This window comes from Giraffa tippelskirchi, chromosome 4, assembly GCF_054371585.1.
Source record: "Giraffa tippelskirchi isolate mGirTip1 chromosome 4, T2T-mGirTip1v1.2.pri, whole genome shotgun sequence".
NCBI lineage: Eukaryota > Metazoa > Chordata > Mammalia > Artiodactyla > Giraffidae > Giraffa > Giraffa tippelskirchi.
In genome coordinates this window covers 108,080,256-108,210,995 of record NC_137278.1, presented here as the reverse complement: position 1 = coordinate 108,210,995, position 130,740 = coordinate 108,080,256, and the positions used below count along the sequence as shown (strand labels likewise).

At 42.1% G+C, this 130,740-nt stretch overlaps 2 long non-coding RNA genes across 2 annotated transcripts; both read left to right on the top strand.

Moving 5' to 3' along the window:
* The first annotated feature begins 23,710 nt into the window (after positions 1 to 23,710).
* LOC145503723 (uncharacterized) lies at positions 23,711 to 113,998 on the top strand. Its single transcript, XR_014051684.1, has 5 exons — positions 23,711 to 23,899; positions 42,142 to 42,230; positions 87,968 to 88,035; positions 107,966 to 108,080; positions 111,182 to 113,998. It is a non-coding gene; the product is annotated as an uncharacterized LOC145503723 (long non-coding RNA).
* Positions 44,188 to 58,869, top strand: LOC145503724 (uncharacterized). Its single transcript, XR_014051685.1, has 2 exons — positions 44,188 to 44,522; positions 57,593 to 58,869. It is a non-coding gene; the product is annotated as an uncharacterized LOC145503724 (long non-coding RNA).
* Positions 113,999 to 130,740: the final 16,742 nt, after the last annotated feature.

Below are 130,740 nucleotides of genomic sequence, written 5' to 3'. Positions count from 1 at the left end.
CGAAAAGTCTTGATCTTATTAGCTGAATTCCCTTGGGCAAGTGATTTAATTTATTTTAGCCTCAGTTTTCATGTGTAAAATGCAGACAGTGATTGTACCTGTCTCATGGGCTTCCCTCATAGCTCAGCTGGTAAAGACTCCACCTGCAATGCAGGAGACCTGGGTTCGATCCCTGGGTTGGGGAGACCCCTGGAGAAAGGAATGGCTACCCACTCCAGTATTCTGGCCTGAAGAATTCCATGGACCGTATAGTCCTTTGGTTGTAAAGAGTTGGATGCAGCTGAGCAACTGTCACTTTCACTTCACATGGAGTTGTGAACCCAAATTAGGTGGCTCACATAAATGAGCTGTCACTCTTCCTGTCACAGCATAGGCTTTCAATACATGGGAGCCATCGGTATTATTATTTAAAGTGGTAATTTAAAATAATCAATTAATTAATTTGGCTGCACCAGGTCTTGGTTGAGGCCTGTAGGATCTTCCATGTTTGTTGCGACATGAGGGATATTTAGTGGTGGCTTGCAAACTCGCAGTTGGGATCTAGTTGCCAGCCCAGGGATCAAACCTGGCCCCCCTGCTTCAGGAGTTTGGAGTCCTGGCCACTGGACCATCGGGGAAGTCCCTAAACTGGTAATGTTAATGACAGCATAATATGCTGTTGAGTTGGTATATTATTTCATTCATTTGCCTGTTGTCATTTGGTGAGTTTTCACTTTTATGCTATTGTCAACACTCCTACAGTAAATATCTTCATGTGTATATCATATTGAAAACAACCTGGACTTGAGTCCTAGTTCTGACTCTAGTCCTTCGACATCAGTGCTTGCCTTCGTGCTCCGTCGCTCTGCCTGGGGCATCTACCGGAAGCCCTGGATGATTAGCTAGAGGCTGGAAATGAGAACTTGAAAAACGAGGGTGGGTATGCGGCATGCTCTCAAACCCCGCCAAAGTCATTTCTAACAGAGTGAGCAAACGCGCTCTACCGTCCTTCTTAAGGCCTAACGACATGTGCTTCCGAAGCAACTGATAAATGAGTGTTCAACTCTTGCACAGAACGAAACAGGAAATGACTCTTGAGAAGTTTCAAAGTTTTCATTATGTCACTGTCCTTCATCAGCTTTCTCCCAAAGTGGATAGTTCCTTCAGTTCAGTTATTTTGCCAGCATTTTGAACCTTGCTGTAACAAATTCTACTGGGTGGTGTGGCTTACTCAGTCAGGGCTGACTCATCACCACCAAAGAGCAGACTGGCTTTGTGAGTCATCACAGTCAGAGAGGCCAAGCTTGTACCAGTTTTACTTTCTAGTTTTTAGCTGTTGGAGAGATGTTCATTTTTAAAAGGCTTGGTTGCAATTTTTTAAGCACATACCTGCCTTAAACGATTCCTCCAAATAATTCCCAGTATATATACATTTGTGTGTGTGTATGTCTGAGTGAAGTGAAAGTCGCTCAGTCATGTCTGACTCTTTGTGACCCTGTGGACTGTATAGTCCATGGAATTCTCCAGGCCAGAATACTGGAGTGGGTAGCCTTTCCCTTCTCCAGGGGATCTTCCCAACCCAGGGACTGAACCCAGGTCTCCCGCATCCCAGGAAGATTCTTAACCAGCTGAGGCACCAGACAAGCCCAATATATATATATGTGTGTGTGTAAATGCACACATACACTTTTCTTGCTAGTAACTTCATGTTCTATGAAGGTGGGATGGTCAATTTTTTGTTGCAGAACTTGACATCTGAAGGATTTGACCCTGCACTTAGCAGGCTTCCTTGGAGTGTTGAGGGTTAGCCCAACCGTGTCTGAAGCCCTGTTACAAAGCGGTGGTGTGTAGTGGTGCCATATCCCCTTTGTGATTTCCTGTTGCTGTGTTTCAACACCATCACTGGAGGGAATGACTCTGGTCTCCGTGGAAGAAGAGAATGATTCAGTGAGTTACTGTTGTAAGTTTCTGATGGCAAAGAAGACTCTTAAGGTAGATAACTGTATGAGTTGTGTTTGCAGGTGTGAGAGTGAATCTAATCCTTGACACAATGCACTGGCTCAGTTTAGAATAATTATAATTGTTCCCAAAGGTTCTAATTAAAACCCCTGATGCCTGTAAAAAGTGCCACGTAGCTGCCACAAGACCTGAGCTGCGAGGCTCTCTCAGCAGCGTGTGGACCCTGGTCTCTATTCGCTTTCTATACAATGGTAGGCAACAATATGTTTTCTTTGCCTGTATAAATGATGAGTTGAGATCAGAGCTGAAAATAGAATTTTAGGAATTTAGATAATGTCTCATTCATCTCTTCCCTTTCTGCAGAGGAAAAGTGTCAGAGTAAGAGGGCCACTGATCTGCCACTGGTCACACGGTCAGTTAAAGTCAAAAACAGGATTAGAACTCAAATCCAGCTCCCTTGATTCTTAATTAACGCTCTTTCCACTGTGACATTACTTTGTAAGGCTTGGAAGATAACTTACATAAATTCAAGGTGTTGTCATTCTCGCAAATAATCACTTGAAATATTCAGACATCACATCCTTTCCCTCCGAAAACATAAATTTTTACTTAAATTATATGAACTGTCTTAAGGGCTTTATAGATATTGAAAATAAACTGTTTAATTCTACTGTTTTAAAAAGTGATTTGTGACTTAGTCTTTCCAAATAAAATCCACAGGGGTTAACAGAAACCTTAAGCAAGAAGAAAATTCACAAAAGAAAGCAGAGGTATATTCTGAAATGGACATTTTAAAAATACAGTTGTAGGATTATATTCTTTCTTCAAAAATTTATTGAAAATCACTTATTTAGGAATTGGGTTAAGAAGCTGCTTGGAGTTTATTTTATCATCTGACCCCTAAAATATTCATGGAATATTCCTGGTGTCACTAGTCTTCCCCGGCCCCATACCCCTCCCCAGATCTTCAAGTCATCTCTGGAGTTGAAAAGTTGATTTGAGTGTTTAGACAGTTATTCACTTGAGGAAATAGCTAACTGACTTTTCTAGCCTCTCTGTGTAGGTGTCAAGAGAAATATCCCCTAGAAAAAGTTGGTGGAGGGTAGTAGATTCATAGGCACCCACAAAACACTAATAGGTGCGGTGGTGAAACTTGTTGCTGCCCTTACAAGGAACTATGTGAATATGATCATAAATAACAGTTTATGACCCACCTAGGACACAAAATACCCCAAACTAGACAAATTGGAGAAGATTTCAGAATTTGTAACTTTTAATGAGATGAAAGGGGAGAAAAAAGGAGAGGGATCCCTAAGTGAACGTTCTCCACCATCCAGTAAACAGGTTTTTAATTCACAACTGTGTATGCACCACAGGTGATGCTATTACTTCCTCTTACATAAAATGATCTTTTACCAGACTTCATTCATGGCACTTGGCTCCCTCCTGGAGTCACAGCATTTGTCACAAGGCAGCGGGTTGCCTGCTTGTTCTTATGCAAGTGATGACTGGGAGGGCTTGATAGGGGGTGATGCTGACAGCCCCTCTTGGACAGCAGATTGTCAGCATTCCTGACCCGGGCACTCCAAGAGCCTGGGAAAACACTTTGATTTCAATGTGGCTTTAAAAAACAATATCCAGTTGAACCAAATGACTGTGTCAGATAGGTCCACAGAGCAGCTTTTGTGGAATTAGCTAACTCTTGAAGCCCCTAAACAAATTCATAATGATGGTAGTGTCATAAAAAGGGCACTCTTATTTATATGCATTTAACTTGACACAGAAAATCAAAACTCGACTCAGCCATAAAAAGAATGAAATTCTGCCACTTGTAAAATGTGGATGGACCTAGAGGATATTAAGCTTAGTGAAATAAGCCAGACAGAAAAAATAACAATATGTTATCATTATGTGGAACCTAAAATTAAAAGAAAGGAATGTATATAACAAAAAGAAATAGACTCACAGATATACAGAGCGAGCTAGTGGTTGCCAGTAGGGAGAGGAAATGGTGGAGGTACAAGATAAGGGTATGGTTTTAAGAGGTATTAATACAAACTTCTGTGTATAAAATAAATAAGCAATATGGATATACAGTATAGAACAGGGAAATATAGTGATTATTTTAATAACCAAATGGATTATAATCTATAAAACTATTGAATCATTATGTTGTACACCTCAATCTGATACAAAATTATGAATCAGTTATACTTAAAAAAAAAGAAAATTGAAACTCTTCAAACTTACTGCATAGAGATTGACATATAGAATAGGGATTAGACACAAACAGTGTTTGTGCATTTGATACACAGAAAGAATCAGGTCTGAAATGGGGAGTGTGAGTTGTCAGAGTGGGCAAGAGGATTCTACCTTCCTGATGGGCAAGGCTGGGGGTTCCAGGCAGGCAGGTCTGGGAAGGGAAGAGATCTTGCAAGAAAATGGAGGGAAATGGAATGTGTTCTTCTGAAAAATGTCTTTAATTCTTGCTTCCCCAAGTACCAATCAAAGTTTCCCTTTTTCTCAGGATGTAAAGTTCCTATGGACCTTGAGGTTTTGGGTTGTTTTTCACAAGTAATTAAGAGCACTACTTTTTTAAAAATGGGGAGAGTGAAGAATTCAGCTTTCTTCTCTCTTTTGAAGACTTTGTTTCTCCTGTGAGTCTCTAAAAAAGGAAATTAGCACAGAATAAAGTGAAACTCATGTGGGTTTTCTGTAGGCTCAAATCTCTTAAACATTTTTCTGTAATTTGAGTTTGAAAAGCTGACATTCATTATTATATTTCTTCCTGGATCCTAACTCTACAATAAGGAGTGTAGGGTATAAAGAAATCCTACCTCTCCCTCAGGAATGATATTAGCAATTAATTTAGGCAAGGTGCATGAAGTGCTTAGCCTAGTGCCAAGTCCATAGTAACTGCTCCATTGAGGATGGCTACAACACTAACAGTGAGGCAGAGGCGTGATGGGGTGTGGAAGACAGTGTTTGGCTCCAGAGGCTGGGCTTGACATACTTATTTTTTTGGTACTTTTTTTTTAAAAAGATAATGTCTTATTAATAATACACTTTAACAAAACTGATTGCTAATCAAGTATAAATAAAGCAATATATACTTTAAAACGAGAATTAAAAAATACACCTATGTAAAAATCAGAACTGTTTCTTCAGATTTTGTCAGTTATTAATAAGCCTGATTCCACTCAGCAGATCCAACCGAAAAAAACCTTAAAACTACTTTTTCTATAAGTAGAAGATGCTTTAAACAATATTATGTGCATGCACAGTGGCAAGCCTATAGGGATACAAGCAAGAGTAAACTGTAAGGTCTCCAAGAATGTACATTTGAAGAAAGGGGGAAGATGAGACATAATCCTATCGGTGGTGCAGTACTCATCTGAAGTACTTCATAAAGTGTTAGTAATAGTTCAGTTCGGTTCTGTTGCTTGGTCATGTCCAACTCTTTGCAACCCCATGGACTGCAGCACGCCAGGCTTCCGTGTCCATCACCAGCTCCCAGAGCTTGCTCAAATCCATGTCCATCGAGTCGGTGATGCCATCCAACCATCTCATCCTCTGTCGTCCCCTTCTCCTCCCGCTTTCAATCTTTCCCAGCATCAGGGTCTTTTCCAATGAGTCAGTTCTTCACATCAGGTGGCCAAAGTATTGGAGCTTCAGCTTCAGCATCAGTCCTTCCAATGAATATTCAGGACTGATTTCCTTTAGGTTGGAGTGGTTGGATCTCCTTGCTGTCCAAGGGACTCTCAAGAGTCTTCTCCAGCACCACAGTTCAAAAGCATCAATTCTGCGGTGCTCAGCTTTCTTTATGGTCCAACTCTCACATCCATACATGACTACTGGAAAAACCATAGCTTTGACTAGACAGACCTTTGTCGGCAAAGTAATGTCTCTGCTTTTTAATATGCTGTCTAGGTTTGTCATAGCTTTTCTTCCAAAGAGCAAGCATCTTTTCATTTCATGGCTGCAGTCACCATCTGCAGTGATTTTGGAGGTCAAGAAAATAAAGTCTGTCACGGTTTCTAATGTTTCCTCATCTATTTTTCATGAAGTGATGGTTTCCATTGTTTCACCATCTGTTTGCCATGAAGTGATGGGACCAGATGCCATGATCTTAGTGTTTTGAATGTTGAGTTTTCAGCTGGCTTTTTCACTCTCCTCTTTCACTTTCATCAAGAGGCTCTTTAGTTCTTCTTCACTTTCTGCCATAAGGGTGGTGTCATCTGCATACTTAAGGTTATTGATATTTCTCCTGACAATCTTGATTCCAGCTTGTGCTTCATCCAGCCCAGCATTTCGCATGATGTACTCTGCATATAAGTTAAATAAACAGGGTAACAATATACAGCCTTGACGGACTCCTTTCCCAATTTGGAGCCAGTCTGTTGTTCCATGTCTGGCTCTAACAGTTGCTTCGTAAACTGCATACAGGTTTCTCAGGAGGCAGGTAAGGTGGTCTGGTGTTCCCATCTCTTTACTAGTAATAGCAGTAGCAATGACTAACATTTATTGGGTATCTACTAAGGTTGCGCAGTGGTGAAGAATCCACCTGCCAGTACAGAAGATGAAGGAGACCTGGGTTTGATCCGTGGGTGGAAAAATCCCCCAGAGGAGGACATGGCAACCCACTCCAGTATTCTTGCCTGGAGAATCCCATGGACAGAGGAGCCTGGCGGGCTATAGTCCATGGGGTCACAAAGAGTCAGACATGACTGAGCCGCTAAGACACGCTAGTTCTCAGAGGAATCTGGAGCACTAAAACTAGAGCCTCTTCCATTAGTGGTCCTTCTCCAGCAGCCATCTGTAGATTCCCTGACAAATACAAATCAGAGAAATAGAAGAAGAACTGAATGCTTCTTATTCATGCACAACAGGAGGAGCACTTTAGTGTTTATTCTACTCTGAAAGCTTCTTTTATTCTTTGGGGAGTTCCTTCAAGGTTCAGCAAAGAGTAGTAGAAAGAATTCTGGATTCTTGACTTGCTGCTAATAAGCTCTGAGAGCCTAAGAAGATGATTTTGCCTCTTTGGACTTCAGTATTTTTTTTTAAATGTTTTTTTATTGAAGTATAGTTGACATACAATGTTGAAAGAAAATATATTTCTTTTTCATATTCTTTTTCATTATGATTTATTACAGGATATTAAATATAGTTCCCTATGCTCTACAGTAGGACCTTGTTGTTTATTTTATATATAGTAAGAACTTTAATTTCCTCATCTTTCAAGTAAAGATGTCTTCAATAGCTTGCTTTTTAACTATAATTTTTTACAATCCTTAGATATTTTTTTCCTTAGTTGCCTTTGGAAAAGAGTACAGACTTTGCATGTGGAGGATGTGTTTGACTCTCAGTCCCTCATAAGCTGTGTGACTTTACACAAGTCACCTAAGATTTTTGAACTTCAGCTTCCTCACCTTTCATACGGGCATAATGGAACCAGTCCCATAGAACTATTGTGAGGATTGTAATAAATAATCTAGGTGAAAGCACTTTGCAGATGATCACTAAATATGATCAAGAGATATGTCGTTAACCCATCCTAGGTCTTCCTTTTTAGTTCTTAATGTTGAATATCTATTTTATACCAAAATAAGGAAAAGGGAGAGAGAGACCAAGTTTGTACATTTCCTGCAATGAGAGAGCAAGGGGTTTACAGTTTATATCCAGAAATCAAAATATGATCTCTTCAGTTCATCTAACGAGTTTAGATACAACACCAAAGACCTCTTTCCCCACTGAGAAACCTGTGTCTATTCAGGCAAAACATCTAGGAAGAGTTTGTCTCCACCGTCTGCTAAAGAGTATCCCTGTCTCGTGACCTCCTCATTTTGGTCCACTGGAGCCATAGTCAGCAAAAATCTCTAACTCACAAAACCATCTGTTTTTATTCTGTGTTTTACTCCTCTCCTTCATTTAGGTAAAAGAAGATAACTACAATAAGGCACGCTAATCTGTGGGGTTTTGACAGTTCAATACACCTTCAACTCAACCTCCTATCCAATGAATATCCAATGGCACAATGAGATCTACTCATCAGTGTGATGACAGATGCTAAATGATCCAACTACTTGATTATTTGCTAAGGTTGGAATGTATTCTTACATGATCTAGAATTCTGTTCCATGGCTTGAAATGAAAATGTGTGCTTCTTCGTCTTCTTTTTTTAATAGTTATTTGGCTCCTTTGGGTCTTAGTTGAGGCCTGGAGGAATGTTTACCTGCAGCACATGAACTCTTAGTTGCAGCATGTGGGATCTAGTTCTCTGACCAGGAATTGAACCCGGGTCCCCTGCATTGGGAGTGTGGAGTCTTAGCCACTGGACTACCAGTTCAGTTCAGTTCACTTCAGTTCAGTCACTCAGTCGTGTCCGACTCTTTGCGACCCCGTGAAGTGCAGCACGCCAGGCCTCCCTGTCCATCACCAACTCCCAGAGTTTACCCAAACCCATGTCCATCGAGTCAGTGATGCCATCCAACCATCTCATTCTCTGTCGTCCCCTTCTCCTCCTGCCTCCAATCCTACCCAGCATTAGGATCTTTTCCAATGAGTCAACTCTTCGCATGAGGTGGCCAAAGTATTGGAGTTTCAGCTTCAACATTAGTCCTTCCAATGAACACCCAGGATTGATCTCCTTTAGGATGGACTGATTGGATCTCCTTGCAGTCCAAGGGACTCTCAAGAGACTTCTCCAACACCTCAGTTCAAAAGCATCAATTCTGCGGCGCTCAGCTTTCTTCACCGTCCAACTCTCACATCCATACATGACCCCTGGAAAAACCATAGCCTTGACTAGACGGACTTTTGTTGGCAAAGTAATGTCTCTGCTTTTAAATATGCTATCTAGGTTGGCCATAACCTTCCTTCCAAGGAGTAAGCGTCTTTTAATTTCATGGCTGCAATCACCATCAGCAGTGATTTTGGAGCCCAAAAAAATAAAGTCTGACACTGTTTCTACCGTTTCCCCATCTATTTCCCATGAAGTGATGGGACCGGATGCCATGATCTTAGTTTTCTGAACATTGAGCTTTAAGCCAACTTTTTCACTTTCCTCTTTCACTTTCATCAAGAGGCTCTTTAGTTCTTCTTCACTTTCTGCCATAAGGGTGGTGTCATCTGCATATCTGAGGTTATTGATATTTCTCCCGGCAATCTCGATTCCAACTTGTGTTTCTTCCAGCCCAGCATCTCTCATGATGTATTCTGCATATAAGTTAAATAAGCAGGGTGACAATATACAGCCTTGACATACTCCTTTTCCTATTTGGAACCAGTCTGTTGTTCCATGTCCAGTTCTAACTGTTGTTTCCTGACCTGCATACAGGTTTCTCAAGAGACAGGTCAGATGGTCTGGTATTCCCATCTCTTTCAGAATTTTCCACAGTTTATTGTGATCCACACAGTCAAAGGCTTTGGCATAGTCAATAAAGCAGAAATAAATGTTTTTCTGGAATTTTCTTGCTTTTTCGATGATCCAGCGGATATTGGCGATTTGATCTCTGGTTCCTCTGCCTTTTCTAAAACCAGCTTGAACATCTGAAGTTCACGGTTCACGTATTGCTGAAGCCTGGCTTGGAGAATTTTGAGCATTACTTTACTAGCATGTGAGATGAGTGCAATTGTGCGGTAGTTTGAACATTCTTTGGCATTGCCTTTCTTTGGAATTGGAACGAAAACTGACCTTTTCCAGTCCTGTGGCCACTGTTGTGTTTTCCAAATTTGCTGGCATATTGAGTGCAGCACTTTCACAGCATCATCTTTCAGGATTTGAAATAGCTCAACTGGAATTCCATCACCTCCACTAGCTTTGTTCGTAGTGATGCTTTCTAAGGCCCACTTGACTTCACATTCCAGGATGTCTGGCTCTAGGTGAGTGATCACACCATCGTGATTATCTGGGTCATGAAGATCTTTTTTGTACGGTTCTTCTGTGTATTCTTGCCACCTCTTCTTAATATCTTTGGCTTCTGTTAGGTCCATACAATTTCTGTCCTTTATCGAGCCTATCTTTGCATGAAATGTTCCTTTGGTATCTCTAATTTTCTTGAAGAGATCTCTAGTCTTTCCCAATCTGTTGTTTTCCTCTATTTCTTTGCATTGATTGCTGAGGAACGCTTTCTTATCTCTCCTTGCTATTCTTTGGAACTCTGCATTCAGATGGGAATATCTTTCCTTTTCTCCTTTGCTTTTCACTTTTCTTCTCTTCCCAGCTATCTGTAAGGCCTCCTCAGACAGCCATTTTGCTTTTTTGCATTTCTTTTCCATCTGGATGGTCTTGATCCCTGTCTCCTGTACAATGTCATGAACCTCTGTCCATAGTTCATCAGGCACTCTGTCTATCAGATCTAGTCCCTTAAATCTATTTGTCATTTCTACTGTATACTCATAAGGGATTTGATCTAGGTCATACCTGAATGGACTAGTGGTTTTCCCTACTTTCTTCAATTTAAGTCTGAATTTGGCAATAAGCGGTTCATGATCTGAGCCACAGTCTGCTCCCGGTCTTGTTTTTGTTGACTGTATAGAGCTTCTCCATCTTTGGCTGCAAAGAATATAATCAATCTGATTTCGGTGTTGACCATCTGGTGATGTCCATGTGTAGAGTCTTCTCTTGTGTTGTTGGAAGAGGGTGTTTCCTATGACCAGTGTGTTCTCTTGGCAAAACTCTATTAGCCTTTGCCCTGCTTCATTCTGTATTTCAAGGCCAAATTTTCCTGTTACGCCAGGTGTTTCTTGACTTCCTACTTTTGCATTCCAGTCCCCTATAATGAAAAAGACATCTTTTTGGGGTGTTAGTTCTAGAAGGTCTTGTAGGTCTTCATAGAGCCATTCAACTTCAGCTTCTTCGGCGTTACTGGTCAGGGCATAGACTTGGATTACTGTGATATTGAATGGTTTGCCTTGGAAATGAACAGAGATCATTCTATTGTTTTTGAGATTGCATCCAAGTACTGCATTTCGGACTCTTTTGTTGACCATGATGGCTACTCCATTTCTTCTAAGGGATTCTTATCCACAGTAGTAGATATAATGGTCATCTGAGTTAAATTCACCCATTCCAGTCCATCTTAGTTCGCTGATTCCTAGAATGTCGACATTCACTTTTGCCATCTCCTGTTTGACCACTTCCAATTTGCCATGATTCATGGACCTAACATTCCAGGTTCCTATGCAATATTGCTCTTTACAGCATCAGGCCTTACTTCTATCACCAGTCACATCCACAGCTGGGTATTGTTTTTGCTTTGGCTCCATCCCATCATTCTTTCTGGAGTTATTTCTCCACTCATCTCCAGTAGCATATTGGGCACTTACTGACCTGCGGAGTTCATCTTTCAGTGTCCTATCTTTTTGACTTTTCATACTGTTCATGGGGTTCTCAAGGCAAGAATACTGAAGTGGTTTGCCATGTCCTTCTCCAGTCGACACATTCTGTCAGACCTCTCCACCATGACCCATCTGTCTTGGGTGGCCCCACACGGCGCTACCAGGGAAGTCCTCAAAAATGGGTGTTTCTGAAAGACTTAATGTAAGCAGAAAATGTATTTAAGCTGAATCCTCTATTACCTTGAACACACTTGTGAGCTGTGTTTTACTTCAATAATGTAACCAAGGAGAATAAAGATGAAGGAAATAATACAGACTAAACACTAATATTTGCTATTTTCTGAGCATTTACTTCATGACAGGTTCTTTACCATAGCAGTGCTATGAGGTGTGGATATTGTTATGGCCCTTTTACTGATAAGAAAACAGTAGCTGCTTGGGACTTCCCTGATGTATAGTGAAAAAGAATTTGCCTGCCAGTGCAGGGGATAGGGGTTCGATGCCTCGTCTGGAAAGATCCCACGTGTCACAAAGCAATTAGGCCTGCAAGCTTCAAGCACTGAAGCCTGCGCGCCACACCGGAGAGTCGCCCTTTCTCACCGCAGCTAGAGAGAGCCTGTGCGTGGCAATGGAGACCCTGTGCAACCAAAAATGTTGAAAAATAAAAATAATAGTTAATTAATGAAAAAAAAAAAAAAGAAAACAGTAACTTCCAGAAGTCAAATAAGTCCCCCAGGTCAGCAGACAATGATGCAGAGCTGGCAGACTCCAGAGGCCCTGCACCTTCCACAGCTTACAGCTCTTCAGAGCAAGAGGAATGAGGCAGGCTGAGCACGGCAGGGTGGACTCTCTCGGGCAGAGCAGGGCCTGGCGGAGGACGGCTGTGTGGCCACTGTGACTTTCCGGAGATTGCCATGTCATAGGACATCCCACAGTGTCCAGAGTCTCTCCCCAGACCACCCTGCAAAGCAGTCTGTGTGCCTTGAAGGCATCATTTTATTTAAGGAATGATGAGGTTGTGGATCAGGGGGAAAGAACGTAAGGACTAGTTTCACTGAGCATTTACTCAAGAAAAACACATGTCTTTATAAGGCATGGAATGGATGACTTGCTTTCCAACTGCAATGGCAAGGATCACTTCCTGGGGAATTAATGAGAACATCTTGTCCACCCAGAGACCCCCCACCTTGCTGAGGCTCAACCTTGGGTCTTACCCGAGGAAAGCACATGAATCATGGTGAATGGGAAGCCTGATGTCCAGCTAGTGTGGTGAGGATACTGGCAGGGAGCCCAAGCAGAAAGGAGCTCAGAGGCAGGGGGACAGACACTCAAGAGCTGGTCTACTCACCCCTCAGCCTTCACCTAGTTCTCACCATCCCTTGATTTTTGTTGTTGCTATTGTTCAGCAGGTTAGTCGTGTTTGATTCTTTGTGACCCCACGGACTGCAGCACGCAACGCTTCCTTGTCCTTTACTATCATCTGGTGTTGACTCAAACTCATGTCCTTTGAATTGATGATGCCATCTAACCATCTCATCCTCTGTTGTCCCCTTCTCCTCCTGCCTTCACATCAGGGTCTTTTCCAGAGAGTCAGCTCTTTGCATCAGGTGGCAAAAGTATTAGAGTTTTTTTTTTTTTTATATGTTATTTATCAGAGACTCCTCAGGCCCTGGGCTTCCCAGGTGGCGCTAGTGGTATAGAACCTGCCTGCCAATACAAGAGATATAAGAGACTTGGGTTCGATCCCTGGGTCAGAGATGATCCCCTGGAGGAAAGCATGGCAACCCACTCCAGTATTCTCGCCTGGAGAATCCCCATGGACAGAGGAGCCTGGTGGGCTACGGTCCCTAGGTTCACAAAGAGTTGGACACAACTGAAGCAAATTAGCATGCACGTACGCCTCTGGCACTCTTGCTTCTTCCTAGGAAAACAGGCATGTTGAGGGTCTTTGTGGTGTCACAGAAGCGATGCTGTCCTGCAGCCCCTCCTTCACTGACTGCCTCCCACCCACAGGCTGGTGCTGCGGCTGCGGTGACATCATTATGAGACCTCTGAGGTCGGTTTCCTCCAGCTCCTTCCTGCCCGGGTCCAGGCGCAATCCTCAGGGCCCCAGGAGTGAAGGCAGAGCTGCCCCCTGCAGCAGAGCACACTGAAGCTCGGTGTGGGGGCCCAGACCTGTCTCCTTCTGGTTTGGGTCTCACTTGCCTGTCGGGACTCTGCAGAGCCTGGGCTCAGAGCTGCCGCTCAGTCTGCAGGCGGACGGCGGAAGAAAGCTTTGGGATCCAGGTTGCTCTTCAGGTGTGAGAGCCACCTGCTTGTCCTAAAGGATCCCTCCTATCTCCCGTTGGTAGGAGGTAGGAGATGTGGAAGACATTTTCCCAGGAGGATGAGTTTTCTAAGGAATGTAGAAGTTGTAGAAAGGGCAGAGACATGAAAAGCAAGACAGACTTTGCTGGGAAGGAGAAAGGGGGAAGATTTTGAGTGCAGGTGCAAACCTCAGCTGTCACCAAGAGAGGATTAAGGGCGAACAGCTGAGAAGAAAAACAAGGAAACATTCACATTTTTACTTGCTTCTATCCATGGCTTCTAGGGTAGATGGTGGTGTGACCCAACAGAGAGCATCTTTATAAGAGTTGTGTTTCTGTAGTCCCCACTGCCCCACATCTTGGTCCGACTCGACCTCACCTCTCCAAGGCCCTCGCCCTTGACATCTGGACAGTCCCCATGCTGTGTGGACGAGGATGTTCATCTCTGACTCTTGCCCACAGCCGGTGCCTCCCCCGGCCCGCCCCACACCATCAGCTCTCAGTGCACGTCTGACCACTTACCTGAGGTGCTCAGGGCACTTTCCAGAAGAAGGCTTATCTCATGGAATGCCTGGGACTTGAGAGGGTTGGGTTTCCAGGAGCGGAGCAGCTCTGGTTTCCTTGGAAGCCAGCGTGAACTGCCTGCCAGAGTGTGTGATAGCGCCCCTGGAGCAAAGAAAGAGGCTGGGGATGGAAACAAGTTTTATTGGACAATCAGAGTCACAAAATGGCTGAGACAAGACTGAGTCCTGGTGGGCAAATGCAGTTGGGAGTCAGCACAGGTGGCAGGAAGGCAAGAAGAGCTGATCTGGTCCTCACGAGTGGCATGGTACCGATGAGAAACCCGTGTCCCTAGATCCTCCTGACCATGGAGATAACTTCAGCTTGGGCAACAGTGGTGTTTGGTTTGGCCCCCCACCCACTCACCTTTGTCTCCTCATCTTCTTTCCTAGAAGGTCTAGCTGCATTGTTAGAGGCTTAGTGTTGAATCTCAGTCAAAGCCATTATCAGCATGACTCTGCCATAGCCATCTCAGTTTCCCTCCAGTGACCACCAGGGTCTTTGGAGATCCCCAGAGCTGAGTCATTCACTGAGGACCTTAGAAAGGCTTCCTTGGGTTGGGCCTGACGTCACTGGACAGTGTGTATGATAGCCAGGTCTCCACACAGGACCTTCCCCGACTGCCCTCCCCCTAGACTATCAGTTCATCTTCCTTCTTACTGCTGCCTCTGCTCTTCCAGGAAATCAGAGCAGCCTTTGGCCCCATTTGGCTCAGAAGGGTTAGTCCCTGTCTCCCAGGTGTGTGACTGTCAAGGCCAAAGTCCCTCTGCTGATTTCATCTTAGGGGGGTGGTTAGAGTTTCTTCTCACAGATAGCTGAACCCTGGTTGCCTGTCCCATTTCTCAGAGTTTCCAAAATAAGCATACAGATCAATACCTTCCAGTGACATATAATTTTAAAAGTAAGCAGCAAAAGACTTCTCTATGGGTGAGATGTAGAGACCAGGCCATACTTGTGTTTTTAAGCAGAAACATTTCAGTGAAGTCTCTCTGGGCCCTGAGCTATTTTTGAGGTTGAGTGCTGGGAATCCTTTTGAGCAACACAAGGCAGAGTCCCTCTGGGCACATTGGACCACCCCCAGAGTTACAGGGTAGATTGCAGAGACATTCCAGAGAGAGGCTGGGAAAAACCAGACAGGAAGTATTCCCAGAACACTCAACTCCCAAAGTCCCTGCTGGCTAATGATTAGGGCATAACTATAAACAAAGCAGAAGAGCTTCAAAGAATAGCATTCTACCGATGGCAAACAGAAAAATGCCCTCCTGGCTCTGGTCAGCTCATAGCACCCCTTATGCCAGGGCATTCCAAGTTGAACCAAGCAAATGCATGCTCTCTGTTGCCCAGGGCCACATCTAAACACGACCTCTAGCCTCCACAACACCCTTCCCTAGCATGTTCTATTTCTCCACCAGATTTCCCTGAGGTTGGCAAGAAGAGAGATGGCAGGGACGTGAGAAAAGGGAATGTAGGCTAAGGTGCCAGGGTTACTGGATCCCCTCCGAATACCATGCAGGGCAGATTTCTCGTGGCCATGATCTGGTCTCACAGATCAAGGCATGCGTGGGCTTTGGAATTAGATAATCCTAGAGTCAATACTCAGCTCTACCACTCAGTAGACTGGATAATTTATTGCAACTCTTTTCTCATCTGTAAAATGGGAGTGATAATTCCTAACTCATAGATAGGCTTTATTTTGAGATTATAAATATATATAAATGAATATATTTTGGTGTCTGGCACATAGGAGATAGATACTACTATTATTATTACCACTTCTAATACTTCTGCAAGTATTGTAAAATAGCACCTGGTTAGTGAGTGCTTACCATATGCTGGGTATTGGGTTAAACACTGTGAATACATATATTTTGGGGATGTTAAACTTTTAAACAAGCCCGATAATTCTTAATACAGTAGAGTGCTGCTGTATATCAATTCAGTTAAATAAGAATACCACTAGGGAAGGGATGTTTGTATAGATTGACGTTTCTGTTTGCATTTGCTTACCTGAAATTAACTCAACATTTCACAAGCTACATGTACTTGAGCCAAGAAACAATATTGTATTTTGGCAGGTGTTAATCTTAACTGTTTTAAACTTCTATATGGATATAAGAATTAAGACAGTTGGCTCTATGGACTAGATTAAAAACCTAGGGATTAAAAGATTAAAACAAAACAGAGTAGAATAAACACTACTTTAAGTAAACAGTCAAGTAATTGAAACCCGCATATTAGGTATCAGCTGTTTAAATTATTTTACTATCTGATGTAATCTTTCTCAACTCTGCTTCTAAGATGGCATCATACATGAACCAAAATTCCTGGGCTCTTTAATAAGCAGAAAGGAAACATTTCCTGCTCTAGGCCATATTGATAAGGAAGCTCAAAGCATTAGCTTTTTAAATGATTCATTTATATGAAAATCTTATTTATTTGGCTGTGCCAGGCCTTGGTTGTGGTACGAGGGATGTTTGGCATGTGAACTCAGTTGTGGATGGTGGTGTCTAGTTCCCTGACCAGAGATCGAAACCAGGTCCCCTGCATTGGGAGGGTGGGGTCTTAACCACTGGGCCACCAGGGAGGCCCCCAAAAGCATTAGCTGTTACTACATTGTGCGCCACCTTGTTGGGGAATCTATAGCTTTGATGACTCTCATCCTGAGTGCCTCATCTAACTGAGAAGTGGGAGAGTGCCCAGTGGAATAAAAAGCTCTCAGTGGGGTGTCAGCAGCCAGCCTGGAGGGGGATGTCTGTGCGGGATAAACACCACAGCTCTGGGCCTGCTTCCTGTAGGGTGTCTGGTAAAGACGATCTGCCCCGTGCTTCCCCTGATAGAAAAATTTGCCTTTGTTTTTAAATCATTCTATTGGGCTATCAGGTTGAGGTGATCCACTTTTCTTGGGATATAGACAGGATTTAAGGCATTCTACTTTGCCGTCTAATTACTGGATGAGGGCTACGAACAGTGGGGTGGAAAACGTGAAGGAGATATTTGTTAATCTGTTCCTGGTACCAGATACTCTGGTGAGAGGCTTCCTGCGTTTTCCGTCTTTCAGTTCTCACAGTCAATCTGTAAATTAGTTATTATTAACTACTGCCCAAAGCACAGTGGTGCAGTTAGGATTCAAACCACAGTTTTTCCCGCATTCGCCCTGCTACCCTAGATGATTGGCGTATTGGAATAACTGGTATATTGATGTGTGCTCATTTGCTCAGTTGTGTTTGACTGTTTGTGACCCAGTGGATTGTAGCCCGCTCCTCTGTCCATAGGAGTTTTTAGGCAAGAATACTGATATAGGTTTCCATTTCCTCCTCCAGGGGACTTTCCTGACCCAGGAATCGAACCTGCGTCTCCTGAACAGGAGCATTCTTTACCTGTGAGACATCAGGGAAGCCTGATAAACTAGTTGTAAGAACATTTAGTTTATTGTAATCGGATTTTAGTCTCAGCTTCCCTGTTGTGTGATTAGGGGCAATTCTGTGCCTCTAAGATTCATTTTCCTCATCTGTGTGTGTGTGGTCAGTCATGTCCGATTCTTTGCGACCCCATGAACCATATCCCACCAGACTCCTCTGTCCATGGATTTTCTACTTCAGGGGATCTTCCCCATCCAGGATCAAATCTGAGTCTCCTATGTCTCCTGCATTGGCAGGCAGATTCTTTACCACTGCGCCACCTGGGAAGTCCCCTCCCTATCTATAAAAGGGGATAATAAAAAAAATAATATTATCTCAAAGAGTTGTTGAGAGAATTAAGAAAGGAAGTGTACATAAAACCTAGCATCTGGTAATGGCTTGAAGCATACTGTCTGTTGCTCCTGCTATTGTTATTTATGTGGGAAATCATTGTTAGTTTGATTGTGAAGGCTACCACAGTACCTCTGTTAATTACACAGTGGTTTTTCACAACACATTGTTAGAGACTCCCTTAGCAGAGGTGAAGGTAAGAGAGAAGGTAGCAGTATTTAATTTAGGATGACAGAAGTAAGAGCTAGCCAGACTTTCAGTCCTAACTGGAGGGAATTTAAGTGCAGTAAAAACAAAATCTCTTCCGGTGAGTCTTGAGTTTGGAGCTGACTTCAGGCTCAGGGAGACACAGGATGAAGAGTTCCCCTGTCCCCATTAGGAAGGGGAGAAGATGGGAGGATTCCTAATCTGGCTCCTGCTGAAAGAGTTTAGTGACAAGGACTAGCGGCTCCTGTCACCACTTACCCCAAGCAGTGGTCTCTTGTCACTATTCCCAAGCCAGGCCTTAGGAAACCGTGGTTGCGGGTGATGGTGGTGTGTATATGTGTGCATGTGTGTGGTTGAGAGTACTTGAGGGTCAGACAACCGCCATTGTGTGGTTTTAGTCTCTCATGTCTTTCCCCTTTCATTTATTCATTTTTCATATTCATTCAATACACGTTGTTAGTTGCTATGCTGTGCCTGACTCTTTGCGACCCCATGGATTATAACCTGCCAGGCTCCTCTGTCCATGGGATGCTCCAGGCAAGAATGCTGGAGTGGGTAGTCATTCCCTTCTCCAGGGGATCTTCCTGACCCAGGGGTTGAACCTGGGTCTTCTGCGTTACAGGCAGATTCTTTACTATCTGAGCCACCAAGGAAGCCCATTGAGTACATATTAATCAATATTTCTTTGTTTTATTTATTCAACAAACATTTATTGAATGTTTCCTACTGACTAGGAGCTCTGATGAGGTCTGTGCTAAAAACCTGAGTGAATAAAAACTGAATGAACTCGCTGACAAATAAGCAAATACATGTCACTTGAAGGGTCTGATATAGGCTCTTGAGGTAGTTAGCTCTCTACCTGTCAGAAGGTGGCATGGAATTCAGTTTATAGCAAACCATGGATTTCCCCCGCCCCCCCCGCCAAATTAGAATTAGATAAACACCTTATAAAATACAAATGCTGAAGTGATGGGTTGAAATGCATTCAGGTTAGTGTGTACTCAATCAGTGTGGCTGAAACTGAAATATAAGATACAGGGTGAGGAAAGAGATGGAGAGTGCTGACTGAAGGGGAGGAGGAGACACTGCAGAGAAGAGGCCTGAGTAGAAGGCAGGTCTCCTGCTGGTGTCTCAGCGCCTCTGTCCGCCTTCAGAAGGGTGGCCCTCAGGGGACTTTCTTATCCTGTCTGGCTGCAACATCCTTTTCTGTTGCTGGCACCAGTTTCCATTCAAATTAAAAAAAAGAAAACAAACGTGCAATTTACTCTGAGTAGCTTCTAAAGGATTTGTTAATCAACCTGTCCCTCTATTAATCCTCTATTAATTAATTAATTATCCTCTATTAATCCAGTGCCTGAGGAGGCCCTAAGTTTCAATCACAGCCGTTCTCATAGAAGAAAGCTAAAAGAAGTCTAGAATCCCTTCAGGAAATGTAACATGTATGGAACTTTACCGAAAGATAGTACTAACGAGAGATGGAGAGATAGATCAACCCACTGAATAATTAGCTCTGACAATAAAGTGTAAATAAAGTTTTCCCTCCAGCTTCTTTGGTTCTCAAGAACCAAATCAGACACCAAGCTGATTTCCTGAGTTCCAGACTGTGGGGAGAGAGGCTGGGTGATAGGATATGAGCTCTGAAGTTTCTTGGGGGCCAAGTCCAGCATCTCCAACTTGCTGAACATGTATCCTCAAATATATTTTGACTTCTCAGTCTCAGTCTTCTGGGGATAATAATACTTACCTCAGAGAATTAGTTAATGGAAGAACCAAATGAGATCTTATGTACAGCTATGTAATTGTGGGCAAAGTGTTTAAATATTTTATGCCTCAGTTTATTAGTTTGTGAAATGTGGATAATAGCAGTGTTGATCTAAAAGAGTTCAGAAAATTAAAATTAGTTGATACACAAAATATACACAAAGTGCTTTAAACAATTACTGGCATATATTAAGCATTGCATAAATTATTATTATCACATAAAGCATTCACTATGGCAGTTCTTAGGGCTTCCCTGTGATTCAGACAGTAAAGAATCTTCCTGCAAAGCAGGAGACCTGGGTTCAATCCCTGGGTTGGGAAGATCCCCTGGAGAAGGGAATGACAACCCACTCCAGTATTTTTGTATTTTTGCCCGGAGAATTCCACGGACAGAGGAGCCTGGCAGACAACAGTCCATGGGGTTGCAAAGAGTCAGACATGACTGAGTGACTAATACTTTCATGGTAGTTCTTATTTTATTATTCCTTCTTTGATCCCAGATATGCCATTTTGTTAAAGCACTGCTTTCACCGTTCAGCTATGTAGCTAGATTAGCTAGGATTGTCACTTTAAACTATGGTAACAAAAAGACCTAAATGTATCAGTACAGTGAAAAAAAATTTTTCAGTAACAGTCTAGGATGCTTCTAAACTGGAAATGGGCCTCCGTTTGACGAAGTCCCTGAGCATTCCAGCATCTCTGGCACAACACCTTCAAGGTTCCCCTGAAGTTGCGTCCAAATCAATTGGAAGAGGAGGAGTGCAAGGAAGAAGAGGTATAAAGGTGTTTCATGGGCTAGGTCTTGAAGTGGGGCACATTATCTCCACATATGTTTTGTTGGCTGGTTCTCAACTGTATGGCCACATGTAGCTGCAGAGGAGTCTGGGAAGGTGGGCTACCTGTGCCCAGGGAGATGAAGAGACGGTGAAGGTGGGAGCAGAGCTGGCAGTCTCTGCCATACCACCTCAAATACCAAATGAGTTCTGCTGCCTTCAGTGTTAACCACAAACCCCATGACCCAGCTCCATGACCACGGTTGTCTTCCAACCTCAGGGTACCTGGAGCCCAACACAAACCTTTGCTGTTTTTTTGGCCCAGTTTCCGTTGCTGCCTAATACAAGTGTCCTGTTCACAGGCTCAGGTCGTTTCCTACCATAGCCTCCATACATTTCCTTCAGATTCAGATTTAGCTGATGATCGTTGGGCTACTGCATGCCAGGCATACAGTTTTTTTATGATGATACTTACAAACCTATGCAGCAAGCAGTATTCATTTTATGGGTGAGGAATCTGAACTCAGAGAGATGAAGTCATACTTTGCCAACTACTCTCCTCTTTCTTCTAATCCCATAGCATTTAGATTGTTTACCAAATTGGTTAGTACTCAATCCTCCTTATTTCATAAGAACACATCTTTTTTTTCCAATAAAAATGGAGTTAAAACTTCTAGGACAAGTGTGGGACTCTGTATGTTTTTCAGATCCTTTAAGTGTTCTTACATAGGAATGGGGAACGTCAGGATTATTTGACTTTAACAAAACTCTTACTGATGAATTTGCTAATTAATCTTGATAATGTGGGTGTTAGCCTTTATCCAGGGTTAAACCAAGATTGGGCTTCCCTGGTAGCTGAGATGGTAAAGAGACTGCCTGCAGTGCGAGAGACCCAGCTTCAATCCCCTAGAAAAGAAAATAGCAACCGACTCTAGTATTCTTGCTGGAAAATCCCATGGATGGAGGAATCTTTAGCTAACCCAAGATCAGCTAAAGGCAAAGGAGAAAAGGAAAGATATACCCATCTGAATGCAGAGTTCCAAAGAATAGCAAGGAGAGATAAGAAAACCTTCCTCAGTGATCAGTGCAAAGAAATAGAGGAAAACGATAGAATGGAAAAGACTAGAGATCTCTTCAAGAAAATTGGAGATACTAAGGGAATATTTCATACAAAGATGGGCTCAATAAAGGACAGAAATGGTATGGACCTAACAGAAGCGGAAGATATTAAGAAGAGGTGGCAAGAATACACAGAAGAACTGTACAAAAAATGTCTTCACGACCCAGATGATCACAATGGTGGGATCACTCACCTAGAGCCAGACATCCTGGAATGTGAAGTCAAGTGGGCCTTAGAAAGCATCACTACGAACAAAGCTAGTGGAGGTGATGGAATTCTAGTTGAGCTATTTCAAACCCTAAAAGATGATGCTGTGAAAGTGCTGCACTCAACATGTCAGCAAATCTGGAAAACTCAGCAGTGGCCACAGGACTGGAAAATATCAGTTTTCATTCCAATCCCAAAGAAAGGCAATGCCAAAGAATGTTCAAATTACTACACAATTGCACATATCTCACATGCTAGCAAAGTAATACTAAAAATTCTTCAAGCCAAGCTTCAACAGTATGTGAACTGAGAAGTTCCAGATGTTCAAGCTGGATTTAGAAAAGGCAGAGGAACCAGAGATAAAATTGCCAACATTTGGTGGATCATCGAAAAAGCAAGAGAGTTCTAGAAAAACATCTATTTCTGCTTTATTGACTATGCCAAAGCCTTTGACTGTGTGGATCACAACAAACTGTGGAAAATTCTGAAAGAGATGGGAATACCAGACCACCTTACCTGCCTCCTGAGAAATCTGTATGCAGGTCAAGAAGCAACAGTTAGAACCAGACATGGATCAGCAGACTGGTTCCAAATTGGGGAAGGAGTATGACAAGGCTGCATATTGTCACCCTGCTTATTTAACCTATATGCACAGTACATCATGTGAAATGCCAGGCTGGATGAAGCACAAGCTGGAATCAAGATTGCCAGGAGAAATATCAATAACCTCATATATGCAGATGACAGCACCCTTATGGCAGAAAGCAAAGAAGAACTAAAGAGCCTTTTGATGAAAGTGAAAGAGGAGAGTGAAAAGGCCGGCTTAAAACTCAGCATTCAAAAAACTAAGATCATGGCATCCAGTCCCATCACTTCATGGCAAATAGATGGAGAAACAATGGAAACAGTGACAGATTTTATTTTCTTGGGCTCCAAAATTAGGATGGTGACTGCAGCCATGAAATGAAAGGATGCTTGCTCCTTGGAAGAAAAGCTATGACAAAACTAGACAGTATATTAGAAAGCAGAGACATTACTTCTCCAACAAAGGTCCATCTAGTCAAAGTTATGGCTTTTCTAGTAGTCATATATAGATGTGAGAGTTGGACCATAAAAAAAGCCGAGCACCGAAGAATTGATGCTTTGGGACTGTGGTATTGCAGAAGACTCTTGAGAGTCCCTCGGACTGCAAGGAGATCAAACAGGTCAATTCTAAAGGAAATCAGTCCTGAATATTCATTGGAAGGACTGTTGCTGAAGCTGAAACTCCAATACTTTGGCCACCTGATGCGAAGAACTGACTCATTTGAAAAGACCCTGGTGCTGGGAAAGATTGAAGGCAGGAGGAGAAGGGGATGACAGAGGATAAGATGGTTGGATGGTGTCAGTGACTCGATGGACGTGAGTTTGAGTAAACTCCGGGAGTTGGTGATGGACAGGGAGGCCTGGCTTGCTGCAGTCCATGGGGTTGCAAATAGTCGAACATGACTGAGCAATTGAACTGACGGAACCCAAGATTATTCAGATCCTAAGTTACCAACAAACTTCCTTCTTTTCTTCCCTTTGGTGCCTGTTTAGGGAAACACTGTGTCTTAAGGAAGCATCTGTGCGCTTTGCTCAAAGCCTTCCCAACTCCTCTCCCCCAGTCCTCCCATTATGTGGTATTTACATTAGTTTTGCTCTTGAAAGATGAACCTTAAGCAGAAATTCCCAGCTGTGATTTTTCTTCTCCAACTTCCTGTATTTGACGTGAGCTGTGTAGCTGGTGAATGCTAGCTCTTTCACCGCTGAAAGGTGCATGCAGTCTCCCCTCTGTGATCCCTTTAGCTGCTGAAAGATTCCTCGTCCTCAGAGCCAGAGGCCCAAGACAGAAAACCAGCTGGGACTCTGACGACAATGACCCCCAAGGGGCTGGCCCAGAGCAAAGAAATGGCCGTGGTAAGTTTGACTGCTTTTGTTGTGCTTCCTCTCCTCCAGGGGTTGGATTTTTATTAGGATTATTTAAAGATATTTATGATAAAATGAACAGTTACAAATGTGGACAGGATTGTACTGCACTGGGGTTCTCGTTGGCACGCTCGCTCTCACAGCTGCAAGTTTTCCCTCCTACATGTTATTAATTCAGAGGTAATCAGGTTTGCAGCTGCAGCTGTGCAGCATATGTTTTCCTAAAACAGTCATGGCCATGGGCACCAGAACAATTAAGACGAGAAAACTTGCCAGCATTTTTCCCCCCTCTTCTCATGAAATTATGCTGTTTTTCATTCATTTTTTGGTTTTGTATGATTTTATCATCAGAGAAGAGCAAATATTTTTTGAGCACCTACTGTGTATCTGAGCTAGTTGCTTTTCACAAATGTTATCCCAGGTAGATATATCATCTCAGTTTTTAAGAGTGGTTCTAATTTTATTAGTGGAGAGGGTGAAAGGTCTGAAATGTTGTGTGGCAGAAGAGAGTAGTATGAAGTCAGATAAGTAGGACACATTTAACACTTAGTGGATTCTTAACATCCAGGAAAAAGCTGGTTAAATGTTGTCAAGATGGGAGTTGCAATTTCAACTGGTTCTAAATTATTCTTGGTTTACTTTGACAGAAAAGCCCATATTGCTGTAATCTGATTTCTGACACAGACACAAAAACTGTCTTTACTTTTTGGATAATCTTTTAGAATTGAACAGATTTTCACTGTCTTTGAAGTGAATTTTAGCTGAATTATGGTGTAGAGATGACAGACAAGCCATGAACAATGCTTGCCTCAGAGAAGTTCTGGCGTGCAGAACGCTCTTTTGGTGTCTAAGCAGCCTTGTTTTTTAACCCAGTCAGTGCAACTTGTTCATTCCTTTGTATTAAGTAAGACTGTCAGCACAAATGAAATTCACTTGAAGATTTACCTAGCCAAATTAACCTCCAGATGAAATTGTGCTTATTCCATAGATGTCTATTCCATTGTTGTCTATGGTTGCTTCTGTGTTATGGTGGCAGAGACAAATACAGTCATCCCATCCCTTAGTATCTACAGTCATTGGTTCCAGGACCCACTGTGAATACTAAAACCCGTGGATGCTCAAGTGTCATATTTGGTCCTCCATATTTTGGGTACCAAATCCTCAGATATAGGGGCCTGTGGATTGTGTAGTAGTGTAGCACATATTTATCAGAAAACAAGTCCATGTGTAAGTGGACTGTGCAGTTCAAACCCATGTTTAAGGGTCAATTGTATTGCAGAGTTGACTAGTTCTGACAGACACGGCAGCATCCTGGCCGAGTAACTTGAGCAGTTGTAGAGAGACCCAGGTAGGAGGGTCTGGTTCTTGGTTTAATATTCTGCTATATCCATCTTGAAGCTATTAACAATTTTTGAATGAGGGACTCTGCATTTTCAATTTTCAATGAGCCTCACAAATCATATAGCTGGTTCAGGCAACAGACTGTATGGCCCGAAAAGTCCTCTTTATAGAAAAAGTTTGCTAATACCTGATTTAGCTGAAATTGCTTTCTTTTTTTAAAAAATAATTGTATTTATTTTATTTTTGGCTGTGCGGGGTTTTTGTTGCCATGTGAGCTTTTCTCTGGTTGTGGCGAGCACAAGTACTCGAGAGGTGGAGCACAGGTTCTGGGGTGCACAGGCTTCAGCAGTGGCAGCTCGGGGGCTCAGAAGTCATGGCTCTCTGGCTCCAGAGCACAGACTCGGTAGCTGCGGCGCACAGGTTTAGTTGCTTCGTGTCATGAGGGATCTTCCCGGATCAGGGATCAAAATTGCGTCTCTTGCATTGGCAGGCAGACTCTTCACCACTGGTCTACCAGGGAAGCCCTGATCTTGCTTTCTTAATTATTTAAGTCATTTAATGTGTTTAAGAACTACCCAGAGAGTGTGTTTAAAATGTCAACAGTTGGGCCTACACTTAAGAGAGTCTGGTTCAACAGAGGTCTCCACGTGGCCCAGGCGTCTACACATAATAAAAGCCTAATGTGGAAATTCCCTGGCAGTCCAGTGGTGAGGACTTGTCACTTTCATCGCCAGGGTCCAGGTTCAGTCCCTGGTTGGGGAACTAAGATCGTGCAAGGCCTGTGGCCTGATTCTGGTTCTGCTGTGGCTGCTCCTTGGACCATGTCTGGAGGAAACCTGGGGGATCTTCGTCAGCTTGTGTTTGGGCTTCTCATTAGATAAAGGCTTACTCACTCACTTGACACTAAGCCTTCCCTTTTCCAATTCTCTTTGTATTGTGGTCCAGTTAATCTATCCCAGATATTGCTTTTGACATCTTACCATCTTGCTCAAAATCTTTTAATAGTTACCTAATCTCTGCTGAATAGCACCCCAATTCACCTGTTTGACCTTCAAGAGCCTCCCACACTGGCTTCCACAAAGTCTTTCCAAATATTTCTCACTCCAGTCTGGTACAGAGGCAGCAAGTAACAGAGTCAAAAGCAAGTTCTTGTTTTCACATCCAAGTTTCACCACCTATCAACTGTGTACCCTCCTAGGATTCTCAGAATCTTCACCTTGAAAATTGAAGTAACTTGATATGACGCACTGAGAAAGATGCAACTGCAAATGCCAATAGCATTTCTCTAGCATGCTGGCCCTAATTAGGGTTAATGGTGGAAACACAGAAAAGCACAAATGCTTTGAAAAACTAGTTGTTGGTTTCTTATATATTAGCCTACACTTACCAATATAATCCAGCATTCCTACTCCTGGATATCTACATGAGAGAAATGATGACACATGTCCACACAATAACCTATATGTGAATGTTTACTAACAGCTTTATTCAAAATCACCCCAAAACTGAAGACAACTCAAATATCCATCCACTGATGAATAGATGGACAAACTGGAGTACATTCACACTATGGAAACTACTTAAAAAAGAATGGACTACCGGTCCATGCAACAACATGGATAAATCTCAGATGTGTTAGGCTGACAAAAGACAGGCCCCAAAACTATCTTATAGGATTCCTTCAATATAGCAGTTAAGGAAAGTAAAACTACAGGGACAGACTGGAATCAGAGAGAGGATTAGCTCTAAATTTGGCAGAGTAATATTCTATTCTCGATTGTTATGGCAGTTATACAACTCATGATGGTTCAAATTCACAGAACTGTATGCTTAATATAGTCAGTTTTTACTGTATGTAAATTATAGTTCAGTTGACCTAGCTTTAAAAATACTTTTTCTAAAAAAAATTTGTGTCCATGCTGTACAGCCTATAGGATCCTAGTTCTCCGACCAGGCATCAAAGCCACACCCCCACAGTGTAAGTACATAACCTCAATCTCTCGACCACCAGAGAAGTCCCTAAAACTACTTCAGCTTTTTAATACTTCAAATAGTTGGTCACTTAATTTACAGTGTTGCTATCAGAAATAGCTGCCTTAGGTAGGAGACGGTAGTACGTAGTTATATCTTAGTTTGCTTTGGATAGTCCAAGTTAATGATTATTTTCCTGGTGATCCAGTTGATTAAACATTTGTCCCAGGAAATAGAGATCTGGTCTGGGTGACAAATTATATAGTCAGGTTAAGGTTATGTGCTGTTCTCGTGGTACTTTAGACAAACTCTTGACATACCAGGCTGTAAAGCAGAGTGTTCAAGGTTATTAGGCCAGTGCCAACCTCTCTTCCGAGAAGTGGATGTTAAAGCACATTCTCTGGACCCCTGTGGCTTAGTCTGACTGATAAAATATGTGGCACGCACTTTGGAGTCCAGTGGCTTTAGGACTAAATACCAGGGCAGCTCCTAAGTGGGTGTGATATTTAATCTAAATAACCTCACCTTAGAGTAGGTATTTTAATACTTGACTTGCAAGGGTGTTGTTAAAAAAAAAAAAAAGTGACTTAGCAATTGCTTAAGTACAAATTCAGTGCTCAGCAGTTGCTATGATCACTGTTGTCACTTGTTGTCAGGTTGCCGTCATCCTTTCCTGTGAGTAAAGAGCCCTTTTCCATTTATGATTGGCTGTCTTACCTCATGGGGGCAAATAGATTATGCCATGAAAATGCACACAGTTTCCATTCACTTCAGTCCTGTGTGCTTTGGCATTCGCTGCCTCTTTTCTTGCCCATGAAGTGGACTTGTTGAAGACTTATTCCTCACTTAAAACTGGGTCCCTCCCTGCAGAATTTCTGGTATTTCCAAGTGTCTCCCCTCTCCTCGACAGTCCACTTGCTGACTATTTGTTGTCTGGTGATTTTAAGATGGTGAAATCTTGTTAAATCATTTCAGGAATGCAGCACGCCCAAGGTGTAAGACAGCAAGACATATGCCTCACCTGTGCCCTTGTTTGGTCAACCTGAGTATGGTCAGATCACTGGTTAGATATTGGAGTTAGTGAGTCAGGGACTTCAAAAAAAGTGTGAAATTCAGATATGATTCATTTGAACCCATAGAGAAAGAGATTGTTGATGAATATTTTATTGGGAGCCCACAGTGTGAACTGACATAGTCCTCAGGCAATAAAACAGTCAGACAAGTATTTTCTTTGGAGCCATGAATGAGTGCCATGTTAAGGAAAAGTTTGGGAATAAAAAGAAACAGAAGATCCAGAGCCACCTTTGAAGGAATTTACACCGTAGCTGGGGGCTTCTCAGGTGGTGCTAGTGGTAAAGAATCCGGCTGCCAATGCAGGAGACGTAAGAGATGCAGGTTCGATCCCTGGGTCGAGAAGATCCTCTAAAGGAGGAAGTGGCAATCCGCTCCAGTATTCTTGCTTGGAGAATTCCATGGACAGAGAAGTCTGGCAGTCTACAGTCCATAGGGTCACAAAGAGTCAGACACGACTGAAGCAATTTAGCACACATACATGTGCGCTGCAGCTGGGAGGACAAAATGAAACACACAAATCAAGGGGATAATAATATGGAATGGGATTAAGTGCTATGTGTCTTGGAAGGCTCTAAAATAATAAAAATAATAGCAATAATAATAAACGTCGGTTAAAGAAGAGAGACAATCTAATTCGGAAGTGGTCAGGTCAGATATTTCAAGACTCCTGTTTATATGACTTTAGTGTTTTTTTTTTCCTTGTGATTTAAGAAATTAATTTCTGTCACCAACTGGTATTTCAGTAACATCCTAGTTCTGTACCAGAGGTGAGCAGGAGCAGTCAATGTGTCTAGGATTTAAAACAGAATTTAATTCGTTGTTTGCAGATGCAAGGTTGATCACAGTGGGAGACAGCTGAGGTAGGGAAATAGAATACTTTCCAAATTTTCAAAAGACCTATGTGTGAACTTTTAAGAGCAAGCTACTGTGGAAACTTCTGATTTTTTTTTTTTTTAAGTAAATTATGGGAATTTTCATTTTGCTGTGAGGGACATGGGAATGAGAGGTTATTAAGAAAAAGCTTCAAAGGGCAAACGAAGCCTTTTCTTTGATAGTTTGTCTCAGATAACATTGCTTTCTGTTAAAAAAAAAAGAAGGTGGGGGGAGGAAATAAAGAAACAAAGACCAAAGGAAATTGTCTGCAGGTGAGTTTGAGTGTTTGATGCTAAAATACCCTGAGCCCCTACCAGACCAAATTTATACGTGTAGTATGAAAGACCCAAAGTTCTCAAAAATGCTCAGGGTTAGGGGCAAAGTTTTGTTTTTACCATCTCTTGGTAATATTAGAGTGAAATTAAATAATGGTTGAAAATATTAAAAGTGTCTTTTAGTGGAACCCTACATTTCTATTTCTTTGTATCTTGCTATAATTGAAAAATACATGCATATGCTGGTGGGAAAGTAACATGAGGCAGCCATGGTGGGAAACAGTACCGCAGTTCCTTACAAAATTGAACATAGGCTTACCATACAAGCCAGCGGTTCCCTTTCTGGGTATGCACACAAGAGAACTGAAAGCAGGTACTTGAATAGATATTTGTACACCCATGTTCATAACCTTATTCACAAGAGCAAAAGGGAGAACCAACCCAAGAGTCCATCAATGGATAATGAGTAAGCAAAGTGTGGTAGGTACATACAGTGGAATGTTAGAAGGAAGGATATTGTGATATAGTCTATAACATGAATGAAACTTGAGGATACTATGCTAAATGAAGAAAGTCAGACACAGAAGGACAAACATTGTGTGATTCCTCTTATATGAGGTATCTAGAGTAGTCAAATGTACAGAGACAGAAAGCAGGATGGGAGGAATGCAGAGTTACTGATTCATGGGTAGTTTCAGTTTAGGAAGATGAACCTCTGGAGATGGATGGGGATAATGGTTGTACAACAAGGTGACTGTGTCAACACATAATGCCACTGAACTGTACTCTTAGAAATGGTGTAAGTGGTCAATTTTATAATATGTATATCTTAGCAGAATAAAAAACCCCAGACATTTCACATAAAAAACACAGGCATATGCAATAAGTTTTTCCTTGAATAAATATTCCTTTCCTTGTAATGCACAATTGAGAATAAAAGGTGTTTTGTTAGATTCAGTCAAGCATTCTTGTGGGAATCCTAGTTAATTAGATTATAGTGTCAAGCCAGGCAACGGTTACTATTATGGGCGATAAAGGAGCCTTGGGAATTTTAGTCTTGCAAACCCAAACCTAGAAGTGATAAGGTATAGAGTGCAGTACTTTTATCAAGATTGGTTTGTGGGTTCACTTGGACATTGAGGATACTCCAGGTGTGTGAAAAGCAATGGGTAAAGACAAGCGGATTAAAATAAGTATGTGGGGTTGAGGAGTGGAAGGGACAGTAAAGAAACCATCCTGATAGGAGGGAAGATTATACAAAAGCAGCTAGTGAGATGAAACGATGGATTGTATGAGGTTAGGCTGTGGAGGGAGTTCAGGTTTGGTGTATTGATGTAAGTAATAGACTTTCATGGCAGATTCTGGTTTTTTGGGTACTGCATACATCAAAACAGAAATCCTTTCCAATGGTGAGATTGTATCCTTCAGAAGAGAGTAAAAAAATACACCTTTCAACTTTCAGAATTCCCCATTCCTTTTTATAAGGACTCTGTTATGTGCAAAGATTCTTTAAAATGTACAGCCTTCATGCATGGAAAAATGAAGCCATTGCAAAGAAGACAAATTATGTTTGCACAGCGCATTATGACTGCACTCCAGCGCTCTTAGTAAATGACAAAACTGATAACTGGGTTCTTGAAATTCATTCCTGTGATAAACTCAATGCCATTTTTCATTATCTGATTTGCTTTTTTGAAAGGCAGAGGCAAAGGTCATGATGCATTGACTTGTGGCATAAATATAAATGTTTCCTTCACTTTTTTCTTCTGACATCATCTACTAGCTGGAGAACATGGAGACTTTTTGTTTGATTTGGAGAAGGCAGTGTGTTTACCAATGGCTGAAGAGTGATTAAGAAATAATGTAACTTCAAAGAGTATAAGGAAAGAGGCCTAGATAAAGATTGCCTAGATCTCTTCTAGATATTATGGGAAGTTGACTTAGGTTAAATTTAAACAAGTCCTGTTGGATAGGTCATTGAAAGTTAAGAATAAGCTTAAGTGTCTTGGGTGTTGTAAAAACATTGTCTACAATGGTAGTCCTTTGCACTATATGAGAGGCTAACTCTGCTGTCAGGATCTTGTAATAAAATTTCGAATCCCAGGATTTGAAAAATGCTTGTTCTTACTTCCTAGGTGTTTGTGAAACATTTTCCAAATACTGCAGTTAATAAAAGTGGAGTGAGTCATCTGAATTTAATCAATAAATATTACTAACAAAGGGAAAGAAGGTCTTAAAACAAGTGTCTGCATGGATAGACCATATGTTGGTGAAAGTTGCTATTAATTTTCTGGGGTTATTGAGACCAAATTCAATCAGATTTCTTCTTTTTTGTCTAATGGAAAGCTAACATGAATTATAATAGTGCAGAAAAGGACTGAACTATATTTCTCATTTCTAGCAAAGCTGCAAAAAAATATTTAATAGGTAGAAAGTGCTCAGCATGGGTCATTTGTCATGAAGCCTAGACTTCTGTTGAGCACAGCTAAAGATGCTTTGAAGTTAAAGTTGCTCAGTCGGGTCCGACTCTTTGAGACCCCATGGCCTATACAGTCCATGGACTTCTCCAGGCCAGAACACTGGAGTGGGTAGCCTTTCCCTTCTCCAGGGGATCTTTCCGACTCAGGAATTGAACTGGAGTCTCCTGCATTGCAGGTGGATTCTTTACTAACTGAGCTATGAGGGAAGCCCTGGTGCTTTGGAGAAGGGCATGGCAACCCACTCCAGTATTCTTGCCTGGGGATTTTCCACGGACAGAGGAGCCTGGTGGGCTACTGTCCCTGGGGTCGCAGAGTCACAAAGGTGATTTGGCAAAAAGTAAAAACCAGAAGACAACATCTTCACTTTAATTTTCAGGCTATTGGGTTGATTCAGACCCATACTTTCCACTAAAGGAGCCCCATGAACACACATGGTCCCATTGAGCACCTGACACACGGCTTGTTGTTGTTCAGTTGCTAAGTTGTGTTCGACTCTTTGTGACCCCATGGACTGCAGCACTTCAGGCTTCCTTGTCCTTCACTATCTTCCAAAGTTTGCTCGAACTCATGTCCATCAAGTCGGTGATGCTATCTAACCATCTCATCCTTTGTCACCCCCTTTTCCTCCTGCCCTCAATCTTTCCCAGCATCAGGGTCTTTTCTAATGAGCTATGCATATAGAATGCACACTGGAGTCTATATTTTTTTAGTACAAAAAAATGTAGTAAAAAAGTGTAGACTCTCTTATTGATGATTTTTTAAATATTCATTTCATTGAAGCAATAGTATTTTGGTTATTTGAAGGTCAATGCTAAATAAATCATTAACATTAATGTCACCTGTTCCCTTTTTAATACATTTACTACTAAATTCAAATTACAGAAATGGCTTGCATTATATTTCTATTGGATAGCACTGCTTTGGATGGTACTACTTTGACTATAAACACTAATATTTTCCACTGATGCATTTCATTCTGCTAGTATAGATGCAACAGGTTGAAACTCAGTTAGGAAGTTGGAATCAAGCTTTTTTTAACTCCTAGATTTTTATTAAGAAATGATCTGATTTATCTTACAGAGTTCTTTTTTTTTTTTTAAATAGCCAATGTGGTTATGCTTCATCCAGTTTAGTTTGCATTTGTTTAATGATTTTTTTCAGTGTGCTGTCATAATGATAACTTTCTATTCTTTGTAAGAATTAGATCAGATGATTAAATCCCTTCTGAACATTTAGAAGGGGGCAGCCACAGAAAGCTGATTTGAATACAGGGAATAAACAGTAATTAAACTGTAAATGTTGATTTTCTTTTGAAGTCCACTGGCGTGTTTGGTGTGAATAAAGAGCACATTGTCAGTTCTTCTTTCTGCTGCCACAGTTATGGCACGTGAGAATCGGAGACTCATTGAAAGGCTACGTTAAATTGGGGAGTTTCCCAGGGTTGCTGAACTGAAACTTTCTTTGTTTATATTAAAGCCTGGATAATTTTTTTCCCCTCACAGAGTACACATTGATTTTAGATAAAATCTGAGAGAGTTTTTTTTTTTTTGTCCCCTTCCAACTCACATATTTCACTATACGCTGGAAAGAAACTTTGAAAACCTGGAAACATGGGTTCTCATCCAAACTGAAAAAGGTACATTTCATTGTGCATTTCTAGGAAGTTTTAAAACAGTAGTTCTCAAGCCTTGGCTGTTTTTAATTTTTATTTATTATTATTGGCTATACAACATGGCTTTCGGGATCTTAGTTCCCTGACCAGTGATTGAACCCTGCAGTGGAAATGCAGAGCTCTAACCACTGGACTGCCAGAGAATTCCCTTGGCTGTTTTTCAGACTCACCTAGGAAGTTTTTTAAAAAACTCGTAGGGTTCAGGCTACACCCAGGATTAATTATATAAGATACTCTGGAATAGGATCTGGGGATCAGTGAGTAATTAACGCTCCCCAAATGATTCCAAGGTGTAGCCGAGGCTGTGAACCATTGCACTGACAGCCCAAGGCACACACCTGTGTTCACCAGCTTTTTCCAGAAGGACTCAAGAAAACTGGCTTGCAGTATGTGAATGAGTTAAGTTTCTAAGTGGCTTTTTTCCTCTCCATTTGAAAATTAGAGAGGCTGTACACTGGCTCACCCTGGAGCACAGAGCAATGCATACTTCTTTTCACATGCTGCAACATAAAGACCAAAGAGACTGATGATTATAAAACCGTCACACATTTCATAACTAATTGAACTCGCCTTATTCGGGGTAGGTGATGCAGGCTGTAGGTCTCTTAGAATCACACACACACAACATACAAAGACAGGCTGTTATCCAGTGAGAATATATCTTCACAAGTTATTTATGATCACATTAACAGTTTCAGTTGGATTCTAAAGGGGACATTTTCAGCAGGGTAGTAAGACAGAGATTGTACTGAATTATTTTCCATTGGGTTGGGTATTATGCAGACATAATCATTATGACAGAAACCACATTTTCCCATTGTGAAAATCTTTCTTTCTCTTGAATTTGGTTCTATAGTATTTAAGGCCTTTGGAAGGAGTTTATGTACTGAAGGTATTTTGTAAAGTGCTAAACAAGGTAAGCTAATGCCTTACATGAATTCTGTGATGTTTGGTGCTTTCAAACGTAAAGAAGTGAAGTCGCTCAGTCTTGTCCGACTCTTTGCGACCCCATAGACTGCCAGGCTCCTCTGTCCATGGGATTTTCCAGGCAAGAATACTGGAGTGGGTTGCTATTTCTTTCTCCAGGAGATCTTCCTGACCCACGGATTGAACCCAGGTCTCCCGCATTGTAGGCAGACGCTTTACCATCTGAGCCACCAGGGAAGTCAAAATCGATATCTAATGAGACAATCCCTATTGTGGGGGGTCAAGAAAGGTGATTTAGTCAGAGGTTGCTCAGTTGGGAGTGAGGTGGGCTTCTTTTTGTCATCTCAAAATGAATGGAGATTAGAGTATAAAAACCCTTGAATCAGTGGCAATTTGATGTTGGCCGTTTTATTCTCAGCAGCTTTGAGAGGTTCATTCATTTGTTCATTCATTCAAAAAATATCCATTGACAGTCTACTAGGTGTCAAGTAACGTTCTAGATACAGGGACACAGCAGTGAACAAAGCAGTACAGAAACAAAAAAAATCCAAACCTGCCCTCATGGGGTTTTTATGTTTCACTTGGGGGATACCAACAGTATAAAGCATAAGGGATATTTCAGAGAAAATGAAAGAGAAGAAAGAAGGTAGGAAGACCAGATTGTAATTTTTCATGTGATTAGTGAAGCCTCCCCAAGGTGGAATTTGAGCAAAGGATTGCAGTAGGTGACCGAGTGAGTCGCATGTGCATCAGAGGAAGAGTATCCAGGCCCCGGGGACAAGCAGTGCCAAGGGCTCCAGGTGGGGGTGCACCTGGGCTTGCCAGAGAAAATACCAGAAATGTGAATTCCATATAAATTATATATAACTTAAAAATACAAGTATGTGCCATGCAATTTGGGAGGCATAATGATACTAGAAAAAAATGGTGTCTTTTATTTTTGTTTCTTAAATCTGGCTATTCGGGCTTCCCTGGTGGTTCAGTGGTTTAAGAATCTGCCTGCCAATGTAGCAGACAGGGGTTCGATCCCCAATCCGGGGAGATACTACATGCTTCAGAGCAACTAAGCAAATAAATTGTTTAAAAAAGAAAAAAATGTAAGTGTCTTTAAATCTGGCAACCCAAGACTAACTCACATATTTGAAGGAGTAACAAGAGGCCAAAGGTTGGAGTGGAGGGAGAAAGGGGGAAAGGAGAAACCGAGGAAGAGTGGCTCTGGGCACCAGAGTGTGCTGGGCCTTTGGCCTTTTACTCCAGCTGAGACTGGACATCATGGGAGGGTGAGCACAGAGGTGCTGTGACCTTTCTTAAAGTTGAACAGACCAGTCAGCCTGCAGGGTTCCACGGAGGGGGCGGGGCCGAAGCACAGAGGCCAGTTCGGAGGCGACTGTAAAACTCCAAGGGAGAGGTGGTGAGCGCCTGGGTCTGTTCCAATGGGAAACCAGCAGCATCTGCTGAGGGACAGGGCGGGGTGCAGGCCAAAGAGAAGGGGCTGAGTTAAATGAAGCGGGAGATGTGAAGGTGGAGCAGGACTTTTTTGGAGCAGAGGAGGGGTGGATTGTGAGTCCATTGTGGATGAGTTCAGTCCGTGATACCTCTCAGTCATCCAGGTGGAAATGTCAAGTCAGCAGTGAGATAGGCCTTTTCAAACAGCAAAGTCTGGATTGTACCCTTTCACCCAAGTGAAGAGGGAAATGAAAGCAAGGGTGAGGAATGGGTGAAGAAAGGCTGTTTAGAAGAAACCGATGTTCTTTGCCCTGCTTTGCAAGACTTTACTGAGGATTGCAGTCATCCTAGGGAGCTGATAACTGGGGCAGCTGCCAGTATGTGGCAACCTCTTGAATCCCAGGGGAAGACAGAGCCTCAGATGGCAGATGGCAGATGGAGGGGCTGAGCAGCGTGTCGTGGCTCCACGCTTCCAGCTGCTGAGGTCCAGCTGAGTCACTGAATGCCTCCTCCATCTCCGGCCTCCTGCAGTCCGGCCATGTGAGCCCTTCTGCCACTTCTCCTCAGAACAGAGGAGCTGTGAGAATAGATGGGAGTTATTCTTTCCACGGACTTCCCTGGTGGCTCAGTGGTAAAGAATCCGCCTGCCAGTGCAGGAGACTCAGGTTTGATCCCTGGGTTGAAAAGATCCCCTAGAGAAGGAAATGGCCACCCACTCCAGTGTTTCGCCTGCAAACTCCCATGGACAGAGGAGCCTGGCGGGCTGCAGGTCGTGGAGTCACAAAGAGCTGGACATGACTAACTGAACATACAATCTTTCTACAAAGGATCTCAGAAGAAAAAAGCCCTCTATGGCACTCAGAGGACATGAGTTTGAGGAAACTCCAGAAAATGGTCAAGGACAGGGAAGCCTGGCATGCTGCAGTCCATGGGGTCGCAGAGTCAGACAACGACTGAGCAACTAAACAACAGCTATAACAATGGAGGGACTGAACAAATATTATTATGTTAATTGTTGTCATTATTGTCATTCACAATCATATCCTTGGCCCAGTGGATCTGAGATGACTGAGGCTCTTCCTGCCCACAGCCGGGCTCCAGAGGTCCTTTCCTTCTATCAGGGTCTTAAGGAGGCTCTTGATCCTTCAGGTCAGAGCTGGTCAGAGCTGAGGTGGCCAGTAGATGTTATCGTTTCATCTCTCCCACCCACTAAAACTTGGCTCCTCCTCAAGGCACTTTCACATTTTCCCACAGTCTCCTTCTTGAATCTTTTTCTCTCAGCCACTATGTTTTCTCCTCCCATTCTCTGTAGATTCTGTGAGAACTTGGCAATTTTCTCTTTGGCTCATTTTGTGACTTGCCCCCCCCCCCCCGGTTTCATTACTTACGGCTTGTTATATACTGAAATTTGGTTTGCATTTTTGTTCTGACTCTAATCAACTAGGTTCGGAATGGGGTTTTGTGCATGTGTGTATGTGTTTTAACCGTCATTATGGTACTTGTGGTTTTCTCAATTTCATTCAGAAATCAATTATGCATCGCTAATGATGAAACTTCATTTGGGCAAGTCTTGGTGATTCTCCCCTTGCCAAGTCCATGGTGAGACTGCCAGCTGGAGTAAAATGTATAAAAATTGCCATCACTATTTTGTTTCAAGATTATCAAACTCCACTCGAAAGTTTCCCACCAGTTTTATTTGGGAAAGAAGTTATTTGACCCAGACTTCTGGGTGTGGGAGACCTACGTGGTTCAAGTCACTTGGTTTAAGTTGTTTAATGGCTCTGGCTTAAATGGAACTCACACTCTAGTTCTGCATGGTTCTTGGACTCCCTTTGTTCAATCCTCTCTTTCTGCCAATTAGCTGGGTTTGGATTCAAAAGCCTTTTTCTTCGATGCCAGGTATTGTTGGTTATCTTAGCAAATTCTCCCTCTACAGCTAGTGAAGGGGCAAGTTCTCAGTCTTTGGCCACTGGTGTCCCCTTTCCAGTCCATGGGAATGTGATATGAGTGAGCTTTTCTTGGAAAGAAATGCCTTGAAAATCACTAAGGCTCTTGTGAACGGGTCCTAAACAGACTTTTCTTTGAGCAAAATCTGCTCTGTAGCCAGTATTTTGTGGTGAATCTCGTGCTGCTGTGCCTTACCTGGCTGCATAGGTCATACTGTCTTTGGCATCTACAGTTTTCAAACTGGTTGGCTGGAGAAATAATATAGACTTCTTTCTTCCTTCCTCCCTCCCTCCTTCCTTTTCTTCTCTCTGCCCCTGCTCCCTTTTCTCTCCCCTCTTCCCTCCTTTCTCTTTCTCTCCCCTTCTCTCCCTTCCCTTCCTCCCGCCCTCCCTTCCTTTCTTGTGTAAGGTGCCATGTATTAAGTTCTTAATCTGTGCCAGGCACTGTGCTGGATTCTTTTCATAGAAGATGCATTTAGTTGTCATAACTCATTTGATAAGTGGAGATCAGTCTGCACAGAGAGAAATAACTTGCCTAAGTTAGACCTGATAAGTGTGGAGAACCAGGATTTGAACCAGATCCCTCTGATTCTAAAACCTATGTTCTTAAGGACAAAACTTCTGATACAATATGGAGTTTAAACCAAATCAGAAGAGAATCAAGATAATTCTTTCTCTCTTCCCCCAAAGATTTTAGTTTCTCTACACTATTTCCAACTTTTGGGATACTCAGTTGAAATCTAAAAGTTGGATTCTCTCGGCAATACTTTTTCTCTCTTCCCATAGTTAGAACCCCAATTAGCCAAAGAAATTCCAAACCTCTAAGCTGCTAATTAAAAGAAAATATTGTTTTGAACTTCGTGAGGTCCTTAATCAGAAACCAACTGTACTGTACATCAGCAACAGACTAAAATAGCTATTAAAAGCCAAGTTCTGGTGAACAGGTACTCATTAGAGACAAACTATCTAATTCTCCTATGATTGCTACACAGTGATTGTTACAATTCTAAAGCATATGCCAGACCCACAGCACAGTGTTGAGAGGTTAGCTCAGGTTAAACTCGGAGGTAGAAGATCAGAGGTCATTTGCTTCCCTTTACTGTTGCTTCCAGCAAAAGTCAGACCATGAATTCCAAATGAGAAGCTAAACTCGATTGGTTCCTTTCAGTGTGTGCTTGATGAGGTATTTCTGATGGGGCTTTTATTGGTCAAGCTTGAAAAACCATCTTTTCAGAAAGGTCAAAATCCCCATTATCAAGGAGCAGGGAAATCAAGCTAAAAACTCTACGATTTCTGCTATTAGTTTTCTTCCTTTCTCATTTCTTACTCATAAGAAAGAAATACAAAAAAAAAAAACCAAAAAACCCAAACCAAACCAAAACAAAACTTATAGATGACAGGTGGGACGTCCACATGGAAATAAAACTTTATTACATTTCCCTCTACTGCTTACTATCTACCTGAATGTAAGCAAAAGGTGAGAAAAATTAATGGGGCAACAAATACAATTCACTTTTGTCTTCTACGTCAGTCTCCTAGGACCTCGAGTGTGATGATGAATAGCTCAGATTCTGAAGTTGAATGGCTCTGGGCTTAAATCTTAGTGACTTACTTTACTTGGTCCAAAATTAGATCCTGGCTTGACTTGGGCAAGTGACACCACTTCTCTAATTTGTGGTTTTCCATGTATAAAGTAGGGATGAAAATAGTACCTATTATAATACGGTTACAATGAAGATTAAAAGAATGAATGTTTATAAAACCTTTAGCATGTGGTGAGTATTGACTAGACGATAGCTATTTAAAAGTTTATTATTATTACTATCACAGAAAAGATACTAGTTTTTTCATTAAAATTACTGAAGAAATGGGCTTTCTCTGTGCTCAGTTGCTCAGTCATGTCCGACTCTTTGCAATCCTGTGGACAGTAGCCTGCCAGGCTCCTCTGCCCATGGGATTTCCTAGGCAAGAATACTGAAGTGCGTTGCCATTTCCTTCTCCTGGGGACCATCCTGACCCAGGGATCAAACTGGCATCTCCTGCCTTGGCAGGCAGTTTCTTTTCCACTGTGCCACCTGGGAAGCCCTGAAGAAATGGGGATAGAAGTTCATAAAGGGCGTGGGAAGTTAGTACTGGGATGCCCTGATACCAATTAGGCAAATAATTTAATAGTGTGCAAAGGATCATCGTTTAAGTCTGTGCTCTGAGAGAAGACTGAATCACTTCCATATCCATCAGTAAATACTGAAGGCAGTAACAGGGCGTGGTCCGAGAAATCCTGTCTACCTAGTAGTGACTAATCTCCTTTCTCTAATAAAGTTGGATTCTGTTGGAGTGGGTGAGAATGTAACAGTGGCCAGAGTCGGGTAAGTGGGAGGTGGAAAGGAGAGGAAAGGCTCTAAGGTCCAATCTGCATTCATGACCTGTGATCGGACCATTATTTGGTATCCAATGTCCTCCATCCACTTGAGTCACCAAGCACAGATCAGAGTTCTGATTTAAGCTGTGTGGCATATGAGTGCTTAATTCCCACTCTCCTAACCGGCCAGGGCAAGGTTTCTTAGCTGAGTTCATACTGAGGGTAAAAGCTTGGGTGATGCGTTTTGGAGGGATGGTATATTCTCTTGTGATAAGGTATATAGAAGCTGTATTACCTTTTGTAGACCCATAGGAGAAAAATTGCACTAGAAAGCTTACCTGGAGTGGAGGGAAATGGGGACTTTGAACTTTACAGCTCAGCAGGGAACTGAGGACTTCGAACTTTACAGCTCACCTCTTCCCTTGCCTTTGGTGGGTTAGCAGAGAGGCTGAGAGCAATCTTGCTCCCATGTATAGTCCTTGAATGCACTTTTGTTCAGTAATGTAGGCCATTAGACACTTTCCTTCTGGTCCCTTAAGTGACAGGGAATTTTTTTTTTCTTCTGTGTGCATCTTTTTCTTTCTACTTTGTTCATGTTTTTGGATGAACTCTATTTAGCTCTTTGATTAATATTTTGAAGGCATCCTGACTTGGTTTAAGAATGAAATCACCAAGTGATGTATTGGACTAGAGCTGTAGATCATTCTTCAGATTGTGTTAAGACTTCTCTGCCAGTTATTATAAACTCTCTGCCTTTCTGAATGCAGACTTTGGGTTCCCACCTTCTTCAGTGTAAATGATTCTGTCAAACTCATTGCAACTGTCATACTCACATGAGTTTGGCCTACATCTAAGCCAGTAAAGCAAATTCTCCAAATATCAAACTTGCGATGGAGATTCTAAGGGGCATCAGATCATACTGTCCTCTATTCTACCCTTCCCACCCCCAGCCCAGCAACTGGTGGGACAGGTTCCAATAACTGCTGACGGCAGCAGGTCAGTGGATCCTACCCAACTGTCTTCAATGCCAGTTCAACTGCTAGTTTTTTGTTTTTGTTTTTTTTTTAACTTTTTATTTTATATATTGGAGCATAGCTGATTATCAATGTTGTGAGAGTTTTAGGTTGACAGCAAAGGGACTCAGCCATACATACACATGTATCCCTCTCCAGGCTGACATATAACATTGAGCAGAGTTTGCTGTGCCAGGCAGTTGTTGGTTATCCATTTTCAATATATCAACTGCTAGGTTTGTTGTATCAGGAAATCCGTGCTTATCCATACTCCTGAGCTGCACTATCCAGACCTCGTTGTCTCACTGTCCTCTCCCAACAGATTTACATCATTTGTGCCCTGTGTGACTGCCCTGTCTTCAGCTCTGTTGAGACTGTCTGTGGGTGGTTTCCCTGTACTGGGATGACAAGGGCAAAGGTCAGAAACTTCCATGATTCATTTCCTTTTTGCTGCACGCAGCGGATGGTTTTCTGGGTGAGTCACTCAGATGCCAAACACAGGAGGGATTTTCTTCACATAGAGGCCCCGAGGCTCTGCTATGCCCTGAACTAGAAGAACTGAGTTCTTAATATCATCTTAAAACTTTCTATTTATTCTGATGTTTTCACAGCCCCGTTTGTAGCCCCTGTCTTTGTGTCTGATGGCTGATTTGTGAACACTGCCTACTCCACGGAGAACTTTCTGGTGTCTTGTGAATTCCAACTGATTTCTGACTTTAGGATAGTTAGTCTCTTAAAAAATATACCCCAAACATACTCCAGTAGTGAAAAAATCTCTGGTATGCCATCTATAATGGAGCATTAACCGCAGTCTCCTATGCCACCTCAAAAATCCTCCCTCCTCTTTTTCTTCCAGATAACAATCTACGGCAAGAACATAGACATCAACAGAGAAAGACGTTTAAAAGCCTACTCTGCAGTAAGGTGTTTTTTCCTCAATGAAGGGTGGGTTATATTTTCTTTCTTTAACCTTTTGAAAATTATGAAATAGAGTCTATAAACAGAAAACAGAAATATATAGTATGATCAATAATTACAAAGTGAACACCCCTCAATCAAGACAGGGAACAGGGCCAGCCCAGAAGCCCCTCCTTTGTTTACCTTCTAGACCACACTCCCTCCCTCCCTTCTAGAAGTCACCTCTATCCTGGCTTTTGTGATAATCACTTCCTTGCTTTTAGGACCACCTATTTTGTAAGGTTATTATTTTCTAAAGCAATATCACTTCTATCTTCTGCCCGTGGCACTATGTCATTCATTTGTTGTAAGTAATGACCACAGTGACACCAGGCTGGAGTGTATACAGTGTACACACCCTGTTCTCTTCCTTACCCGCAAAGCCCCAAGACCTGCTTATCTGTGTTTTCTGTGTCACGAACTAACAACATTCCGGTATGACACATGTTTAAAATAATGACAGTGGAGAGGTAAAACAAGCATGAACCTTTCTGTGGCCATTCTCCCACATTCTGGGTTTTCTGAACTGCCTGTCTGTGTGCTACGATGCTTCAGTTGGGATTCTTTGTGACCCCATGGACACTAGCCCTCCAGGCACCTTTATCCGTGGGATTCTCCAGGCAAGAATACTGGAGTGGGTTCCCATGCCATCTCCTCCAGGGGATCTCCCCAACCCAGGGATCGAACCGGTGCCTCTTAACGTCTCCTGCATTGGCAGGCAGGTTCTTTACCACTAGTGCCACCTGGAAAGAAAGCAGAGTTAAATAATTTTGTGATGGGAAATAGGAAATTTCCTCTTTAATTTCCCTGGAAAATAGCCCAGAAAGTTCTAAAATATGCAGAACTTGGTCATGAAAAATACCCAGTTACTTTGTCCTGGACTACCCCCTGCCCTTTGCTTCCTTCTATGAGAACAATCGTGCCATTGCAAATACTTCATCACACTCTTCATTGCAACTCACGCCATGGATTCTTTGACCTTCTTTGTTCTGACATATTCTCTGCTGAGCTAAAAAAAAAAGGTAAGTGGGAATGGGACTTAAAACCTCATTCTTAACATTTTTCTTACATTGTCTTCCTCTATTTCCTTGATTGGCTCAGGAAAGTTTGTGGACGGAAAGCTAACCTTTATTGTATTCCCAGTTTGTGCTATGTTTTTGAGTCCATTATCTTATTAAATACTAACAATGCTATGGGATAATTTTTTACTTTCTCCATTTTGTGATGGAGACCAATGAGTTGCAGAGATTTGTTGCTGTTCAGTCGCCAAGTCATGACCGACTCTTTGCGACCCCATGGACTACAGCATGCCAGGCTTTCCTGTCCCTCACCATCTCCTGGAGTTTGCCCAAGTTTATGTCCATTGAATCAGTGATGGCACAATGCAGAGATTAGGTAACTATTATCATTCAGGATTACATAGAACTAGGCACTATCAGGATCCAAAGGTCTGATTCTAAACCCAAGTTCTGACTTGTTTATCAAACTGCCTCTCACTTCATTTGCTTGATGGCCTTTGAGTGCCCTTGGTAACCACTTTTTAAAGTGCTTCCATTTCTATTAGAATGAAAAGTTCATGGGTTTATTAGTAGTAATGGATTCAAGGTTCCAAACATTTTTCTTCTGAAGAGCACTGGCTTAGGCTTGATTACTTGCAGGATGATGGGCTTAAGGTTATGGCACTTCCCTTATGGCTGGAGGAAGGCTGGTCAGTCTTTGAAACTCCCTTTTGATTCAGTGCCAATTTCTGTGCTTCCTGCCAGCACAGGTCAGGCTGTCTCTATGACCTGGTACCTGTGGCCTGTAGATGCCTTTATGGCTTAACATGAGAAAAGCCAACCAGAAAACACCAAAGATGACGTGGACTGGGATCACCCTGGAAACATCCACTGTCTATAATGCTCCTCACTACAGGGTACAATGTGGTGTAAAGCCTCTCCGTCCTGCATCTTATCCGGGAGGTGGACACAGAGGCCCCCAAGGACTTTGTGTCTTGGCTGTGAGGGGGCTCCCCAGTGTGGTCCCTGTAACCAGTGTTTCCCACCAGCGTCAAGCAGGTTAAATGCTTGTACGAAACAGTTTGGTCAGTTAAACAGACAAGGCAGGGATTTAATTTTGGAGTATGCCTGGAGATGGTATTAATGGGGCGTGTTGGAGTTATTTGCAGAGGTGCTGATGAATCGTCCTTCCTCTGGGAGGGAGAAGCGTCAAACGTGGGACCTGACCAGGCTCCGAGCCTGTCACGGGCCGGGACCTGGACCTGTGGCTTTCATTCACCATGTAAGTTACAGGACCCAGTGTTAAAGTGTCTCTTTTCAGAGAAGGAAGTTGGAGAGAAAGCAGTGGTGGCGGCTCCCATACTAACACATCTCTGGGCCCTTTTAACCTGGGTGAGATGTGGAATAATTTGTCTTGTCCCTGACCCCAGCTCTACTCTCCAAAGTGATCTGTTATTGTTATCCTCCCAGGAAATGCTTCCCCCCACTTTTCTAACATGTGTGTTGAATGATTTGTTCATTCTTGATTCGCTGATTTAATCAACACATGATTTTTGAGCTCACACAAAGACGCTGTCTTAGATCCTCTTAATGCACGAATGAACTAGACAGATGAATGGCACCGTTTATTTCCTTCTTAAAAGTGCATTTTTTTAAAGAATGAAATTTGAACACTTCCTAACACCATGCACAAAGATAAACTCAAAATGGATTAAAAACCTAATGTAAGACCAGAAACTATAAAACTCTTAGAGGAAAACATAGGCAGAACACTTGATGACATAAATCAAAGAAAGATCTTCTATGAACCACATCCTAGAGTAACAGAAATAGAAACAAAAGTAAACAAGCGGGACCTGATCAAACTTAAAAGCTTTTGCACAGCAAACGAAACTGTAAGCAAGGCAAAAAGACAACCCTCAGAATGGGAGAAAATAATAGCAAATGAAACAACTGACAAAGGATTAATTTCCAAAATTAATACAAGCAGCTCATGCAACTCAATACCAGAAAAACAAACAACCCAATCAAAAAGTGGGAAAAACACCTAAACAGACATTTCTCCAAAGAAGACACACAGATGGCTAACAAGCACGTGAAAAGATGCTCAACGTCACTCATTATTAGATAAATGCCAATCAAAACTACAATGAGATATCACCTCACACCAGTCAGAATGGCCATCATCAAAAAGTCTACAAACAATAAATGCTGGAGAGGGTGTGGAGAAAAGGGAACACTCTTGCACTGCTGGTGGGAATGTAAATTGATACAGCCACTATGGAAGACAGTATGGAGATTCCTTAAAAAACTAGGAATAAAACTACCATATGACCCAGCAATCCTACTCGTAGGCCTATACCCTGAGGAAACCAAAATTGAAAGAGACACATGTATCCCTTTGTTCATTGCAGCACTATTTACAATAGCTAGAATATGGAAGCAACCTAGATGTCCATCAACAGATGAATGGATAAAGAAGTTGTGGTACATATACACAATGGAATATTACTCAGCCATAAAAAGGAACACATTTGAGTCAGTTCTGATGAGGTGGATGAACCTAGAACCTATTATACAGAGTGAAATAAGTCAGAAAGAGAAAGAGAAAGAGAAATATTGTATTCTAATGCATACATATGGAATCTAGAAAAATGGTACTGAAGAATTTATTTATAGGGCAGCAATGGAGAAACAAACATAGAGAACAGACTTATGGACATGGGGAGAGGGGAGGAGAGGGTGAGATGTATGGAAAGAGTAACATGGAAACTTAACATTACCATATGTAAAATAGAGAGCCAATGGGAATTTGCTGTATGGCTCAGGAAACTCAAACAGGGGCTCTGTATCAACCTAGAAGGGTGGGATGGGGTGGGAGATGGGAGGGAGGTTCAGAAGGGAGGGGATATATGTATACTTATGGCTGATTCATGTTGAGGTTTGACAGAAAACAGGAAAATTCTGTAAAGCAACTATCCTTCAATAAAAAATAAGTTAATTAAAAAAAAGTGTTCATTTTTTTAAATGAACTTTTAGCACACAGTGATGTAATTATAAATGCTATGAAAAAATGTTCCTAGTTTATCATAGGAATGATAGAAAGCAAGGCCGAATGTGGCCCTGAGACCAGTGTTACACATCAGGGAAATAATGAGGGGCTTTACCAAGAGACGAAGCCTGAGCCTGACAAGGAAACAGCTGCGTGTGGCATCTTCCTCATTCTCCTCCTTGCTCTTTCTATGCTGGCAGCACAGCCTTGGACTTTGTTCTATGAATGTTTTTAGATTCCTCATTTGGCTGCCCCAGGCTTTAGCTGCAGCATGGGGGATCATATAGTTGTGTCCTGTGGGCCAGGGATTGAACACAGGCCCCTGCATGGTAGCACAGAGTCTTAGCTTCTGCACCACCAGGGAAGTCCCTGTCTTTGTGAATTCTTGTGGATTTCATTGTGTGATTTTGAATTTGTGAAGTTATTGTGAGGAGTACTGTTCCTGACTTTGTGTGAGTTATCAAATCTCTCCATACATCTGAGATTGCGTAGTATCACACGATGTTAGAACTGAACGGGACCTCAAGTGTTTAACCATGAACAGGTGGGCATGTGATTGGCCCAACATCACCAACTGAGTAGTAGCAGCTGGTCCTGCTCTTCTGTCCCCAGAATGGAGTTCCTGCCTGATTTGACTTTCTCACATCTGTTCCGCAACTAACCAAGCTTCATGGTGTCACCGGCTCCTCTTTGTATCTGACACATATATTAATGTGATGGCTATAGTGATGATATGACTAATACATATGAGAGTCTACTGTATGCTAAGCAATGAGCTGAAGGCTTTAGATATATGATATTTTAAATCCTCACAACACTGTAAGACTAGCATTATTATCATTTTCATCTTGCGTATAAGAAAACAGATGAGAGAGGCCAAATTGATGGTTCCCTTACCAGCCTTCAGAAGGAAGATTATTTTGGGTTGTCCCTGCTGGTCCAGTGGTTAAGAATCCACCTTGCAATGCAGGGGACAGGGGTTTGATCCCTGTCAGGGACCAAAGATCCCACATGCCACGGAACAGCTAGAGAATCTCTGTGCTGCAATGAGAGGTCCTGCATGCTGGGACCTGACTCAGCCAAAATAAAAACAATTAAATAAATAAATATTAAAAAGCTAGATTATCTTGAACAACAAAAGAAACAGTAACAGCATTGAATTAAAACTCAGAATAATATTACAAGTCCATAGTGAATCAGTAAATAATTGAATAAATAAATAAATTGAAAAGAAGGAACAATTCACCTTACACAAGGGTTCCAGTTAATAAACAGAAAGGGGATGAAGGAAATAGAAAATTACCACTAGGACCCCAGAGTAATAATCATTGCAAGTATTAGTGCATGAAAATTTGAGGACAAACGTAATATTTGCAGCATCTCAAAGTACCTTCCTCAAGGTATTTATTAAGTAAAAAAGGAAAAATGTAACTTTAGTAACTTTAGTATTAATATTAATGCTGTAATGCAGCAAACACCACCCCAACTAAGTGATCAAGGTTATCATCATCAGCAATAAGATACAACAGTGTCTTATACCCCTGATATGATGTCCTGGAAAGGAACTTCTGCTTTTGTGGAATTCTTGCTCCATGTCAGTTTCATCTTGTATAACATCAGTCTTATCATGAGAAAATACCTGACAAATACAAATTAAGCAACATGTTACCAGTTATCTACCTCTGCTTTGCAAAAGTGTCAAGGTCCTGGAACCAAGGAAAATCTTGAGTACCTGTCACAGTTTGGAGGAGCCTAAGGGGACATGACAACTCAATGCAATGTGGAATCCTAGAGAAGAAAGAGAATGTTAGTGAAAAAACTGGTGGAAACCAAATAAGTATGACTCCAAGTAAGGATAGCATTGGATAAATGTTAATTTCTTAGTCTTGATAATTGTATTATGGTTACACAAGATGTTAGCATTGGGGAAAACTGGGTAAATGATATATGGAAACTCTGTGTACCATTTCCACAACTTTTTGGTAAGTCTCAAATTATTTCAAAATTGGAAGTTAGAGGACTTTCCTGGTGGTTCAGTGGTTAAGAATCTGCCTACCAATGCAGGAGACATGGGTCTGAGCTCCGGTCCAGGAAGATCCCATATGCCTCGAAACAATGAAGCCCATGCACCACAACTCCTGAAGCCCTCTCGCCTAGAGCCCATGCTCTGCAACAAGAGAAGCCGCTGCAATGAGAAGGCTATGCACCATAATTAGGGAGAGCCTGCATGCAGCAATGAAGACCCAACATAGTCAAGAATAAATAAATAAACACGGTGAAAAAACATTGGACGTTAGAAAGTAGATTATAGAATAGACTGCTAGATTCCATCTCAGACTTACTAAATTGGAATTTTTCAGGTTGGTATGACCTAGAAATCTGTACTGGTAACCCACTCCAGCATTCTTGCCTGGAGAATTCCATGGACAGAGGATCCTGATGTTCTGCAGTCCATGGGGTTGCAAAGAGTTGAACATGACTCAGTAACAACGGCAATGATACATTATTAGAGCACTGAGAACAGGAACGAGAATGCAGATAAATTTATTGTGCACTTTCTATAGTTAGTGGTTAGTGTGGCAGAGGAATTGGAAATTTTGGAATAAGTTAAACATTTCTGAAGACCTTTCAAGGTTTCCTGGATGGCCAAATTGCTTGTGTTTCCTGCCACCTGACTCAGTTCAGTTCAGTTCAGTCGCTCAGTCGTGTCCGGCTCTTTGCGACCCCATGAATCGCAGCACTCCAGGCCTCCCTGACCATCACCAACTCCCGGAGTTTACCCAAACCCATGTCCATCGAGTCGGTGATGCCATCCAATCATCTCATCCTCTGTCGTCCCCTTCTCCTCCTGCCCACAATCCTTCCCAGCATTAGGGTTTTTCCAATGAGTCAACTCTTCGCGTGAGATGGCCAAAGTATTGGAGTTTCAGTTTCAACATCAGTCCTTCCAATGAACACCCAGGACTGATCTCCTTTAGGATGGACTGGTTGGATCTCCTTGCAGTCCAAGGGACTCTCAAGAGTCTTCTCCAACACCACAGTTCAAAAGCATCAATTGTTCGGCCACCTGACTACAGAGAACATAAAACAAGAGAGTAGATGGTATTCATCATGGTGCCTAGTCATGAGCCCTTCCAAAGACTTTTGTCTTTAGCAGTTTTATTCTGATTCATTTCTTGCCAGTTGTGTGATCAAGATCCAGTCACTTAACTCCCTGGGTCTCAGTTTCCTAATACATATAATGGTGACAATCATTGTACCTGTACACAGGGTGGTTACCAGGATTAAGTGAATTACACTAAGAGCTAAGAACAGTGCCTGATCCATATTAGGTGGTCTGTGAACCTTAGTTGTCATCTTCATTCCCATTATTCTTCTTTTTATCATTTCCCTTAAAGAGCTATCTGACAATTAGGCCCCATCTAGGGCATCACTCACCTGTCAAGACCAGGCTGCTTCTGACAGTAGCCTGTCTTTTATGGACAAATGCTTGGCTATTCCACTCCACTGGCTTGATAGAAACTTGGCTTGGTCAGTTATTAGGCCACATAGTATACTGTTGGTCCATTTCTGCCATCTGAGCAAAAAGGAAAATATTGCATACCTCCTCAGAATAGTCTATCTGTTAAGAATTACGTTGCCATCACCACCCCCCTGAACTCTGTCACACAGAGTCTCTCTCCCTTTGTGAATTTGAACATCCTTTTAAAAGTTTTTATATCCTCAGCACTGGCAGTTTCTTTCAAGGGAACAGATAGAGTAGGCACATCTACAAAGATGTAGTTGGTGTGTGCTAAGTCACTTCAGTCATGCCTGACTCTTTGCAACCCTATGGACTATACCCTGCCAGGCTCCCCTGTCCGTGGGATTCTCCAAGCAAAAATACTGGAGTGGGTTGCCATGGCCTTATCCAGGGGATCTTCTTGAGCCAGGGACTGAACCCATATCTCTTATGTCTCCTGCATTGGCAGGCCAGTTCTTTACCACTAACACCACCAGAGATATAGACCTACCGTTTAAAATACAGTGGCTGCTCTGAAATTGCTAATCAGCCCAGTCTCATATTTTCTACCCCGCAGTCTAGCAGGTTATTTCACTATCTTGCCTTTTTTATCCCCCTTTCGTAGCCATACAATGTAGTATTTCACTATGAGGAGAAAACAGAACACCCACTGTAAATCTTTGAGGATTTTCTTCTGTATTTTCTTATAAAGCCAAACCAGAAACCATACTGGCAAAACCACTGTGTCTCATATTTAAACACAAATTATAAAGTGTCAAAGGAAAGAAAAAGTGACTTAGCCAATGAAAACAGTACATGGAGCGGAGTAGGGCAGAATCTGTTTTCAAGATTTACGAGCTGAAAGCAAGTTATGCTTGAATGAATATTAAATGCAACCCAACTTATTTGTGGAAGACAGACTGGATTTTCTTATGGACATGTATGTGGAAGGCCTGTTTTCTGAAACTTGAGTCATCTCCTCAAAGTGATATGTCAGTACACTGTAATAAATCTTCTGAAAATATAAAATATATGATGGTTTGGTACTATGGAAATTATTTTTTTCCTCTAAAATATGTCAGATTTTTATCTACAGAGAAATGCTATGAGGGAAGAATAGGAAAAGAAAGCATATCTTATGTTTCAATTAACTGACCCTTGATTTGAGGTACTTGTGATGTTGAAAACGGGGCCAGATTTGGTACTGGACTTTGACATGAGCCAAGTCAGTTCCCCACGTCCTCAGTACTTTTTCCCTATGCTCCAAATTCTCCTTCAGTCCTGGCTGCCATGAGGAAATCTGCCCTCTCTTCCCTAAAACTCCCACCCTCTAATGTCACCGGAAGGAGATGGACTCTTAGGGTGAATATGACCTTTTAAAAGAGTGTTTTGGGGACTTCCCTGGTGATCCAGTCGCTAAGAATCACCTTGCAGTGCAGAGGACGCTGGTTTGATTCCTGGTCTGGGAAAATCCCACGTGCTGAGGGGCAACAAAGCCCCTCAGCTACTGAGCCCACACTCAAGAGCCTGAGAGCCGCAGCTACTGAGCTCCCTCTAGAGCCGGTGCTCTAAGAAGAGCCTGAGCGTGGCCTCTAGAGAGGAGCCACAACTAGAGAAAGCCCATGTGCTGCCACGAAGACCCAGGGCAGCCAACAGATGAATCAAGAAAAACTAAAAGAAAAAAATCTCTCTCTAAAAAAAGAGTATTTGCCTTCAAAATATTCTTACTGGTTGTGGAAGGAAAAGTGAAAGTAAAAGTCACTCTGTCCTGTCCGACTCTTTACGACCCCATGGACTGTACAGTCCATGGAATGCTCCAGGCCAGAATACTGGAGTGAGTAGCCTTTCCCTTCTCCAGGGCATCTTCCCAACCCAGGGATCTAACCGAGATCTCCTGCATTGCTGGAGGATTCTTTACCAACTGAGCCACCAGGGAAGCCCCCATAAGGCTGGTGCAATTGGGGGCATTCGGGACATATAAGGAATTAATTGTGTTTTGTGGGCGTCTTTCATCCAAGGGCATCTGCTATGTCATATTCTCTGTACTCTGAGCAATGGGCAGCACAGAGGCCCCAGAGAAAGAGATTGTGGTGTGAGTGTCTCAGTGTTTCTAAATCACGGTAAACACCAACTTGGAGCCTACCTGTCTGGACTAGCTGTGTATGGAAGAGATAGAGAAGCAATCCCAGAAGGGCGGCCGAGCCGGCCTGACCAGGAAGTGGGCTGAAGCATTTGTTAGAGATGCTTTCCCTCGGGCAGGATGGGACCCAGTGCTGGAGATGGGGGTGAGGGCCCCTGGGTGAGGGCTGGAGTCCAGTTGGGCAAGACTGGAGCTGAGAGATCTCAGCTGTCTAGAGTGGAACTTCTACAGTACAGGCTGGATTTTCCAGAACTAGGTAGAAGTTCTTCCCTTTGCTTGTACCGGGTAATGATTTGGTGTATCAAGCTAGAGTCTGCAGGTAAGTCAGGTTACCAGTCCCTTTCCAGGTTAGGACGTATAGAACCGTATTTCGTCAGGACAACAGTTTGGTCTCTAATTTGAGAGGCATACATGTAATGGTTAAAAAGAAAAACAGGATTTGGTTTCACACGAAAGGCAGAAGTAGCTCTAGGGCAGGAATGGCACCCGTTCTATTTGTCGATGTACCAATATCCGTCTCTGTTCCTGGCACAGAGTACTTGCTCAGTAATTCTTCTTTGAATGTTGAAGGAATGAACAGATGGATGTATGAATGAATGCAGGGCTACCAAGGGGCTAAGTGGTAAAGAATCCAACGGCCAATGCAGGAGACTCAGGAGACTAGAGTTTAATCCCTGGGTCAGGAAGATCCCCTGGAGGAGGAAATGGCAACCCACTCCAGTATTCTTGCCTCCATGGGAAGAGGAGCCTGGTGGCCTACAGTCCATGGAGTCGTAAAGAGTCGGCCATGACTGAGCCTCTGAGCACACATGCACGTGTGAATGAATGAACCAAGCTATTTGAAATCCCAGAGTTGCTCTATTTTAGCTCTATGGTCCTGTGCAGGTTACCCCAGCTCTCTGACTCTCAGTGTTCTTATTTACAAAAATGGAAGAAAATAATTACTTTGTAATTGGAAGAAATAAAACAATCTACTATATCTGTATTGCTTAGCATAATGCTTTAATAAAGAGACCTTATCATTATAGTGGTAGCAGTGGTATTAACATTAATAGCTCCATGCTCACAGCGTAGAGTTGCTTCTCAGGGAGGAAGTAAATTATGGGGTACATATTCTTGCAGCAGCCATTGAGAGGATCAACAGGAGAATCGTCCTGGAGGGCGGAGTCCCCACGGAGGGTGTTTTAAGAGGTTTAGAATAGAGACCTTACATGCTTTGGCCTTGGCAAAGAAGGTAGTAATGGCTAAGCTGGGGTCTTAGAAGAATTGAGCCAGTGTGAGCAGGAGTTTGGCCTTTGGCAAGTCACAGATGCGTCTGGCCTCAAAGCTCAGGCTGTTTTTGCCACCCTGTATCACGAATGCCTACTTATATGAAGAAGAGGGGCTAGGTCCAGGGTGAAGATTTGGTGTGGCATGTGTGTGTGTTAAAGGCCTGGAGGGCATTGCCTGGTTGGCAATAGAGACAAGGAAAGTCATGGGAGGAGGTAGTGGGGAGAAAGGGAAGGGTGTGTGTTCATTAAAGTCCTGCTCTTTTTTTCTTCTGTCTGGTTCCAGCCTCACCCACGGCGTTACCTATGGGAAGCATGGCTGATGCTGTTGACACATGGGTTTTTTTCCGTGTGATGTGTACTCATTCTTCTGGTGAAAAACGATGATGTTTGCTGTAATGTGATCTTGCTCTATGTTTGGAGCCAGTCTTCACGGCCTTTACAGCTGACACAGCAATTGCTCAAAGGGAATAGATAAAAAGCATGAAGAGAGAACCGCTAGAGAAACTGGGTACCACCAATGTATCTCTTTAGCCATGGTAAACCAGGCATCGGGCTGTGTATTTTGCATACCTAATGTCTAATTTTTCCAATACCTCTCTCCAATGTATAGATGGTAAAACTGAGGCTTAGAAGGTTAAGTAGCTTGGTTAGTCCCTTGTGAAGTCCGGATTAAACTTGGGTCTTCCTGGATTCCAAACCAGTGCTCTTTCCAGTCCTCTGCAATGCCTGTGAGGATTCAGGGCCCAACCAGCCCCTGTTCTCTGCCTTTGTCTTCTTCCCTCTATAGTGACTGGCCGGCTGGCTCAGTGACAGGAAGGAGGGAAGTGAGGGAAAGCAATCACTTGCTGTTCCAGGGACGATGGCTGTATCTCAGCTCATTAAGAGGGGTGAGCATGGAGTCCTTAGTATGTACCAGTCACTCTGCTAACAGCGTCACATCTATGATCTCATTTAATTCTCACAACAAGCTCATGAGGACTTTCCTGATGATGCAGTGGATAGGAGTTCACCTGCCAATGCAAGGGACATGGGTTCAATCCCTGATCTGGGAAGATTCTTCATGCAGCAGAACAACTAAGCCCATACGCCACAACTGCTAAGCCTGTGCCCCAGAGCTGGAAAGCTGCAACTACTGAGCCCATGTGTTGCGACTACTGAATCCTGTGCTCCTAGAGCCTGTGCTCCAAAGCAAGAGAAGCCGCGGCAGCAAGAAGCCCAAGGGCCACAAGGAAGAGTCGCCTCTTCTCGCCGCAACTAGAGAAAGCCCTTGCACAGCAAGCAACGAAGACCCAGTGCCACCAAAAAAAAGAAAGAAATAGAATTATTAAAAAAAGAACAAGGCCGTGGGCTGAGTGCGCCATGCAATGGGCTGGGATCAGCGCGGCACCCTCCCAGCGCACTGCCTGGCCGCATTGGCGTGGGGGCCTGCACTGGCCTCCAGGCCGGATGGCGTAAGAAATCACACCGAGACTCGGGATGCTTCCTCAGTTCAGTGTTCTCCGCCCGACCACAAAACAGCTGGTGTCGGCCCTTTCCTCCCCCAGAAACCAGGGAGTTAGGAGTGCAGACACAGCTCATCATCGCCCATCAGCGAGACCCATAAGCTGGGTGGGACGGGGCTTTCTGTGGGCCACGTCCCTCCTTGTCACCTCTGCTCCTGCCACGGCACTGAGACTATTAGCTGATATTTGTTGAATGGTTGCTAAGTGCGGGCAGCATCCTAGTGCTAGGCCCTGCGTGTGCTCACTGAATCTTCACAGCTACTGTCTGAGGGTGGAACTCAGAAACGTCAGGGCCTTTGCCCAAGGTCTCACAGGAAGCAAATGTAAGGGCTCTGATTCAGACCTAAGGATGTTTGTTTTTAGAGGCCAGATGACTGAAAAGGAAGTCTACAGCTGACAGTCTCCACCAGGCTGTCACGTCTTTGAGGACTCTGTGTCTCCGTCCTCTTCGCATACACATACACACGTATCAGGGACTCTAATTCTTGTTGCTCAGTGGGCCTGTGGAAATCTGGTTGCTTCAGGTGACTGGCAATGGTGTGGAGCATAATGTTTGTGCTGAGGCTTCATAACCTTCATAACCCACTGGGGTTGAGACCGGGGTTACTTCCCGTCTGGATCTGCCCGCCATGTGCTCCCTTTGGCCTGCTGGCTTCAGTGGTTAGGGTTGCTTCCCAATTAGCTCTCCCAGCAGAGTTTACTGCCTTAGCATTCTGCTCACCTTTCACTTTTTGTTTGTTAATATATTTATTTTTATTTATGTATTATTTATTTGCCTGGTAGCTCAGATGGTAAAGCGTCTGCCTACAATGTGGAAGACCTGGGTTCAATCCCTGGGTCGGGAAGATCCTCTGGAGAAGGAAATGGCAACCCACTCCAGTACTCTTGCCTGGAAAATCCCATGGATGGAGGAGCCCGGTAGGCTACAGCACATGGGGTCACAAAGAGTCGGACACGACTGAGAGACATCACTTATTTGCCTGGAGGAGGGCATGGCAACCCCCTCCAGTATTCTTGCCTGGAAAATCCCATGGACAGAGGAGCCTGGTGGGCTCCAGTCCGTGGGGTCACAGAGGGACAGGACTGAAATGAGTAAGCACAGCACACTCTTTGGCTGCACCGGGTCTTAACTGCGGCTCGGCAAGATCTTCAATTTTCCTTACAGCGTGTGGGATCTTCAGCTGTGCCATGTGGGATTTAGTTCCCTGACCAGGGATCAAACCTGGGCCCCCGGAGTTGGGAGCGCAGAGTCTTAGCCACTGGACCCACAGGGAAGTCCTTCACCTTGCACTTTTTAAAATATTAATCTTTGTTTATTTTTGGCTGTGCTGGGTCTTCATTGCTTCTCAAGCTTTTTTCCTCTAGTTGCAGTGAGGGGCTTCTCTTGCTGTGGCTTCCGGGCTCTAGAGCACAGGCTCAGGACTTGCGTCTCAGAGACTTAGTTCCTCCACAGCAAGTAGCATCTCCCTGGACCAGGGATCGAACCCGCGTCTCCTGCATTGGCAGGCGGATTCTGTACCACTGAGCCACTAGGGAAGCCCTTCACCTTTCACTTTTGATTAAACTTCCCAGCTCAGACCTCTCCCCTGTGTGAATCAGGTTGAATTTCCACAAAGGGCATTTTCCAGGCAAAATTTCATACTCGCTGCTTTCTGAGCTGTGAGGAACTGACCTGGGCGGAGAAGTAACTAGGTTTTCAGAGAAGACCAGGGCTCAAGCTGTTCATTCATCTCAGGGCCATACCCCCACCCCCTGCTTTCTCCCTTTGGTTATCAGTTGGGAGGCATTTCATTAGAGAGACCCTGGGCTAGTTCTTTGGGGCTTCCTGCAGGCCAGCTGCTGTGGTGGGGTTGGCAGGTACCAGGTGTGGCCTGCAAACAAACCTGCCACAGAGGCCAGTACCCTTTGAAGTGCCGCAAGAATGTCACACTTCAAAGCAAGCTCCCAGCAGCTGTCACCTGGCTATCTAGTGGAGGTCAGAGAGTTAATATGCAACCACAAAACCCAGTCCTCCCACCTCTGACCCACACCTGGGAAGCCGAAACCCATTTTCCTCTGGTGCAGAGGATCTGAAAGCATTGTTCCTAATTTATCCCAGCATTGTTCCTGATTTATCTCAGCAAGAGCTCAGTGCCCTGGATCTTTAGATAAAAATCCATTGTACACATCCATCCAGCAATAAAATAAGTAAATGAGTGGCATTTTTCTTTTCTGAATAGGAATTACTTTGTAATGAAGTAAGTATTTGCAATTACTATTAGCAGGAGTTTAATTATGGAACTAATTTGTGGAAAAAAATGAGGTTTTGTTCAAATGGGACACCTTTTATCTGAGGATCACAATACATTGTATGCAAATTAACGAGCTCTCCTGCCCTTGGTAGGCATTCAATTACTGGTTTAAAATTTCCTTGGGCATCCAACACTCTGGGGCTGGGGTGGGAAGCCAAAGTTTATTTATAAATTTCAGCAAGATGGATGTAGATTAGATCTAAAAATGGACTTCGTGGTTGCGGGGTGATTAAATGATGGGCTGAATTACTGTGGCAGTTTTTAAAAACTTGCAGGTTGAGGTCTTTCCTGTCACTTTGATGGAGTGCTTTTCACCACCAAACCAAACCATCCTCCTCCTGCAGTAGCACAAGCTAAATCTTGGACTTAAACACAAATAGTGAAGTATTAAAGGACAGAACAAGAGAGCTGGAATGTGTGACCCAAGAAAACTAAAATTCTGGGTCACTCTTCAGGGTGTCGATGCCTCAGAAACACTGTAAAGAACACTTTTTTTCACATGGTAGCCTTTTTTTTTTTTTAATCCTCTCTGCTCTTTTTTTTTTTTTTTTAATTAAAAAAAAATGTTTTAAAATGTTCTTTTTAAACTTTTAGGTCCCCAACCAGGGATGGAACCCTTGCCGCCTGCAGTGGAAGTGCAAAATCTTAACCACTGGACTACCAGGGAAGTCCCACGTATAGTACTTGATGCTGTTTCTATTCACAAGTTCAGACTTCAGCTCCCTTTCCCTCGACCCTCATCTGCATGTTCCAATAAAAGTTATAGGCTCCAAATTTTTAAAATTAGGAGAGGCAGCTATCTACACACACATGTTTGGAGTGGAGTTTCACTTCAGATTTCTGTCGAGTGCTGACCCATCAGCCAGCCCCGATGTCCTAATACCGCTTCTGCAGTTGGTGTATGTGGGCTTCATGTTTCATCCACCTACGCCTCCTTGGGCAGGGAGAAGAAAGATTGCAACACAACAGGTTCTTTGGAAACTATCCTTGATGACCTGGATGATGGAAACTTGCTTATCTTTTATCTGCTTTTTTCCTGATCTTATTTCCTTTCCCAGTGTTTTATAGTTTAATAGAACAACCGAAAGTTTCTGCAGCTTTGGTGCAAAACTTTGCAATTCATTTTCTTCCGCTCTTAAGTCCATGGGATTTTCCAGGCAAAGTACTGGAGTGGGGTGCCATTGCCTTCTCCAAAGAGTCAGTGTTCCTGGACTCAATCCAGCGGCAGCAGAGTGAGTGGAAGGCCAGAAGAGTGAAAACAAGGGTTTCTCGAATTGGTCTGCTTAGTTCAAAATCTGGATCTACCACGTACTAGCCACGGGAGTTTGTGTGGGCTTCTTAATATCTTTGCCTCAGTTTTCTCTTCTGTCAAATGGAGATAGTAACAATCCCTACCTTATCAAAAAGTGTGAGGGTTTACATGTAAAACACTTAATAAGCACCAAACAGTAACACCAAAGAATGCCCTGATAATGATAATTGTTACTGTTAATTAATTGGACTCCAAAGCAATAAGGATGAGTCTTCTAGGGGAAGGGTTGGCCTTATTAGGTTCCAGAACATTTTCAATTATTATAGTATTTCTCCAGTTGTAGGTTGGACCTTATTAATGGTTTATGAAATCAATTTAATTGGGTCTCACCGAGGCTAAGAAAAAAGGGAAAATGGCAGTGGGCATGGCAGGTATTAAGGGTAGTATTGCTCTATAAAACTTTTGCTTCTATTATTGATGTATACGTATATATTATATACTGTGTATATTTGCTTACCTGCTTAGATGTGCCTATTAACATATATACTCAGAAACATTATTTTGCATCACAATGTAAGATATCTTATTTCAACTGCACTCAAGAAACAAAGAAAGAAAATCATGAGACTAAAAATATAAATTGAAAAGAGTTGTGTGTTGCAATTTTGTGACTTCTCTACAACATGGATTATATATTGAGCTCTTTCAAAATGTATGGCTCTTTAGCACATAATCAGGAAAATCATAAATGCAGCCAACAAGAAACATATCATTTAAATGACTTACAGAGCAAAGAGGACAAAAATCAGGCATCTATAATGTGTCAATTATAAAAGTTCATTCTTTGCTAAGTAGATACATGAAAAAGGTTAATATTCTTACTGTATAAAGGACACTTACAAGGCATGTGAATAGTAAATTTGTAAAACAAGTGATTAGCAAACATAGATATAAAAATATCTTTAGCTTCACTAGTAATAGAGGGATATAAAGGAACATAGTGAAATTATTTTTTCACATATCAAGTTAACAATTTTGTTTTATGGTAATACAGAGTGTCGAGAAAGTTATAGGAAATTAAACACTTACACGCAAGACTAGTGAGAATAAAGATCGCTACAACTTCTCTGAGGGAACAGTCTGGTAATTTGGTTGCAAAAGTCATAAAAATAAATATACCCTTTGAATCGACAATTCTACTTGAAAGAATTTCTCCTAAAGGTTATAATAAAGCAAGTGAATGAGCAATTAACATCCAGACGTTCATTGCAGGAATGTTAAGGTAGAAAATTGGAAGATAAAAAAAAATTGTTTTCAAAAAAAGCCAGTTGATAAAACAAATTTTGGTGTACTGATACAGCGGAATAGGAGATAGTGATGCTGTGGGTGGTTCCTGGGATCATTCCCCTTTGTGTGGGTCTGGTGCCCACAAGCAAATCCTACCTTGAAAGGAAGCTTTTTTTGGCACTAGACTTTTTCTGTTTTTAAGAGTCATTTATTCGGCTGTGCGGGGTCTTCGTTGCTGCCTACGGGCCTTCTCTGGCTGCAGCTACTCTTCACTGCTGTGCGGGGCTTCTCCTTGCAGTGGCTTCTCTTCCTTTGGAGCATGGGCACTGGGGCGTTGGCTCCGTAGTTGTGGCACACAGGCCTCACTGTGGCCTGTGGGATCTTCCCAGACCAGGGATTGAACCCATGTCCCCTGCACTGGCAGGCAGATCCTTAACTACTAGACCACTAGGAAACCCAAGACTTCTCTTCAATTATTTAGTGATTTAGACCTTAAGTTTGCAACTTTGCCAAAGTACAATAGATTAAATTTAGGAGTAAGTGCTAAGCTGAATAGTAAGGACCGATTGGCTTTTAGTAACAAATAACATGGAAGAAGGGCTTCTCAGGTGGTGCTAACGATAAAAAACTGCTTGCCAATGCAGGAGACGCAAGAGACAAGGGGTTTCGATCCCTGAATCGGAAAGATCCTCTGGAGGAGGGCACGGCAACCCATTCCACTATTCTTGCCTGGAGAATCCCCATGGACAGAGGAGCCTAGGGGGCTACACTCTATAGGGTCAGAAAGAGTCGGCCACAACTCAAGCGGCTTAGCGCGCGCGCACACACACACACACAACGTGGAAGGAACTGTAGGTTACTTACACAAGGCCAGGTAGCCCATGCCTGCCCTGCTGTTCTCGCTGAGTCCTGACCACACCCTGGTCAACTTTAGCCGCCCTCCCGGGTAAAACCTGATGCAAGGTCAGACGTTGCCGACTGTGGTGCTGTCACACCCGCTGATGGCACTGCCGTCCCTCCTCTGCCGGGGCCGGGCAGCTCCAGGGCTGTGACCCGGACCTGCAGATCCTGCCATTAGGAGGTGGCCCGCCTGCTGCCCGACAGTCAGCTGGGTACTGTGTGGGCGGCAGCACTTGCTCTCTCTTGCCAGCGACCCAGGGATGGGCAAGACGAGGGGCTCCCTTTACTCTTCCTTTTTCTCTTCCTCATGTCTGTGGAGTCTAGCTCACTGGTTGGAATTTCTTAAAAAATGCTTTCACTCTTGCCTTTGAAATGAGGAAATTAGCCTCTCATCAAACTGTAGCATAGAGAAATATGTAACACTAGGGCAAATGAGGAGCCTGGTGGGCTACAGTCCATGGGTCACAAAGAGTGGGACACGACTGAGCTTGCTCAGCAGGACAGGTGAAAAAGAGCAGCCATTATACAATGTTATGTCCATTTTAGTTTTATTGTGGGAAAAATAGTATATGCTTATGGGCTCATACACACTGAAAATAGAGTGAATAGAACATATATCCCACAAAATTAACAGTATTCTTTTTTCTGATTAGGAGAATTCAAATGGTTTCTCCTTTCAGTTTATCTCCATTTTATGATTTTTCTTCAATAAGCACATATTAATAATAAGGAAGACAAAGAATCTTTTTGTCATTGCTGTTGTCCTGTTCACGGCTGCCCAGGTCCTAGAAGGATGTGTCTTGTATAGTAGCCTCTCAACAAGTATCTCCTGAATGATTGAATGCTGCAGATTACTGCTTCCACTAGGAAGAGCGGGCAGTAAAGAAGGCTTTGAATTCACTGTTCCCATCAGATTCTTCTGACAGCTTGGGCTCGTCTGGCTCACAGGTTAGAGTTTTGTTAGCATATGTTAAAAACATAGTTCCTGTCTTTTGCAAAGTCACCTATGACTTTGGACTTCACGTGGCGTGCTCTATTCTCTCCAGCACAGGCAGTTTCTGTCTGCCCCCCCACCCCCACCCCCCGCCCCGAGAGGGCTGACTACACCCCGGCCAAGCCAGCCAGCGTTCCCCTGGGGGTTAAGGGCCATGCTTGTGACCAAGAACTTGGTCCCTGCTCTTCAACACCAGTCTGGCCAAGACAGAGAGGAAAAAACAGTTCTCTCCTTGGACTGTAGCTATCGATGTATTCAGTGCCCTTAGATACTCGGGGTGGGAAAGGGAGACTCACATTCATCCTCCAAGAATGCTGAATAACCCTTCATACATTTAATTCACTTGAGGGTGAATTTCTGTCCTTACTAATGAGCCTGTGATGGGGGTCAAGTGCAAAGGAAGAATTAAATCTGGTTTTATTCAAGTTGCATAATTAACTCTGGCACTGTTGTTTCCAGATTTTAAGCATGGCCTGGGATTCTCAATGAAACTGAAAGTGAGTGGAGGGGTTGATGACATCGTGGCTGCAGGGTTCTTGTTCTCTGTCCCTCTTCATGGACTTGTTCTGAAGAATGAATTAGCTGACGCCCCAGGTGCAGGGTTGGGAACGTGGTTAGTGATGAGCGAATGGAAGTTCCCTGCCCACTGTCCTCGGTCCCTTCATAGCCGCCCACACTGGGGGCTTTCCTGTGGAGGCTGGGTAGCTAATTATTTCAAGCTGGGGTGGGAATTCAGCTCCGGAGACTGACTGGTTGGTCACAATGTGTATTGTTGTGATCAGAAAGAGCGCGCTCCACACCTCATTAAGTGTCTCTGTGGCATTTCTGTCTCTCTCTCTCTCCTTCGAGCCACCCTTCTGTTTACACCCTCTTGGAGGCTGCCACTGGTGAATCTAAAGTTTTCACGGTACCATGCGTTTTGTGGGAACTGAATAAATTTCTTCAAGATCTAATATAAAAATAAGTCCTGGCCCCAAGCCCAAAAGAAGTCACTGGGAACCCAGTCAGAGCTGGGCAGCAAGCCCAGAGCCAGGCTAATGAGACATTTACATTCGAGGCCTTTCCTTTCAGCTTGGTCTTCGTGGGACTCCTGTGTGAGGAAACCCCAGAGTGTCCCGCAGGCAGAGGCCTCTTTCAGCTCGTGCCTGGGTTCCTGAGGCAGGGCAGGAGCAGTATTAAAACACCTCAAAATCCAACACATTCCACAAGTGACAAAGCCCCAGGCCAAAGCAAGAATTAACACTTGTGTACATATGTCTTTTTTAAAATTAATAATTACATGGTTTAAAAAATATTTTATATTAGACTGTAGTTGCTTTATAATGTGTTTCAGTTGTACAGCAAGTGATTCGCTGATATACACATATATATATATGCATATATCTATTCTTTTTCAAACTCTTTTCCCAGTTAGGTTATTACAGAATATAGAGTAGAATTCCTTGTGCTATACAACAGGTCCTTGTTGGTTGTCTATTTTAAATATGAAAAATGAAAGTGTTAGTCGCTCAGTCATGTCAGACTCTTTGCAACCCCATGGACTGTAGCACACCAGGCTCCTCTGTCCATAGAATTCTCCAGGCAAGAATACTGGCCTGGGGAGCTGTCCCCTTCTCCAGGGGAGCTTCCTGAGCCAGGGTCTGAACCCACGTCTCCTGCATCTCCTGTATTGGCAGGCTGATTCTTTACCATCTGAGCTACCAGGGAAGCCCATTTTATAGTAGTGTGTGTATGTCCATCCCAAATAGTTTACCCCCCCACTTCTGCACCCTCTGTGAGTCTGTTTCTCAATGAGTAAGTTCATTTGTATCATTTTTTTTAGATTCTGCATATAAGTGATATCATAACATGTTTTTCATTTAAATCCTCTTCTGAGTCTTTGCATCTTTTACCTGTGTTCAATCTTCACTACTAAAGTCTAATCTTTTACTCTGAGAGGAGGTGGAAATAGGCAAAAGAAATGCAATCTCATTTCTTTCAACATGGGTTTCCCTGATGGCTCAGACAGTAAAGAGTCTGCCTACAGTTGGGAGACCCAGGTTTGATCCCTGGCTCAGGAAGATCCCCTGGAGAAGAAAATGGCAAACCACTCCAGTATTCTTGCCTGGAAAATCCTATGGACAGAGGAGCCTGGTGGGCTACAGCCCATGGGGTCGCAAAGAGTCAGACACACTGAGCAACTTCTCTTGCACTTTCATTTTTCTTTCAATATTTGTGGGTGTACTTGGTCCTTGGTTCAATATCTTTTGGAGTCTTAGAAGAACATTTTAATCTATCAGATTCGGGAAAATTTAAAAGGGACCCCTCCAAAGAATTTAGAGTTGGAAAATAAGATCTTGGAGGACATTAAAGTCACCAGGATTGTTTTGTTTGGAGAATCGTATTGGCTTTCCAATGGAAGGAGAGTGATTACTAAGAAAGTTAGCCATTAATGCATAGAAAGGACAAGAGGGGAGGGACTTGTGTTCAGTTTTGTTAAAAGAAGTATTTTTCTCTTAGGTGAAAGTTGTTGATGTTAGTGTGGCAGAATGTAGTGTTTCTTCTGAAATAGGAAAGTGGTTTGTGTAATTCATGCCACTGTGCAGAGGGGAGAACCAGATGGCTTTGCCAGGAAACTCGGGTCTTTGCTAGAATATGGAGAGAAAAAAGGGAGGCAAACAGTGACTCGTGAGATACAGCATCACTGTTTCCAACCTGGAGGGAAGAAATGAAGTTAAACTTCACTTTTAGAAATTTTGACTTTCCAGATTTGGAAATTACTTATCAATAATGACTCTTTATACTGTAGTATTAGAATATCATTTTTATTTGTTTTAAGCACAACCTCAGAGGTGGCAAGGAAAATAGTCACAAACTTGGAAATAAGGGGAAAATAGAACAGCATGTCCCATCAATGTTACACTGGGGAAATGTTTAAAAAGGCCTCCAAGGGTTATATAATTAGCCAAGGAAAAGTACCTTTTGTTTGACACACAGTTTCCAACAAGGCCTGTACTCCATGGGGCTATATGTTGATTTATAGATTTATGTCTGGTAGAAATGTAACTCCAAAAATTATGCAGGAGGACATTAACCAGCTTTGTATTTAACCTGGAAATTTTGTTCAGACCATCTCTTTTACAAATTTCTACAAATACACAGGTCCTCGAATGCCCTGGGAACCAGCTTTACCATTCCACTGGCCCCTCCATCAATTAGTTGAACATGAGTTAATGTATTCATTCTATATTTGTATGAATCATGTTTTAACTATTTAAAAGTTGCTCTTTGACAGTGGAATTTGATCTCTATTATTTACTAAGTAGGTTTCTCCTAATAACTTCTCTTTTGCTCTTTGATAATCCTGAATGGAGTCATGACTCTACCAACATTTATTTTGGTGGAGGCATCATATGCAATCCCACCTATATTCTTCAAAAGCATTTGTAAACCACCAACAAAACGATTTCCTGATGTCAATCAGTGTGCAAAATCTGTCCTTATTCTTTTTTTTTTTTTTTTAATTTTTGGTTGCCTTGGGTCTTTGCTGCTGTTGCGGACTTTCTGTGTTTGTGGCCAGCAGGGGCTATGTTCTAGCTGTGGTGTCTCATTGTGGTGGCCTCTGTTGTTGCAGAGCACTGCCTCTAGGTGCACAGGCTGCCGTAGTTGTGGCTTGCAGGCTTAGTTGCTCCACCGCCTGTGGGATCCTCCTGGACCCAGGATCGAACCCGTGTCCCTGCATTGACAGGTGTCCACTGTGCTACCAGGGAAGTCCTGTCTTCGTTCTTAAAGGAAGTTAGAGTGAATGAAACTTCATCACAGCAATCTAGGAATTTTATCTAAATGGGGAAAAACAACAACAACAACAACAACCAGTGTTAAATGTCTGATTGTCAATGAGCAGACCTTATATATATAAATGTATGTATGTATCTATCTATATAGACTTTGCTGGTTTTTGTGGCAAAAGTTTTATCTACCCATATAAACGGTTTTCAGAGTAACAACTAAATTGGTTTGAGAGGAAAATCAGTTCTATTATCGAGACAATAACTTAAACCATAAACAGTTGAATTTAGTTAGAATTGTTTGTTCATTGCCTGAATAAATTTGACCCCTTATCCTTGAATAATGAGCCACTTGAATTTAACTATTTTTTGATGTGATACAGTTGCACATTTGAAATTCAGGGGATGCAGAATGATCTCAAATGCTTTTAACTGCATATACAGAAAAACAAGCATGAGAAACTGTGCCACTTTAAATGCAACAGAGACACAGATCTAGGGCTGAAGCAATTCTATCTGTCTACCATTCAGACAGGTAAGATCTCTTTATTGAAATAAGTATCTGATACCTAGAAAGGAAATACATTTGCACTTGTTATATGAACCTGTCCTGAAGGTAGAAATAAAACTCCTGACAAATGAGCTTCAAATGTTTATCTCAATGTTTCAATAGTTAACATTAGAACAAAAATCTTTATAAACATAGAAATAGTTATTCTACTCATATAATGCTACTCATTCTGTAGTTAAGTCTTTCAGTTCTTGCTTAGAGGTTTACATAAATGGATGGCCAGGAAGTTTTTTCTTATTGAGGGCAGCGGGTAATGATAGATAAGAACAAGTGGATTGTGTCTGTTTTAGGAAGTGATATTCAACACTTTTGTTCTCTAGTCTATTTTGTATATATGGTGTGGCCTTTGTTTAACAACGTTGGGGTAAGCAACATGCCCCTCATTGTGGTAGTTCCTTTAGCAACTGCTTCCCATGGAATATCAACCAATATTTGACATAAGAGGGAATGTACATATAAAAAATCTAAGAACCAGAGGGAAAGTCTATATTTCTATGAATGACAAATTAGAGTTGGTTAAAAATGACAGAACTGAGATATAATTTTTTAAACATGATTTTGCTAAACAATAGTGGCAATTTTGATCTTTTTAAGGCTAACATTCCTGGTATTGTAAGCTTTCAGGCATCTAATTGGAAACAATTTAAAATGGACCAACAGATTTACAAAAGTGTCATGAATGCTGTTGTCAAAAACTCCCTAAAAATAAAGATAAATATATTTATTAGTTATTTCCTTTTTGACTAGTAAGGAATTATACATAAGTATAATGAAAAACCTTTTATCTTAATGAAATATCTTGAAGTTATCTTAAGATAAATTTTAAAATTAAAAAAAAATTGGGCTTGAAAATTGAAGCCAGTTTCTAGAGTCATTCCTACCTCCCGGGCTATTGGTATTTTTTGGGTCTTCAGAATTGTTATTTAATTACTCAGTCGGTCGGACTCTTTTGTGACCCCCATGGACTGTAGCCTGCCAGGCTCCTCTGTTCATAGTATTTCCCTGGGGCAAGAATACTAGAGTGCATTTCCATTTCCTTCTCCAAGGGATGTCTTGACCCAGGGATCGAAGCCAAGTCTCCTGCGTTTCCTTCATTGGCAGGCAAATACTTTTTTGCTTTGCCACCAGGGAAGCCCCAGTCTTCAGAATTAGGGGCTACATAAAACCCACTGATAATGATTTCTCTACTTGCCTTCAGGGCTGCTTATCTCTACGATAAAGTTCTACTAGTTCTGCAGGGGTTATTTAATGTTAGCTGAGAGGCTTGGTTATCTTGAACATGCAATGCTTACATAGTTATTTACGGAGGCTTCTCATCCAGCTTTGATCTATTTGGGAAAAATAGAAACGATGATCTGAGAGCTACTGTCTCCTAGAGCTCAAGAAATTTGTTCAGGTTTTGTTTTTGTTTCGGACAACTACTACTTGTAAAAAAAAGAAGAGCAATGTGTACTCCTAACTGAAGATACAGAAAATAATAAAGACCCATAAGGGCTCAAAGTTAATCCACAAGGCTAGATTCCACCATCAGCCAAAGAGGCCACTGTTTCTCTTTTGTGCAGAAATTTTCAAGAGGATGTTTACGTTGAAAGTGAAAGTTGCTCAGTCATGTCCAACTCTTTGCGACCCCATGCACTATACAGTCCATGGAATTCTCCAGGCCAGAATACTGCAGTGGGTAGCCTTTCCCTTCTCCAGGGGATCTTCCCAGCACAGGGATCAAACCCAGGTCTCCCACACTGTAGGCAGATTCTTTACTAGCTGAGCCACAAACTTGCAGCCAAAACCAAACTAATAAGTATTTTATTTCCCCTCAGATTCATTTTCTAATTAATAAAATGACACAAATTGTAAATAGAAAAATAATGGTAGACATAAATTATAGTTCTCTTCCCTTTAGACATTTCAGCATTTTGGTCATGTCATAACATATGGCCCATAACTGGTATATTTAAAAAAATCAACTGGTTCCATTTTCCTGTAGGTAGACAGATAAATCTTCAACTTAGAAAACTTTTTACTAAAGGGAAAAGACTTTTTTTTAAACATCATTTTCTTGAAGTCATTCTTTGGTTCTGTACACAAAGTATTTAAAGATGACTTTCTTACAGTAGAACTAATCAGCTTAATTCCTCAGGTAAAGACTTAGGAACGGCTTAAGACTGTTTAGAGTTTTCCTCAGAAAAAGTACTGAAAAGCTCACTTTCAGAAACCTGATGAATGTAATCATGGTCATCCTGAAGTAACAGTTCCAAATGATCAGAAATTGTTTTTTCTATGAAAGAATATGGACTTCCCAGGTGGTTCAGTGGCAAGGAACCCATCCGCCAATGCAGGAGACAGGGGCTCAATCCTTGGGTGGAGAAGATCCCCCGGAGGAGGAAATGGTAGCCCCCTACAGTATTCTTGCCTGGAAAATTCCATGGATGGAGGAGCCTGGCGGCTGCAGACCATAAAGTGAAAAAGAGTTGGACACGAGTGAGCTTGCACGCATGAGAGAATACAGGGAAAGAAAGACTAGAAGTAGCACAGCTCAAAGCACTGTGGGGGAGGGGTCTGGACATGGGTTTAGAAAAAGAAGAGTAAGTAGAGATCGAATTGCCCACATTCGCTGGATTATAGAGAAAGCAAGGGGATTTCAGGAAAACATCTATCTCTGTTTCATCGACAGATGAAAGCCTTTGGCTGTGTGGATCATGACAAACCATGGAAAGCTCTTAGAGAGATGGGAATACCAGACCGTCTTACCTGTCTCCTGAGAAACCTGTGTACGGGTCAAGAAGCAGCAGTTAGAAGCCTGTATGGAAAACTGACTGGCTCAAGATTGAGAAAGGAGTACAGCAGGGCTGTCTGCTGTCACCCTGTTGGTTTAGCCTATATGCTGAGCACATCATGAGAAATGCCTGGCTGGATGAGTTACAAGCTGGAATTAAGATAGGCGGGAGAAACATCAACAACCTCAGATATGTGGATTATACCACTCTAACGGCAGAAAATGAAGAGGAAATAAAGAGCCTCTTGATGAGGGTGAAGGAGGAGAGTGAAAGAGCTGGCTTAAGACTAAATATTAAAAAAAAGCTAAGATCATGGCATCCGGCCCCATTACTGCATGGCAAATAGAAGTGGAAAAAAGTAGTGACAGATTTCCTCTTCTTGGACTCCGAAATCACTGAGGATGGTGACTGCAGCCATGAAATCAGAAGATGACTGCTTCTTGGCAGGAAAGCTATAACAAACCTAGACAGTGTGTTGAAAAGCAGAGACATTACTCTGCTAAGAAAGGTCTGTATAGTCAAGGTTGTGGTTTTCTCAGTGGTCACATCCAGTTGTGAGAGCTGGACCTTGAAGAAGGCAGAATGCCAAAGAATCGATGCCTTTGAACTGTGGTGTTGGAGAAGATTCCCAAAAGTCCCTTGGACAGCAAGGAGATCAAACCAGTCAATCTTAAGGGAGATAAACCCTGAATATTCACTGGAAGGACTGATGATGAAGCTGAAGCTCCAGTATTTTTGGTCATCTGATGTGAACGGACAACTCATTGGAAAAGTCTCTGATGTTGGGAAAGATAAGATCAGAAGAACCAGAGGACATCAGAGGATGAGATGGCTGGACGGGATCACCGATGCAATGAACATGAACTTGGGCAAACTCTGGGAGATGGTGAGGAACAGGGAGGCCTGGTGTGCTACAGTCCATGGGGTCGCAAAGAGTTGTACACAACTGGGTGACTGAACAACAACAACAACCGGATATTTCAAAAATGTTCAGGATTTAACAGCTGGAGTTAAATTTAACAGGATAGTTTGCGTTGCTTGGCATACCTGGTAGAGAGGCCTGCAGATTAGTCTGGCCCGCACAGAGCTGACCAGAAGTATTGTAGAACTGTGAGGCAAACTTTATTTTCATCTTTGCCATGGTTGGCTAGCATTGCAGGTAAATTCATGGACCCTGGAGTCAGGCTGCCATAGTTGAAATACTGACCCTACACTCTCTAGATGCACAACCTTGGGCAAGTTCCTTAAACTTTCTGTGCCTCGCTTAACTCATCTGCAAACTAGAGTCAGTAGAATTTACTATTGTATGAATTAATCAACTTAACATGCACAAAAAACTTTGAGTGCCTGGTGCTGAGTATGCAAGTGGTAAATGTAAGCTGTTATTATTTTCATAATTATTCTTATGTATGTACTTTAAAATTTCTCTTGTGTGTGTAATAATCACCTATGTAGTCTTAACAGTTCAGTTCAGTCGCTCAGTCATGTCTGACTCTGCGACCCCATGAACCGCAGCACACCAGGCCTCCCTGTCCATCACCAACTCCCGGAGTTTACCCAAACTCATGTCCATTGAGTCGGTGATACCATCCAAGGTAGCACTAGTAGTCTTAACAGTACCTTTAAAAACATTCAGTAAGTCAGAAAGAATTTTAAAGATGGAGAAACCATCCTAACATTCAAATCTAATTGTGTGTGTGTGTGTGTGTGTGTGTGTGCTCAGTCGTGTCTGACTCTTCACAATCCCACGGACTGTAGCTGGTCAGGCTCCTCTGTTCATAGGATTTTCCAGGCAAGAATGCTGGAGTGGGTTACCATTCCCTTCTCCAGGGGATCTTCCTGATCCAGGGATCAAACCCAGGTCTCCCGCATTGGCAGGCAGATTCTTTACCACTGCGCCACCTGGGAAGCCCTTGAAGGCATTCTGCCTATTCATGAATGGGCTTCAACTGCCTAGCAGGTCCAAGACTTCTTCCCTTATTCAATCTTCAGATTGAATCTTTAATCCTAATAAAAAAGTCACTGTTGTTCAGTTGCTAAGTTGTGTCTAACTCTTTGTTAGAGTTAGACAGGAACAAGCCAGGTTTCCCTGTCCTTCGCTATCTCCCAGAGTTTGCTCAGATTCATGTCCATCGAGTCAATGGTGCTATCTAACCATCTCATCCTCTGCCACCCTCTTTTCCTTTTACCTTCAATCTTTCCCAGCATTAAGGTCTTTTCCTAGTTGGCTCTTTGTATCAGGTGGCCAAAGCACTCTAGCTTTAGCTTCACCATCAGTCCTTCCAATGAATATTGAGGGCTGGTTTCCTTTAGAACTGACTGGTTTGATCTCCTTGCAGTCCAAGAAACTCTCAAGAGTCTTCTCTACCACCACAATTTGAAAGCATCAGTTCTTTGGTGCTCAGCCTTCTTTCTGGTCCATCTCTCACATCTGTACATGACTGCTTGGAAAACCGTAGTTTTGACTAGACAGATCTTTGTTGGCAAAGCGATGTCTCTGCTTTTTCATATGCTGTCTAGGTCTGTCATAGCTTTCCTTCCAAGGATTTATCCCTGATAAATATATTGCAGGGATGGGACAAGACTTACAGTAGGCATTAAGATGAGAAAGAGGCCAGTCCCTTTCCTGTTTACTATTTGTGCCATCGCAGAATACAACTATATTTGTTTTTCAGTTGAAAGGTCAAGGCAGAGCCCTCATCTATGAATGAATGGGTGACTGTTTCCTTTTTCTGGTATTAGGCTACTCTGAGACTTCCTCTAAAGGTTTATGACTATCCTTGCTCTAGTGAATAACTAGTGGGGTTAAACTTCCTTTTGAAAGAGATAAACTTTCCCTGAGTCATTCAAAGGCTTCTTGTTATTCAGATTCCTTTGTAAGTGTCAGGTTAACCGGCTGGACCTGTGGCCTCCCTCCTGTCGTCTCATCTGCCTGTTTATCTTACTTGTTCTTTTCTCTCTGCCAGTGAGAACAGGAACAGGTCAAGCTGTGTGTGCAGTGTATGCAAAATGATGTTGCTGTTTTTGTCCAAGGAGGAGTCCTGTACCTTCTGGCTTCTTGAATGAGAAGAAAAGGCCTATTAAGAAGGTTTGTGCTGGGTAATTATTATGTGCCTCTATCTCTTCTAATTCCTGCTTTAAAAAGGAAGTGACTCATACGGTAGATAAACTGGACTTGAAAGAATGTCTGGCTTATGCAAAGCCCTTATTTACATACTAGTCTCTTTCATTCACAAGGAAATAGGGACTCAAGGACTTTGGGAGTTCCTCCCTTTTCTGTTTTTTGATAGGCAGTGGTCTAAGTAATCGCTGGAAGGTTTTTGTTTTTTTGTTTTTGTCCTGCCATTAACATGCCCTCCACTCCACCTTTCCTTTCTCTGTTGGAAACAGGATTTGCATGAATGTAAGAGCAGAGACTGGGCTTCTCAGGTAGCTCAGTGGGTGAAGAATCTGCCTGCAATGCAGGAGATGCAAGTTCGATCCCTGGGTCAGAAAGATCCCCTGGCATAGCAACCCTCTCCAGTATTCTTGCCTGGAGAATCCCATGGACAGAGGAGCCTGGTGGACTACAGTCCTCAGGGTCTCAAAGAGTTGGACACGACTGAAGTGACTGAGCACACACACACAAGAGAAGAGACGAGAGATACTATTAAAGTTTCTTCTATCTTACATTCCCAACTCCTCAGAGTCTCAGATCCTTCATCACTAGTAGCTCAAGTCTGTCTAGATGGGAGTTCATTTACTCCCTTCTTGGTTCTTGTCAGACTTCCCTGGTGGCTCAGATGGTAAAGCGTCTGCCTACAATGCGGGAGACCTGGGTTCGATTCCAGGGCTGGGAAGGTCTCCTAGATTAGGAAATGGCAACCCACTCCAGTACTCTTGCCTGGAAAATCCCTTGGACAGAGGAGCCTGGTAGGCTACAGTCCATGGGGTTGCAAAGAGTCGGACATGACTGAGCAACTTCACTTTGGTTCTTGCCAGCGTTGAGTAAAGCAGTTTAGAGTACAGGTTAGAAGCATGTATTTTAGTGTCACCTAGACCTGGCCTGGTTTTGAAACTGTGTAACTCAGATTGGGACTTGAACCCTTCATCTTTTAACTGAGATCACGCACCTGGTTTCAGGACTTAATGAAGCTTAGCTTCTTGATGTCTCATCGCAGAAAGGATTCAGTGAGAAGCTAAGTAATAGGTACGAAGTGGATTTATTTAGAGAGAAACATACTCAGCTTCCCAAGTGGCACAGTGGTAAAGAATCCACCTGCCATTGCAGGAGACACAAGAGACACTGTTTCGATCCCGGGGTCAAGAAGATCCCCTGGAGTAGGAAATGGCAACCTGTTCCAGTATTCTTGCCTGGAAAATCCAATGGACAGAAGAACCCGGTGGGGTTCAGTCCATGGGGTCGCAAAGACACGACCGAGCAACTGAGCACACACACATACTTCACAGACAGAATGTGGGCCATCTCAGAAGGTGAGGGGGCACCAGGGTATGGGCTTGTCAGTTTTTATAGGAGTGGGTCATTTCATAGGCTAATGAGTGGGAATATTATTTCGACTGTTTTAGAGAAGGGGCAGGGACTCTCAGAAGTTGGGCCCCGTCCACTTTTTGGCCTTTGATGGTTGGCCTCAGAACTGTCCTGGCGCTGGCAGGTGTGTCATTCAGATGCTAATATATTACAGTGAGCCTGTAATGAGGCTCAGGAGCCACTAGAAGTTGAATCTTCTGTTGTCCTGGACGTAGTTGGTTCTAACCAGCTTTCATCATACCCTATGGCTGTGTCATTTCTCCCAAGGTTGTGCCAGTCCCCTCCTTCCTGTTTCAGTTCCAGACTAGCTACCGTCTCTGAAAAGTCATTTAATCTCTTAGCCCATTTCCTCACCTGTAAATGGGAATCCTAACAATACCTAGAATACAGGACGGCTATGATGGTGAAATGAAAATTTATGTAAAGCACATGCCCTAGTATGTGGCCAGTGGTAAACTCACTCAGTATTTGAGATTATCATTAATAAGAATTTTATTTGTAAGCAGACTTAGTCTTTAATTTTTTTTTGCATTTTAAGTTTCTTTTTTAACGTCTTTTCTAAACCATTTCCTCAATTCAAACCACTATTTCATTTCTCAGTATTTATTGAATAACTGAATGAATAATGACTGAGTGGTACTGGTTTATGTGCCCAGTTTTAAGAGTCAACTATATTCTCGAAAGTTCTGATTTATTCCTGGGATTCTTAGATAGGCAGATCAGTGGCAGGGTGAGAAGTTTATTCTACTCCATGATAGAGTTAGAAGAGTTCCTAGAGGCCTGTTCCTTGCCCTGCCCACTGGCTTCCGAACCGGAGATGACCTCAGGCTGCTGGGATCCAGATCAACTCCCACTTAAGCCTGGTCCCCGCCAAAGAGCAACACGGCAGGGCATTAAGAAACCAGTCTTTTCTTGTTTTCTCCTCTCTTAAAAAAATCTGTCCATATACTCATAGACAGTTATTATTAACTCAGTCACAGCTCATATATTAGTTCAGGTATAAATGACAAAAAAGGCGTGAACTCCTTTGAGGTTTTCTCCTAGGTTCCACATTTTATTCCTTTAATATTTCTTTTGGCCTATGAATCATGCTTTGGTGCACATTCATTCATCTCTTTTCTCCATCTCTTTTTGCCACTCCTGGCTAACTAGTGGTGAGTAGAAACTTGAAGGCTTTAAGTGAAAGAGTTAGTGATACTGTCCTTCCGTTCATATGCTCAAAGACTACTTGGAAGCATCTTCCCTGGGACAGGCACTGTCTTCAATGTTTGGTATCTGCTAATTTTTTTAATAAAAGAGAGACATAGTCCTTGTCTTTACAGCAATTATAACTGAGCCTCATCTTTATGGGAGATTTCAGGGTTCTTTTAGTATCCATCCCACCTCACAATTTCCTAACCGTCTTCACTCTATTTGACTTTCGCCTCCATCCCACTTCAGCCGTCCTTTCACGTAGGCACTTCACAGGCATTTACAATTACACTTGACCTTGTCATCACCCACAGCTGAAATCCTAAATTCCATAAACTGGCTTGCTAACCATAGGCTCCTAATTCTTCTGGCTTTCTCACTGCCATTTTCCAACTATGCATTTTCTTCCAGACCTCCAGTTTCTTTTTGTCCCTATTCTGTCAGTCACTTCCGTATTTTCACACCCTGCCTATCCAGCCTACGCAGGATGATGGTTTAACGCTTCAGTTTTGCTATAGTCAGTACAGTTATATCCCTTGCGCCTTCTTTTGCTGTCATATCCTTCAAGATCCATTACCCTGTATCACTGCAGTGTCTTCACTTCACATCAAGCCTTCTGAAGTCTGCTAGGAGAAAAGTCACTCAACTGTGTTACAATAAATTGATTGTGTCAACTTTAGGCAGACTTTGTTGTTGTTATTCAGTCTGTAAGCTGTATCTGACTCTGTGACCCCATGGACTGCAGCTACCAGGCTTTCCTGTCCTTCACTATCTTCCAGAGTTTGCTCAAATCAAGTCATCGAGTCCATTGAGTCGGTGATGACATCCACCCATCTTGTCCTCTGTCACCCCTTTCTGCTGCTCTCAATCTTTCCCAGCATTAGAGTTTTTTCCAACGAGTCATCTCTTTGCATCAGGTGGCTAAATACTGAAGCTTCAACTTCAGCATCAGTCCTTCCAATGAATATTGACTGTTGATTTCCTTTAGGATTGACTGGTTGGATCTCCTTGCAGTCCAAGGGACTCTCAGGAGTCTCCTCTAACACCATAGTTCAAAAGCATCAATTCTTCATTACTCAGCCTCCTTTCTGGTCCAACTCTCACATCTGTACATGACTACTGGAAAAACCATAGCTTTGACTATATGGACCTTTGTTGGGAAAATGATATCTCTGTTTTGTAATACACTATCTAGTTTTGTCATAGCTTTTCTTCCAAGGAGCAAGTGTCTTTTAATTTTATGGCTGCAGTCACTGCCCACTACATAGTAATCTTTCTATATGTATTTGATTATCCATTTCTTTCATTTTCTATGATTGTCTTATTATTCCTTCTGGCTTTGAAAAATATTTTTGGTTTAAAAACCTTTTTCCTGTGGGAAATCTCAAACATTTATAAAAGCATAGAGAATATTGCCCTAAACACCCCTATATATATTACTTAGCTCATGACCAATCTTGTTTCATGATGGCCTCTATCCTGTCCCCAGATTATTTTAAGTCAAATCTCTGATGTCATATTATTTCATCTGTGAATATTATATGTGCCCTAAAAATAAGGACACTTAAAAAAACTAAGCACAATAGCATTATCTCAGTAAAAAGTTAATAGTCATTCTCTAGTACCACTAAACATACAGGCAGTTTTCACATTTCTTTGTTGCCTTTCGATTTTTTTAAAAGAGGTTTATCCAAATAAGGTCAGTATTTTGTGATTGGTTGACATGGCTGGTAAGTCTCTTTTAAGGTAAAGTTTCTTCCTCTTCTCTTTTTTCCTTGTAACATATATAGTTTTTGTTCGAAGAAACCAGGTCCTATGATTACTTTTGAAACCATCGCCATATTACTGTGACTGCCTTTCTTATTCCTGACAGCTGATCAGGATTTACAAAAAGTCTTTTAATTAGTTCCCTCAACTACCTGTCACCCTCCTAGTGTTTGCACCCAGCCTCTCCTCCTCTGCTAGTCCTGAGGCAAGTGTCCCTTCTCCAGCCTGTCTGAGGCTAACTCTTCCATCAGCACCCTGCTGCCTCTCCACCCACCTCTTAGGGAACGGCCTCCATTTCTATCTTTCCTCTCCTGGGTCTTTAACCTCTTCCTGACTCTTTTGCTCTCAGGATATAAACATTGAAGGGCTCTCTGAACTATACAAACAAACTGACCAGCCAAATAATACATACAAGATGCACCACCCCCCCCCCCAAAAAATTTTTGTTTCTCTCAGTCTTGTGTCTTATTTGGACTTTGGTCCCATCTCTCACATTCCTTTTAAAACCAAGCTTCTAAAAAATTCTCTGCATTCATTTCCCCCACAGTTTCAACTTCCATTTACTCCCTAACCCACTGACTGGCGTCGGTTTCTATCACTCCTCAGAAATCGTGCTTTCCTTTTCAAGGGCACTAAAACCTTCTTCTGGCTAAACGCAATGACCATGGTCTGAGTCTTTCTTTCATTTGATATTTCTGCAGCATTTTACAGCATTGGCCACACCGTGATTCTTCAAACGTCCTTCAGCTGCCATGGTTGGTTTCTCTTGGTTTTCCTCCACCTCTCTGATTACAACTTCCGAATTTCTCCAAAGATTTCCCTTCTTTATCTGCCCTCAAATTCAAGCCTTTCATGAGTTCTGTGTACTTTCCCCAGATGATCTTATTTATTCCCATGAATTCAACTATCACCTTTACAAGGACTCCCAAACAGATAGCTCTGGCTTTGAAATCTCTCTCTTGAGATCTGGCTCTGTGTGACCGACCCCTATTGGATTGACACTTCCAAGTCCTGTAGACAATTCAGACTCAGTTAGTTCATCCATTACCTTCCCATTTAACTTCCTCTACTTTCTTCAATGTCTTGTCTTTGTGAACGTAACTCACCTGGTTACTCAGGCCAGACACTTGGCAGTTATCCTCGATGCCTTCCTCTCCCTCCCTGCTCTCTTTCCTCCCATTTCTAAGAGATCATCAATGGATATTGATCGCAATATTAATCACCCACAGTTCATGTTCTCTTCTCTGAAGTTCCTCCCATATTACACAGATGATTGGAGTAGCCATGGAGGCAGTACCCATGGATGGCCACCTCCCGTCTGGGGCCCTCCAGTCCCCTTTGCATTCTGCTACTGAATGATATCTGAAATCCTTCCCTGGTTCTCCATTCCTCCAGAAGAAGAAAGCTGCTGAGTCACACATCCTTAATCTATAAAGTCCTATATGGCTGGATCTTCTCACCTCCAGGCCTGTGTCTGCACTGCCTCCTCCAATTTGACCAACCCTCCTGCTCTTTGCTTAACGCAACCTTTGTGCCTCGGGTCAGGGGTCATCGCTTCTTGGAAGTCTTCCCTGACCTGTAGCCTAGGTTAGGGCTTTTCTTATCTATCTGCCTTGAGAAATCCTTCCTGACAGGCTCACATGGTCACCCTGTCCTCCTTTATCTACTGATCTGGCTGGTGCTCACACACACGTAGCTCCCTAAGTCATGGACCAGCCTGGCTAGAGTCTCCTCCTCATTTTGCCTGGTAAAGATTTGCCTGTTTGCAGCTTTAAGAAGGGAAGGTTTTAGCAATTCAGAAACTGTTTGCCACGGACCTGCCATGAGCAGGGCTCCCTGTTAGACATCTTCAGGGTGTAAAGATCGAAACCCTTCTCTCAGGTTCCTTAGTGAGGCGGAGGAGATAGAAGATCCACTTAAATAAACCGAATACAGTCAATAAAGAAGAACAGCTACAATGCTGGGAGACTTCAGAAGAGGGTGTGATAAAGGGCCCCCTCGAGAGTCACCAAGGGGGGTCAAGGAAAGCCTGGTAGCAGGGACTGATGTTTGAGCTGAGCCTTGAAAATGGATGGGTCAGGAACAAGGAACAGCATTTAGGCCGGAGAGGCCTGTGAAGGAAAAGGCAGAGACTAATTTGAGTTTTAAACTCTGGGTGATTTGCTAAATTTCTGTCGGAGAGTGAGCAGGCCCTTTCATAGTTTCTTAAAAAAAATTGCAGAAACCTATAGTACCCAATCATGGATCTTCTACAGTTTGAAAAACATTTATATAGCATAGATAGATACATTGTCCTGTATCATCACACTACTTTTTTTGTTTGTTTTAATATTTATTTGGCTTCACTGGGTCTGAGTCGTGGCATGTGGGGTCTTTAGTTGTGGCATGCAAACTCTTAATTGCTGCATGTGGGATCTAGTTCCCTGACTAGGGATTAGACCTGGGGCCCCTGCATTGGGAGCACAGAGTCTTAGCCACGGGACCATCAGGGAAGTCCCTCATTATGCTGTTTTGGCTGTCAGCTTTTTCCTAAAGCTCAGAAAGCCAAAAAATTGGTAACATTGATTTATTTGTGCAATAAACAGTTACTGATCTTTGCTAAAGGTTGGGGATGGTAGCACCTGCAAAGATAAGTAAGACAAAATCCCTGCTTCCGAGAAACCACAGTGTTGTGTGTGTGGTAAGAGACAGAAAGGTTATCAAGTGGCTAGAATACAATAGGGTAGCAATTATTGTGACACAAGTATGCATAGGTTGCTATAGGAACTGAACCCTTAACTCTGGCTTGAGGGAAGGAAAAATCATTAAAGGAGATATGAAATCTGTGAGACAGGCAGGGCTGGAAAAGTGTCCCAGAAAGAGCTACAATATGTGAGAAGAGAATGTGAGGTGAGAAAAGGGGACCAGGGTGGGTGACTTTTTGTACTTTTGTAGGTTTGTAAGGGGTTTCAGCAATATTTCTTTCCTAGTCTGTTTATAAAAGAAGAGGAGAAATAGATTAAGTAGGTGGAAAAATAGAACAAGGCAGAGGAGAAAGGAGAGGGCCTGGTTCCACAGCTCTGATTCTGTAGTTCGAGTGCTGGGCAAATGAGGAAAGTTACTTGGTACCTCTGAGCATCTGTCAGTGTGGGCACTGGCCTGGGGATCTTTAAAACCTTTTCCAGCTTGAATGATCTTGTTTTCCGTAATTATCCTTGACAAAAGTGGACACATGTATGCTGATGGGCAAGATCTTTGACTCACTATTTGCTGTGAAACAACGAAAATTGTTTTCAGATCTTCTTTTCTTCCCATGACTGAACAGTGAAGAGTTTTTAATGCATCAGTAGTGGCTGTTTCTCAGCTGTTTTCCTTGGAGGGAGCGTTGATTTTTTTTTTTTTTTAAACATTCTGACACCTTTCCTTGTCACAATATCAGTACTGCTCCTGAACTACACAATACAATGATAAGAGCTGAAATTACTCATTGACATTATCATGGGCCTATTTTAGAAAACATCTCATGTTCATTTCCTAGAATATCATCAAGTCTCTACAATGTCCATTCCTTAAAAGAGCATGGTGTTTTTGTTACAACTGTGGTCTGTGAATTATGTCAATACTGTAACTTCCTTTTCTGATACTGTGGCCCAAAGTATAGCTTTGAATAAACTCTTTGCCCTAGCAGAATCTGATAGAGTTTGCTAAATTTGAAGTTAGCTATTTCCAATAATTTATCTTTACTCTTTATGTAGGTTATCTACCTTGTAGATTACTTAAGGCATATTTCAAATAATCAGACACTGCTCTTGTCTGACTTTGAATCCTTATTCATGAGCCCAGGTGAAGTGAACATTCATTAGTATTTTTATGACAGGACGCTTTTAAAAACTTCTAATGAGCTCCAGTTTTCTTTGCCTTTTTGGATTTATCAATCAATTCATACATTCACTTATCCAAAACATTTAATTCATTTGTCCATTGTTCTTTAAACCACTTATATACAAGGCTAATTTTAGGCAACATCCCTAAATAAGGTTAAAGCAATATTAGTTAAGGGAGAAGAGAGTGAGCAGTGTTTTATGATAGCTAAAGGCAGACACACACACGGTAAGATAATTTGGAGCTTCAGGGAAATCCAGGGGCTTGGTGGCTTAGATTTCATCCTCAGAACTTATTGCAGTAATAGTCCTGATGCTACTTCATGAGTCATGAACATTAGAATGGACCACACCATCAGCCAGGTGCCATGAAAAAGAGTTTGTTAAAATGAAAAAGCAGGATGGCTGTATCAATACATTAGCATGACTCCCTGGACAGAATCTTTTAGGCCTGCTAATTACTTTTTGAGTGAATTAATGCATGTGAGAAAATACAGGTAAAGATGTTGCTAGACCCTTGTAACCCAATGAGTACAATTTCTTTCAAAGTAGTTGGAGACTGAGACCAGCTAGCTAATGAATTTACATAAAGGGTCACATGAGGCCGCTACACAGAAACTTTAGCAATAAGCAATCCTGCCAACTCTTGACCTTTTCAGTTATAGCCTTTCTTCCTGCATTTCTGTGGAATAACACCTTGTATATAGTGATCAAGATTTTGCTTAATATAACACATTTTTTTCCTTTTAAAAGTATCTTTGTATATAAAGCAGTGCTTTTAAAATTTATGCAAGGGTACCGTCTATGGGGTCGCACAGAGTCGGACACAACTGAAGCGACTTAGCAGCAGCAGCAGCAGTGCCTTGGAAGCTACATTTCTCTGCTACTTTTCAGATCATCCTTTTCAACAGAGGATAATATAATGAAAGTGTGTACCTGTGTGCTGTTACCTCAGTCATGACCTACTCTTTTCAACTCTATGGACTGGAGCCCACCAGGCTCCTCTGGCTATAGGATTTCCCAGGCAAGAGTACTGGCGTGGGTTGCTATTTCCTCCTCCAGGGGATCTGCCCAACCCAGGGATTGAAACTGCATCTCTTGTGTCTCTTGCATTGGCAGGTGGATTCTTTACTACTGTGCCACCTGGGAAGCCCTAATAAAATGACTGGTAAAATAAGCAAAAGGTAATGATTTTAATTTCACAAGAACTTGACAACCTCCTGGGCTTTCGCCAGCCCCTCAGAACATCTACTTTTCCCTTGAACAGTGATACCAGTGCTGGGAGATGAGTGGGGCCTTCACTCAGTGTGTCGACACTATGGGAGGGACCATGGTGGAAAGTCAACTGGAAGCTGACAATGCTGGTTACAGAAAAAACGACTTGGAAACGAAGTGAAAATGAACAGATAAAGACAGTTGACTCTGGAGAGTCAACTGGGTAGGAAATTGGTGGATAATGAACTAAAAAGTGTAGCCATTCTGAGACTGAGGTTCAGGATAAGCAAAGAACAGTGTGTATTCTTTGGCCAAGGACCAGGTTGTTTACATAGTGAGTGAAGCTATTCCATTTACTGTGTGTGCATTCATGGAGTCTAGGGGTGTGTGTGTGTGTGTGTGTGTGTGTGTGTGTGTGTGTGTGTTAGGGGCTGGAGACTGAGGCAGACTGGAAAAAGCAAAGTTTCTATCTAATCAAGTCAGCTGCTCATCCTTAGCTCTAGTGGACTGTTGCATGTCAACCTAATGTCAGTTTTCCAAAGAAATAGGCAATCTGATATCTTAGAATAATCAAAGGTAGCATTAAAACAATTATGTGAATCAAACTGAGAATGTCTGTGGGCTATAGGACCCTCTGGTCACCAGCTGGTCACCTTTATTCTAAGCTGATTTCAGAATTACATGCTGCCTGTTGATACTTGCGCTGCTTATGAACTGGGTAACCTGGATACCTGCACCTGAATAATGGTTCCAAGAAGATTTAGCCCACTGGGTTGTTTAATTCAAAGAGTTCATGGCATCCTTTAGTGGGAGATATGTTACCTCTTAGCTCTGACAGTCCCTACACCAATGATCTTTACTATTAATAGTCCCTACTCATGCAAACATCTGGGGTCATGTCCAATATTAGGATTATCAGAGGTCTCAAAAGAGCCTGAAGGTCTAAAAGGAGGGCTTCCCTGGTGGCTCAGTGGTAAAGAATCTTCCTGCCAAAAATAGGAGACTTTGGTTTGATCCCTGGGTCAGGAAGATCCCCTGGAGAAGGAGATGGCAGCCCACACCAGCATTTTTTCCTGGAGAATCCCATGGACAGAGGAGCCTGGTGGGCTCTAGTCCATGGACATCTTACAGAGGCTTTATGATCTAGAGTGATTGAGTGTGTGTGTGTGTGTGTGTGTGTGTGTGTGTGTGTGTGTGTGTGTGGTGTGGGGCAGTTGAGGGGGAGAGGAGTTGGGGGAAGAACCCCAGAAAGTAACCATGGACTCCTAAGGGCATTCTCACTGTTAACAGTGACTGATTGTGAGCCTCCAAGGTTTCAGAAGAAGCTTGAGCCTTCTTTCCTCTCTGGTTGAGTTAGAAAGAAACAGATCAGTCAAACATGCTAAGATTAAACACTGATTTTATATTTTGATTAGCAGTGTTATATGTGCATTTCATCTGTTGGAAAAAATAAGCGCAATGATGTGTCAATGTAGGTTCATCAGTTTGACTAACACACCCTCTTGTGTAGGGATGCTAATAATGGGGGAGGCTGTATATGTGGGTAAGGGGGTACACAGGAAAAGCTGTGTACTCTCTGTTGAAATTTACTGTGAACCTAAAACTGCTCTAAAAGACAAAGTCTATTAAAAAAAAAAGCAAACCTTCTGCTAGTTCCCTTTCAACTCCTAGTATCCTATTTATGGTGAAAAAACTTTGAGACCCCTATTCTGGGAGGAGTATGCTGACTTATTCCTTTCCTCTTTTTTTCCCTACTCTTCCCTTTACCTTCCACCTGTTCATAGAGCTGCTGACTTTGAAATCCGTTACCCTCTCTCTGAGGTTCACTTATGCTCAAAGGAGTTACTGGTACGTAACCTATGTATAATACATTTTATTGGCTGAGTAAAGGAAGGAATGACTCTGACTTGGAAGTCATGAGCTTTGGTGTGACATTAGCCTCCGTTCCACACTAAAGGAACATTTGTCATGTGTTAGAACTCTGTCAATTTGGAGATTTTTAACCCACACTTATTTGTTAGGAGTTAAAATGATTCCTATTTTCAGAACAGGATGTTATAAATGGAAAATAACTTTAGACATCAGCTAATCAACCTCTGGCATCTTTTAGATGACATTGCATGTGGCTCTGCTCCTGTGTGTTGGAAGAAAGAGAGGTTAAGAGAAATTTACTGATGTGTTCAGTTACAAAGGGCTTCCTAGGTGGCTCAGTGGTAAAGAATCTGCCTGCCAATGCAGGAGATAAGGGTTCGATCTCTGGGTTGGGAAGATCCCCTGGAGAAGGAAATGGCAACCCACTCCAGTATTCTTGCCTGGAGAATCCCATGAAGAGAGGAGCCTGGAGGCTTCAGTCCGTGGGGTCACAAAGAGTGGGACATGACTGAGCACACATACATTACATCACCTCAGTTACAAGGCTGGTCGAGGGCAAGGTTGGTTATTCAAAGCCTAGTTCTTCTGATTCTTAGTAGCACATGTGTGACAAGGCTATTTTCAGAGGAAACCTAACCTAGGCAGGTGCTCCTGGAGGTAACAAATGCCATACTGGGAACATGGATGTAACTTGCAACTTTTGCTAATCATCAAGCTAGCTTCTACTACAAAGAATTTTTTATTTCCAGGGAGGGCAACATGGCTTCATTTTGATCTGGAGCTAAAGTTTTTTCCCCCTATACTTTTGTTTCTTTCTTTATTTTTGGCTTTGCTGGGTCTTTGTTGCTGTGCACACTTTTCTCTAGTTGTGGCAAGCAGGGGTTACTCTAATTGTGGTGCATGGGCTTCTCACTGCAGTGGCTTCTCTTGTTGCAGAGCATGGGCTCTAGGGTGCAGGGCTCAGTAGCTGCATCTTCCGGCTCTAGAGTACAGACTCAATAGTTGTGGCACATGGGCTTAGTTGCTCTGCCACATGTGGGATCTTCCCAGATCAGGGAAAAAACCCATGTCTCCTGCATTGGCAGGCAGATTCTTTGCCGCTGAGCCCCTGGGGAGGCCCAGAGCTAAAGTTTTTAATGAGCTTCGAACATGTATGTATACATATACGTTTGTGTATGTGTGTGTGTATAAATAAATAAATAAATAAATAAATAAATATACGGCTTCCTTGGTGGCTCACTGCTAAAGAATCCAACTGCAATGCAGGAGACGCAGGAGATGTGGGTTTGATCCCTGGGTGGGGAAGATCCCCTGGAGGAGGGCATGGCAACCCACTCCAGTATTCTTGACTGGGAAATCCCATGGACAGAGGAGCCTGGTGGTCTATAGTCCATGGGGTCGCAAACAGTCGGACACAACTAAAGTGACTAAGCATGCACGGGTATATATATTTTCTACTCAGCTTACTGACGTCAAGGAATTCTGAATATGATCTTGTGTAAATTCAGATTCCTGCTCATATAGGAAAATTCAATACAGTGAGCCCTGCTGATAACCTATCGAACATTACGATTTATCTGCAATCAGAAGGGGTGGGAGAGCAAATCCTCCTCTGAGACTCATCTCAAGTTGAGCACTTTTCTCATCATTGGCTTGGAAACCCCTCCTGCCTGGTGGTGAGAGTGTGCTGGCATGTAAGCTGACAACAGAAGCAGAGTGGGCAATCAGTTGAAGTGAGATCTTCAAGAGCATCAAGATGTCATTAAGAGAAGACTGGAAGACCTTTGGAATTAAATGGAGAGAGATTGAGTTCCCTGTACGTTTATTTCTCTAGAAAATATCTGTAGTCTTTGCTTGCCATCCTTGCTAGATTATGGTTTTCCTGGCTGCCTGCTGGCCCTCCCCACCCCTTCCCCGACCATTGTAGAGTGGTTTTGGAAAAGACTAATGTTAGCTGTTGGTGCTTTTGGACATTTGGATTGATTGAAGACAAGAGGCAGAAACTGATCCAATGAGGTGGGTGATCCATAAAATGATTTAATAAATAGGAAATCCGTAGGGCCTATTTTAGACAAAATGGTAATAGCTGAGTAGGCCTTATGCCTTTTACTGAATACTCTTTATCACTTCCGGAAAAGCACTGAGAATGCACTTTACACTTTAGTCTAAATTATGTTGAAAGTGAAAGTCACTTAGTCATGTCCTACTCTGTGACTCCCTGGACTATACAGTCTATGGAATTCTCTAGGCCAGAATACTAGAGTAGGTAGCCATTCCCTCCTCCAGGGGATCTTCCCAACACAGGAATGGAACCCAGGTCTCCCGAGTTGCAGGCAGGTTCTTTACCAGCTGAGCCACAAGTTACATTAGGTTCACTTTATTTTTTGCCTTTTAAGAAAACAGCCACACTAAGATAAAAATTTAGATAAGTCTCTGATTTGACCAACCAAAAAAAAAAAAAAACAGAAAGAAAAAGAACTAGCTAAGACTCCAGATTTATTTGTTTCTATGTGGCTGTGAAGGTTCCACTGAAAAGATACAAAGAAAAATTTTCTGGGTTTAACTGACTGAGGTCTGATTAGATTTAAGCTTGAGTATTTCCCTCCCTCCCTCTCTGCCATCATTTGTTGGTTCCTTCCTTCCCTCCTTCCTTTTCTTCACCTTTTCCTTCTGCTTGTTTCTTCCTTCCCTTCTTTGCTGACAAGAAAGGAAATGGAAGAGAAAGATGACACTGGGAAACTGAGGCTTCATAAACTCTTTATTCCTGTCAGGATAAAAAATAAATTACAATTAATCAATTGTAAAATTTAGACTCATAAATAGAAAGAATTTCCCTTCTCTGCCTTTTGTCAGATGAGTAACTAGGGGTTGGCCAGAGGAATTCTATGGTGCTTCAGACTAGACCTCCTTTCTGGGGGCCCTTCCTCGTCCCCGGGAGGAGCACAGGCTGGGGGCAGCGCCCTGGTGGAAGCAGAGGCAGCTGCAACCTGGCTGTTCCTTCAGTCCCCATCGGTGTAGAGGGTCTTCCTGAGGTGGTGAATGCGCAGGCAGCATAGAGTCCTGTTACCTCCCTCTCCTGCCTCCCCTGCCACACGCCTCCCTGGCAGCACCTGGTCTGTGGAAGGAACTCAGAATCTGATGGTGGAATGAAACAGCCTCATGAGATGACTTTTGAGAGTTTGGAGCCATTTCCTCAATATCCCTGAAAGCTGTCAGCAGCTACTTTCTGGTTTGTACTATTATGGTTTGAATTTTCCCCACCCCTTTCCACTTCTCTTATCCTGAAACCATAGCAATGCATTTCAGAAGATATGTGGACATTTATGCTTTTAGAGAGGGGGCATTAGGCATTAGAGAAATAGAAAGGAGACTTTTAATAGTTTTTCTCTGGGAGGATCTCCCAGAGAAGGAAATGGCAAGCCACTCCAGTATTCTTGCCTGGAGAATCCCATGGACGGAGGAGCCTGGAGGGCTACAGTCCATGTGGTCCCAAAGAGTCGGACACGACTGAGCGACTAACACTGACTGAAGACAGTCCTGGAACAGACTCCGTTTTGTCTGGATCAAGACATTCAATTTGTGTTGGATACATGTGCTTGGAGGCAGAATAGAATTTAAAAGCCTAAGAGTGAAGCTCCCGGTGACATCCTCTGTTCCTTTCACAGCCAATTGAACAACTCATTTGCAGTCATGATGGGCGACCCCCTGACATGCTTATCTGGTAAGCAGGTTATCTGAATGGGGTCTCTTCAGAGCCCCTCGGATTCTGGAGTGGGGTTGTGTCATAGGACATGCACGCCAGGCTGGAGGTCACGAAGGAGGGGAGGAGGTAGAAGCATGCCTGGTTGAGCTGGGAAGCCTATCTCAGCTTGCTGCTTAGGACACAAAGCTGCTGCTGGAAAGGCTGTGAGTTGCCCAGACAGGTGGCCCCATTTTGGATTTGTGGTTCCCAGACCCAAGCTGCTCTTCAGCCTGACAAGGATGGAGGTTCCCCCTGCTCCCTGTAGGCATTCTGCCCTCAATTGTATTGGGAAGGCACAAAGAAGGCAATTGATTCATAGACTCCTTTTAGGGAAAACAAAGCAAACAAAACAAAACAAAACCAAACCCTAGCAAAACTTAAACTATACTTTTCTATCTGAACCTGGTTTTGCCTTTCCTAGAAACAGTGCTTTGGAAATTCCTCCTGTGGTCGAAGGGCTCATCTTTAGACAGGTCAGAGGGTAAAGCTCATCGAAGCTGTTTGAATTTTCATTCTGTCTGAGAACTAACACACTTTCCCCATCTCTGACAGTACAATGGTTCCCTAGACTCAGGAGTCGGCAGATGGCTCACGGTAATAGATCGATGTTCCATATAGAAAATGATCTTTTAATTTTGTCCTTGTTCTCCCCACCCCCTACTATTATTTGAGAGGTCAGGGCGGGACAAAGACATGCAGGAGGAAGGTTGTGAACTGCTAGTGATCTCCCCCAGCCCCAACGAGCAACAGGGTGTCTAGCATGCCAAGTCTGGACCCCTTGAATATGCTGTCTGCCAGTTGAACTCCTTTTTTTATGGGCAGATCTAAAAAGAAAAAAAAAAGTAAACTGACATCTCGTTGTGGGAGGCATTCACTTCAAGGGTGGATGGCAGAGACAAGGCTTTTTTTTTTTTTTAATTAATTAATTAATTTTACCTGGAGGCTAATTACTTTACAACATTGTAGTGGTTTTGCCATACATTGATATGAATCAGCCATGGGTTTACATGTGTTCCCCATCCTGAACCACCCTCCCACCTTCCTCCCCATCCCATCCCTCTGGGTCATCCCATTGCCCCAGCCCTAAGCACTTGTCTCATGCATCGAACCTGGACTGGCGTTCTGTTTCACATATGAAAATATACATGTTTCAATGCTATTCTCTCAGATCGTCCCACCCTCACCTTCTCCCACAGAGTCCATAAGACTGTTCTATGCATCTGTGTCTCTTTTTCTGTCTCGCATACAGGGTTATCGTTGCTGCTACTGCTGCTAAGTCGCTTCAGTCGTGTCCGACTCTGAGTGACCCCATAGACGGTAAGCCAACAGGCTCCCCAATCCCTGGGATTCTCCAGGCAAGAACACTGGAGTGGGTTGCCATTTCCTTCTCCAATGCATGAAAGTGAAAAGTGAAAGCGAAGTCACTCAGTCATGTCCGACTCTGAGAGACCCCATGGACTGCAGCCTACCAGGCTCCTCCGTCCATGGGATTTTCCAAGCAAGAGTACTGGAGTGGGCTGCCATTGCCTTCTCTGAGGGTTATCGTTACCATGTTTCAAATTCCATATATATATGCATTAGTATACTGTATTGGTGTTTTTCTTTCTGGCTTACTTCACTCTTTATAATGGGCTCCAGTTTCATCCATCTCAATACAACTGATTCAAATGTATTCTTTTTAATGGCTGAGTAATATTCCATTGTGTATATGTACCACAGCTTCCTCATCCATTCGCCTGCTGATGGACATCTAGGTTGCTTCCATGTCCTGGCTATTGTAAACAGTGCTGTGATGAACACTGGGGTACAGTGTCTCTTTCGATTCTGGTTTCCTCGGTGTGTATGCCCAGCAGTGGGATTGCTGGGTCATATGGCAGTTCTATGTCCAGTTTTTTAAGGAATCTCCACAGTGTTCTCCATAGTGGCTGTACTAGTTTGCATTCCCACCAACAGTTAGGAGGGTTCCCTTTTCTCCACACCCTCTCTAGCATTTATTGCTTGTAGACTTTTGGATAGCAGCCATTCTGACTGGTGTGAGATGGTACCCCATTGTGGTTTTGATTTGCATTTCTCTAATAATGAGTGATGTTGAGCATCTTTTCATGTGTTTGTTAGCCATCTGTATGTCTTCTTTGGAGAAATGTCTGTTTAGTTCTTTGGCCCATTTTTTGATTGGGTTGTTTATTTTTCTGGAATTGAGCTGCAGGAGTTGCTTGTATATTTTGGAGATTAATTCTTTGTCCGTTGCTTCATTCGCTATTATTTTCTCCCTTTCTGGAGGCTGTATTTTCACCTTGCTTAGAGTTTCCTTTGTTGTGCAAAAGCTTTTAAGTTTAATTAGGTCCCATTTGTTTATTTTTGCTTTTATTTCCAATATTCTGGGAGGTGGGTCATAGAGGATCCTGCTGTGGTTTATGTCAGAGAGTATTTTGCCTATGTTTTCCTCTAGGAGTTTTATAGTTTCTGGTCTTACGTTTAGATCTTTAATCCATTCTGAGTTTATTTTTGTGTATGGTGTTAGAAAGTGTTCTAGTTTCATTCTTTTACAAGTGATTGACCAGTTTTCCCAGCACCACTTGTTAAAGAGATTGTCTTTTCTCCATTGTATATTCTTGCCTCCTTTGTCGAAGTTAAGGTGTCTGTAGGTGCATGGATTTATCTCTGGGCTTTCTATTCTGTTCCATTGATCTACATTTCTGAGAGACAAGGCTTTGACAGGACAGTGCCTCCTGTCCTCTGTCCTCAGGGTCTCAGCCTTTATTCCAGGACCTTTTGAACTAATGGATAGTGAGAAAATGGGAAAAGAGGAGGTGCATTGAATGGTACTTTTCATTCAGTGGGAGAGACTGGACACCCGTGCGGGAGCAAGGGCTGGGTCAGCAATGTCTCACTGTCCGGTTGCTGCACCGTCCAGGCCTTTTGTCCTCTTGTCACCCCGTGTTATTTGCTCATTAACTCAGCTGCCCAGGGACCGTGCTGCAAGGATGAGAGGGTAAAACTTAATGAGAGCGAAATGGGTGAAGGTGGGCAAAATGTACATACTTCTGGTCATGAGATAGACCCATCCTGGAGGTGTAATGTAAAGCCTGGTGACTACTTTAAACAAAGAAACCAGAACCCCGTCGGGGAGCCTTTCCGTGAGAGAGTAGACACGTCTGACTCTGTTTAACGAGAGAGCTTAGCCCCTCTTTGTCCCTCACATGGAAAGGAGGGCATCCTTCCTGCTCTCTCCTTTCCAGCGACTTCATTCTAGTAATCTGATTCCACAGGGTGTTTGTCTAGTCAAGCAGTTCCTGCTCCCAATTACCGGGGGTAATTGAAACTTAATTGTATGTCTGCTGATTACATTGCTTACTTCCTAGTCTCAAAGTAAGAGCAGTTGCTCACATTCCAAACTTGGGCCAGGAAGTAGCATGCCAGGATTCAAATTGTGCGGGAGACTTTCTCCCATGATCTTTCCCATTACCCAGTCACAGTGCCTGAAATTAGAGTTACTCATTTGGCCTAAAGCTCAGCTTTATTTCTTCCAATGAGAGGTAATACCATATCTATTTTTAAAAGTTTTTCACTTTTCTTCATTTTTGAAATTAGCATGCTTTAACAGTGATGACTATGTTATATAGTGTTTTTTTTTACCAACCAAATTTTATTAAGTTTATAATGCATTTTCAGTGGATAGGAGCTGAGAATGTTGTAAATGTGGTGTATTAGCAGTTATTAGTTAATCATATCTAAGCATTCCCCGGTGGCTCAGCAGGTGAAGAATCTGCCTGCAATGCAGGATACCCAGGAGAGGCAAGTTTGATCCCTGGGTTGGGAGGATTCCCCTGGAGGAGGAAAATGACAACCCACTCCAGTATTCTTCACTGAAAAATCCCATGGACGAAGGAGCCTCGTGGGCTACAGTCCAAAGTATTGCAAAGAGGTGTACATGACTGAGTGACTAAGCACATCATGAATTATTTCAGAATTTTTGTTTCTGGAAAGTTAAGCTGAGAAAAGTGCTTTGTAGAATTAGGAAAGCTAATATATTTATTTTTTTTAATTTTATTTATTTTTTAATTTAAGAATAATTGCTTTACAGAATTTTGTTGTTTTCTGTCAAACCTCAACATGAATCAGCCATAGGTAAACATATGTCCCCTCCCTCTATACTTCTTAAATTAATATCTATTAAACACCTTGCAATGTTCTAGGCTCTGCTTTTACTAGCATGATCTCACTTGATCTTTCAAACAATCCTATAAGGCACAGTTTATCTTTTATTATTACTCATTATTATTGTACAATTTTGGCTCAAATAATTTGAATGAATTCCATTTATTTCTGTAACAGATATTCATTGAGCACCTACTAGGTGCCAGGCATCCTTTTCAGTACTAAGAATTCAGAGATGAATAAGACAGGTACCGTCTCCAATCTTGGGAAGCTGATGTGATAAACTAGCAAACCAATAAATGAAATAATTTCAAATATTAACTGCTAGGAGGAAGATAAAACGCATTGCATCTGGGAATCACTGGGTGTGAAGGTAGATGGGAAGAGCAGCAGGTGCAGAGCAATGAAGATTTGCTTACTGTTTTGTGACTTTTCAAGGTCATCCAACTAGTGAGAGGCTCTGGGTTTTAATCCATTTCTGGGATAGTAAGCGGCAGTGGCGTGCATGAAAAGTTTGGCTTCTTTAAGGTGAAGCCATGAGAGTTTTTGGAGCGTGTTGAAACAATTTTTGCAAACTGGAATGGTGCCAGGACACCTGGCCTTCGAGGTCCACCCCCCACCCCCTTTTGGAACATTATGGACTTCAGAGGAAGTTGTTTTCATCATTTCTGGAAATGGGATTGTTCTTTGATGTTTTCTCATTCTGTTTGCCTGACAACCACACCAGAATGAGACTTTTTCAAGGTCTCCCTTGCCTAATGAACTGGAGGCCTTGGAAAAATCTGCCAAATAATAGAAATATTTCTCTTTCAGCTCAACTGCTGACCCAGACTAGTCAGAGAAATGGCCTTTCAAAGGATAAATCTATGAAATTCCATTTCTGGGGGCAAGTGCCTTGGTTTGCATTGAGCATTGTTGTAAATGTCAACTGTCCAGCTCCCACTGTCAGCTTGAATGGCCATCAGTGTTTATCCTCCCAAGGAAACTGCACCGACTTACTCAGCACGATTGGAAGATGTGAGGCCATACTGTTTCTTGTTAATGACAATCCTGCCCCTCTTATCTGTCCTCCTTCCTTTTTCTCCTGTGAGCTGCTTCCAGATGTTCCCAAGTTATGATGAAATGCTGACTTCTCTTAGCTGGGCTCTTGGTTTTCCTGTGCCACTCTGCTGAGCCGGCATTCCCATGACGCACCCTGTGAAAGCCTGGGAGTGTAGCAAAATGTGAGCTGGTGAGTGCGTATGAACCAGTTGAAGAGACTGAACAACGGGACAAGCTGTGGTTGTTTCCTTCCCTTGCAACTGGAAGCAGATGGAAAGAGCCTAGGGCACAAAATCTTTCCAAACGAATAATACTGGAATGTAATGTGCTGTCCTGTTTACTGTTGTATCCCCAAGACCTAGAACATAGCGGGTGTTGAGTAAACACTTGGTGAGTGACGATCGTGGCAGGCGGTCTCTAGGAGCTTAACCATCCTCTGCACGGCCTCCCCGTGCCTTTCTCACTCACTGCCACGGGGCTTTTGCTCTTGAGGGAGGAGTTGAGACTTAGAAACTGGGGAAGGCTTGTCCCGTTGCGGGCCTTCATTGACTGCCACAATCATGACTCTTTTTCCAGCTGCAGAGCACTTTGTGTGTGATAAATGATATAGAAACATACCCCTGGCAGCCAACTGGCCCCTCACCAGCTCTCTATAAATGCCAGCCAGAGGCAGCTCTGGTCCTGTGCCAGGCTGGAGACAGCAGAGCAAACCTCGCCGCTTCCGACCCCCTCCGTGGGACTCCTCATACCTCTCCAGCTGTTGTCTCAGCTCCAGACACTGCTGGATGGATTCTTTGTAACTTTCCTTCAGAGGATCTCAGAAGGAAATGTCATTCTCCCACTTCGCTCTGTCTCTGTTTGCTTTGGCAGAGAACTGCTTTGTGATCCTCTCTTCTCCGCTCTCATCTCTTTGATCCAGAATGCTCTCTCCTGCTGCTTTCTTCTTGTTCTTGGAGACCTAAAATGCAAGCCTGGCTTTGATAGGAATGACAAGAGGATGTGTTAGGTCGTTTGAGAGGGGTCTAGATGAACAATTCTGGGTCTTAAAACTTATTTCCCCTGTCCTTCCAAGCTGGGTTACACTGAAACAGTCTAGGAGAGAGAATTTGTATTAGTGAAATGTTTAGTCCAACGACTGAGGGGCTATGTTGCTATGTTTTGTGGCTTTTGAGACTCAGACATTTTCATCCTTTAGCACCTGAGAATTTGGGAGGTATTTTTCTTATTACATATGTCACACCTTAACTGGCAATGGTCTTCTGATTGTTTGTTTGGTGGTGGATAAAATAATGGTATCACACAACAGGTGAAATCTTAGATTTGACAAAATAAGGAAGTTAATTCTGGCAAGACATGTCCCAATTTTTTTATAAGACATTATTTTTTAAAAGCAGTTTAGGATTACAACAAATTTGAAAGAGAGGTACAGAGATTTCCTGTACACTCTTTTCCTCCCCATATACATAGCCTCTCTCATTATCAGCATCACTCCCTGAAATTGTACATTTTTTTACCAAGGATGAACGTACACTGACACATCGTAATCACTCCAAGTCCACAGTTTACCTAAGGGGTCACTCTTGGTGTTGTATATGCTATGGGTTTGAGCAAATATATAATGACATGTATTCATCGATATAATGTCATATAGGGTATTGTTACTGCCTTATTCATCATCCCCTCTCCCCCTGGGTAAACCACTGATCTTTTTATCATCCCCACAGTTTTGCCTTTTCCAGAATGTTGTATGGTTGGGATCATACTGTATGTAGCCTTTTTCAGATTGGTTTATTTCACTTATATGCATTAGTTTCCTTCATGTCTTTTCATAGCTTGGTAGATAGTTTCCTTTTAGCACTGAACAAAATTTTATTGTTGGGATATATCACAGTTTACTTATCCATTCATCTACCCAAGGACATCTGGTTGCCTGCAGATCTGCTTTAGCAATTATGAAGAAAGCTGCTATAAACATCCACGTGCAGGTTTTTGTGTGGACATACATTTTCAACTCCTTTGGGTAAATACCTGGGAGTGTGATTGCTGTATCATCTGGTAAGAGCACATTCAGTGTTGTAAGAAATCACCAGACTGTCTTCCAAGGAGGCTGCACCCGTTTGCATGACCACCAGTGAGGAGTGAGTGTTCCTGTTGTTCCACATCCTCACCAACATTTGGTGATGTTAGTGTTCTGGGTGTGGGCCATTCTAAACCTGGAGCTTCCCTGGTGGCTCAGTAGTAAAGAATCCACCTGTAATGCAGGAGATGCAGGTTCGATCTCTGGGTCAGGAAGATCCCCTGGAGGAGGAAATGACAACCCACTCCAGTATTCTTGCCTGGGAAATCCCAGGGACAGAGGAGTCTACTGTGGGCTGCAAAGAGTTGGACATAACTGAGTGATTAAACCATCACCACCAAAGCTGGGTGGTGGTACCTGATCTCTGTTTTAATTTGCTTTTCTCTGATGACAAGTGATGTGGAGCATCTTTCCATATGTTTCTTTGCCATTTGTATACTTCTTTGATGTTTATGAAGGTCTTTGGCCCATGTTTTAAGCATGTTGTCTGTTTTCTTACTGATTTTTAGATCTTTGGACATTTTGAATCATGCTTCTTTATTGGGTATCTCTTTTGCAATTTTTTTCTCCCAGTCTGTGGTTTTTCTTCTAATTCTCTTGATAATGTCTTTCACAGAGCAGGAGGTTTTAGTTTTAATGATGTTCAGCTTATCAGTGATTTTTTTCATGGTTTGGGTCTTTGGGCATCACCATGCTCAAGGTCATTTAGGTTTTCTCCTATGCTATCCTCTAAGAGTTTTATATCTTTACATTTACATTCATCAATATGATCCATTTAGAGTTAATTTTTGTGAAGGGTGTAAGATCTGTGTCTATATTAATTTTTTTTCTGCATTTTTTTGGCATCCAGTTGTTCTAGCACCATTTGTTGTAGAGCCTACCTTGCTTCATTGTATTCAGTTCAGTTTAGTCGCTCAGTCGTGTCCGACTCTCTGCGACCCCATGAATTGCAGCACGCCAGGCCTCCCTGTCCATCACCAACTCCCGGAGTCTATCCAAACCCATGTTCATCGAGTCGGTGATGCCATCCATCCACCTCATCCTCTGTCGTCCCCTTCTCCTCCCGCCCCCAATCCTACCCAGCATCAGGGTCTTTTCCAATGAGTCAACCCTTCGCATGAGGTGGCCAAAGTATTGGAGTTTCAGCTTCAACATCAGACCTTCCAATGAACACCCAGGATTGATCTCTTTCTGGATGGATTTATTGGATCTCCTTGCAGTCCAAGGGACTCTCAAGAGTCTTCTCCAACACCACAGTTCAAAAGCATCTATTCTTCAGTGCTCAGCTTTCTTCACCGTCCAACTCTCACATCCATACATGACCACTGGAAAAACCATAGCCTTGACTAGACGGACTTTTGTTGGCAAAGTAATGTCTCTGCTTTTAAATATGCTATCTAGGTTGGCCATAACCTTCCTTCCAAGGAGTAAGCGTCTTTTAATTTCATGGCTGCAGTCACCATCAGCAGTGATTCTGGAGCCCAAAAAAGTAAAGTCTGACACTGTTTCCACTGTTTCCCCATCTATTTCCCATGGAGTGATGGGACCAGATGCCATGATCTTAGTTTTCTGAATGTTGAGCTTTAAGGCAACTTTTTCACTCTCCTCCTTCACCTTCATCAAGAGGCTCTTCAGTTCTTCTTCACTCTCTGCCATAAGGGTGGTGTCATCCGCATATCTGAGGTTATTGATATTTCTCCCAGCAATCTTGACTCCAGCTTGTGTTTCTTCCAGCCCAGCATTTCTCATGATGTACTCTGCATATAAGTTAAATAAGCAGGGTGACAATATACAGCCTTGACGGACTCCTTTTCCTATTTGGAACCAGTCTGTTGTTCCATGTCCAGTTCTAACTGTTGCTTCCTGACCTGCATACAGGTTTCTCAAGAGACAGGTCAGATGGTCTGGTATTCCCATCTCTTTCAGAATTTTCTACAGTTTATTGTGATCCACACAGTCAAAGGCCCTCCCTCTTTTGTCAAGGATCAATTGACTATATTTATAGGTAACTTGTTTATCCAGGTGGACTAATCCATGAGCCAAAAATTCTATAATCAACCTATTTAAAAATATGTCCATAATCATAGTTATTATTTTAATCTATGTAGATAGGTTTATATAAGGGAGGCAAGGAGCTGGGAGTGATAAAGGTCTGGGTTCTGGTCCAGCTTTTGCTTTAACTTATTGTAAACCTTTGCTCAAGTCATTGCCTTTTAGCCTCTCCTTTCCTGTCTGCAAAATAACGGGTTTGCAACAATGGCAAAGACTGACTTTAGAGCTTCCTCTCCTCCCCATAGGTCATTACTCAGAGCTGAGGGAATGGGGGCTATTGCAAGTCCAGTTAATGTCTCCTTAGAGTGAAGGTATGTCATAGTGACTCGTGAGAACCTATCATACGAGACATAACATAGTTTTCTCAGTAAGATAATGATCCCATAATGTGAGTATTTAAGCAGGGTAAACAGTTATTGAGTGCCAACAGAGTGCTGGGTGCTCTGCTACCTGCTTTTTTAAAACATTATTTAGTTTATTTTATTATCTTGGGCTGCACAGGGTCTTCATTGCTGCACGTGGGCTCTCTCTAGTTGCAGAGCACAGGCTCTAGGGTGGACGGGTGTCAGTAGTGGTTGCTGGTGGTCTCTAGAGCGTGGGCTCAGTAGTGACGGTGCATGAGCTTATTTGCCCTGCAGCATGTGGGATCATCCTGAGCTGGGGATAGAACCCATGTCCCCTGCATTGGCAGGCAGAATTTTAACCACTGGATCACCAGGGAAATCCAGCTATCTGCTTGTTACAGGTTGAACTGTGTCTTCCCCTGAAATGTCAAAGTCGTAACCCAAGGTGCTGATCGATATAACCTTATGTGGAAAGAAGAACTTTCCAGGTGATTGACTTAAGATGAGGTCATTGGTGTGAGCCCTAATCCAGTGGCAGTTTGGATACAGAGACCAACACACACACACAGGAAGAAGGCCACTGAGGGTGAAGGTAGAGACTTGGGTGACGCATCTCTGTGCCAGGGATCCCCAGGGATGGCAGAAAACCGCTGGAAGCTGGGAGAAAGGCCTGCTGTAGATTCTCCCTCGCAGTCCCTGGTCCCGCCACCGTTTGGACTTCTAGGCTCATGAACGGTGAGACAGTCCATTTCTGTTGTTTAAGCTCCCCCGTTTGTGGTAGTGTGTGATGGTAGCCTAGGAAACTAATACATCCTTATAGACACCTTGAATCATTCAGTCCTCACAGTGACCCTGTTCTTTATTCTCAAGGTGCTAGCACTGAAGCAGAGAACAAAGTGCAAAAGTCCTGTGCTTGTGGGGGTTACATGCTAGTGAGAGAATCCGGGTGAAAACAAATATATCATATATCAGCTATGAGACAAGTAACGAAAAGAAGTTGGGCATGAAAAGGGAGACAGAGAGTGGGTGTGAAGGAGGGCCTTGGGGGTTTTCTGTTTTATATAGGGGAGTCTGAAAATATTGTGTCGAAAGAGTCCTGAAACTACCCTGCAACCAAAAGGAAGGCAAACTCCTGGTGTCCAGTCCAGTGCCTTTATTAGTCTGAGTTGTGGTGAAGCTTAGACATGGAAGTGTGTGCTCAAGGTCATACAGACAGCAAGTGGGGGAGTCGAGATGTGAACCCAGGAACTCTGACTGCAAGAGCTCAGTTACCACGAGAATGTTTTGGTCACTCTTATCTCTGTTGATTTTATGTTCTCTTCAGCTAGATTCTATTTCCAGAGTTACTACAATTAGGAAGGCAGAGTATTTACTTGATAATCCTCCCAGAAGCAGTTTCCAGTGATCTGGCATCAATGTAAGGGGTGTATGTCAAGTGATCTCACTACCCTTAGAGTCATTGATATCTTTCTTTTTTAATGTCCATAAGATACTGTTTTCTTTTGTTAAAAATTTACTTTATTGAAGTATAGTTGATTTACAATGTTGTGTAAATTTCTGCTAGATGGCAATGTGATTCTGTTATACATATATTTATTCTTTTTTAGATTGTTTTCCACTATGGTTTATCTCAGGATATTGAATACAATTCCCTGTGCTACATAGTAGGAATTTGTTGTTTATCCATCCTATATATATATAATAATTTGCATCTACTAATCCCAAACTGATCATTGATGTCTTGATGAAGGTCATTGAGGATGTGTTTATTTAGCCTGTAGGTGATGCTCCATCCAACAGACCGATGTAGTATTATTCAGTAGGAGCAAAATCCTAGGTAACAGGGTAAAAGACAATTATGCAAGTGTGAGAGTAGGCACTCAGGAAACCAAAACTATAAAAATCATTACCAGATTGACTAGCCTCAGTCATTATTTTAAATGGCCTGTGGGTCAGAGCTGATCATTACCTAAGTCAGCAGCATCATAATGCTGTGGGAATTGACCTGAGATGAATGCAATTCTCTCTCTGTGCTTTAAGAACTTCAGATACTTACTAGTGTGTTATAAATAATATTGCCCCTCAAGCCTTAAAAAAAGATTCAAACAATAGTATTTTAGTTTAACCAGTAAAATTAGAGAAGTTAAAAAGTAAGACTCTGTTACGGATTGTTTGGAAAAATGGCTCGTTTCACACATTCTTGAGTTCTGAAAGATACCACACCTCTACAGGGCAATTTGGCAACATGGAATAAAAGCCTTCAGGGCTTCCCAGGTGGTGCTAATGGTGAAGAAAAGTGAAAGTGAAACTCGCTCAGTCTTGTCCAACTCTTTGCGACACCATGGACTATGCAGTTCATGGAAATCTCCAGGCCAGAATACTGGAGTAGGTAGCCTTTCCCTTCTCCAGGGGATCTTCCCAACCCAGAGAGGGAACCCAGGTCTCCTGCACTGCAGGTGGATTCTTTACTAGCTGAGCCACAGTGGTAAAGAACCCACCTGCTAATGCAGGAGACCCGGGTTCCCTCCCTGGATTGGGAAGATCCCCTGGAGGAGGGCATGGCAACCCATTCATAGAATTCTTGCCTGGAGAATCCCATGGACATAGGGTCACAAAGAGTTGGACACAACTGAAGTGATTTAGCATGAATGCATGCATTAAGAACCTTCAACTGTGAATATTATTGGAGCAATTCTAATTTCAGAATATTTTCCCCTAAAGAAATTATGAAGCTGAATGAAAAGATTTAATTATAAATGTTTTTTGTAGTATAATTTATAATAGCAAGATCAGTTAATATGGTGGAATATTATGCAACCATCAAAATCCTGTTGTTAAATGAGAATTTTAACTGTCTCTTTAGGTCATACCTCCTTTTGAGAATATGATAAAAGCAGCCAATTCCCTTCTTGGGAAGAAAGCACATTTTTACCTACATAAAAATTTGTAAGTAATTTCACAGAATTCATTGACTGTATGAAGCTTATGCGAAGAAAGCACATTTTTACCTACATAAAAATTTGTAAGTACTTTCACAGAATTCATTGACTGTATGAAGCCTATGCATAGACTTGGGTTGAAGACTACAACTCTATAGTAAAGAGCAATAATCAGTGGCAGGGGAAAACAGTCAGAGAAGCATATATGTGCATTGGCATGTGAGACTGGAAAGATATATATCAAATTGGCTCTGAGAAAGATCTGAGATGTCAGATCTTAAATTTCTTCTTTGGACATTTCAGAGTTTCTCTAGTTTTCCACTAGGAAAATCTATCATTTCAATATGATTTTTAAAAATTATTTTAACATGGAGTAAAAATACACAGGAGCCTTAGAGAGGTCCCCAAGAAATGCAGGAAAAATGGACAATGATGAAAAGTGCAAAGGAATAATAATACACCTATGGTAATAGGCCCTCCTAGAGCCAGACATCCTGGAATGCAAAGTCAAGTGGGCCTTAGGAAGCATCACTACGAACAAAGCTAGTGGAGGTGATAGAATTCTAGTTGAGCTATTTCAAATCTAAAAGATGATGCTGTGAAAGTGCTGCCCTCAATATGCCAGCAAATTTGGAAAATCCAGCAGTGGCCACAGGACTGGAAAAGGTCAGTTTTCATTCCAATCCCAAAGAAAGGCAATGCCAAAGAATGCTCAAACTACCGCACAATTACACTCATCTCACATACTAGTGAAGTGATGCTCAAAATTCTCCAAGCCAGGCTTCAGCAATACGTGAACTGTGAACTTCCAGATGTTCAAGCTGGTTTTAGAAAAAGCAGAGGAACCAGAGATCAAGTTGCTAACATCCATTGGATTATCGAAAAAGCAGAGAGTTCTAGAAAAACATCTATTTCTGCTTTATTGACTATGACCAAAGCCTTTGACTGTGTGGATCACCACAAACTGTGGAAAATTCTTCAAGAGATGGGAATACCAGACCACCTGACTTGTCTCCTGAGAAATATTTATGCAGGTCAGGAAGCAACAGTTAGAACTGGGCATGGAACAACAGACTTGTTCCAAATAGGAAAAGGAGTACATCAAGGCTGTATATTGTCACCTTGCTTATTTAACTATATGCAGAGTACATCATGAGAAATGCTGGACTGGATGAAGCACAAGCTGGAATAAAGATTGCCAGGAGAAATATCAATAACCTCAGCTATGCAGATGACACCACCCTAATGTCAGAAAGTGAAGAAGAACTAAAGAGCCTCTTGATGAAAGTGAAAGAGGAGAGTGAAAAAGTTGCCTTAAAGCTCAACATTCAGAAAACTAAGATCATGGCATCTGGTCCCATCACTTCATTGGAAACAGATGGGGAAACAGTGGAAACAGTGACAGACTTTATTTTTGGGGGCTCCAAGATCACTGCTGATGGTGATTGCAGCCATGAAATTAAAAGATGCTTACTCTTTGGAAGGAAGGTTATGACCAACCTAGATAGCATATTTAAAAGCAGAGACATTACTTTGCCAACAAAAGTCCGTCTAGTCAAGGCTATGGTTTTTCTAGTAGTCATGTATGGATGTGAGAGTTGGACGGTGAAGAAAGCTGAGTGCCAAAGAATTGATGCTTTTGAACTGTGGTGTTGGAGAAGACTCTTGAGAGTCCCTTGGACTGCAAGGAGATCCAACCAGTCCATCCTAAAGGAGATCGGTCCTGAATATTCTTTGGAAGGACTGATGCTTATCTAGAGCCCTTCAGTTCAATTTGTTTATATTTTTGAAGCAGGGTTCGCTGGTGCACAGAGGAAGAAGCAGTGCTGGTACTCACCCACCTGCTCCGTCCCCGTGTCCCAGCTTGCCACCCCTTCTCTCACACCCAGCAGGTGGTAGGGGTGGGTGCTGCTTCTCTAACAAGGTGATTCAGCTCTCCTATTCATAAACATTGGCAACCAGGGAAATTGACAATCTAATTTAAACAAAGCTGAGATTCATTTTTATGCCTTGGTCTGATGCACATCATGAAGTGAAGTATACAGCAGGGAAAGTCTGGTCAAGTAAAATTATTCTTCATGCTCATGATTATTAATATTCATGACTCCTTTAGAGGAAAGCATTCTTTGTATCAGGCATATTGAATCCTCTAGAGACCTGCTGTATCTCTAGGGAAATTTCTCTAATCTATTCTGTAGGCCTGACAATCCTTTGACCTTATTATTTCTTATTTCTTATCGTGCTTACCATTCTTTTTATGACCTTGAAGTACTGCTGCCAATAGAATATTTCTTAGGACAATTCAGTTTCTATGACAGAATGCCAACAATTGAATATCATTATAGCACGGACACACATGTGGATGCACAAACATGTACACACACAGGTACTGCGTGCATAGTTGTAGAAGTATGCAATATAATGTCATGGTTAAGAGCATGTAGCTCTGTGGACAGACTTTCTGAGTTGGGCTCCTGCTACCACCATAGCTTTGTAAACTTTGGCAATTTATCTAACCTTGATAAAATTTAGTTTATCAAAATGGGGATAATAATGGTTACCTTCCTGATAGGATAGTGGTGAAGATTAGCTGCATTAATACAAGTACAATGACTACAATATTACCTGTAGTATAGTGCATGTTTGCTGGTAGTATCAATGCTTTCTGAGTATCAGGAGGTTTGAGAGAGACTGATTTATCGTCCCTCCCAGCCCCAGATCACGAAAGTCTTGCCCATTCCTAAGACCATAAGAACCAGAATCTCCTTTTTGCCATTAAACCCTTTGTAGCAGCACTGGCTTCTCTAGGGCAGATAGGCCTAGTTGCTCCTTTAGCTGCTGGGTCATTATGTGAACAGGATTACCCAAAGGAGCTTCATGAAATAGAGCTCTCCAAGCCTTGAGCAACCATGGAACTGGAGGCCTGCTATTTATCCCTAAGCTGACCTAGCCAAAGCTGCCTGTGGAAGAGGATCCAATCTTAGTCCTTATATTTTTACTGGTCTTCAAGTTTGAGTACCATAGGCTGTCTTGGGAGTACTGAGTGTCTTTTCCGGCTCATAACTTCATAATCTAGTTGAGTATCTCTTAACAAATTCTCTACCTTTCGATAGGAAACCCGAATAACTCAGGATTATGGATGGGTATGTCTCCCTTCATGCAGAAATAGAAGTTGTTAAGCTCAGTCGCTCAGTCATGTCTGACTCTTTGCGACCCCACGGACTGTAGCACACCAGGCTTCCCTGTCCATCACCAACTCCTGGAGCTTGCTTGAACTCATGTCCATCAAGTCAGTGATGCCATCCAAACATCTCGTCATCTTTTGTCTTCTTCTCCTCCTGCCTTCAATCTTTCCCAGCATCAGGGTCTTTTCTAATGAGTTGGCTCTTTGCATCAGGTGGCCAAAGTGTTGGAGCTTCAGCTTCAGCATCGGTCCTTCCAAAGAATATTCAGGACTGATTTCCTTTAGGATTGACTGGTTGGATCTCCTTGCAGTTCAAGGGACTTTGTATGTAAATAAAATTTTTATAACCCAAATACACTAACCTTGTTCTTCTTCTACACTAATGGTTTGTTCTTTTTTTTTTTCTTGGTAAAAATTCTGCCATGGTCTCAAATAATGCATCAAATAAACACAGGTAATAACATTCTCTATTGTACAAGGCACCATGTGAAATATTAGGAGGAAGTTATTGAAGAAATATAAATTACGTTTTTCTCCACAGAGTGTGTGATTTAATGGAGAGTCACAGAAAATCAAATCAGGTTTTTCCCCCCTCTGTATATGATCCTGTTTTGATCGTTCTGTAGGTGTGGGGAAGAGAAATAGTCCTCATGGAAATCTGCAGTTAGAACTTCACAGAGGCAAATCTGAAATATCTTTACCATTTCCTAAACATTGCGTATCCTGGATTTACTGGGACAGCATCTACCTCTTATCATTCATTCTATTCAATTAAAATGATTTATTAAATCCACAAGCAGTATAACTAAATTATTTAGCCTTTTACAACTTATAATGCAAATCAAACAATGACAACAACAAACCCGAGATGGTCTTCAAGTTCTAATATTTGATTCTCAGTATATGGTCTTTTGGGCTCAAAAGACCTTTGGTTTCATGGGCTTCTCAAGAGTGTTACTTAGGAAAAGAGGCCAGCATAGCAGGGGAGGCTGACGGTCTCCCGTGAGGCAAGAACAATGCTTTGCCATTCCTGGAGGGCACCTGACCTTTGGCACAGTTCATCGTGGTGCACTGTGACCTCTGTGCCATGACTGCTGCCCTGGGAGCTTTTCCATCTGTCACGGAGGACCAGGAACAAAGTTTGAGTGATGCTGCCATTGTGTATCCTTGGCCCCTGCTTCCTCTCTTAGCTTCCACTGCATCGTCCTCTGCCATTTAGCTTCCTCACCTGGGACACTTGGAGAACTGGAGAGTCCAGGGATGGAGCGAGTCGTTATTGAGTGTCTAGACAGCCTGTGCTCTTTGTTCTTTTAAAGGACATTAGAAAGGACGTTGCTGGGCGTTGTAAGTCTGGCTTGTGCTGCTCCAGTTGTCTAATCTGAGAAGCAGCGAGTTCATTGTTCATCTTCTTTGTGTCTCTGGGCTTGCAGTTCTTTAGCTGATTTTGTCCTTGAGCTAGAAAAGTAAATGTTACTCATGAAGCTAAAAGGAATTTTCCTGCTTAGGATTAAATAGTGCAAATACTAATTTTAATACAGTGCAAAAAGGACTCTTTGATGGCTGACAGAAAACCTTCAGGGCCAACCTGATTCCTGAAGTTAAAGAAGAGAGGAGATGGGACAGGTTAAGTGTTTTTAATCTCTCTAGATCAAAGTTCTAGTGTTGCAAACTCTCTTATGGTTCATAAACTTCTCTAAACAATTTAGAAAACTTAGCACAGAACATTCTCTGATAGGTTTAAGAGTCATCTCGAAATAATTTCCTTTAATTAGATGTAATGGATTGTCTGATGGACTGTACAACTCTGCTTGGCCTGGCGGAGGTAATTAGCCTTGAACAGTTGTACTTGGCCATTTTTTATTATGCAAGTGAGTGTATTATGCTTGCATTTTTTACAGCTGTCATTTGAAGAAACTAAAGACTCCATTCAAGTGAATACTGAATTGTTTTTTGTTTTTCTTTCAAAACACCTATTTAAAATCAGAACACCTTCATTTGAAGTCTGCTACACTGCTCCCCTCCCCTCCCACCTCCACCCCCAGTGCTTACTGGCTGTAAGATCCTAACAAACCTCTCATTCTGTGTGTTTTCTCAGCTATGAAAATGGCTTAATGATACTCACAGAGTTAATTGAAATAATGTCACTGTTGCTTTTAACAAATAATGCTGTGTCATGTTTACATAGCAACATGAGGGACTTCCCTGGCAGCCCAGTGATTAAGACTCTGCTTCCACTGTAGTGGTGTGGGTTCGATCACTGATCAAGGAATGAAGATTCCACATGCCACGTGGCGTGTCCACAAACACAAACAAATAAACAGATGAGACTTGCCAGACCCTTGAGTAAGCAGTGTTTTGAAACAAAGAGTGGCTTGCAACCTATTATTGGGTCCTGAAATCAGTTTATTGGGTTGAGATGAATAGTTTTTAAAAAAGTTAAATAGAATGGAATAGAAAATATGAATATGCTCATGCGTATTAAGGTAATAAGTAAAGGTTGTGAAGTACGTATAAAGTTATGGTGTTTACTGTATTTTTTTTTTTCACTGTGGGTCAAGGATGCAGATGTATGAGAGCTTCTGGAGAAGGTATGCCTTATACAGTGGAAGTAGCTTCAATTTTTGAGCAACCTAGCTGCCTTCCTTTGAGTTTTTGTTGAAGACAGAATAGTTTTTTGAAGTGTTAAACCTACAGAATCTTAATCAGATACATTAAATAACAATTTTGAAAGCACAATATTTTCTCTCTTTGGCAGACTCTGTTGCCCACCTAACTCCCAAGCCCCATGTCTCCTTTCTCCTTGTTGCCACTTCTGGAGCTCCCATAAAACTTAGGGATGACTGGCCCTATCTTGAGTTCCAGGGATAAAACCCGACAGGGTCTAAGCCCACCATAATGGTTCTATCTCCCTTGATGGTGATTGGTTGAGGAGTGGACATATGATATAATTCTGGCCCACGAGAATTGAAGGCAGCTTTGGAGAATGATTCTCTTGCTGATAAGAACAAGCTACAAGAAGAGATTTCCTTTTTCCCTTCTTCCACTAGATGTGTTGTCTAATAATGCCTGGGTCTGTGATAGACATTTTTTCACTCTAGAGGAACTAGCTCTAGAGGGCATCTCAGTGGATGTTAAAGCTGAAAGAAGGAGATAAATTGACTCTTTGACAATAATGTTGAATCCTAAACTTTACCCCATTCTGAAGCTGTTCTACTTCTACATATGGCTTCTATATCTAGCTGAGTTAATGCATATTCTTTGTGGTTTAGAACATTTTATGCTAAGGTTTTCTGTTTGCAACTGCAAATGTAATATGTAATATGCATGCATGCTTAGTCACGCGGTCCTGTCTGACTCTGCAACCCCATGTACTGTAACTCACCAGGCTCCTCTGTCCATGGAATTCTCCATGCAAGAATAGTGGAGTGGGTTGCCATTTCCTTCTTCAGGGGATTTTTCCAACTCAGGGATGGAACCCATGTCTCCTGCCTCTCCTGCATTGGGAGGCAGATTCTTTACCACTGAGCCACCTAGGAAGATCCAATATGTGATATACCCAAAGAATAATGTCTTGATTATGTTCTTAAGAAATGTAAGAAATGTCACTGCATATCCTTGGGGTATATTGAGCTTTACCACATGACTATTCCCAACCTGAGATCCAGATGTGAGTCAGAAGGTTCTATATCATCTCTTCTAAATCATTATATCTCATGGAAGTCATCCCTTTTGAGGTCATTTTCTTATGGAAGTTGTTGATGTAGGTGTGTGGAAGAAAGAGATTATTAATAACTTGTGCAGATATCGTGCTTTGTGCTTTTTGAAATAATTTTAAATAATTTTTATTGAGCATTCATTAATTATTTAATAGAAAATTATTTATAGAACACCTACAAATGCCAGAGAGTTAGGTACTGGAGATACAGTGATGAGTATAATCAACAGAATTCATCTTCACCATGAGCCTAAAATTTTTATTCTTGGTAACTTTGTAAAGTATGGCAGCTATTATAGAACCTATTAATTTTCACTAATTCACTATGTTTTGATGAGATTCTAATATGTACAAGGCACTGTGCCAGGGAATGCAGTGGTAAGTAAAACAGACATATCTGAGAGCTTACAAATTGAGCTCTTCACAGTCATCTTTTAAGGTAGTAAATAACATTAATTCATTCTCTTAACAAATATTTATAAAGCACCTTCTGTGTGCTAAGTACAAATGAGAAAACTGAAGCCAGAGAGGTGAAATGACTTAACATGATACTCATTAGTGAGAAAGTGCGATCTAGAACAGAGGAGTCTTCTATGATTCAAGTAACCTTCTCAACTTGAGCACATTGTCTTTTAAACAAAACAAAGGACAATGAGAATTACTTCCTAAGCACACCTTGTCAAGTCTGTTAAAGAATCAGCATCACTGTCCTCTCAAACGAAGCATAGAAAGTGAAGCTGGAAAATTTCTCTGAACTAAATGTAACATTTACACTTGTACCCCTGGATGCAGAAGGAGTCCAAATATTTTTAGCTCAAAAGACTGGGGCTCCATAAAAAGTAAGGTTTGCAAAGGAGTTAATAGGATGATTAGAGTGCTTAGAGAAAAGCAAAAATTCTAAAACTTATGGAGGAAAGAACACAGATCAGTGCCTTTGTAACTATTCACTTCAAGTATAACTGTGTCTGGATGATGTTTCCCTGAAGAGTCCATGTATCCTATATGTGCTGCTAGAGTTCCTATGATTGTCTTGTTGTTTGTGCTTTTTTACCCTCTTCAATCCACTCTTTAGATTCCTTACTTCTTCCAAAGTCATTCTTGACCTGGCTCTGTTCAACATCTTTGACTCAGATTCCGACTCAGAAGGACAAGAAAGGATGTTTTAAGGCCATCAAATATAGAACTTTCAGTTTTCAAGTACAGTTGTTGTTGTTCAGCCTCTCAGTCATGTCTGACTCTTTGCCACCCCATGGACTGAAGCACACCAGGCTTCCCTGTCCTTCACTATCTCCCTGAGTTTGCTCAAACTCATGTCCATTGAGTTGGTGATGCCATCTAACTATCTCATCCTCTGTCGCCCCTTCTCCTCCTCCCCTCAATCTTTCCCACCATCAGGATTTTTTTCCAATGAGTCAGCTCCTCCGCATCAGGTGGTCAAAGTATTGGAGCTTCAGCTTCAACATCAGACCTTCCAATGAATATTCAGGACTGATTTCCTTTAGGATTGACTGGTTTGATTTCCTTGCAGTCCAAGGGACTCTCAAGAGTCTTCTCAAGAGTCTTCTTAGTCCTCCTTATCTGCGGTTTTGCTTTCTGCTGTTTTGGTTATTGTGCTCAATCATGGTCTGAAAAGGTTAAATGGAAAATTCCAGAAATAAACAATTCATAAGTTTTAAATTGCAGCTCTGTTCTGAGTAGTGTGATGAAATTTCACACCATGTTGTTTTTTCTGCCCAGGTACTCCAACCACTGACATCATCTGCTCCTGACCTGCAACCATCAATGATCCAAGATCACTCAAAGCAGATAAATCTCCTTCTGAGTTTCACCCAAAGTTAACAGTGGCCTCAAGGTATATCAGAGTGCATTTGTCACTCATCTCATTTCATCTTCTCACACAGGCATTTATTAACTCACATCATCACAAGAAGAAAGAGTAAAGTAAAATAAAGTAGTTTGAGAGACAGTCCACATTCACATAATTTTTTATTACAGTATGTTTTTGTAATTGTTTCATTTTATTGGTTATTATTGTTAATCTCTTACGGTGCCTAATTTATAAATCAAACTTTATGACAGGTATGTATTTATAGGAAAAAGCATAATATAAATAGGGTTTGTTACCATCCATGGTTTTAGGCATCCCCTGGGGGTCATGGAACATACTCCCCATAGATTAAATTCTCATAATTTGGAAACAGAGTTGAAAATACCACTTTCTCGTAGCAAGCATTAAGATAATATGACATTAGTCACCTTGTGGAGGTATTCCTAGGAAATAACATAACTTAAGAGAAGAAGAATGATGAAAGAAGATAGCAAAAACAAAACAAAACAAATCAAAAGTTGAATAAATCAAAGAAAAACAGAAGCTGGGGGAAAGAAGTAGAGGATCAGTGAGAATATGGAATAAGAGGGTCACCATTGTATCTTGAGATAAGTTGGTCCCAGGAAGGAAAGGAGGTCCTATGAGGTCTTGCCTTTCTGATTTGCATGTCGATTCTAGGTGGCTCTGGGAGTGAGTGAGCACTTGGGAAAGAGTCCACAGGGAGGCTTCCTGGCCAATGACTCATTCTCTTGGAGTCATCTCTCCCTGCTCAGAACATGTATAGAATTTTGTCCCCCTGTTCTGCCTGGCAATGTAGTTATAAGTTGAGTGAATGGACCACCTAGAATCTTTTAGACTGTTCTTTAAAGGGTTTAGGTTATTCTAGTTCTCTTCACATATTTATAGCTCTAAACACAATTCCTGGACATGGCAGAGAGTCAGTGAATGTTCGTAAATGTTCAGTGAAATGGAACATGTGAGTGTGAATGTAACTCAAGTACAGAGGCAAAAAGTTGAAATGCATCATTCTATCTTTATAGAATTTAAGTTCCTTAGTAGTTTTTGCTCCTGTTGTTGTAGTTGTTATTATCTTTTAATTTAGCAAATCATCAAACAGTGCAAATATTGAAAAACTCTTAATAGTTTCCTAATGAAAGCAGAAAAAAAGGTGAAAGCAACAAGATACTGACAAAATAATCATCAAAGGAAATGCTGGGAATGGAAACACACTCTGGTCCATGTGACCTCCTTGGGCAGGAGTATATAGGCAGACCAGGCAGCATGAAGGATTTTTATTATTATTATTATTTCAATTTATTGTTTTTTCATAAAGTAGTTATCATAGATTTCTTGGTTGTGTCCCTGGTCAAATATAAGCCAGAGAATGCATATACATTTTGCTCTGTACCCAGTTAGAAATATGTCTGTTTTCATAGAATATGAAATCAATGTCAAGGTCACATACAATTTTCTGATCAAAAACAGTGGCACCAGTGTATTATTGCATAGCTGAATTCTCAACTACTTATGTGGAAACAAAGAGCTTAGGCTCTGGCACCAGAATGCCTGAGCTTGAATCTCAACTCTGCCTCTTATTAGCTACATGATAAATTACTTAACCTCTTTGTGCCTTAGTTTCCTAATATGTAAACTAGAAATGATAATAGCTCTGCCTCATAGGTTCATTGTGAGAATTTAATGAGCTAATATATGTTAAGTTATTAGAGGGCTTCCCAGGTGGCACTAGTGGTAAAGAACCCACCTGCCAATGCAGGAGACACAGGAGACACAGGTTTGATCCCTGGGTTGGGAAGATCCCCTGGAGTAGGAAATGACAACCCACTTCATTATTCTTGCCTGGAAAATCCCATAGACAGAGAAGCCTGGCAGGCTACAGTCCATGGGGTCAGACACAGCTGAGCACACTTCTTGAGTCTTGAGCCAGAAGTTAGAAAGGTGTCTGACACATAATGAGTGTTGGAATATTATTGTTAATAATCAATCATTACCAATAATATCAATGCCAAGATTTGATAAAATGCTATTGTATTAAAAATTTAGAATCACTGCTGCTAAGTCACTTCAGTCGTGTCCGACTCTGTGTGATCCTATAGACAGCAGCCCACCAGGCTCCTCTGTCCCTGGGATTCTCCAGGCAAGAATACTGGAGTGGGTTGCCCTTTCCTTCTCCAACGCATGCATGCAATGCATGCTCAGTTGCTTCAGTCGTGTTCGACTCTGTGCGACCCCATGGACAGCAGCCCACCAGGCTCCTCTGTCCACAGTATTCTCTAGGCAAGAATACTGGAGTGGGTTGCCATTAGAATCACTACATATTAACAAATGATTGAGAAAGTATACAATGATAAATGCTTTCATAAATTGTCATGCTTTCAAATAAACTTACATGTTATTATCAGTAGCATTTATATCTACACTTGAAATAGCAATGCTGGATATTTATGAATATACGTGGAGATATCTGTGTACACATACACATATGTATGTATGTATGTACATATGTGTTCATTCAGTCTTCACATGAAGCCTGTATGTGCTTCCACAGTATGTGCAACCAGTTTGGGAACCACTGGCTTTTTAAACTTAAATGCTTATTCCATACATAAGTCATACAAATCAGTACAGATTCTTTTCTGAAAGAAATTTCATTGAATCTGATAGAAATCAGGCTGCAGTTGGTTAAGAATCAAATACAATTAAATACAGTTTAAAACAACCAACAGAACTTGTATAGTATCTTCCTTAGGCTAGTGGGTTTCACTCCAAGTTATTAGGGAGCTCAGGGATTTGACAGAGAGAAGTGAAGGGAGAACTAGGGACCATTTTGTGAATGGAGGTAGTGTAGATAAGAGTAGTTACAAGCCCACGGCAACCATTTGAGGAAGAAGGTAATATAGTCCTCTTTTAAAGATAAGAAAACAGACTCAGAGGTTTCAGCAACTTGCTCAAAGTCTTTCAACATAGCTGAGATTCAAATCTAAGACCGGATGCCAGAGCGCCATGCTTTTTAGACTGTAATTCTTATAGCAATGACTGTCATTTTAATACAGCCTCAGGGTTGTACAAGCTCTTTTGGTTATATTTTTATCTTGCTTGATCCCCAGAACACACCAAATCAACTTAATGCAGATGGAGACAACAGAAGAATAAATATAGCTATTCATCATGGCAGAGAGTCGACATGACTCAGCGATTAAATAACAGCAACAAACAATTCATCATGGCAGCCAGCAACAAGGAAGCGTCTGGGATCTTCCATGAGATTCCTCACAGGCCAGAGATGAAAATCTAGGTCATTTGAAGGTGTATGCCTGATGTATCCGTGGAGAGAGATGTACTCCACATCCACCAACTCCTCTGCCATCTTTGAATTTCTCTAGTATCTGCAAAGTTGTGATCTCCTGGCTGAAGGGGGATGGAGTTGAGGCCAGCGGCAGGACTGTGCCAGCACGCCTGGCAAATTCCAACAGGATCTCCTTAGTCTCCGCAGAGTTTCCGAGCAGCCCAAGGAAAATGCACGAAGCTGGAGCCCACGCAGCTGGCACTGAATTGTTTGTTGCTGTGGCGTGGTGATTCCCAGCTTGTCACTCCCAGAGGCTTGGTGGGTCACGACCCTGGGACTGGAGAGTCCGTCTGTGAAATAGAGAGTGGAGTTCACGCGGGATCCTAGCTTGCGATTTCTTGGCTTGAGACTCTTGGTTCTACTGGAGCCCTTTCTATTTCCTGAAAGCCCTGGGATGAGCCAGTGGTCTCCAGTCGCACCTAAGCGGATGACGCTGTGGCTTTGCCAAATCTCGGTTATTTGAATCAGTTACTTGGGCATCCCTGGTCAGTAAAGATGAGGCCTGTTTCAGGGCTTATGGGCGGGGCATAAAACAGGCAGAGACCTAAGTCTCCACGGCAAACATGACAGTGGTGGAGTGATGATGTTGTAAGAAAGAGGCCATTCTGAGTGATAGGTTATCTTTCAAAGGAAGGAAAAGTAGTGGATAAGGAAGCATCCTATCCAGATCAAGGAATGCATGTCTAAAGGGCTACAGAGAAGGGGAAGAGAAGCAGGCTCCCTGAGCACAGGGAAAGCAAGGAGACTGAGGCTGATAGTCCATATCCATTAATCCCTTAGGGAGGCTTGTGATATAGGGGAGTATGCAGAGGAAGGGTGGCCCTTAATAAGGTGTCTATTCCTTGAAAAAATCTTTTTAAAACTGAAGTGTAGTTGATTTATAATGGTGTTTTAGTCTCAGGTACATAGCCAAGTGATCCATTTACACATGCATATATATCTGGGTTTTTTTTCAGATTCTTTTCTCTGATTTTTTTCTCTTATAGGTTATTACAAAATATTGAGTATAGTTCGATAAGGGTCTGTTCTTCAACTGCTCTGTGCTCTAGGAAGGCATTTGGATGTCTGCTCTTGTCTTAGGCCAGTACTCTCTAAGGTATTAGGCCAGTACCTCTTATAATTAGCATGTGGCCTATGGTTTCCCCTCTCTTCAACTATTCCTCCCTCTCCTCAGCCTGTTTCAGGGTTTCCTTCCTTTGAGGATTCCAGAGGACACTCTCCTATTGCCTTATTTATCAAATGTTATTCCTGTGAGTGAGGTTTGTTCAGTACCTTCTTCCCTTTCTCTCAAGTACCTGAACTGAACTCCTGATGATTCTGTAAGGAAGCAACAATAAATGAAGATAAACAATTATTTATTGAGCATCTACTCAATATGTGTAAGGCTCTGGGAAAGCCATGATCAATGAACCAGTCTTACCCTTAAGCAGGGGACATCCTCTTAGGGAGGCACCTTTTAAGAGGGGAAAACACAATTACAAGCAAGTGTATATAATATAATGTGCGTGCGTGCTAAGTCCCTTCAGTCGTGTCTGACTTTTTGTGACCCTGTGGACCATAGCCCGCCAGGCTCCTCTGTCCATGGGATTCTCCAGGCAAGAATACTGGAGTGGGTTTCTGTGCACTTCTCCAGGGGATCTTCCTGACCCAGGGATTGAACCTGTGTCTCTTACATCTACCTGCGTTGGCAAGTGTGTTCGTTACCACTAGTGCCACCTGGGAAGCCCATAAGAGAGTGTAAGACTATATTATTAAGAATATTGCAGTGCTGACTGTGAACAAGTTTTTCTCAAGCATTCCTCTGTGCCAGCGGAGCCCATTCTGTCCCAGGAGATTATACCTCCCTAAGAGGTCAGTGTGAGTCCTTACCTGGCGGCAGAGCAGGGGTCAGAACATAGGATCGTAGATTGAAGGAATGAATCAGGGGCTGTGAACTGATGCCACCTCTTCAAACAGAGGACAGTGTTGCACAGCGATGGCCTCTGAGTCTCCCTCACCAGCCGTTAGGCTTTATGAAGTGCTGAGAGAACAAAAGTTACAACATGTCAGATAAGCATGCTTTCCCCTTGTAAAGAGAGCATTTCTTGATACTATCTCCTCTTCTTCCTCTTCTTATTTAGATTGAAACAGGGTGGGTTAGTCTATAAAACATTTTTGAAGATGACTTTAGAAGAAACTGGAAGGAAACTTGTCTGGAAGCTGGTTAGGAGATTATTTTGAAGAGATGATGTTTCCTAGAGCAGGGGTCCCGAATGCTCAGGGAAGAATCTGAGACTAATGAACAGTGGAGACAGAAAAGACACTCATCCCAGGGTACATGGTTGTATCGTAGAGGAAGTATCGCTCTGAGCTCCAGGACCCTACCCACCCCTGGAACAGTTGAGGAAAAGATGATTTTGCAAACAGGAGGAACCAAAACTTGGCATCAACCTTTGGAGAAATACAGGTTAACTGATGTCAGTAGATACAAATGAGAAGGCTTCAGAATAAGAACCTGCTGAATAATGAGAAGAATCAACCTACCTTTGGGAAGTCATCTGTCTAAACATCATGAATTAAAGCATCTTTGTGTACTTGCGAAGTTTTTTTGTTGCTCAGTTGCTCAGGCGTGTCTGACTCTCTGTGACCCTGTGAACTGTAGCCTGCCAGGCTCCTCTGTTCATGGGATTTTCCAGGCAAGAATACTGGAGTGGGTTGCCATTTCCTTCTTCATTTGCAAAGTTAAAGAAGTGATATTAAAATATTGTGTAAATAGTCTCCTATTTAGAGAAGGATGCCAATATGAAAAATTACCAAAACATCGACAGAAAAGAAGTAGTTCTTAAGAACACATAGGATCTTCTTTTCCTTTAGCTATTTTTCTTCTTTTTTTTTTTTCTCTCCCCTGGGAGAGATAATTTCAAATAGAGATGGATTTCCTGAAAAGGAAACTTGTAGCAGTCTGTGAACTCCCCAAAGAGGAGAGCTGACTCAAGGTCCAGAAATAGCAGAAATGGGAAAGAGGATTCAGAAAACCCTAGCCCACTTGTGTATGGAGGGAGAATTGCTTCTGGGCTGTCTTAGTAAGAGAAACCCTATAAAATATAAATCAACAAAGATAGAACCAGCTAGGCACTGTTTATTTGCTGGTTAGCCCAAAAGGAACTAGAAGAGACCGCGATTTAAATGTTTTGGTTGGAGTTCCTCGAGTTGTGAACAGTGACATTTTAAGTCAATAGATGGCTTTTGAATATCTGTGCCCATCACCAGTACGATGGAGGGACACCAAAAACTCTAAGACAGGACTCTTGTATTCTTTAGCCAGAGCTGGGATATGATTCGTGCATGGGATGATCAAGTGTTGGAATTTTTGAATAAACTAAAAAGTACCCTGTAAGATAGCATGTTCCTAATATTATTCACAGATAATTGATATCTGATCTGACATTTTGAGAGTCCAGATTGTGCATGGTGGCAAACAACATATACAAAAACCCCAAACCCGATCTCTGAGATGTTATGTATTTTTGTCCCTGCTGTTTCTCAAATAGTGAATGACTGGATTTTGGGCGTGGGGTAGAGAAGCAGGTGAGCTGGAAACCATGTATTACATTAGGGAGAGAAGTCATTTCCAAACTGAAATCTTTGTTTACTGCGTATCTGGCTTTTAAACGAGAGAGTGTTTAATCTGAAGTGAAATTGGTAGATTTCACAGATGTATTGAGTCCTCTATAATTAAAAGATCAGTCCTGTAGAGTTTTTTTCTTTAAAGATTATTCTACAGTGTGAATAAACCCTTCTCAGAAATGACAGCTTCTCTCTTCTGAACCTTTTCATCTCTTCCACAGCTGATTAAAAGGGCTGCTCATGGTCTTTCTCAGCTGCTTATAAGGAATAAAAAGCAAACCAGTGCAGCAGAAAGAGATGAATAAAGATTCCTTTGTTCCTGATCACGTGCCTGCAGAGAGAACACCACTGCCCTTGAGGCGCTCTCTTGAGTGGGTTTAGGACTGTGCCCCTCCTGCAGCAGTCCGCATCGTCCTCTCACAGCCCTGCATGAAAAAGCAGCAGTGTTCCCGGGCAATGTCCTTGCCTTCAGAGCTGCCACCACCACCTCCGGTCCCCTTTGCCCAGACAGCAGAGAGGACCTGCTAAGAGCTCAGTGTGGCTATTTATTCCCTCTGTCCAGTGGACACGGTTTCAAAGAAAATAACAGGGATTACGTGGCCTTAGAAGCTTCAAAAAATGGAAACACATTTAAAAACACAATTTGGCTGCATTATAAGATTGGAAATGGTGTCTGTTTGGGGGGGATTGCAAAGGAATAGATCAGCATATTTGTCAGACAGGGAAGGAGGCGGAGGAAAAGAAATCCCTTTATCTTCTCTCTTTGTGAGTCATCACATGACTTTAGTTTACCCATCATATCTGAGTTCTCTGCCCAATCAATGTGGTATGCTTGCTTGGATTTCCTGGAATAGTAGGGCATCTTGTCTTTGGAATCTTAAAATTCTAATTTCTGTGATTTTTCACTCTTCTCTTAGAAATCTTTATAATCTAGCTTCTTGGGGAACTCTGTATGGCTTTTTGACATATTGATGATTTATTAGCATGTGTAGCCCTGGCCCCTATGCAGAGCCTTACATATAGTAGTTGTTCAGTAAATGTTCCCAGAAGAAGTGAATGCATAGAAAAATGAAGAGGTCAAAATATTAAACTATTTCATGAAATTCTGATGAGTAATCCTCTCTCCTTAGGATTATTCTGGTCTTGATACTAGGCTCAAATAGTAGGCTTCTCTGTTCAGTAGAGTGGCCACAGGGGGTAAGATTAGGAGAAAGATGGTCAGAGTAAATTTGGCCCCATTTTTCCTCAGGAAAATCTTTTGCTCTTTAGCTGCCTACCTAGGATTTACTGGGCTGTTAGTATTTCTTTGAGTTCAAAGAAAATAAACCTTGGGGATCTAGTTTAAGCTACTGAAGAAGGTTCTTCTCTTCTTGTGAAAGACCTGAGTCTTTCTTTCTGCACCAGTGGGACTAGACACGATGGAGAAGATGGTGGACACCGTGTCAGCTACCGGTTTTCTCTGTGTGCACAGTTACCACGGCTACCAGGGTCATTCTCTCTTCCAAGGCCATAACTAGGAGAGGGGCCTGTGTTGGTTTTCTAGGGCTGCTATAACAAAGTATTATAGCTTGAATGGCTTAAACAACAACAAAATAATTTGCTTTCTCACAGTCCTAGGAGCTAGAAGTCTGAGTTCAAGGTGCTGGCAGGGTTGGTTTCTTCTGAGACCTCTCTCCTTGGCAGGTAGATGGCCGTTTTCTGCCTGTGTCTTCCCTCTATGTGTGCCTGTGTCTATGTTTCCACTTCTTAAAAGGACACCAGTTGTATTGAGTAGGGCCCTCCCTAATGCCCTCATTTAACCTTAATTGTCCCTTTAAAAGTTCTGTCTATATAGTCACATTCTGTGGTACTGGAGGGGCTAAGGCTTCAACATATGAATTTTGGGGGGAAATAATTCAGTTCATAACAGGGAAATACCAGCCAGATCCTTGTTCTACCATTGGATATAAGTTATTTTACCTCTGGAGGAAATTGAAGCTATGAAAATAGAGAACAAAAACTACTGATGATAAGCAAAAGTAACCAGAAGTGTTGATGTTGAAGTAAAGCTAAGGAGCAATAATATAGCTGAGTGCATTTAATTAAAACAAAGCAAAACAAAGTAACCACATTTCCCTATAGCAGATGAAAAAGAGATTCCTAATATGCAGGAAGAACAAGAGAATTTTCCACTTAGTGTAAATCAGGCTTCTGTCTTACCATGCTACTTGAGGCTTTTAAGAAATGAGCAATTCAAAAGGTGAAGGGAAGTTACAAAAGTGTAGGAAAGCAAACTATGGAGAAAAGACAGAAAGAATCAGAATTGTTTGGCTTGATGAAAGCTGAGAGGTCAAAGAAGAAGGCTCCATGATTTGAAGAATACTAGGTGTCTTAGCTGGCTTGTTGTATTAGCTGCTCAGTTGTGTCCAACTCTTTGTGACCCATGGACTGTAGGCCATCAGGCTCCTCTGTCCATGGAATTTTCTAGGCAAGAATAGCGGTATGGGTAGCCATTCTCTTCTCCGGACTTGGGCTGCTGTTACAAATTACCATAGACTGGGTGGCATGAACAACAGACGCTTCTCAATGTTATGGGGGCTGAGAAGACTATGATCTGGTGGGCAGACCTGGTGTCTGGTGAGGACCCACTTCCTGGTTTGCAGATGGCAGAGATAAGAGACATAGGGAAAGCAGGGGGAGAGAGAGAGAGAAAGAGAAGGAGAGAGAAAAAGAGAAAGGGTAAGTTCTTATGTCTTCTCTTTTAAGGGCATTAAGTCCCTTTATGAGGGTTCCACCATCATGACCTACTTACCTCTTAAAGGTCCTACCTCCTAATACCACCACATTAATGGTATGGTACTTGAGGGCAGGGGCACAAACATTCAATCCATAATTGACTGAATGTTATAGAGTTATAGTATGGTTATTGAGAGAGAGTGTCCATTTTCACTGATGTCAAAAGGTTCCTCTAAGAAATTGTAAAAGAAATAAGTACTCGAATGACTGGGGACTTCTGTTGATATAAAACTTAAGGGGCTTATCTTTAAGATACATTGAGAGCAAACTAATGATGCTGAATTTTGAGAGTATTAAATTGAAACACGATAGAGGTATAAAAGTTAAAGCCTAAAATCAAGAGTAGGGAATCATTGACTTTTAGGGCTGGAAGAGATCTGTGATCTTCTGGGCCAACCTTCTTTTTTTTACAGGGACCTTACAGAGGTTTCTGGAGAAGGAAATGGCAACCCACTCCAGTATTCTTGCCTGGAGAATCCCAGGGACGGCGGAGCCTGGTGGGCTGCCATCTTTGGGGTCGCACAGAGTCGGACACGACTGAAGTGACTTAGCAGTACAGAGGTTTAGGCTGTAAGGTCATGCAGCTAGTATGCACAGTTGCTGTTGCAGTTCTCATTTTTGCTCTTTTACAACTAAAATGATCTTAGGCAAGTTAGTTAAAACATCATATTACATATAGAAAGGGTAGAGTGTGAACTGTAGGAGGTGTAATGAGAATTTAATGATTTAAAATGCTGAGTCCTACGTGATTGAAAATGTACTTGAGTCCCATGTGGCTGAAAAATTCTAGCATTTTAAAGAGGTAATTAAATTGAAAATGTGAACATGTGGAACTTTATTTAATGTCCTTTTTGTAGAGCCAAAACTCAAGGGGAAAATCTGTGATTTGACTGCTCAGAGCACCCTGTGTAAATTATGCTTTTATGCAACTATCTGATTTTCTGGCACAGAAGCAGAAACCATAGGGTTATTATTGCAAAAGAACTTCCTATTGTTTCTTACTTTTTTTTTTTCCTAGATAGCGTTATTTTTTCATTTTGAGAACATTTTATGATTAGGGAAAAAATTCACATTTTTTCTTGCATAGGGCTAGAATTTAAGCTCTAGAAGAGAAATTTTTATGACACAGAATATTGCCTGTTTTAATAATTCATCCCATCTTTTTTTTTAAGTTGGAGGATCATTGTTTTATGATGCTATGTTGGTTTTCTGCCGTACAACAATGCAAACCAACCATAAGTATCCATATATATTTACATACATATATCCCCTCCCTATTGAGCCTGCTTCCCACCCACCTGCCATCCCATCCCTCTAGGCTGTCACAGAGCACAGAGTTAAGCTCCCTATGGTATACAGCAGCTCCCCACTTGATATCAATTTCACACACAGTAGTGTATGTATGTCAGTGCCACTGTCTCAGTTCATCCCACTCTCTCTTTCCCCCTCTGCGTCCGCAAGTCCATTCTTTTTGTTTGTGTCTTTATTTCTGCCCTGCAAGTAAGTTCATCAGTACCCTTTTCTAGATTCCATATATATGTGTTAATATACAATATTTTTTTTTTTTTCTGACCTACTTCACTCTGTATAACAGGCTTTAGGCTCATCCGGCTCAGTTCAACTAACTCACATCCATTCCTTTCCATGGCTGAGTAATATTCCATGGTGCATATGTACCACAAATTCTTTATCCATTCATCTGTTGATGGACATCTAGGTTGCTTCCATGTCCTTGCTACTGTAAATAGTTCTGCGATGAACACTGGGGTACATGTGTCTCTTTGAGTTATGGTTTCAGGGTATATGCTCAGTAGTGAGATTGTTGGGTCATATGGTAGCTTTGGTCCTAGTTTTTAAAAGAATCTCTAAACTATTCTCTACAGTGGCTGTGTCAGTTTACATTCCTACCAACTGTGCAAGAGTGTTCCCTTTCCTTCACATCCTCTCCAGCATTTATTGTTTGTTGATTTTTTGCTGATGGTCATTCTATCCTATCTTTATCCCCTTCTTTCTCAAATCTTGTTGAATGTCAAGATTGTGCTCTGTGATTTACGAGATCTATCTTTAAAATGTATCAGACTATTTTATTAGTACAGAATTAAAAAATATATGTAACATGCTTATCCAATTAAACTTTTGAATCATAATTTTAAACAGTAAACTTTTAATTTAGATGTAAGAGGCATTTTTGAAAGGCATATACTGAATTTATTCAGCATTTACTGAAGTTTGATAATGGTTGAAACTTTCCCTTAAATGATAGAATAAATCAAGTTAAGTCTTTAAGAATGGTACTCTGATTTTGGCAAAGCATAGTGTATTTAACACACACATTCATGCATTAAAAAAATTCCTTTTAGCATCTGGGAGAGTTTCCTTTTCAATCACACTTTTTAAAAAAGTGAGTGGATTCTGAAGATTTTACTCCTTTTTATTTCTTCCAACCACTTAGTCACACCTTCTTAGCATCTTCACTTACTTAATGAAGAAGATGGTGCTTCATGTTTCTAGAGCAGAAATTGAGTATCTGAGCTTCTGAACTCAGTGCTCCCTGAGGTGTTGCTTCCTGAATTCGGTGACAGGTTAGTGTGAGAGGTTGGGTGAAAGACTTCACTTTTTAAAAAATTCTGTCTTCTCATTTGTGTAATGAAGTTTGCAGGAGATTTGGGCTCATAAGGAATCTTATCACATGAAAACCTGATGGTTGGCCTGGGAGGGAAAAAGAAGAGAATGATGACTGAAATTTGAGCACCAGAATGTTGAGGTTAAGACTCAAAGAATGAGCTCTCTCAGCTTCTTGGGGAGCTTCCGTTAGAGGCAAGGACATCAACTGGAGGGAAGAGGTCTGAAGAACCCAGACTACATCCTAGGACACTGGCTTACAATCTTTGAGAGTAACTTTCCAAGTTTTGGCAATCTGGGAGACATTGTCCCATTTGTATTTTTGCAAGAGAGGGGGAAAACTGAGACAGCAAGGGCACCCTTTTGAAAGTCTTGTAAGAGTCATACTCTTGATGGGGAGAGGAGCCTCTTCCACCCTAAGGATGTTCATTTGTTCGTTCATTCATTCACACATGAAGCGATATGGCAGTACTGAGATGCTAGAAAGCTTAGCAGAACAAAACTTCAGCCCTCATAGAGGGCTGCAGTTCTAATATGGAGATAGAAAATCAATGTGCATCATATAAAAGAAGGATTATAGACAAAAATAAAGCAGGATAAGGGGCTAGGGAGCATGGTAGTGGGCAGTGGGCAGGGATTATATTACCTTGGAACTCAGGGAAGACCTCTTTGTAAGGAGACCTGAAAGAAGTGTGGGAGTGAGCGAGACACATGGGGAAGGGCATCTCAGGGAGTGAGAACAGGTGTGAACTTGGTGTAGGCAAGGAGTGATAAGGAAGCTGGGTTTGCTGAATCATAATGACTAGGGGTGATGGTGGAGGAGATGATAAAAGAAAGATGAAGTTGTGGGGCAGATTATGAAGGATCTTATAGATCCTTGAAAAACATTCTGCTTTGACTGTGAGGTGTGAAGCTATTTAAGGGTTTTGATCAGAAGAGTGACATAATGTGACTTTTAAAAGGTCATTCTGGGGCTTCCCTAGTGGTCCAGTGGTTGAGAGTCCATCTTGCAATGCAGGGGACACCAGTGTGATCTGTGGTCCAGGAAAATCCCACTTACAGAGGAGCAGCTAAGCCTGTTTGGTACAACTACTGAGGCTGCGCGCCTAGAGCCCACATCCCACAACAAGATAAGCCTCCGCAATGAGATGCCCGTGCACCACAGTGCAGAGTATCCGCCGCCCTCTGCAATGAAAGAAAGCCTGCACACAGCAATGAAGACCCAGCACAGCTAATAATAACAATAATAAATAAGTACATAAAATTATTTAAAAATAAAAGGACAGTCCAGTGACAGAGTGAGAAGATAATTTTAGAGGGTTGGATACAGGAAACCCAATTGGGAGGCAACTGGAACAATCCAACAAGAGGTGATGGCAGCTTGGACCAGGGTGGAAATGCTGTGTGAGAAGTGGGGGAATTTGGATCCCTTTGATGGTGGAGTAAAAAGATTAGCTGATGGGTGGGATGTCTGATGGAGAGAAAGAGCGGAGGAAAGGGTGACTATAAAGTTTGGGGCTTCCCATCATTAAGACAGGGAAATGGCTTGAAGAGCAGGATTGTGTTGGTTTTAGGAAATGTAGTATGACATGACTATTAGATTCCTAAGTGGCAATGCTGACAAGCCAGTTAGATACATCAGCATGGGATTCTGGGGGAGAAGTTAGTGCTGAAAATCTCAATTTGGAAGTTGCTAGTATACAGGTGATATTTAAAGGCAAAGGGGCAATGATGAGAGGAACAACAGAGCCTTTGGCAATAGCAAGGAAGTAGCAGCTTGGCACAGGACCAAAAACTGCTATGGATTAAGGCTTTTGGCAGCAAGTGGTGGTGGGGGAACACAGTCAGTAGCTGATGAAGAAAAATGTTATGACTGTCAAGGAAACCGGGTGACCTTGCAAAGCGGAGGCAAACTGGTTGATTTCATGGAGTAGGAGGCCAAGGACACAGTTTGGTGAAGGCTCAGACCCATAGGTCCTTTTTGCTGCAATTGTTTTGTCAGGCAGGTGTGGCTTGGTAAGGTAACAGGTACACCTTTACAGACTTTGATTTACAAACCTGCTTGTGTTTTGGATAATTAGCTTCAAGCCTTCTATTTCCTAAATGTAAGTTCCTTATGAGAAAAATACACCACGTTTTCATTCGAATCTGCATAGACATAAGCTTAGAACAGAGGTCTTTGTATATGGTACAGTGTTCAGCAAATTGTTGTTCAATGAATTAATTAGTAAATTACCAAAAGTTTCAAAAATTTAAAGTTGCAGAGAGCGCTCATCATGAGGATTAGCTGTGCTGGGCTCTCCTGAACACATGGCCTGCTCTGTTGGGAAGTGCCCTGGTCTTGTGCATCTGGAACTGTGAAACTCACCAGATCAATTACCATGGGGGGGTAGCTTCCTGGGTTATGACCTTTCTAAGACTAAAATGATTGATTGTTTGGCTGCTGTTTAAAAGTATTTGTCCCCAGTAGAAGTTTTAGTGTTACAGGCAGAATTACTCACTAAAATATACGCTTAAGTTGAAATTTCTAAGTAGGCTCTTGTAAAAACAGGCAATTACTTGCTCAAGGCAGTTAATTGCATGCACAGATGGGTGCTTGTGTTACCAATTACTCATTTGCACTTGTGATTACCATTTGCATTAATTCATGAAATCTGGGGAAATTCTTAGGTAATAAGAAAGGTTTTAGGTATTTAAAAAACATATTAGTAACAGAAGAGGAGGCCCAGAGGGAAGCGGAAGCTAAATATAAAACCCTATTCCAATGGCTGTATTTAAAGAACAGTTTTTGAAGCTCATGGTTGCTCGAGGTAAGAGGTTTACTTGATTGTCTTGCTTAAGTTATTTCCGTTTACACTGTCAGCTTAAAAAAAGGAAAAGAAATGAAAACAGTATTTCAGCATTTCTCATTTTGTTTTTCTTGCAGCTTTCTGTTAATGTTCTCTGTGAAACTGTTTCTACTTTGATGGTTTCTAGTTTGCTGGAAGAGTTTTTTTTTTTTCTCTAAACTATGCATTCAGAGTTCTTTGAAATAACTTGAAATCCTAGATTTTGGGGGTAAAGTGTGTAAAAATCTCACATCCTCCAAGGTTATGGTGAATTGTCAAGGAGACTTGCTGTTTGAGGTGGTTGTCATGACAACCCAGTGCTATGATAAATGGACAGGGACTATAAACAGAGAATGAAGGGAATTCCCCTCCTCATCAAAATATGAGCATCAGCCTTAAGAATTTTTTTTTCAAAACAATGCTTGAACAGTCTACTGTAAACAGCCTGAAATAAATGCTTTGTGAGGAAAAAATATCATACACTAAGATGTTCTCATGTGATGTCAATTTTGAGTCCTGTAGAGAGAATTAAGCTGCCAAACTCTACTCTGTGAAAGCTACAAAGAACTTTTACTTCAGAGTTTCTCTAGGCACTTTGCAGGATTTGTTTTTTATTCTGGTAGTTGAATCTATTGTCCAGAGTGTTTTGGGGAAAGGAGACGGGGAGTAAACGCATCCCAACAAAGCAGTTTAATTAATAGGACAGTGGGTTTAAGGCCTAGAGACGCCTGCATGTCCCTTTGCCTTAGAGGACTCACAGATATAGGGAACAAACTAGTGGTGCCCTTGGAAAGAGGGAGGGGCAGTATAGGAATACGGCATTCAGAGGTGCAAACCATTAGATATGAAATAAACTACACAGATATATCGCACAATGTGGGGAGTATAGCGAACGTTTTATAATAACTATAAATGGAGTACTGTTACTGAGCACAAGTTTGTGTGCCAGACACACAACGAGGCCAAATAAACAGAAACGTCGGAGTCTGTAGCAGGGCCATGCAAGGAGAATGGGTGAATCAAAATGGCCGCCCACTCCGGTGTCCTTGCCTGGAAAATCCCATGGACAGAGGGGCCTGGCGGGCTACAGCCCATGGGGTCGCAGAGTGGGACACGATTGAATAACTAACACTATACACACTATCCCCCACCCCTAAACCCCAAACTCCCCACAGGGTCGAAGAAGAGTATTTTTAAAGGCCACGGGAGGGAGTCGCATCCCTGGGTATGTGATAAGCTAGTGCACAGTTCTCTGTTTGATTGATGCTGAGGTAACAGGCAGTTAACACTACCAATCCTTAGGCATCGGAAAATTCTGGAGGCTGTGTACTGATGATCATCAAGTAGTTAATTTCTTCCATTCGATGGTGGGTTTTAGCACCTGAAAGGGCTTCCCTGGTGGATCAGCTGGTAAAGAATCCACCTTCAATGTGGGAGACCTGGGTTCGATCCCTGGGTTGGGAAGATCCCCTGGAGAAGGGAAAGGCTACCCACTCCAGTGTTCTGTCCTGGAGAATTCCATGGACTATCCATGGGGTTGCAAAGAGTCGGACACGACTGAATGACTTTCACTTCAGTTTAGCACCTGAAAAACTCAGGAGATGTGCGTAGATACTGTTCTCTGGTGCTTCAGAGAGGAGCTACAGCAGAGGATTGGGCGAGGTGTCTGTCCTGGGAAGGCCCCATAGAGTCCTGCTTGGTTACAGTATAATCTTTGAAAAGTGTGAATCGCTGTATTGTACACTTGTAACTTATATACTATTATGCATCAACTGTACTTCAATTAAAAAAGAAAAAAAGCCACAGGAAAAGAAAAGTTTTATATAGGGAGTGGGGTAGAAGAGTGAAGGTAGTCAGCCCCAAACCCTCTGTGAGATCTAGCATAATCCTTGGAGGATTTCCAGGGATGATTGGGTCAGTTCCCAGAGTCTCTTGTTGTAGTCCTTTCCCAGGAACATTGTTAGGATAGCAAAGTTATGTTGCAGTAACAAACAATCCCCAAATCTCAGCATCCTAAAACAACGATAGTTTACTTCTCTCTTGTGCTCTGTGTTTATCGTGTGTCACATCTGAGATGGGGGCCTTGTTCATCAGAGTCACTCTGGGACCTAGATAGTTGAAGCAGTCTCCATTACTAATGTTTCTGGCCACTGTGTCAGAGGGACAATAGAAGTTTTAAAGGTCTTGTATTATCAATTAAATGCTCCTCTTTGGAAGTGACTTATTTTCCTCTATTTACAAGTTATTCCCCGTTACTAGACATATGGATCCATACACCATAAGGGAACCAGAAAAGGCAATCCTATTCTGTGTCTGGGTAAAAGGGTGAACCAGAAATAGTTGGCAAGCAGTACTAACAACTATTCCAAGTGACTTTAGGTATAAATGGACGCCATAGGATGTTTTCTACTTGGTTCCAGGTGCCACAGAGCTGTCCCCTGTAGCCAGACTGTAGCCCACGTGCTACCTTCTTTTCAGGTGCCGTTTTTACCACATGCTCTCCTGGTAGGGCGACCACACTACGGTAGTTAATGTTACCTGGTGCACATCTTTTTTTTTTTTTTTTTTCATTCTCATGAGGATGATAAGTTTTAAATAACTATAAGATCACTTCTTAGGAGTTTCTTAGACATTTGAGAAGAAATCCAATTGTGTTATTTGTGGTTGAATGTGATTAGCAGAGTTCTAAATCATTGCATCAAAGTGTTCAAAATTATCTAAACTTGAGTACTTGAGCTATTTCTTTTTGGCAGGAAGCATCTTTTCACATTCTATCTTAGTTTTGAGGCATTTTGGGCTTTTTCTTTTGGGATATGTGAACAGATCAAGAATTGTGCTGAATCTGAAAACTCAGAGGAGAATTGAATTCTGAATTTGTTAGCCATACCAGCTCACAAAATAGATAAATTAAGGGTGAAATAGATGAGAGGAAAAGGAAGGATAGATTCACATCGTTTGTAGCTTCTTAAAAACTGCATTCTGGCCTTGGTAACAATGTTTGGTAAACAAGGTAGATGAATAATGGCAAAAAAAAAGATTTGTGCTAATTCCAGTCTTGATCTCTGGCTCCTTCTCAAAGAGGACCTAGTGATGATACCAACTGGTATGTCTAAGGTAACATGGTCCTTTTTACTTCTTTGTGGTCTGGTCTAAGAGATATTGTTCTTGCTTTATGATTTTTGTTGCTAAGTCCATGCTGGATATTTCTCAAAGTGCATTTGAATACTGGATTTCCATCAGTTAACTTCCTTTGCTCTCTTCCAGTGTGAATTGAAAATTCTACCAGGGATATGTAATGCTGTTTTTCCACTCTGAGCTCTATTTCCCTTTTCACCCCAGTTGCTGCTTGCTCTTTGGAATTCCTATTCTAAGTGTTCTCAGGGATAAGTATTCTTTCCTATACCTGTGGTAATGGGTGGTAGGTATTTTTCCTGTGAAGAGGCACTTCCCACCCGGAATGGATGCTAAAATCTGGTTACTTATTTTCATAAAGCGATGATAATTTCCTGTTTGATTTTACAGGGAAGGCTTAAATAGCCTCTGGAGACAGTGTTTTCAAATATTGTTTAATTGCTTATTGGTTTGTATTATCATACTGTTACCAAATTCGTTGTCCATTTTCATTTGTGCCTCTATGCTTCATAGCTATAATGCATTAAAAGAATTAATTATCAAGATTTCTCCTTTGCAAAATCACTGTCTCTCAAATTGAAAATGGAACTTGCCAACTTTGTGCTGATAAGTAACGCATGTGGCATTGTGCACGAATGATGCTTAGTAAATTCATGTTTTTGATAGTGGAGGTGATTACACTGATGAAAAGCATCATGCATGCACCAGGGTCCCATTTTGTACAGTGGTCCACTCTCATGGACACATGTATTGCGGGAGCTTGCGGCTGTGTATCATCAGAGAGAAAAGTCCCAGAATTACGGAAGGAGAGAATAGGCAAAGACAGATTTTCTTTTTTTCAAACTTGTAAAACTATAAAACCCTTTCTGTAAGGAAAATCTGATGTGGAAATCCAATATATAAACATAAGAACTGACTTGAGGCTAAAATGTGGTGGTAGGAACGGGGGTCCCAGGGGCTAATGTATTTGCCAATCTCTACACCCCGAGCTTTCATGGTGCACAGCCTGATAACCACCGATGCTTCGTCCCCTTTCTGTAGACAGAAAACCTGAGCCCACCCAGAGCAGGTGTGTGACTTTCCCAGGATTGTGACACAGCCAGGACCACAGTGAGCTCTCCTCATTTGCCTACTTTTGTCCTTTTCCATTAAAATGTGGTCTCTTAGCAGTCAGAGAGTGTTTTTGTATAAATAAGAAGGAAGGAAACACTTGGTGTTATTACTATTGCTACTGAAAGAAAAACGTGTGAGAAAAACATCTTTTGTGATCATTAAGTAAAGATTTTGTACCCAGAAGTTATCTCCGAAGAAATGAAAGCCGGGTTCAGCCAAGTCTGTGTAAAAGCAGAAAGAGAGGTTTCTGTGCAGCAGCCTGAACCTTCTTGCTCTCCCAGGAGTCACGGGGATGTCTTTCTTCTGATTGTGTGTGACCCGGTGTGAAACTGAATGAGAATTTGTCGGAACAAGTCAGTGGAGCTTTCCAGCTCAGAAAGGGCTTATGTAGTTCTTGGAGGGAGAAGGAAAAAGGAAAATTAAAAAGCACAAAGGAAAGCAAACTCCACCCCTAGCGTTGCCATAGTTGAAACATGAAACCCTAGTCTCTTGGTGCATTTTAACAATTCCCAGACCAGAGAAAATTATGTGTATTCCAGTTTAAAGAGAAATCAATAGTTGTCTGCTGTGATTGAACTATACACTAGAGAACTGTACTGTAATTATATTCATGGCAGCATCAAGGACAAATCCCCTGGGTTTTGAGTAGGTGTGAGACAGGAAAAAATTACCAGCCCAGTCACAGAAGGTTAAAAAAAAAGTATTCAGAAAGCCTTTCTTTCAGAATGGTGGTTTTAATTACATATAACAAATAACAGTTCTCTGATTCTGGCTAAAATCATTGCATAAAAAAAAAAATGTGCCTGGGGGGAAACAATGCTGTAAAACAGTTTTTTCCACATTTCTGTGGGTTTTCAGCTGTTCTACCTGCTCCTAGTTGGGACTGGATTTTTTTTCTTTTTTTTTTTTTGCTTCTTAAAATTGATTAAATATGAGCCCTAGTTTTAAAATTGTCATTGTTTCCCCTTCCATTATGATTTAAAGAAGAACAATAAAATCTGTGCTTCTGACATTGCAAGTTAGGCTGTTGCCTCAAAGTGTTAAATTTCATCTCACAGTTTCCTGGGGCTGTTTTGCAGCCACTAATTTATGATTGGACTCAGAACCTTTCCCTTTCTCTGTCATATGATTTAAAAAAATGATTTTTCTGCCTTTGTCTGACAACCAGGAAAGGTCCTACTATGTACCAGGCATATAGTAGGTCAATTCTAAGAATACAAAGATGGATCAGATATAGTCCCAGCTATTTTTTTTTTTTTTTTTTTTTTTGAGGGACTCAGTCTACTGAGTGATTTTGGTAATAATTAACCTCTCACTTCTTAGCTCAGACTGTGTTCCTTACACACAAACAGGCTACCCCACTCCCTCCTACTCTGGCAGCTACAGAATTCTCTTTTCCTCCCTTGTTGTTGGTGAGAATTTCGCTGCCACTCTTGGTATTCTCCACTCCTCCCACTGCAGATGCTCAGGACCCTGCCAAGGGATAGTGATCCTCGCCTTGGGTCGGGGTGGGGGAGGTGGCGGGGGCAGGGACTGGATTCCCCACTTGCTCTGCCCAGAAAGTCAAAAGATAGAAGAAACAATTTCATATAGGTATTTGAGCTTTAAGATGAGAGTGTCAAGTACTTTAGGACTGAGCATTCTGACCTGTGCATGAAGACTGCAAAGACAGTTTCCTGTGGGTAAGGAATTTAATAGAAGATTAATGAAAGCAGAAGCTCAAATTTTCTAGTTTTCTCTTTTCAGAGTTGGGTTTAGTTTTCACCAGCCTGTAAGGCAGAGGTTGAAATCCAGTTGAGTGTGGTTAGAAGCTGTTTTGTTTGGCTCCCAGCATATGGTGGTGGTGGTTTTTAATTTGAGTTTAGGGACCAGCTTTTTACATTTGAGGGATTCCTCATGAAATCTGAGGTCTGACTTTTCTTGAAAATCAGAAGATCTGGTAATCCAGCATGTTTAAAGTCAGATGGTAGCAGCTGCCTGATGGAAGGACAGTTCGTTTTCATTTTACCACCAGGACCCTGAGATGAGCATTCCCTTCAAGATAATCTGAAGGCTTTTGGATTCATCCTTTGTGGGTTGGAGGTGGGTTCCCTTCTAGTCAATAATCAATACAGAATCTTAGTTGGTCCTGGAACCATCTCCTCTGGGAAGTTTTCACTGGCATGTATGGCCTGCTTGGGTGTTCATATTTCTCCATAAAGTTGCTGTGGTTTGTTCTAGCTTAACAGAGACTCAGAGCCATCAAGAGGAACCACACGTAAGCCAAAGTGCCATCTGTATTCCCACACAGCTGCCCTCAGCCACTGCTGCTCTTCCCTTCTCAAAGTCTGAAATGTCCACTAGAAAAAGAATACTGTGCTTGACAAGACAGGAGTTTAAGAGCAGAGGAATCATTCCTGGTGTTATAGCAAAGAGAGCTAAAAGTTTTCTTATCTATTTTTTAAGACAGCTGATATTTGTTGGGCTCCCACTCTGTGTCGGACACTGAAGATAAAGTAGTGAATAAAAAGGGATAAAAACATCTGCTCCCTCGAACCTGCTGTGTTTTACATCCTAGAGAGGTAGTTAGACGCTAAATAACATTATGTTAGATAGCAAATTATAGCAAGAGGTTGTATATAGGGTTGAAGAGGGTAGGAGAGGGACTTCCCTGGTGGTTCAGTGGTTAAGGCTCCTGGCTAACAATGCAGGAGGCGTGGTTTTGATCCCTGGTCCAGAGAACTACTAGGGATCTTCCCCGGTGGCTCAGGCGATAAAGAATCTGCCTGCAGTGCAGGAGACCCAGGTTTGATCCCTGGGTCGGGAAGATCCTCTGGAGAAGGAAATGGCAAACCACTCCAGTATCCTTGCCTGGAAAATCCCATGGTCAGGGGAGCCTGGTGGGCTGCAGTCCATGGGGTCACAAAGAGTTGGGCATGACTGAGCTTCTAACACTTCTGGGGAACTAAGATCCCACATGCCATGTGGTGTAGCCAAAAGAAAAAAATGAAAAAGAAGGTAGGAGAGTAAGGCAGGAAGTGGGAAAGCATGGATAGGAGGTGGGGAGTTGCAATTTTAGATAAAGTTATCAGAAAAGGCCACACTCAGAAAGTAATGTTTGGCTAAGTCCGGAAGACGGTGAGGGAGGTGCCAGGCAGATATCTGGGGGAGGAGGATGCAGACAGAATAGGCCACACTCAGAAAGTAACGTTTGGGTAAGTCCGGAAGACAGTGAGGGAGGTGCCAGGCAGATATCTGGGGGAGG